Source organism: Sus scrofa, chromosome 2, assembly GCF_000003025.6.
Source record: "Sus scrofa isolate TJ Tabasco breed Duroc chromosome 2, Sscrofa11.1, whole genome shotgun sequence".
Classification (NCBI taxonomy): Eukaryota; Metazoa; Chordata; class Mammalia; order Artiodactyla; family Suidae; genus Sus; species Sus scrofa.
In genome coordinates this window covers 79574513-79718222 of record NC_010444.4, presented here as the reverse complement: position 1 = coordinate 79718222, position 143710 = coordinate 79574513, and the positions used below count along the sequence as shown (strand labels likewise).

Sequence of the window (143710 nt, the reverse complement as noted above, 5' to 3'; positions counted from 1 at the left end):
GTAATAAATTAGTTCAGCAAGGTCATAGGATATAAAATCAACATATAAAAATTGTATTTTTGCACACCTCAAATGAATAATCTAAAAATGAAAATAAAATAATTCAATTTATGACAACATCAAAATGGATAAAATTCTTAGGTATAAATTTAACAAAAGAAGTATGACTTGTATAATGAAAATTATAAAGCATCATTGAAAGAAATTAAAGAGAATCTAAATAAATGGAAAAATACCCCATGTTCATTGGACGATGAGTATTAGTGTTAAGATGGTAGTACTCCCCAAATTGTCCTAATGATGCAATGCAGTCCACATTAGAATCCCATCTTGCTTCTTTGTAAAAATTGACAGGATGATTCTAAAATTCATATAGAATTGCAAGGGACCTTGAATAGCCAAAACAATCTTGAAAAGGAACAAAGTTTCAGGATCCATCTTTCTCACTTTAAAAACTTACTACAAAGCAACACTAATGAAGACAGGGTGGTAACAGCACACAAATAGATATCTAGAAAAATAGAATAAACTTGAGAATTCAGAAACCCATGGGTCCATACACAACTGACTTTTTTTGTGTGTCTGCCTGTGGCATGCAGAAATTCCTGGGCCAGGGATCAAACCCACACCACAGCAGTGACCCAAGCCACAGCAGTGACAGTGCCAGATCCTTAACTCACTGAGCCACCAAGGAACTCCCATACTCAACAGATTTTTGACAAGGGCATCAAGGATATTCAACAGAGAATTTTTTTCAATCCGTGATGCTGGAATAATGAGATTGCCACAAGTAAAAGAATGAAACTGGATCCTTACCCCATACCTTGCACAAAAATTAACACAAAATGGATCAAAGACCTAAATGCTAAGAGCTAAATCTATAAAAATCCTCAAAGAAAACACAGGGGGAATATCTTCGTGATCCTAGATTTGGAAATTCACTCTTAGATATGACATCAGAAGCATAAGAAATAAAAAATAAATTGTGTTTCATCAAAATTAAAAGCATTTGTGCTTCAAAGGACACTTATCAATAAAGTGAAACAACAATCTCAGAATGGGAGAAAATATTGGTAGATCATATATATCTGATAAGGGGCTTGTATATAGAATATAGAAAGAATTCTTACAACTCAATAATAAAAAAACAAATAAACTAATTAAAAATGAGCAAAGGGGAGTTCCTGCTGTGGTGCCACGGGATAAGCAACCTCTCTGCAGCACCAGGACACAGGTTCAGTCCCCAGCCTGGCACAGTGGGTTAAAGGATCCAGCATTGCTGCAACTGCAGCACAGGTTGCAACCGTGGCTCAGACCTGATCTCTGGACCGACTACTCCAATATGCCAAGCTGCCGCCAAAAAAAAAAGAGAAAAAAAATGGGCAAAGGATCTAAATAGACATTTTTTTCTAAGGAAGATATACAGATGGCTAATAGGCACATCAAAAATACCACACAGGGTACACAGGTGCAGATCGGCGTGTCCTTGGACCTAGAAAGCGGGATATCCAGCCTTTGAGTGGCCACCTATCTGTTGAGTTCAGCAAAAGAACGATTTTAAAATTGGTGATGTTGAGAAGGGGAAGAAGATTTTTGTCCAGAAGTGTGCCCAGTGCCATACTGTAGAAAAGGGAGGCAAGCATAAGACTGGTCCAAACCTCCATGGTCTGTTTCGGCGGAAGACAGGTCAGGCTCCTGGATTCCCTTACACAGATGCCAACAAGAACAAAGGCATCACCTGGGGAGAGGAGACACTGATGGAGTGCTTGGAGAATTCCAAGAACATCCCTGGAATGAAAATGATCTTCACTGGCATTAAGAAGGGAGAAAGGAAGACTCAGTAGCTTATCTCAAAAAAGCTACTAATGGAGTTCCTGTTGTGGCGCAGTGGTTAACGAATCCGACTAGGAACCATGAGGTTGCGGGTTCGGTCCCTGCCCTTGCTCAGTGGGTTAACGATCCGGCGTTGCCGTGAGCTGTGGTGTAGGTTGCAGACACGGCTCGGATCCCGCGTTGCTGTGGCTCTGGCGTAGGCCGGTGGCTACAGCTCCGATTCGACCCCTAGCCTGGGAACCTCCATATGCCGTGGGAGCGGCCCAAGAAATAGCAACAACAACAACAACAACAAAGACAAAAAGACCAAAAAAAAAAAAAAAAAAAAAGCTACTAATGAGTAAAAGTTGGCCACCGCCTTATTTATTATAAGACCAAAATGTCTCATGACTTTTATATGTGTACCATATTTAAATTGATCTCATACACTAGAATTCAGATCATGTATGGTTGATGGAATGTTTCTGTTGGATGGTCCTGATTTAAATAAGATTGGTTGGTGACCCAATGAACATGGTCAGCTTTTTGAATTTTAGTAGTAATTCCAGTTCAACAAGTACTATCACTGTTTTCCCCTTCTACAGAGACGATTCCCAGGCTAGAGGCCGAATTGGAGCTATAGACGCTGGCCTATGCCAGAGCCACAGCAACGCGGGATCCAAGCCTCATCTGCAACCTGCACCACAGCTCACTTCAACACCGGATCCTTAACCCACTGAGCAAGGCCAGGGATCAAACCCGCAACCTCATGGTTCCTAGTCAGATTGGTTAACCACTGCGCCACAATGGGAACTCCCTACAGAGATGATTAAACTGGAATGTGGAATGTTAAAGTTTTCAGGAAAATGGTGAATACCTTCTCAGAACCTATAGGAGAATAGTTTTATATTTAGATTTCTATAACTGGTTATATTAATATATTTAAATACTGAGAAGATCCCTTCACTATCTCATAGAACGGAGCAAGATTCACCTGTGTTTCAAGTTGTGTTCACTAGCCTGTTAAGGCATGAGCTGAAGATAAACTGACAATGTCCCCTTTATCTTTTTGGTCTCAACTATGCCAATTTCATTAAAATGATCTGTATCTAAAATACTGCTTTTTACTTATTGAAAGGCATTTTAGCGAGGTTTATGTACAGCATCAAGTAAAGAATATTTAGCATTTCTCACATTTTATAGATGATCTTTAAGATCAGATGCTTTCAAAATTCAGTGTGACAAGATATGTTAGCAAACTTCGCATGTGAATTCTTACAAGGTCAGGCTGTTAGAATTCAGGATTGTCTCTTAAATAGATATTCAAAAACACAACTGTAGAACTACTGGATTTGTGTGACTGATAATGGTGCTTTTGCCAACTCATGGAAGGTTTAAAGTAGGGGAGCTCTACCGTCAGCAGAGATTTGTAAATTATCTGGTCATAAAGCTTAAGAATTAAAAACAAAATCACAGATTAAAAAAACTACACAGGGTTTCAAGATTCTGTCTTTGTCTTTTGGCAGCTTGGGATGTGTCAAGGTGTAATAACTTGATTTTATCCTATTTTTTATTTTACTGAATTCTCGGGTGTGTAGATTATAAGATTGAGATGCTTCAACCATTATTCCTTTAAATATTTTTTTCTGCCCTTTTTTCTCTTGCTTCTCCACTGGGACTCTCATTACATTTAAGTTGATATGCTGAATGGTACCCTGCAGGTATCTGAGACTCTGTTCAGGGTTTTTTGTTTGTTTGTTTGTTTAATTCCTTAACTTTTTTGTTCTTTAGACTAAATAATCTACATTGATCTATACCAAAGTCAGCAGATTCTTTCTGCAGGCTCAACTGTACTACTGAACCCCTCTAGTAAAATTTTCATTTATTTTACTTCTCAACTCTAGAACTTCTATTTGGTGTGTGTGTGCATGTGTGTAGGCATTCCTGTCATGCTTTCATTTAATTCTTTAAATATGGTTTCACTTTGTTCTTTAAACATATTTCTGATAGCTATTTGATGTCTTGATCAATTGTACCCAACATCTGGGCTTCCATTAGGGACAGTTTTATTGACTGTCTTTTTTTCCTTTTTTTTTTTTTTTTTTTGGTCTTTTTGTCTTTTTAGGGCTGCACTCACAGCATATGGAGGTTCCCAGGCTAGGGGTCTAATCTGAGCTGCAGCTGCTGGCCTATGCCAGAGCCACAGCAATGCCAGACCCGAGCCAAGTGTGTGACCTATACCATAGCTCACGGCAATGCAGGATCCTTAACCCACTGAGCAAGGCCGGGGATGGAATCCTCATCCTCATGGATACTAGTCGGCTTTGGTAACTGCTGACCCATGACAGGAGCTCCACTTGTCTTGTATATTTTGGTTGTTGTTGAAAATTGGACATTTTAGATAATGTACTGTGGTTGTTACTCTGTGTTCTGATACCACCTCCTGGGTTGTTGTCATTTCTGGCTTCCTAGAGTCATCATAGCTTAGTAGTCAGCTAGTGATCAAAAGCTTTGAGTTGGTTAGGCTTCCATCCAGTGCAAAAGAGATCTGATCGTGGGTTAGGGAAGGTATTCAAAATTCAGGGAGTTAACTAGTTTGCCTGGGCTTTCATTTCCTGCTCACACAGGGTCTAAAGATCAGTCAGATATGAATAATAAACTGGGGGCCTCTCTGGTATTTCCTGTGTATGAATATAGCCCTGCCTATATGCACAGGCTTCCAGATCAGCAGAAAAATGTCAAGAGTTTTCAGATCCTCATTTGAGCTGTCTTATTTCCTGGATCTTCACTTTTAACTTTTGGCTGGTCCCTTGCTTGCCCCAACTGTTATTACAGCCTTAGGCAGCTTCCATGTAGGCATCTGACTACTACCAAGCACTACGGTTTTCATCAAAGCTGTTGATGTGGGGCTTTTCCTTGGAGCTCCAAATCATATCAGCCTCTTCCGGCACCAGCAAGGCTACCAAACCTACCAATACTTCACTATGCTGCTGAGTCAGGGGACGTGAGAATGAAATTCCAAGGTAAAATGTCACAGACCATGCTGTTTTTACCAAGGCTCAGTAGTTTTTCTTGGATAAATGTTTCTCAACTTGTTGTGAGAGTTCTGAGATAATTGTTGCTGGTAACTTGCCAGTTTTTTGGTTGTTTCTGTTGGAGGAAGCATCTCTCAAGGTCTTCTGCAAACTTGTCTCTGCTCTTCTGTAAACTCTTCAAGGGTATAATTGAAAGTTTTCTAATATTTACATTTAAAAAAGTAAAAAGAATAGGTGAAGTTAATATTAAGTTATTTTTATTTAATCCAGTATATCAAATTATCGTTCACACATGTAACTTATATAATAGTTTTTCCAGTTTATTGAGATATAATTGATGTTTAGCATTGTATAAGTTTAAGGTGTACAATGAAATGATTGCTAAAAGTATATATTGTGAAATGATTGCCACAATAAGGTTAGCTAACACATTCATCACTTCATAGTTATCATTTTTTTGTGTAGTGAGAACATTTAAGATCTCACTAGATTCTCATACTAAGTGAAGTAAGTCAGAAAGAGAAAGACAAATATATATCATAACACTTAATATGTGAAATCTAAAATATGACACAAATTAACTTATCTCTTAGGATATGGGAAAAAGGGAAGCTTCTTCCACTGTTGGTGGGAATTAAGTTGGTACAGCTACTATGTAGAACAGTATGGAGGTTCTTCAGAAAACTAAGGATAGAGTTACCATATGATCCATCAATCCCACTGCTGGGCATATATCAAGACAAAACTATTAATTCAAAAAGATGAACCCCTATGTTCATAGCAGCATTATTTACAATAGCCAAGATATGGAAACAAACTAAATGTCCATTGACAGATGAATGGGTAAAGATGTTGTACATATATACAATGGAATACTACTCAGCCATAAAAAAGAATGAAATAATGCCATTTGCAGCAACCTGGATGCAACTAGAGATTCTCATACTAAGTGAAGTAAGTCAGAAAGAGAAAGACAAACATATGATAATACTAAATATGTGAAATCTAAAACATGACACAAATTAACTTATCTACAAAACAGAAACAGACTTGAAGACAAGGAAAACAGACTTGTGGATGCCAAGAGGGAGGGGATTGGGAGAGGGATGGAGAAGAACATTGGGGTTAGCAGATGTACACTATTATATATGCAGCGATAAACAGCAGGGTCCTACTATATAGCAGATAACTATATTCAACATCTTAAGATAATCATAATGGAAAAAATATTTTAAAAGTGTGTGTGCGTGTACATATATGTATCTGAATAACTCTGCTGTAGAGCAGAACTTAGCACAACATTGTAAATTGACTATACTTCAATTAAAAAGAGGAAGAAAGGGGGAAAAAAGATCTACTCTCTTAACAATTTTCAAGTATACAACACAGCATTGTTAACAAGAGTCGCCGTGTTTTTATATTAGGTCCTCAGAACTAATGCACCTTATAACTGGAAGCTTGTAACCTCTGACTTAAATCTCCCAATTTCCCCCACTCCCTATTCCCTGGAAACCACCAATCTACTTATTTCTGTGAATTTGGCTTTTTTATATTCCATATATAAGTGAGAACCTTCTCTTACTTACTTCATTTAGCATAATGCCCTTGTGATTCATCCAGGTTGTTGCAAATGGCAAAATTTTTCTTTTTTTTACGGCTGCACCATATGCACCATATGGAAGTTCCTAGGCCAGGGATGGAGCATGAGCTGCAGCTGCGACCTGAGCTGCATCTGTGGCAATTCCAGATCCTTTAACCTACTGTATCAGGCTGGAGATTGAACCCGCATCTCTGCAGCGACCCGAGCCACTGCAGTCAGATTCTTAACTCAGTGCACCATGGAGGGAACTCCAAGATTTTCTTCCTTTTTATGGCAGAATAATATTCCTGTGTGTGTGTGTATAAATTTTCCTTATCCATTTATTCTTTGATTGACACTTAGGTGGTTTCTATGTCTTGGCTACTGTGAATAATGCTGAAGTGAACATGGGGTGCAGATAGCTCTTTGAGATAGGTGTCAACAAAAAGTTAGTCAATCAATCTAAGAAAGATTTAGGAAATTTTTTTCGAGCCACATTTGAGGATTATAACCTGGGAAGAGCCTCTCAGAAAGCTCTGAGAACTGTTCTGCCTGTTAGAAGTAAAGACAAAGTTTATATAAGTTTTTTGAGACAGAAGGCTATACATGAAATGACATATTAGTGTTAGTTTACATAATCAAGATCTAAGCACCTTAGTGGGTCATGTGACTCCTTACAAGATCAAGAAGGAGTGTTTTAAGGAGGTGTCTTGTTGATGTTAGAAGAATGTTGCTGTTTATGGTTGGGCAGGTTTTCCTGCTCATGGGGGAGGTTTGGCTGATGCATAATGCAGACACAAAATGCACAGTGCAGGGAGAGAGAAGGCCAAAGGGCAGGGAAGAAATTTTAGTTTAAAATTTTTTTGTCCTGCCATAAAATATGAATTTTATTTCACAACTTCTCCCATTGATCATTAATCTTTCAATATAAAACTTTAGGTGATCAAATATTAGGTTCCTTGAAGTTAGGATGGCTGTTTGCCTGCCCAGTGTCCATCATGTCCCTTGATGCTGGGCTCTAATGGCTCAATTCTCTCTTTTGGTGGGTTATACTAGTAGAATGTTTGGCAAAGATTGATGGCCAATTTTAGGTTGTCCAGTAAGGGACTTAAACCATTAAGCCAATTTTCTTCACATGGCCATTGTGTATATCCACTCTTTTATAGAACAATAGGGGTGACCTATAGTTTCAATTTTTTAGACAACATTATCTTAGTATGAGCAGATGACACACAGTGTGAAAGGCAAGAGACTATTAAAAGTTCTACAAACTGTAAATAGGTAGTAGGAACAAGGTCATTAGCAAAGATTTCAGTGAAAACCCTCCTGAACCAAACCATTTTCCTAGTATTTCACTTAAACTGGGAAGAGGACTGTTCAGAGCAGAAATTTGACAAATCATGGGTCATAAGATAACAAATATCGTGGCCGGGAGTTCCCATCCTGGCTCAGCGGAAACGAACCCAACTAGTATCCAAGAAGATGCAGGTTCTATCCTTGGCCTTGATCAGTGGGTTAAGGATCTGGGGTTGCCATGAGCTGTGGTGTAGGTTGCAGATGTGGTTCTGATCTGACATTTCTGTGGCAGTGGTATAGGCCGGCAGCTACAGCTTGGATTTGACCCCTAGCCTGGGAACCTCCATATGCTGCACCTGCAGCCCTAGAAAGACCCCCCCCCCAAAAAAAAGTTGTGGCCAAATGGTCATACCATTGGAAAGCTGATCAACTTCCAGCTTCCTAAATCCTTTGCTAGCATTGGCAGGCCTCCTAGACTTACGTATCTATTATTATCTTTGACACAGTTGTTGTTTTCATGACAATACATCAGCATGCTTGCCAGAAGTGATGAATCTGTGGGAACAACTGATAAAAAAAAACATGAGCTTTACACAGAGAACTTGCTGATATTACATAAATCATCACCATTAATACTATTAAACCAAGAGTTGACTGTAAGTCCCTCTGAACCACCACAGCAGCATTTTAGCGTTTTCATGGGAAGCTTTTCATATATGCTAGTTTTGTTATTATAGAAATAATGCTCATGAGCAAACAAAACAACCTTCCTTCTTTTTTTTCTTTTTTTGACTTTTTATGGCCGCACCTGCAGCATACGGAAATTCCCAGGGTAGGGGTCCAATCAGAGCTGCAGTTGCCAGCCTACACCATAGCCACAGCAATGCAAGTTCCAAGCCTCATCTGCTACCTACACCACAGCTTGAAGTAATGGTGGATCTTCAACCCACTGAGCAAGGCCAGGGATTGAACCCACATCCTCGTGGATACGAGTCAGGTTCTTTTTTTTTTTTTTTTTTTTTTTTGTCTTTTTGCTATTTCTTTGGGCCGCTCCTGCGGCATATGGAGGTTCCCAGGCTAGGGGTCGAATCGGAGCTGTAGCCACTGGCCTACGCCAGAGCCACAGCAACGCGGGATCCGAGCCGCGTCTGCAACCTACACCACAGCTCACGGCAACGCCGGATCATTAACCCACTGAGCAGGGGCAGGGACCGAACCCGCAACCTCATGGTTCCTAGTCAGATTCGTTAACCACTGCGCCACGACGGGAACTCCCCTAGTCAAGTTGTTAACCTGCTGAGCCACAACAGGAACTCCAAAACAATCTTCCTACAAAGAAATACAACAAATCCTTGTGTATCCTCTAATTTAGAGTCAGGAGTGCCTTGCAATTCCAATCTACTCTTTTCCAAAGTAAAGGAAATAAGTTATACAGAAGTCGATACTAAGCCTTGGGACAATTTGTACAAGGCAGTAAATTCCTCTTCTGAAAAGTGACTAGGTTACAGAATAAACAGCTAAATCACATGCAGAAATTGCACCCAGCTTCCTGGCTGCACAGTGTATTTCTGCTTTCCTGTATCTTGCCTGAGAGACACATCCATGCTATAAAGAGGATATTCCTCTTTTATTATCATAAAAGCAGAATATAAAAAGTATTTAACAAAATAACGTGTTACCTTACTCTTTGCTGAAGTAAAGCTTGACAGCATTATCAATAAATCAGGCCACAGAATTTGAATTTCCCAGGATAGACGCATTCAAAAATGTAGAAGGAGGAGTTCCCTTGTGGTTCAGTGGGTTAAGGAACCAGTGCTGTTACTGCAGTGGCTCTGGTTTCTGCAGAGGCACAGGTTTGATCCTTGGCCAGGGAACTTATATATGCTGCAAGCACAACCAAAAAAAAAAGGGGGGGTGGAATATAAACTGATGAGTTTATTGCTAACCAGAACCTCTGAGTCTGACTTAGGACCATGAAGAGGCTAATGTATATTGTATGGTTAACAAAGTGTTAGGTAGAGAATCTCCTCAATTTCCAGCACTGTTTCTTCCACTGCAATCAAGCTTAGACTTCTTTTCACTGTTTAGTTTTTTAAAATTTGTTTCTAGATTCTCCAAGTTTCATTCTTCCAAAAGATACATGTAGGTTTCTTTCCAAATGGTTTCAGTGAGAAAGAGGAGCAAAAAGAAAAGGACAATGGCCATAAGCCTTTCATGCTCTCATCGCATGAAGAATGTGGGAAGTATATGCCTTGCCTTTCTGGTGAAGACTAATATGTTTCTTTTCCCCGGATTTTTTTTTTTTTTTTTTTTTTTGTCTTTTCTAGGGCTGCCCCCACGGCATATGGAGGTTCTCAGGCTAGGGGTCTAATCAGAGCTGTAGTCACCAGCCTATGCCAGAGCCACAGCAACACTGGATCCGAGCCACGTCTGCGACTTACACCACAGCTCAAGGCAATGCCGGATCCTTAACCCACTGATCGAGGCCTAGGATCAAACCTGAAACCTCATGGATCCTAGTCAGGTTCGTTAACCACTGCACCACGACGGGAACTCCTTTTCCCCCGATTTTTATATGTCTGCAGTGGAAGTGTGAGGGGCACAGCATATGAGCATTGTTACATGCAGCCTTGGTTCTGAGCAAAGTTGGCTCTCTGGTGCCCTAACCTCAGGGCTTTAGCCCCCAGTCTAAATCAGTGCTAAGCATGGCTTTGCATTCTGATAATGACATATTTCAGCTGACTTATCATCCAGAACTGTTTGTCAGTGGGCAGTCTGTTTAAGCGGTATAAGGAATTCAGTGAACAGAATACTAAATCAGAATTCTAATGATTCAGGGCAAAACGTAAACCAAACCTCAAATCTAAAAGGTACTTGAGCACCATCTGGTGGCCATACGGCCACACACTCCAAACAAAAGCAAAAACTGAAAACCTGGAGCAGCCTGATTGATATATGAGAATAGGAAAGTTGTCCACAGCCCCAAATAAACTGCAGAGCCACCCATTTCTGCCTCCAGCATGGCTGATAATTGTGTGTGAAGGCTCATCTCCAAAGATGGCCCTCCAACAAGGCATGCCTCCCTTGACATACTTTTGGCAGATGGGTATGCCAACAGATGGGTGTTCAGACACACAACTTTTCAGATGTTACTGGCAAACTTGAGTCCACTCTCTCTATGCTCAGTAAAGCCAATATACTGACACCGGTTGTGGTGAAGGAAAGTACAGTGATTTTTACAGGGCACCAAGAAGAACGGGCAGCTCTTGCAGCTTTCAGGGAAGTATTTTTAAAACAACACTAGGGATGTGGGTTTCGGGGTACCTGGATATTCTTCAGACGATTGGTGGTGAGGCAACAGCATGAAATTTCTAGAATCTCAATCATCAATCTTCTGGTCCCAACTAGTTTATAATCTATATGTGCTTATGGTCAGCAATTTCCACCTGGTGGGAGTCGGGTTTCTGCAAAAACAGCTTAGGAATGTGCCTCAGATGTTGTTATCTCTGTCTTTCAAGGAGGAATGAAAGGTCCTGTGACTCTGCTATATGGCTGATCCATTGCTTAAATTTTTACATTTCCTTGTCAAACAGCTATTCTTTGTTTCTACATGTTTACATTTTCCTAATCATTAAATCTTGAACTAGACTTTTGAGATTCAAGGGAGCCTGAAACAAAATCTTTTCCTTAAAGAGGCAGAGGGCATGGGGTGGTGGGCTTGTATACCTGAGAGGGTCCTGAAGGGTCCTGCTTGGTTTCACAGACAGACTGATGGACAGCCCAGCAGATTTACAAATGTTCTGATAGAGTGTTACAGACACTCAGACACAAGATGATCAGACACATGGATATATATCAGACAGACAGACATTTGAACAGACTGACATCCAGACAAATGGACAGATGTTCAGACAGATGGATGTTGGGACAGATGGATAGATGTTCAGACAGCCATTCTGGCAGACGAGCATGCTGACAGATGGATGTTTACACAGTCAGACTGATGTTCAAACAATGATCTTTGATATTACTGTTGCAATTGTTTGGGGGTGCCACGAATGGCGCCCATATAAGATGGCAAACTTAATTAATAAGTGTGCATATTCAGACTGCTCCACTGACAGGTAGGCTGTTTCCACCTCTCTGTCCCCTTTAGGCCTTCCTATGCTGAGACAACAATACTGAAATTAGGTCAATCCAAAGGCCTACAATGGCCTCTAAATATTTAAGTGAAAGGAAGAGTCACACATCTCTCACTTCAAATCAAAAGTTAGAAATGATTAAACTTAGTGAGGAAGGCACACAGCCAAGATAGGCTAAAAGCTAGGCCTCTTGTGCCTAACAGTCAGTAAAGTAGTAAATCCAGAGGAAAAGTTCTCTAAGGAAATTAAAAGTGCTACTCCAGTGAATAAATGATAAGAAAGTAAAATAGCCTTATTGCTGATATAGAAAAAGTTTTATTGCTCTGTATAGATGATCAAGCCAGCCACACATTCACTTAAGGCAAAGCCTAATCTAGAGCAAGGCCCTAACTCTCTTTAATTCTATGAAGGCTTTGAGAATTGAGGAAGCTGTGAAAGAAATGTTTGAAGCTAGCAGAGGCTGGTTCATGAGTTCAAAGGAAAAAATCCATCTCCATAACATAAAAGTTCAAGGGGAAGCAGAAAGTGCTGATGTAGAAGATGAAGCAAGTCATCTGAAAGATCTAGATTAATGAAGGTGGCTACATTAAACAACAGATTTTTAATATAGCCTCATATTGGAAGAAGATGTTATCTGGGACTTTCATAGCTAGAAAGGAGAAGTCAATGCCTGGCTTTAAATAATCAAAGGATAGACTGACTCTCTTGTCAGGGGCTAATGCAGCTGGTGACTTGAAGTTGAAGCCAATGCTCATTTACCATTCTCTAAATCCTAGAGCCTTTAGGAATTATGCTAAATCTACTATGCCAATGCTCTATAAACGGAACAGAGCTTGCATGACAGCACATCTGTTTACAACATGGTTTACTGAATATTTTCAGCCCACAGTTGAGATCTACCACTCAGAAAAAAGATTTCTTTCAAAGTATTACTGCTCATTGACAATGTGTCTGGTTTCCCAAGAGTTCTGATGGAGATGTACAGCAAAATTCATGTTGTTTCCATGCCTGCATCCATTCTGCAGCCCATGGGCAAGGAGTACTGTTGAATTTCAAGTCTTTTTTTTTTGCTTTTTAGGGCTGCACTTGTAGCATATGGAAGTTCCCTGGCTAAGGGTCAAATGGGAGCTACTGCTGCCAGCCACAGCCACAGCCACAGCCACAGCAATGTGGGATCCGAGCTGTGTCTACAACCTACACCACAGCTCACAGCAACATTGGATCCCCAACCCAATAAGCGAGGCCAGGGATCGAACATGAATCCTCATGGATACTAGTCGGACTTTTTTCTGCTGCACCATCATGGGCACTCCTCAAGCCTTATTTTTAAAGAAATACATTTTGTAAGGTTATAGCTGCCATCAATAGTGATTCCTCTGATGGATCTGGACAAAGTAAATTGAAAACCTCTGGAAAGGATTCATCATTCTACATGCAATTAAGAACAACATTTGTGATTCAAGGGAAGAGGTCAAAATATCAACATTAACAGGAGTTAGGAGTTAGGACTTTGAGGGCTTCAATGGAGGAAGTAATTACAGATGTGGTGGAAATTGCAAGAGAACTAGAATTAGAAGTTGAGCCTGAAGATGTGATTGAATCACTACACTCTCATGATGAAACTTTTATGGAAGAGGGGTTGTTTCATATGAATGAACAAGAAAAGTGATTTCTCGAGATGAAAGCTACTCCTGGTAAAGATGCTGTGAAGACTAGGAAATGACAACAAAGTATTAGGAATACTATATAAACTTAGTTGATAAAGTAGTGTTAGGGTTTAAAGGACTGACTACAATTTTGAAAGAAGTTCTACTCTTCCATTCTGGGTAAAATTCTACCCAATAACACTGCCATGTTACAGAGAAATCATTCATGAAAGGAAGTCAAGTGATGTGGCAAACCTCACTGCTGTATTATTTTAAGAAATTTCCCCAACCACCTCAGCCTTCAGTATCCACCACCCTGACCAGTCAGCAACCATCAACATTGAGGCAAGAAGATCTTCCACCAGCAAAAAAAGACCACAACTTGCTGAAGGCTCAGATGATGGTCAGCATTTTTTAGCAATAAAGTACTTTAAAATTAAGGTATATACATTGGGTTTTTAAAGACATAATACTATTGAACACTAAATAGACTTTAGTATGATGTGAACATAACTTTTATATGGACTAGGAAACCAAAAAAAAAACATGGATGGATGAATGTCCATGTTTCTGAATGTCCATCTGTTAGCATTGCTTTCTGGCAGAACATCTGTCTGAAAGAACATTTCTGTCCATCTGTCCAAATGCCCAATTGTCTGAGTTCGTCCTTCTGTCTGATCACCCGGGTGTCAGAAAAGCCACGTGTTAGCATGTCGGTCCATCTTTTGGAACATTCATCTGCCTCCACAAAGATCTTTGTGTCTAACACAAGTATACTGTGGAGACATTGCAGGTTCCATCCCAGACCACCACAATAAAGCAAATATCACAGTAAAGTGAGTCACAGGAAGTTTTCCAGGCTTATTTCTGTGTGGTTTCCAGTCTTGGGGGAGTAAGGCCTCCTGCCCATCCTACAAGGGCAAGATCTGGGGCTCCTGTGAAGGCTGTTCCATCATGCATGTCCTTGAAATCACCATATGGGGAAGTTCAGCCACCACAACCTCTCTTTGTCCTTGTGGCCTGTGCACAGGCATTATCTCAGTGTAACCTCTAGGTTCACTGCAGAGAACCTGCTGAAAGAAGGTTTGGAGAGGCTGCTCTAGCTCTGAGTCGGGTAGGGGACCCAGGGGGCACAAAGCAGGCTGCCTGTGGCCCAAGGGCACCAGTGAGGAGAGAGAAGCTAGAAAAGAGATTCCCAGTTACTGTTGAATATGTGTTTTTGTACTCAGAGTTGGGGATATAGGTACAGTGCCCTTGGCAAGACTGATCCCCAGAGCCAGGAGTGACTCTGCCCAGGCCAGGCAGAAACACTCAAGGAGGGTGGGAGAGGGAATAGGGCCCTGACCATTCCTCCAGCAAAGCCTTATAATATCCCTATATCACTTAAACACTTTCCTAGTCCCATGACAGGATCTGACACCTGTCACTTGTGTTTCTTCAGCTGTGCCCAACATTCCAGGCAGTGGCAACCTGCCTAATGAGACTACCTCCTGTGAAGGCCCTTCCCTTGGAAGAGTTGGAGTTTCTTTTTGCCCCTCCAGCCATCTGGCTATGGGAGTCCAGGCTCTGGGGGAGGAAGGGAACTGCCCTGATGCTCTTTTCTGCTCCTCTTCTCCCTGTTGTTCTGGATTCCTCCCATGGACTGTGAGGTGGAGAAGCTCCCCTGCTTTTAGCAACTCAGCCCCAGATTCTCCAGGGATGGGGACACAGGAATTGGGGGATTTTTTTCTTCCTCCTATCAATTGAAGGGAGCAGCTTCACTAATTGGAAACTGTTGAAAACACCCCAGCCAGTTGTAGCATTTATAAGTGTGTGTCTCTGGTATTGTTAAGTGGGTTGGTTTTCTCTAGAGCTTGTAGGCAGAGTAGCCAGGGGAACACTGGGTTTCTTCATATACTTTAATCTGTGACAATCCATCTTCAAACTCTGTGTGCATGACACTGAAATGCAAAGCTAAAATCATCCCAGCCCCTTCTGGTCCTTTCTGGGGCCCTATCCCCAGAAGCTCTTCCTTTCTCAGGGAGACTCTGGTGGGATGCTGTAGGGCAGCTATGAGTCAATAAGCTCAGCACTGCAGAATGTTGAAAGTCAGTCTTACCATGCATTCAGCAGCAGAGGCACAAGGTGGGTGATCACAGTGACAGAAAACAAAGTCATGGGCAGTGGGCCCCATCCACTTCTACTTTTGAGATTTTCCCTGGCTATGCCCATCCAGAGCAATGCTGGACTATAGAGCTGCTTGGGGAGCCTGGATTGCCTTGAGCCCATAAATACAACCTACAAGCCTGGCCCTTCTCTTGCCAGAGTCTGAGTGATGTGCTCAGTGGAGCATCAGGGATGATGGCCCTTGGATCAGAGCCAACCAATTTTTACTTGGAAGGGGAGTCGCTTTTAGAGTGACCCGTTTGGCTGCTCTCCTTGGTTCTGAATTCTGTGGGCATGTCCTTGAGCCCTCCTGAGTCAGGAGAAATGCTGACCATGTTAGGAATCAAGAGGGTTTCATTCAACCAGCTCTTTCCCCTTTTCCACTTGTATGTAGGCTGGTGATTCTATATACATATATGTGTGTGACAGTGTGTGTGTGTGTGTGTGTGTGTGTGTATCAATTCAACTGATAGGAGGAGGAAAAAAATCCCCCAAGATGTGGCTTGGACAGTATGGGGCAATGGCTGAGATGCTGCATTTTTGCTATTACAATAACGTGGATTTCCCAATTACTCACACAAGGCTGGGGCTGGGCTATAGGCTTTGCTTTTTAAAGGGAAGGACAACTCAACTCTGGCTTTACTTTAGGAAATCATGGCTGAGCCACACATTTAGAGGGTGCTGGATGAAGCAGTAAGTTAATCCTCTTCCATGCAGCTTTGATGTGTATGAATAACTCTGTAAAACTGACAGAGACCAGAGACTGGCCTTGAAATGTGGGTGATCTTCATGGTGGAGGTAGACATGGTGAAAAGGAAAGGGAGACATCATGTTGTGTCTGTTGATATTTTTGCACCCCCATCTTTGGGTCAAGATAACACTGTTAGCACCCCTGAAGTCCTTTGAATGCCACTTCCTAATGGCAAACCTATCCATTTCTAAATAGGTGACCACCATCTGAAATTTATAGTAATTATTATCTTGATTTTTTTTTCTTTAGGTTTTTTCTAAGTTGCTGCCCTAAATACCATAAACTAAGCTTGTTTTGCCTGTCTCTTCATATGAATGGAACCCACCCTTCTGTCTGACTATCTTTTTTTTTTTTTTTACCCCCTTGGGCAGCACGTGTGGCATATGGAAGTTCCCAGGCTAAGGGGTGATAGGAGCTGAAGCTTTCGGCCTATGCCATAGTCACGGAATGCCACATCTGTGACCTACGCTGCAGCTTGCAGCAACACCAGATCTTTAACCCACTGAGCTAGGCCAGTGATTGAACCCACATCCTCATGGATACTATGTCGAGTTCTTAACCCACTAAGTCACAACAGGAACTGACTATTCTTTTTTTTTTTAATTGATTGATTGATTTTGCTTTTTAGGGCTGCTCCTGTGGCATATGGAGGTTCCCAGGCTAGGGGTCTAATCGGAGTTGTAGCCACCAGCCTACGCCAGAGACACAGCAACTTGGGATCCAAGCCGCATCTGCAACCTATACCACAGCTCATGGCAATGCCGGATCCTTAATCCACTGAGCGAGGCCAAGGATCAAACCCACATTCTCATGGATACTAGTTGGGTTTGTTACTGCTGCACCACAATGGGAACTCCTAGCTAGAAATTTTTAACAATAATAAATTAATCAACAGATTCATATCCAGACACAACACCGGTAACTAAATTAGACCAGGGCCTTAAATAGCAATTATAAATGTACTACTCCCTTTGTTCAAGAAATTTAGAGGAAATTATGAGCATAAGAAATGTCCTAAAACCTTGACTGCCCTGACTGCTTTCTGGGGGAAGGTGGAATAAGAGATGCCCTTGATTCCTGGGTCATCATGCAGATAAAGCATTATGGCATTTCATTAAGACTCCTGGCTGTCTCCATGCCATCACACAGTGTGAAGATGTTGCTGGGGTCCTGTGGCAGACAGGTAGTAGGGAGAGAGTGGGGTAGGATTAGGGTCATTCCATCCTGGAAAGCCATCTGCCCATAAATAAGAACCATAGTGGCAGGGTCCAGAGCCCTTGACCCCAGAGCCTGGGTCTGCTTCTTCTGTATGCCCTCTGGGAAAGAGCCACTGAAGGGCTTGGCATGTTTTAGCATCAAGAGTTAGGCCCAGGAGGAAGGGGCAGCCAGCTCAGATGGAGTGCTATGATCATATCCTGGTATGCCAAAGACTATACCTGCCTAAGTGGCCTATGAACATGTCCTTGTCGTACATCTAAGGTACCTGGTAGGGTCTTACCCATTTCCCAAACAAGCCCAAAGACTGAAACCTCCTCAGAGAATTTTTCACCTTTAGGGCTAGTGAATGGAGCCCTAAGCTGGCCACATAGCCAACTGAGTTCTCACAAAGCTCATAATAACCCCCACCCAAAAGCAATATTGAATAAGGGATACAATTCTGATATATCTTTGCCTCATATTTTTATTGTTAGGAAAGTGAAAATAAATTGATATGTATGTGTATATGTGTGTATGTGTGTGTCTGAATGACAGGGAAATTTGTTTAAGAGGAAAACTTGTGAAAATGGGATCTGCACAGGGAAATGCTTTCTTTTTGACAAATATCACCTAAGATATACATAGAAAGCAATAAAAAAGACACAGAGACTCTGCATATATCTACGTTATTATTTATGGTCAAAGAAACTGTGAAGCAAGAAGAATCAGCTGCTACACTGCTAAGGAGGGACAAGAGGCCCAGTAATGTTCAAAGTATGATGATGCCTATAAAAATGAATAAAAAGAAAGCTCAAATAAAATAAAGCCAGGAGAAGTAGGAGCTCTCACACCCTACAACCACAGCCAAAAGGAAAAGGAAGAGGATAAGACTTCCTCTTTTTGCCTGGTAAGTGTTCAGCCAATGAGAAGCCACTATACTTAGACCTCTCAATTCCTCCAATGAACTCTTCGTTTACTAAAACCCTCCAAACTTCCTTTTCTCCTCTATAAATGAGTTCTTTCTTTGTTGTGAAAGACTTGTATGTGGCTTTAATAGAGCAAGAGAATTAATACAAACAATTTCAAAGCAATCTTGAGAAAGAAGAACAAAGCTGGAGGCATCATGCTTCCTGAATTCAAACTTCCTACAAAGCTATAGTAATAATACACAGGAAGGAATCAATAGCAGAATAAATACGGCAGAAGAACAAATAAATGAGCTGAAAAACAGATTGATGGAAATCACTTCCACAGAACAAAGAAAAAGAATTAAAAAATAAGGACAATCTAAGAGATCTCTGGGACAACATTAAATGTACCAAAATTCACATTATTAAGGATCCCAGAAGGAGAAGAGTAAGAGAAAGGGACTGAACAAGTATGTGAAGAGATATTAGCCAAAAACTTCCCTAACATTGGCAAGGAAACACTCACTCAAGTCCAGGAAGTGCAGAGAGTCCCATACAGGATAAATGCAAGAGAAACATGCTAAGACAGATATAAATCAAACTGACCAAAATTAAAGACAAAGAGAAAATATTAAAAGCAACAAGGGGAGTTCCCTGGTGTCCTAGTGAGTTGAGGATCCAGTCTTTTCACTGCTGTGGCTCAGGTTGCTGCTGTGGCAGAGGTTTGATCCCTGGCCCAGAAACTTCTGCAGGCTGTGGGTGTGGCAAAAATAAATAAAAATTTTAAAAAACTAATAATATACAAAGGAATCCTCATAAGATTACAGGCTATTTTTTTTTTTCAGCAGAAACTCTGCAGGCCAGAAGGGGGAGTACAGAGTTTAAAGTTATGAAAGAGAAAACCCCACAACCAAAATTTCTCTACCCAGCAAGGCTCTCACCCAGATTCAATGCAAAAATCAAAAGCCTTACAGACAAGCAAAAGCTAAGAGAATTCAGCACTACCAAACCAGCTTTACAACAAATGTTAAAGGAACTTCTCTAGGTGGAAAAAAGGCCACAGCTAGGAACAAGAAAATTATGAATGGGAAAGCTCACCAGTAAAGGCAAATAAATACACAGTAAAGGCAGGAAATCATCCACACACAAATATGTTATCAAAACCAGCAATAGTTAGGAGAGTATAAATGCAAGATATTGGAAATACATTTGAAACTAAAAGACCAGCTTCTTAAAACAATCTTGTATGTATACAGACTGATATGTCAAAACCTCATGGTAACCACAAAACCAAAAATCTACATTAGATACACAAAAAAGAAAAATCAAACACAACACTAAAGATAGTTATCAAATCACCAGAGAAAAGAACAAAAAAGGAAGGGAGGGAAAAAGACCTACAAAAACAAATCCAAAACAATCAACAAACTGGCAGTAAGAACACACATATCAATACTTACTTTAAATGTAAATGGATTAAATTCTCCAACCAAAAGACATAGACTGGCTGAATGGATACAATATATGGTAAATCGATTTCAAACAATCTCCATCTCATAACCTGTACATTTTCACACTTCACAGATAGGCTACTGCCCCTTCTGTAGGTAAAATCCTTTTGGAAAACATTATCCCTACCTGGAGAACTCTTCTCTAACTTCATGGTGATTGAGGAATCAATTTTACTGGCCAGGTACTTTGGTAAGTCTGCACTGTTTGACCAACTTTACATTTTCACTGCACTTACCACTTTCAATCTTCTGGCTTAGCTGAATGCACTAATAGCATTATTAAGACTCGCCTGGCAAAATTTGTAGAGGTCCTTCAAACACCTTGGCCAAAAGCATTGCCATTGGTCCTTCTAAATCTCAGGTCCACTTCTTTTGGAACTCATAAAACTTTCACTCTTTGAGATATTCACAAGATACCCGATGAACCTGCCTTCTGCATCTTTCAATCCACAATTGATAAAAGTAAAAATAATCCAGTATTACAAAAAGGCCTAGTTGCTTCTATAAAAAATAACCACGTTCAGAGCAATCTTTTTACAGTGCACTCTTAGGAGACAAATAGTTTAAGCATCACACCTTGCTTGAAAAAAAAAAGATATCTCCACAAGGACTCTCTTCAACCTTGCTGGAAAAACCCCTAATGGGTACTGCTAACCAACTTTTGTGCTGCCAGACTCCAAGGCATAGACTCTTGAATTTGCCTGAACCAAAACCTGGATAGACCTGCATATCATCTGATGACTTGAAAGTAAAGATATCCCAGGACTGAAGCAGATGACATCTGATGAGAGATTCCCAGATTTCTGGACAAGGCTTGTTCGAAGTGTATTACCAAACTTTCGATAATTATATAATGCCTCAATGCCTATGCTCTTGATAAAATATGGACTTTAGATAAGAAGTGCCTGGGAGTTCTTCCTTCTATCCCTTTTTTTACTCAAATGTGCTTCTCTGACATGGGACATTACACCGAGGGAGGGTCCTTCCTGGCTTTAAGGGACAAAACGTTGTTGAAACCAGAAAACCTGACTCTTGACCAGTGATACTTTCAGAGAAAGATCTTGATCGAAAGGGAGAAATGTAAAAAAATTAATAAACAGAAACCTCAATTAAAATAAAGTTAGGAGACCAGAGGGGGAGCTCTTATGCCCTGTAGTGATGGTGGAAGCCAACAAGGAAGACCTCTTCTTCCCTGGCAATAACTCAGCCAAAGAAAAGTCATGGGCTCTGTTTACTACAGGCTTCCCAACATCCTTTTCTCCTTAATAAAAGAGTTCTACTTCCCTAGCTGTGTGGGGGACTTGCATGTGACTTGCCATGGTTGTACACCCTTAATTGTAATCCTCGCTGAATAAACCCATTTTTTTTTCCAGAGAAATAACCAACAGCCTATTTTCAGTCAACACAATTCAGTGACATTTAGTGCAATCATCTCCACTATTTAGCTCCAGAACATTTTCATCATTTCCCCAAGAAAATCTTGTACCCGTTAAACAGTCACTCCCCATTCCTCTGTCCCCAGCCCCTGGAAACTGCCAATCTACTGTCTCTTGGATTTTCCTGTTTTGGGTATTTAGCACAAATGGAATCATACCATACATGTTCTTTGTGTCTGACTTCTTTCACTTAGCACAATGTTTACAAGGTTCATCCGTGTTGTGGCATGTATCAGCACTTTATTCCTTTTGTTTCTAAATAAAACTTCATTGTATGAGCATCCTACATTTAAAAAAACCATTCATTAAGTAATGGATACTTGGGTTTTTTCAAGTTTTGGCTAATTTAAACAGTACTTTTATGAATAGTTGTGAACAGTTTTTTGTGTGAAAAAATGTTTATAGATTTTTTTTGGAGCTGAACTTCCTCGTCTATTGTAATTATGTATTTAATACTACCAAACTGTTTTCAACAGCATCTGTACCATTTAACATTTCCACCAGCAATGTGCAAGGGTTCTAATTTCTCCACACATCACCAATATCTGTTATTTAAAAAAATACCCATCCTAATAGGTGTGAAATGATATCTTATGGTGTTTTTGACTTGCATTTCTTGCATTATGACTAATAATGTGAGACATCCTTTCATTTGGTTATTGGCTGTTTGTGTATTTTCCTTGGAGAAATGTCTATTCAATTATTTTGCCCCCTTTTAATTAGATTATATTACATTATGAGTTTTTTTAAAAAATATGATCCTTTTAGAAGATATGATCCTTTTAGAAGATATTTGATTTGCAAATATCTTGCTCCATTCTGTGAGCTGTCTTTTTAACTCTTTGATAGTGTCTTTTGAAACATACAATTTTAATTTGGATGTCCAATTTATTAACTTTTCCTTTGTTTCCTTCTATTTTATGTCATATCCAGGAAAATGCTGCCTAATTCAAAGTCATGCAGATTTTCACCTATGTTTCTGAGAATTTTACAGTTTAAAAAAATAGTTTTAGTATTTACATTTAGGTTTTGATTCACTTGGGGTTAATTTTTGTATTCATTATGGGGTAGGGGTCAAGATTCATTCTTTTGCATGTAGATATCCAGTAGTTTTAGCATAAGTCATTGAAGAGATTATTCTTTCCCCATTGAATGGACTTTTTACCCTTGTCAAAAATCAATTGACTGTATTTAGGCTCTCAATTTGATTCCATTAAGCTCTAAGTCCATCTGTATGCCAATATTGACACTGTCTTGATTACTCCAGCTTTGTAATAAGCTTTGAAACTGGGAAGTGTGAGTCTTCCAAATGCGTTCTTCAAAATTGTTTCAATTATGTGGGATCCCCTGCAACTGCATATGTATTTTACGATCTGCTTTTCCATTTCTGTGAAAAAGGTATTAGAATTTTGATAGTGATTGCACTGAATTTGTAGATCATTTTGGGAGTATAGTCATTTTTAACAATATTTTGTCTTTCAATCCATGAATGTCAAATGTCTTTCCATTTATTTAGGTCAAGGAATTCTTTAATACATTTCAGCAATTTTGTAGTTTTCAGTGTACAAGGCTTAGACTTCCTTCGTTAAACTTGTTAAGTATTTTATTCTTTTTGATGCTACTATGCTATCATATTTGAAATTGCTCTACTTTCCTTTTCAAATTTTCTTTTACTAGCATATAGAGATAAAACTGATTTTTGCATATTGATCTTGGACCCTGAAACATTGCTAAAACAATTTACAAATTCTAATTAGTTTTTGTTGGTTTCTTTGCTTTTCTACATATAAAGTGATGTCATTTGCAAATTGAGAAAATTCCTCCTTTCTAGTTTAGATGCCTCATTTCTTTTTCTTGGCTACCTGCTCAGACTACAACTTCCAGCACAGTGTTGAAGAGAGTTGGCAATATCAGGCATTGTCTTGCTCCTAATCTTAAGGGGAATGCTGTCAGTGTTACACAATTCAGTATGATGTTAACTGTGGATTTTCACTAATGTACTTTATCAGGTTAGGAAAATTCCCTTCTATTCCTAGTCTGTTCAGTAATTGTATCGTGAAAGGGTATTGGATTTTGTGAAATGCTCTTCCTGAATCAAAATGGTTCTGCGTGTTGTTCTGCCTTCATTCTACTAGTACAGTGTGTTATATTCATTGATTTTCTTATGTTGTACACAACTTTGATTTCTGGGATAAATCCCACATGGTCATGGGGTCTTACTCCACTAGATTTATGTTAACTTGGCTAGGAGTTGGGCAACCATAGGTTCCAGAGGTTTCAAATTGCTCTAGTATCCTTGTTTTTGTCTCCACTCTTGACTTTAGGCTTCCCTAAAACACTCCTCAAGGAGAGTGTGTACCTTGTAGCTCTTTCTGCTATAATCTAGTATCGGTGTTGTGGCAAGCTGTGGGAGTGGGAGTAGGGATAGATTCTATAACCTAATTACATCTCAGTCTTAGTGGGCCTATGTCTAAAGCAAGTGTTTCTTTAGGGATACAACTTTTTGCCAGGCTTCTTGTCCTGTTTCCCTTCTCTGGTGCAGCATTCCCAATCTATTTCCTTTAATCCACCCCCACCCCTTTGACTATGTTTTCTCCTCCTTAGTTAGAGGGGACTAAAATGAGAGGAATGTTCTTACCTCAGCTAGAGTGAGATTCTGATAAACTCTTTCCTCCAGGAGAGTAGGCAATTTTGGTGGAGAAGACTCTGGAAGTGTTTCACAACAATTACCCTTCCCCTGCTTGAGCCCTGAGGGAATATTTCTCAGGTTAACACCATGAAAATCCAAAGGGGTTTCTGGATCCAATGGCAATGGAAATGTGGGGGACCTCTTAAGACTGTGGCTGCCCAGGAGTTTCTCATTCTCAAGCCAGGCCACACCCAACCTTCAGCAGTTTATCAAAATGACTATTTAAAAGTTCCTACCGGTTTATGGATCCAGCAGCTTCTATTCCAGGTAAGCAGATCTCAGCAATAACTCTGGATATGCCTGTCTCTCCATATTTCAGTGTGGCAATTTGCCCAGCAACCTCTGTTCTCAGGAAGATTAAAGAAAAGGGTACGAGTGACCACTTCCAAGTTGTTTACACGTTGTAGCTGAAACAGGAAGTCCAAACAAGTTTTTGAATGCTAAAGAATTGAAGATTATGAAATGTAAACAAAATCACAAAAATTCCTTAGCTGCTCAAATGTTTAAATGCTCAAGAAATGCAACACTTTCACAATAATTACTCCAGTCTTCAACAGAAGAGATGTCAGATATCAGTGCAGGATTATGCAGAAATGCAGACTATGGGCAGGGGAGCCAACAGCTTGCATAGACTCCATTATACTTTGATTCAGCTTTGAATAAATTGTTTGCGCAAATTTGCGTTTGTATGAGATAATGAAAACAGTACACCTGTACTATGAAAACAGTACATCTCTCATTAACTCAAGTGAGTTTCTACAAAAATTTTATACTGTTTCTCAGGTCTCATCTGGAAGAGGTTTTACTTGCAGTAGTCTTAGCAAGACTTTTTCATGAGAAAAACATTATGCAAGCAAAGGGAAAATTTTTTCAGTATTGTGATTACTTCCACCTTGGGCTATGTTGTAAAAAGATGAGGAATTTCAGATCTTTAATAATCTCTGTAACAGTAACTAGAACTATTACATTTTAAAATTATTGCGGTATTTATCCTGACATTTAAAATTTCAGAATCAGAAAATATTCCTAGTATGTTTGAACAGTCGTTTGTGCTAAAAAGATTGATGATGATGATATACAGTGTGGACAATCATTACAACTTCTGCTGTGGTTATTTTATTTTCATTTGAATTTGTTTTAATCAGAAAATTTGATACTTTGTTTATAGCTATATCTTAGGTTTAGCTGTTAGTAGATACTGGTTTATATCTGACTTTCTATCATTTTTTATTTGAAATGAACAGTTTCATACTGTGGAAAAACTTGCAAAAGGATTTTTTTCTCATTTAATAAATACCCAATATTCTGAAAATTAATCATCAAATTTATGCTGCATTTGGGATTCAAACACTCAAATAAAAAATAGATGATACCAATCACCTTAGGAATCAAAAATATTGACTGTAATAGTCTTATGGCATCATTAGTGCATTTGTCCCTCACTAGACTTAAGTCATAACAGTAAATTGGGCTGAACTGTTGAAGCGGTTGCAAATTAACAAATTAAACTCTGACATGTGATGCAGAAAAGGTGAACTTCACGACTGGCTGCAAGTGTGAGCTGTATTTGCAAGCAACAACCTCCCCAAAGAAAGCCAGAGCTGACCAAGGTTTTGGGAAGCTCGGTCCAAAGCTTGGTGGATTTTCTGAAGCAGAAGTGTTTATGGACTGACGAACTTAGAATTGTGTTAAGAGTGATCACTGGAATAAGGCTGTTATTGGCTGGCAAACTTTCAGAAGTATGGTCCTGGAGTGAGGCATTTGCTGATTGACCTGTTTACAGGCTTAGAACTGTCACCAGTTTGCTGACTCTCAGAACCTGCAGTCTGTCATCAACTTACTTTCAGAAGCATGGCTGTTGTTGCTGATTTTCAGAGCATGTGTACTGATTCACTTATTTCTAACTAATGATGATTACTTGCTTGCAACTTGAGACTTTGGCAAAGGAAGTTTTTCTCTTTCTTTAATATGGAAAAGATTTTCAATTCTCAGTTACCACCCCCAGCTTTGGTCTTTCTTCAGTCAAATATATAGAAGACCCTAAAGAATTGTTCAGATCTTTGTGGAGATACAATTTTCGACTACTGCTGCATTCCAGTAATTTCAGTGCCAACTACTGAAGAAAAAAAAAAAAAAAAAAAAACTCCAACTGCTGAAATTGTCATTGGAAAGAAACAGCTGATTATATTAAGGGTAACTTGACAAACAATACAGGATGCAGTTCAAAATCATTCCAGTACATACAGGATATCTAACAATCCTACCTTCTTCAGCATAGCCTTCTTCTCACTCACCAACCTCATTCATTTGCATATGAACACCATGTCATATTTCTAATACATTATCTTGTCTCCTATTCCCCATATATGCAGTCTCTGCTTGAGTTTGTAACTCTCATCCATCATTTGAGTCACAATGGCCCAGCCTTCTAGGCATCAGTCTATACAGATTTACTCAACACCCTAAACACAGCCTCTAGACATTGTTAACAAAACAATGTCCCTTGCCTACTGTTTTTAATTGAAATCATCAATTTCAGGATAAAATCCAAACTCCTTAGCATGGCAAATAGGCCTTTTGTCATCTGGCCTGTGCCTTCTACTCAAACTTTAATATCTGCCATTCTCTTCCTCATTAGTTCCACACTTGAGTTTCATATTACCAAGTTTCACCTTCTTATTTGGAATGCTTGCTTACCTCATCCTCTGAAGAATTCCTATTATTCTTTCAAAACTTGATTCAGTTATCACTGCATTTAGAAGGCTTTCTCTGAAGTCACCAGATTTCTTTGGTTAGGTTCAACCTTTCTTCATTGTGTCCAAATCTCTACAACATGCACTGCAACATACTGTCACAACTATTTGCCTGTTAAACAAAACAAACACATTTACGTATGGTGACATAGCAATTTGCTTTACTCATCCGATGGTCCCTCAACTCCATCCTTTTCCTCCATTCATAGCTTCTTAAAAGCCTGTGTCTTTTTTCTTAAAACTCCCAGTGTACAGACTAATACCTGCCCTAAAGCTGAGCCAAAAAACAAGAAACTGAGTTGTTATAATTATTCCTTTTGTTTTTGTGAATTGACACTAAAGAACAGTGTCAAAGTAGGAAAACCATACTTCTTATTTCATGAAATGATTGATGTACCTTTCAATGTTTTGGCACACATTGGATTCATTAAACAATTTTTTTTTTTTTTGCCATATCTGTGGCATGTGGGAGTAAAACTTCCAACAGCAGTGACAACACCGGTCCTTAACCTGATGTGCCACAGGGGAACTCATTAAACTCATTAAATTACTTTTGATAGCTCCTTCCATTGTGAATTTAGTATAAAATATTTATTTAAATAGCTTTAAAGTTGAAAATTTGCTTGCTTTTCTGTTTCATATATCTAAGAAGATATCTCACAGTGTATTGCAGGTATACTTTCATAATAAATGACTTCAGAGAAAAAAAATTCTGAGAATAGTATTAAGAATTGAGTAGAAATTTTACAACTTACAGAAATTATTAGAAGAACAAAGAAAGATGAGAACAGACTTTTATTTCTATTTTTAAATGCTATCCATGCATAAAGTTTGACATCAGGTCAGGAAAAGGACAAACCCCATAAAGTGAGAGGTAGTTTACAGTTCATCTTTATTTTTTATTTGGTCCTTTTCTCTAAAAAAATGTATAATCTCTTAAACAACATCTTTTATATGCTATTATAATGTTAGTTATAAAAAAAAAGTGTTAACAGTCTATAGTTTAATGAGAAATCCAGTGCACACCTCCACTCATCACTCAGATGTTTATAACAATTACATATGATATGTAGCATACACTGCAGTAGAGAGAACACAACTGTTTAACAAATGCCCAAAGTCAATGTCTCCAGCCATTAATTGTTCATCTCAGGTTATTATAAAAGTGTCTGACAGGCTTGAACACTTTTCACTTTCCTCATTATTACATAATCAAGATTTATCCTTGGAATTTAATACTTGATGAGGACTAAATTATAGAAAGGTTTTTCATATACATTACACTTACTACATCACTCTCATGTATTCTGATGAACTTTGGTTTCAGGCTTTCACACATGCAAACCTACTTTCTAGGGGTTCTCTTCAATATGAATTTTATAATGATTAGTAAGTGATGATCTGTGATTGAAAAGTTTCCCACATGTGTTACATTCATAAGGTTTCTCTCCAGTATGAATTCTCTGATGGGCAATACGTGATGAGCTTTGCCTAAAGGTTTTCCCACATGTGTTACATTTGAAGGGTTTCTCTCCTGTGTGAATCCTCCGATGCTGAATAAGAGCTGAACTTTGGCCAAAAGATATCCCACATTCTTCGCATCGATATGGTTTCTCTCCTGTATGAATTCGCTGATGATTGCTAAGAGATGAGTTACACCTGAACGTTTTCCCACACTCATTACATTTATAAGGTCTTTCTCCAGTGTGCATTCTCTGATGTTGAATGAGTGCTGAACTTTGTCTGAAGGCTTTCCCACACACTTTACACTTACATGGTTTCTCTCCAGTATGAATTCGTTCATGAATAATGAGTGTTGAATGGGAACTTAAGGCTTTACCACATTCATTACAATTATAAAACTTCTCACCAGTATGAATTATTCGGTGTCTATTAAGTCGTGAAATAGAAGTGAAGCCTTTTCCACATTCATTACATCTATAGGGTTTTTCTCCAGTGTGAATTCTTTCATGCTGGATGAGAGATGCACTCTGACTGAAGGCTCTCCCACACTCACTACATTTAAAAGGCTTCTCTCCTGTGTGAATTCTCTGATGATAACGAAGAGATGAACTAGACTTAAAGGTGTTGCCACATTCATTACATAAATAGGACTTCTTTCTGGAATGAATTCTCTGACATCCAGGAAGGGATGTGCTGCAACTGGATGCCTTCCGACCTGGGTTATATTTATAGGGATTTTCTCCAGCATGGATTTTCTGATGTATAAAAAGGCCTGACCTTCGGCTGAAGGATTTACCACATTCTTTACATCTATAGGATTTTTCCACAGTATGTGTTCTTAAGTGCTTATAAAGGGATGTACTGAGAGTGAAGGCTTTCCCACATTCTTTACATATATAGGGTTTTTCTCCAGTATGAGTTATCTGATGTTGAATAAGAGCTGAACTTTGGTTAAACGCTTTTGAACAGTCTTTACATTTAAATAATTTCTCTCCACTATGGTTTTTCTCATGTTTACGAAGAGATGAAGTATTGATGAAGGTTTTCTCACACATACTACAGTTATACCGTTTCCCTGCTGTGTTGTTTTTTTGTTGATTAAGTAAATTTGAATTCTGTTTGAAGCTGTTTCCTTGTATTTCACATTTTGGTGGTGTTTTTTCTCTGGGAACCATCTGTGGCCTAACAGGGACTGACTTTGGGCTGATGTTTTGGCCAGATTCAGTATTTTTATGTTTTCTTTCTACAGTGAGGATTTTATTTTGAGTAGCTGAAACTATCTGAACACTTTCTTTTTTCTCCTGCTTTTTCTCTAATCTGTCTTCGTATATACAGGGTTTTTCTGATTTTAAGTCCCAGGGTCCATTCCTTTTGGATCTTTTCATTATCAGCTCCTGAAATGAAGAATCTTGTGTCTGAGTTGACTTTGTAGTTTTATAACTGCTCTTCCATCCTAGAGGGGAAAGAAGAAAACCAAAGATGTTTCATGTGAAATGGCATTTGGCTACCGGGACTAAATGTACAGAATGAATATTGATGGTATTTAAGTAACGTCTTGGTATCTGGCCAAAAAAATAGCGAATAGAAAACTTAGGAGGGAGTTCCCATCGTGGCGCAGTGGTTAACGAATCCGACTAGGAACCATGAGGTTGCGGGTTCGGTCCCTGCCCTTGCTCAGTGGGTTAACGATCCGGCGTTGCCGTGAGCTGTGGTGTAGGTTGCAGACGTGGCTCGGATCCCGCGTTGCTGTGGCTCTGGCGTAGGCCGGTGGCTACAGCTCCGATTCAACCCCTAGCCTGGGAACCTCCATATGCCGCCGCGGGAGCGGCCCAAGAAATAGCAACAATAACAACAACAACAACAAAAAGACAAAAGACAAAAAAAAAAAAAAAGAAAGAAAACTTAGGAGATTTAAGCAGTACAGTGAAATAATCAACAGGAGAAGATTAAATAAACCCATTTAAAGAGGGTGAGTGTAAGAGTGACAAGGAGAAATGGCTAATGGAGAATAAAGAAAAGAGATAAAAGGGGAGCCATGAATTAGAAAAGGCAATCTGGAGTCAGAATCCAAAGTCCATGATAAGTATCTTTATGTTATTTCTCTTTGTGTTATCATTCTTTATCTGAAGAGTTTTTTTAAATCTCTTTTCCCTCCTGCCAAACTCCTCTGTATCCTTCAGATTCAGTTCAAAAATAAACTGAGTCCTGTCTTTTTTTTTTTTTTTTTGTCTTTTTGCTATTTCTTGGGCCACTCCCACAGCATATGGAGGTTCCCAGGCTAGGGGTCTAATCAGAGCTGTAGCCGCCAGCTTACGCCAAAGCCACAGCAATGCAGGATCCAAGCTGTGTCTGCAACCTACACCACAGCTCACAGCAACGCCGGATCGTTAACCCACTGAGCAAGGGCAGGGATCAAACCCGCAACCTCACAGTTCCTGGTCAGATTTGTTAACCACTGCGCCACAACGGGAACTCCAACTGAGTCCTTTCTTGACTGTGAGTTTCCAATAGTCGATTCTTCTTATTATAGACACTTACCATAGGGCTAAAGATATATACACACACACACACACAAATATATTCTATAATATATATGTAATTATATTTATCTATAGTTAAATACATTTCACTTTCCTTTTCTACCCTAAGTGTTCTTTGCAAGCAGATAAGCATACTCTATTAACCTAGAGATCCTCCTAATGGCAATTGAACCACACACAAAATATGTGTTTTATTAATCTTCCTTAATTACTTACATAGTCTTAATTTAAACAATAAACAACTCTCAATTACTTATATATTAACTTCACACACATACACAACTCACATAGAAGTTGCCTTCTAGGACAGTACATTACACAGATAATGGGACAGTTTCAGAGTTAGTATGAAAAGGAAGGCATTACTTAATTTATCTACAGAGGTGCCACAGGTAGGCATGACATCAAAAGTTGCAAGACAGGAAAGCAGCCTTGCTCATGAATCAAGCAAGCAGGGTAGAAAAGAGTCAAAGATCAGCAATATCACAGGCATAAATATAAAAAGAAAAAAAAGGGCTAAAATAACAACATGGTAAAGAACAGAATTAAATTCAATAAATATTAAAATTGGGTAAAGATAGGATTCACTGATTATTAAATTTGGCCAGGGGAATATGTGTGTGCATACATACAGTTTGGCATTTTCTTCTGCACTAGAGGTAACCATTTAAAGGGATCCTTTGCATCTCATTATATTTGAGATTCCTATATGATAGTCACTTTTTGCCTGTGTACACATTCCCCATGCTTGGGAATACATAATATATTCTGCTTTTCCTTTTTCTTCTATCAGTGTTAACACCTCAGTTTCCTTCATAGATAACTTCTTCTGTTCCCCCTTAAAAATTTGGTATTCCCAGGGGATGTGCTTGGGTTATGGGATGGAAATCCTGTGAAACTGGACTGTTATGACTATTAAAAAAAAAAAAAGATTGGTATTCCCTAGAGTTTGAGATCCCCCCCATTCCACCCTCACCTTTGACTAATTTTATATGCATTCATCTTTACTATTTTTTCTGTTCAACACTTTCCCAGTTCCTTATCTATCTAATTCTTGGTAAACAATCAAGCTTCAATAACATTATTTGGGCAGAAGTATAGGAAGCAGTCATAAAAATGGAGTATTTTCCCTGTGAACATCAGTCATTTGTTCTAGGTTACTAGATGTGCTGGGAAGAGAACAGCCAAGATTCCAAAATTTTGGACTGTTGCTTAAAAGGCAAAGTTAGAGACTCTGCCTTAGGCTTATATAAGACTGCAGTTTTTTTTTGTTTTGTTTTTTTTGTCTTTTTGCCATTTCTTGGGCTGCTCCCACGGCATATAGAGATTCCCAGGCTAGGGGTCGAATCGGAGCTGTAGCCACTGGCCTACGCCAGAGCCACAGCAACGCGGGATCCAAGCCGCGTCTGTGACCTACACAGCTCACGGCAACGCAGGATCGTTAACCCACTGAGCAAGGGCAGGGACCGAACCCGTGACCTCATGGTTCCTAGTCGGATTCATTAACCACTGTGCCACGACGGGAACTCCTGACTGCAGTTTTACAACCAACAACTTCACTAGAGCTCAGGTACTGAGCTCAAGAACCTAAATGGTACTCTGTTTCTCATGCTTTACTGTTTGTTTCCTCTTATGGTCTCCTAACTAATCTCCCTGCCTCAAGTCTTGCTCTCTGCCAGTTCAGTCCCCACCCTGTAAGCAGAGTAATCTTTATTTATTTTTTTTTTCCTGGCCTTGTCCACAGCATGCTGAAGTTCCTAGGCCAGGGATCAAACCCACGCCAAAGCAGTGAACCAAGCCACAGCAGTGACAGAACCAGTGCTTCATCACTAGGCCACCAGGGAACTCCTGCAGGTAATCTTTTTAAAATCTACATCTTACCATGTTGCAAATTTCCTTAAGATCCTCCACCTTATCTTCAATGACTCACATATAAGGTCCAGAGTACTTAATATAGTGAATAAGGTATTTCACCTGGTCTGACCTTTGTCCACTCTGCACTCACCTCCCTCCTCTGGCTTCTTGCCAGGCATGCTGAACTACACACAGTTTCTGGAATATTGCATGTTTTTATCTTATTCTTTATTTGTGCATATGCTGGAGACATTCTTTCCATTCACAAATATTTACTATGTGCCTCCTGTGGGCCAGGTAATATTCTAGGGAATGCAGAGAATGTGATGACTAAGACAGAGTTCCAGCCTTTAAGGAGCTTAGACCTTGGTTGTGTGTGTGTGTGTGTGTGTGTGTGTGTGGTAGGGGTGGGAGGGACAAAGTGACAAATAATAAGTAAATGAATTTAAAAAAAATACAAACATGTGAAGCAAGAGCTTCCCAGGCAAAGGAAGCAGCAAACACAAAAGTGTGGTGACTTAGAGTACACTGAGCAAAAGAAAAAATAGCAAATAACACTGGAACAATAGATAGAGGCAAGTCATATAAGTCCTCATAGGTCATGGTAAGAATTATGGAATTTTATTCTAAATATGATGGGGATTTGCAGGGCAATTACATGCTCACTCAAGCTGGCTACAGTGTACAAAATAGATTGTTGGGGCACAAGTGGAAGCTGGGAATGGAGAAACCACTTAGGAGGCTCCTGTGGTCACGTAGGTGAGAAAGGGGGTAGAGGTATATGGTGACTGCATCTTCACCATATACTAACAGAACTGGAAATGCTGGTAGACTGTATGTGGGGTGCTGAGAAGAGGGAATAAAAGAGTTAAGGATTCTCCAGGTTTCCAGCCTGAAAATGATGAATGCTGATACAAGTCACTGAGAAGACTAGGAAAAAGGGCAAGTCTGTGGGGCTATTCTGTTTCAGATGTTTGTTATGGCTAAGATGACTTAATAGACACTGAAGAAGATATTGAAACAGTCAGTTGTATATATTATTTGGAGATATTTTTAGATTACTTTGGAAAAGCTTAGAACTACATTTAGGTATTTAGGAGTCAAAGCTGTCAAAACTATAGTTAGGTATTTATTTAAAGCTGAAGAACTGAAAGAAATCACTTAGGCACTGCAATATTAGGGTCAAGGAAAGGAAGAAAAGCACAACTGGAGTATGGTGTTCCAGAAGCCAAAGGAAGAAAGTACTCCAGGGGGTGTAAGTAATCATCTTTGGCAAATAATTTAAGAACTAAAACTTCAGCCCTGATTGTGCCAAGCTGAAGACTGCCTGGGATTTAATAAGTACTTTTCATGGCATAGTAAGGAAGAAAGCCCCAAATGGAGTGCACAGAAGAAACAATGGGAGGTGAGAACATAGAAATATCAGGTATAGAAAAGCTTTTGAAAAGTTTTGTTTAAAGGAGAAGAGAGAAATAGGACATGGGGAGTTTATATTTTTTAATGGAAGTGTTAACAGCTACAAGGGTCCATACCAATACTGGGAGACTCACCTCAACTCTGCTTCAAGTGCCAATTCCTTAGTCCAGAATTCATGTTTCCCAGTGAAGGGGACACGAGTCCTGGATTGTGGAATCCTAACTGTTCCTTCTGATTTGTTTAAAGTTTTCTACAGGCCTACAAATTTGTCTCCTGCAGTTCAACTTCTGCTCTGTCCCAGAATCAAGTCTGGGCCTGAGCTACCTCATTAACAAGGTTATGACTTAGGTGAGAAGTTTAGAGACCAGGTGATCTTGCCAGTGACCACCACACCTGACTAGTTCCTGTAATTAGATCTAGATTTTCCTTTCTTGGTGCTTATGACACCCTGGGAGTCTCCTTCAACCTTCTCTCCCTAGATGATTTGATCCACTTCCACACCTATCTGAATGACTATCCTGCTCCCCTCAAAGTACAGAGCTTTTTTTCCCAGCTGCTTGATAGACTCTCCAAGTATCTTTCTTTTTAAATTCAGTTCCTCCAAATGTGAAAACTTCCCTGTGTATTCCAGTTCAGAATTATATCATAATCACTTCAACTCCTGTGCCATAAATTCTTGGTTTCATCTCAGAGTCTTCTTTCCCCTGCATTCCAAGCCTAATCAGTCATCAAAATCTCTTAAATCTCATCACTAAGATGTCTCTAACAATCATTATTAATATATCCAAGTTCAGGATCTCCTTACTCTATAATGACTACCGCTACTGACCTTCAATTTGATCCTCTGACCCCAACTTCTCACCTTTCCGTATTATTTCATATCTAATTTACCCTCCTTGCTATACAGAACTCCTCTTATTATTTCAAAATTGATTGTTCCTCATTTAATTCACTCATTGGAATATTTAAAAAGCACCTACAACATGTCAGGCTCTATCCTAGGCCCTGTGATCCATAAGACATTCCTGACCTGGTAATGAAAAGAAGCAGTTAACTTCCTTAAGAAGTTCAGGGTTTGGCATTAGAGACAAAAAAGGAGTAGGCAATCACATCATGATGTGATCATTTCTAAAACAAAAACAGACAGGAATGGATGCAAATGTGAGCTTAGAACAGCACCCAAACTACTCTCAGATAGTGGCAGGTGCAAGCAGGGAAGATTTATGGGTGGTGATCAAAATTTGGGGGAAGAAACGTCTAAAGTGGGATTTTAAAGGATTAGCCATAGATTAGATGGTAAATTTAAGCTAGCTTTATAGATCTACATGTTCCCCACCATATCCTATAGTTGGGCAGATTCAAAATTATTCCTATAAAAACATTACATGCCTTTGCATGTCTCACAAGATCTTTCAGAGTCAGAAAATTGAGGGAGCTACAGGTTGAGAATCATACATAAACCTCCAACTGTGAGATAAACTTGTTGTTTAAAGCCACAAAGTTTGTGGTACTTTGTTGGAGTGGGCTGAGAAAACTTACACAACTCGCTTACATCTTTTCCATTAGAGTATGCTAAAGTAAATTCTGTATTACCTCATCAATAAACATTTCAGAACACATCTATCAGAGAACTCTACCTGTAAACATAACCATATACTTTAATTATACCCACCAAAATAAACATTAATTATCTGAGGTTATTTTTGCCTATAAGATATTAAATGTTCTGTACCCAATTCCAATATGAGAATGTTCTCCACATCAATGATGAGCAATTCTTAGACACCAACCAAGTATCCTACAATTCAGCTCAATTCTGACACTATCAGTGTCAGATCACACAGGTTAAGGGCTTAGTTCTACAAGACTGCCCCCTGCCTCCTTTAGACACTAGCAATAAGCCCAGGTTATCTGTACTTCTGACCAACTGGCTATAAATCAGAGGTTCTCACAACCCCTTCCTTAGGTTTGATTAATTTGCTAGAATGGCTCAGGGAACTCAAAGAAACATTTTGCTTACTAGTTCACCAGTTAATTATAAGAGGATATGACCTAGAAACAGCCAGATGGAAGACAGGCATAGGGCAATGTACAGGGATAGGGTATGGAACTGTTAAGCCCTCCCCCAGTGCACCACTCTCCCCAAATCTCCATCACATTCATCAACCCAAAAGTTTTCTGAACCTGTCCTGGGTTTTATGGAGGCTTCATTACATGAGCATGATTGATTAAAACACTGGCCACTGGCAACTGGCTGCTGGTACTCCCTTGGTGGAGGTCAAGGGGTGGGACTGAAAGTTTCAACTTTTGGGCCGCTCCCACGGCATATGGAGGTTCCTGGCACCCCCTTGCTGGAGGTCAAGGGGTGGGACTGAAAGTTTCAACTTTTTTTTTTTTTTGTCTTTTTGCTATTTCTTGGGCCACTCCCACAGCACATGGAGGTTCCCAGGCTAGGGGTCGAATCGGAGCTGTAGCTGCCAGCCTATGACAGAGCCACAGCAACCCGGGATCCGAGCCGCGTCTGCAACCTACACCACAGCTCACAGCAACGCTGGATCCTTAACCCGCTGAGCAAGGCCAGGGATCGAACCTGCAACCTCATGGTTCCTAGTCGGATTCGTTAACCACTGCGCCACGACGGGAACTCCTCAACTTTCTAATCATATGATTGGTCCTAACAACCAGCCCCAAGGCAGAGTCCAAAAAAAACTTCATAAATACAACAAAGACATCTTTGTAGCACTCATCACCTAGGAATTTCTAGGGTTTTAGGAGCTCTGTACCAAATACATATTTACTAATATCATAGATATATGATATTATCTAATATCATAGATATAAACCACTAAGGATCTTTATTCAAACTACTGTGATTTAAAGGTATTTGAGATAATTCTTCTTTATGTGACTAAGCTACCAATCTGAAACACAATTAGGGTCATCTATTTCCTTTTTCTTTCAATATTTATGGAAAACTTTTTCATTTTACTCAATCCTGTTTTATAATTTTATAAAATAGTTTATGGTTTCGTAGTCAACATTATAAAAACTAAGATACCTTATAAAATTCTATATTCTATCCTTGTTCTCTTAATCATTTTTCTTTTTCTTCCTTCCCTTATAGGTAACCATTTTTATTGATCTTTTTATTTTTATTTTTAAATATAAGCAAATACACACCTTTTCTTTTTTGGTATCTCTTCCTTTCTTAGATAAAAGTACTGTTCTCATTGTCCTGTTTTGCACTTTTCCCCACTTATTAATATATTACACCATGGTGGAATTTATAGAGGTGCTCCTCATTCCTTACAGTTGCAAAGAATTCTATTGTGTGAATGTACCTCACTTTATTCAACCAGATTCCTTTGACAGGCAGTTGGATAACTCAAATATTATATGGGTACATGACAAAGGCATAGATTTTTTTTTTTTTTTCTGTCTTTTGTCTTTTCAGGGCTGCACCTGTGGCATATGGAGGTTCCCAGGCTAGGGGTCAAATCAGAGCTGCAGCTGCCAGCCTACTCCACAGCCACAGTGACGCCAGATCTGAGCCACGTCTGCAACTTATACCACACTCTCAGCAACTCCACATCCTTAACCCACTGAGTGAGGCCAGGGATTGAACCCGCAACCTCATGGTTCCTAGTTGGATTTGTTTCCACTGTGCCACTATGGGAACTCCAACAAAAGTATAGCTTTAAACCAATATCCATATTGCTAATTAGCAATCATAGTGTTTATAAAATTCTAGCCTAAATTAAATCCATTGGGCTAACATCATCCAAAGCCACATACAACCAAAATCATCTCTCATCTGCAGCCAAGAAGAGAGGCAGCTGAAGGCCTTAGAACTACTCCTTAGAAAGAGAGGAGGTTCATCCCATCCAGAAGGTCAGCTGTGATGTCCTTACTAACTCCAGACACCCACTCAGAGTTATTCCTTCAGGGACAAACATGAGCAGGACTCAACACCACCACTAGGAAGCTTTAGGGTCGCTCTGGACAGCTGTGGGCTCCAGGCATACTTTCTACTCTACTGAGCCCAGGAAGGGGGATCCCCATGGATCTGAGGCTCCCCGAGGGGAAGGGAAAAGGAACAATTCTTCCTTCTCTTCCTTGGATCTTTCACCCAGACTCAGCCCACACCTGACAGGCTGTGACCCCCCCCCCCCCACTTCCTAACCCTTCACTGCTTCCAGGTTGCCCGTGTCCTCTGTGCACTTTGTGGTGGTCACAGCCGTCCCCACAAAATCAGCAGAGTTCTCCCAAAACTCCCCAAATCAGCAGAGATACCCAAGTATGGCTTCCCCCTCACCTTGTATGGGGAAGAAAGTGCTCCCCTTCACAGATGGAGACAGCCTGGTCCCAGACTCTCTGCTGGGCCCACATCAGGAGGGGCCATCACTGGCTCCTCTGGATCCCATGACAGCCTCAGACAAGCCCTCCCACATCTGTGCCAACTGGCTCCACGCTGCCTGCAGGCTGATCCTTGCAGAACATACCTGTGCCTGTGGTCAGGCAACCTCAGTGCCTCAGAGGCTGTGCCCGGCTCTCAGGCACAGACCAGGTGCTGTGACTGGGTTCCTGGCTCAGGGGGATCTGGTCCCTGCCGCCCTCTCTCTGCTCCTGTCTCCCTGTGGCTTCCTCCCTCCAGACTCCGGCACACACCCTTTCCAGTGTGCGAAGGCTTCTCACATCCAGGGAGCTGGCCTGTCCTCAGGGAAGCTTTGCCCACACCCGCCCTCCTGTTCCAGGTCCTCACGGCCCCGGGGCCCTCCCCTGAGGTCCCCACCACAGTCTGTCCTTCCACACCCCCTGTGCCCTCAGCTGGGCTCCAAAAGGGCAGGACCTGCGTCCTTCAGTCCAAGGCGGCACCACCAGTGCCCGGCCTGGAACTCGCTCCCCATTTATCACAGGACAGGAGAGCAGTGGGTAGGGGTTCGAGCCTGGCTCCCCAGAGCCTAGGCCTCCCCGATTCAACACCTCTCAGCCCCCATCTTCCCCACAGCCTCTGCCATTTCTCTCCTCTGATGGCTTCTTCTTGGGATCAGCCACAGATTCCTCTTCCTTAACCCACCTTGTAAACCTTGAGGTTTCCTGGGACTCTGTCCTCTGCTCGTTCCCTCACCTGCTCAGCTCAAGGCTTCAAATGCACATCTGCACTGAGGGCTCCCTGACCTCCTCATCGAGTTCCAACCCCACACACCCTCCGGAGCCTCCCACCGGCACCTCTACCCACATTCCACTCACCCCTCAAATGAAACCCGTTCCACTCCCAATTCATCCTGTACCCTTAACAAGGGGCCCTTCCTCTGCCCTCCTGAACCCGCTGCACTTTCCTTCCTCCACGCCCGGGGTTATAGCATCTTGCCTACATCATGCAACAATCTCCACACGGTTCCCACCTCTACTTTTTCCTCACTTCGAATCTAAGCCCAACGATGTGACCATTTTTACTAAATTCAAATTACACAATAAGGACTTCAGGAATATATTTTCGGTGGAAATTTAGAAACATCCCATGTAAATAAAGTCCCTTTTCATCACTCCCGTTCTGGACTTCATTCTACAAGTAAGTAGTTACCAGCTTAGGTGTCCCCTGCCTTTCCTCTTAGCACTTACACACACAGTATGCATACAGACGAACACCCGGCGAGATTTTCTTTACACAGAAATGGTGACAGGTCATAATAAGGCTCCCTAACTTGCTTTAGTTCTTCCCATGCCTTGGAGTTCCGCCCACATCAGGGCTCTTCTTTCTGACAGTGGCGCTGTGTGCCAGCCTAGGGGTCCTCAGCTTCATTAGCTATGCCTTTACTCAAGGACATTTAAAGTGTTTCAGACTCAGACCAATTTTTCTAAAATATCAAGGACCATACAATTCTGTTTAAAATCTGTGAATTGTTTCCTGTCATCCACGGATAGTTCACATCTTCAAGAACTGTACCAAAGCACTTCACAGTATTCCTCCACCCCCCTGCCCTGCCCCCCCGCCCCAGCTTTCTAATTTCATTTCCCTCCTCATCTCTTTCCCACATACCCTGCACTTCAGTCAGGATGAATCATCTCCAATTCCTTAAACGCACTATGTCTGCTGAATGAATACATGAAAATGTATCCTTTCTCTGAAACAACAGGAAAGAAAGAGAAAAAGTCCTGAGAGAACCACTTGCGAATTGATTACCAGAGACCAAGACGAGTCTCATGATGGGACCTAAGCGTGCCTACTCCACCACTTCCTGAGGACCTGCAGAAACGTCCCTACCAACACCTCCAAGCCGCACCCCAGCTCCTTCACCACCCTCTGCCTGCAGAGTCCCCACCCACTCACCTGGGGAGAAGCTTCCAGGACTTTCTTTCTCTACCTTCCAGGGATCTTCTCCTTGCTGCAACAGGGAGATCACCTTGGGTTTGGAAAATGGGAGTCCTGGTCACAGTGAAAAAAAAAAAGAAAAAACGGACTTGATTTTGCTTTGACACTTAGAGGTATCCAGATCTGAGTGGAAAACTCAAAGGACGATACAAAGAACTTCTGTGGGGTGCCCAAGCTGTGCCCCTACGATGTGAGGCAGTGTGTCAGGGAAGAGCTAGGAGTGATATAACATTTAATTGTATGTTAGTGAAATATGGTAAACATACTCCCTTGAGAGTGTCATAAGCTTTCTATAGAAGAGGAAATACGTATAGACTGTCAAATGTTGTTAAATGTATAAAGTATATTAATATGTGTAAACAACTATCTATGGAAAGGATTATGTACCAAGTAGCTTGTTTAAAATGAGAAAACAATATCTGACTCCCTTTGAAAGATGGCAGCAGTGAGCAAAGTATGGGACATAGGCTAAATCTAGGCCACAGTGTGTTTATGTATGACCCTTGAACAAAGAATTGTTGAAAAAAAGACAGAATATGTTACAGAGACCACATGTGTCCGCAAAGCCTAAAATTTTATTCCCTGGCCCTTTACAGAAAAAGTTTGCTGAGCCCAGAAAAAGAGAATTGGAAAAGGCAAAAGAAGAGAACAGAGGAATGTTCTCTGCTGAGATGAGCAAACACATCACAGAACAAGCACAGTGCAAAGATGCTGCCTGAACCAGGAAGGAATATCTCACGTGCAGCTCTGTGCACAGTCCCTTCCATGGGCCAAATCTGTGCCTATCGGGGGAAAATATTTGGCAGATTTATTCACGAGAGCCAATCTGTACTGAGTTAAGGCAAAACTCAGCTCAAGTTTTGATGCCCCATAGCTTTCATGTAGGGAACCAGGTGCTGAGTTATCCCCATCTCCGAATTCTGTACCTACAGGGGAAGCATCCTTACCCAGTGAGACCAGGTTGCTATAGTTCTCCAGCATCACGTCTTGGTACAAGTTCTTCTGAGAAGGACCCAGCTTTCTCCACTCATCTCGTGAGAAGAGCACAGCCACGTCCTCGAACGTCACTGTCACCTGCAGAGACAAGCCATCCCAGCTCACCCAGGACCACCCACAGGGTGAAGAAGGTGGCAGTGGGGAGGAGAAGGGCTACCATGGAATGCTTCTCTATTATCCTAGCTCCTAAAGGTTCCAGGCCATTTGCTGAAGGAATAACTGACCTGTGATGAATATATATTGCGTAGCCGGAAGGATGAACCAGGCCCTGTGTTAATCACTTACAAGAGACATGTGCAGGTATTAAGCCCATTAGTAGGAGTGTTCATTAAAATCACTCTTCTAATGGCAATTTGATAATACACATTGAAACCTTTAAAATGTGCATATTCTTTAACTCTCCAATTGCAATATTTGTTTTATAATGAATCGTGCACAAACCCGCATATGCAAGGACATTTATCATGATGTTAGTAGCAGTAAAAAACCAGAAACAACCTAAATAATCACTCACAGAGGCTAGGTTAAATCTGTGTGCTCCCTGAAACATGAGGACAATAATAATGGAAACTAAATACATAATAATGGAAACTAAATAATGAGAAATTTACTCACTTATTGAATGATATCTTTAGGCCAAGTAATATTCCTAGAGCTTTACATTAATCTTTAGTATAAATTTTTATTTTATCTTTACAACAACCCTAAGAAGGTACTACTGTTGTCACCATTTTACATAAGAGAAAAAGAAAAATTTATCCAAGTCATACATCTAGTATGAAAGAAAAACTCACTCCTCCTGGGGGTCTCCTTTCTCTCTTCCCTCCCCTGTTTAAAAAAATTTTAGAGCTTCATCTGGGGGATATGGAAGTTTCTGGGCCAGGGACTGAATCTGAACCATCACTGTGACCTATGCCTGCATTGCAGCTGAGACCTACATTGCAACTGTGGCTATGCCAGATTCTTTAACCCACTGTGCCAGGCCAAGGATTGAACCTGAGCCGCTGCAGTGACCAGAGCCACTGCAGTTGGATTCTTAAACCACTGCACCACAGCAGGAACTCTTCCTTCCCTTTCGATTCAATATTACTTCATTTCTGACACCAGATGTGGTGGGGGAGGGGTCCTTCCACACACCAAGCAATTGTGTGACACCAGCTGGGTTCCATAGTTAAACTCAATTCTGACATCTGGAAATGTGTCAGATCCCACAGATTAGGGGCTCAGTCCCCTAAGACTAGCTGCCCTTCAATGCCAGTCACAAGTCCAGGTTGTTAGCTATGCTGCTGACTGCTGACTATAAATAGGAGATTTTCAGGACCCCTTCCTTCTGATTAATTTGCTAGAGTGGTTCACAGAACTCAGGAAAACATTTACTTACTAGATTAATGGTTTATTATAAAAGAATGTAACTCAGGAAGTGGCAGATGAAAGAGAGGCACAGGGCAAAGTATGTGGGAAGGGGAGCAGAGCTTCCACACTCTCTCAGGATTCGCCACTCTCCCTGAATCTCTACATGTTCATCAACCTGGAAGAACTTTGAACCCTTTGGGTTTTTATGTAGGCTCATTATACAGGCATGATTAATTCAATCACTAACCACTGGTGATTACTCAACTTCATAAGACAGTGGTGGATGGGTACCAGGAGGTTAACAAAAGGGGGTAAGACTAAACGTTCAAGCCTTCTAATCAGGGTTGGTTCCCCTGGCAATTAGTCCTGAGCCTTAGGTGGGATCCAAAAGTCACCTAATTAACATAAACTCTGATGTGGATGGAAGAGTTTTTTCATAAATAACAAAACAACCATTTTGCCTTTATTGCTCTGAAGTAATTTCAGGAATAAAATCCAAATATTACTAATCACTTAGGAAATCACAAGGGTTTTGGAAGTTATGTACCAGGAACAGGGACAAAGACCAACTATAGATGTCATATTATAAATCACAGTATCACAGCTAGTCAGTGGTAGAGGTGGAACTCCAGTCCATGGATCATCCAAGGCTCCATTCCTAACCACTCTGCAAAACTGCCTCTCAATGCCTACCTCACAGGGTTGAGAAATAAATGAGATAATCCATACAATGGAGATGAACAGTAGTGGTAGTAGCACAATGTTAATGTATTTAGTGCCAATGAATTATATGCTCAAAAATGGTTAAAGTGGTAAATTTAATCGTATGTATATTTTATCACAATAAACAAGTTAAAATGGTAAAATAAATACATATCTATCTACACAAGTAAATAATAAAGGTGTATAGAAAATTATTTTGAGGGCTGAATACCAAAGGTAGGACCATGATTATCTCAAGATGCTGGGGAAGAGTGATTTTACTTCTTTATATATATGTATTTTTTTATTCTCTGTAATTTTTAATATTAACATGCAATACATGCATAATAAAATAACTTACTGGCATACTTGGGGAACACAAGAAATGATCTTGGTCCTCAAAAGAATTTATAATCCAAATGGCAGACAAGAAAAATGCATGAAATAATTTGAACAACTAAAGAAAAAAGTGTTGCTGGACAAGACCATCTATCATTTCCAAGTTCAGTCACCTCTTTAGAGATGAGGAACACAAGGTCCAAGGCAGTCAAGACACCGGGTCACATACTTTATTAATGGCAGAGACAAGACGCTAAGTTTTAACTCAGTACTTGGTGGGAATATTCTTCCTCTGGTCTTAAATCTTCTGTCACTGAGTTTTACACACAAGTCGATGTGGTACTCACATATGGGCAGCAGGTGAGGTTAAATAAATACATATAGGAGAAATGTCATATAGGTCTTACATGTAGGGATGGAGAAAATTCTGGGCAAGAGAGCAGCCTGGCTTTGTTGGAGTGGAATGAGAAAGCCTTAGGAAAGAGCAACCCAAAATGCAATGGCAGGTCTTAGCCACAGTCTCAGAATATCAACCACCATGTTTCAAGTGTCCAAAAGATACACAACATCACACTGCAGAAGAGGTCCAGTAACACTGGGGCTGGGCCTGCCCTGTGTTCTGAATGATGCACCAGAGGCATGGCTGGACGATAACCAGCCTGAACTTAGAGGCCAGACATACCTGGGTTTGATTTCCAGTCACTTGACTTCTTTGAGCCTCAGTTTCCTCAAGTGTAAAATGGGGGTAATAACTACTGCTTTGCTATGAGAGTGAGAACAAATATTCCCCCGCAACATTAACTATTACTGTTAGATGGAGATGAGTAAAGAAATGATAGTATTTTCTTGGTCCTAAAAACACTGTACAGTAATTCCTATCTACCAACAGTATTGTATTATGTTCTACAATGACATTGTTCAGCTACCACAACCACCATATATTGAATGTCTACTATGTGCTTGACCTTGATGGAAATACTCTGGATGTATTAACTCATGTGACCCTCTCATCTACCCTATGAAGTAGGCAGGGCTTTTGTTTCCATTTTACAGATGAGGAAACTGTGGCACAGAGAGGTGCAGCTGCCTAGGGCCCATAAATGACAACAGACGATATGGTCACAAACCCGGCCATCTGGCTCAAAAGCCCCACTTAGTAACCCCTGTATACAATGCCAGTATCCCATGAAACTCTCCCTGCTGCTTCCTTATGAGTCTTCTCTCTGCCCCTGGAGTCAAGTGACCTCTCCATCTATGTCCTCTCCAACATGGCTACCCTTTGTTCACACACTGGCTCATCTGGATGGGGTCCACACTCATTTTCCCAACATAAAGATGAAAATTTTGGGTCGAGATCAGTTTTCAAAAGAGTGGTAAGAGCAAGGCACATGATCCAGAATGTAAAGAGGAAGAAAACAAAACAAAACAAAACTATGGACTGGGAACAGATTGATGAAGATATCATGAAGTTTCTCAGGGGTGGAAAGAAAAAAAAAAAGCATTCTGGCCAAGGGTTAGTGGGGGGACATGAGTAAGCAAAGGAGGCAGGTCAGAAAGGAATTCTGCCAAGAGGGCATGTTTGCTTGTTCTGACCCTACATGGTATAAGACATGTAGCATCTTATTTGTCAAATCAGTAATCATACAGTGGATTGAGATTAATGAATAAAAGAGTGTCTATTAGGAAGATAAAAGAGAAACACTAGCCAAAGGGTAAGGGGTGGGTTGGAAACAAGCATTTCCTACAGAACCCACCATCTACCAGATGAGCTAACTCTTCAAAGGGAAAAGAACCTGGGCTCCAAATCCTGGCAAAGATGACTGGGTAGGGGAGTTCTCCTCATGGCACAGCAGAAACGAATCTGACAAGGAACCATGAGATTACAGGTTTGATCCCTGGCCTTGATCAGTGGGTTAAGAATCTGGCATTGCTGTGAGCTGTGCTATAGGTCGCAGACTTGGCACAGATCTGCCGTTGCTGTGGCTCTGGCGTAGGCCAGCAGCTGTAGCTCCGACTGGACCCCTAGCTTGGGAACCTCCATATGCCGTGAGTGTGGCCCTAAAAGGACAAAAAGCCAAAAAAAAAAAAAAAAAAAAAAAAAAAAGACTGGGTAGAAAACATTAGTTTGAGGGAAAAAAACAAAAAACCCAACTGTCCCTAAGACCTGAGATGGTGACAAACTCACCTGAGACCTCGCTTTGTTCTGTTCAGTAGCCATGTTCTCTTTCTGTCCTTTCCCCTGAGAATGGGCAGTTTCCAGAAGCCAGACCTGAGAGAAAAAAAGGGAGCCAAGAAAACGCCCCTTCTGCTTTCCACCCCTCAGAATCAGCAGTTCTGAAATCCTTACACCATCTGAGAATGATGTCATGTGCCCTCAGGTAGGTAAGCTGGAAGGAGCCAGGAGCAGACAGGACCAGAAAGAAGGGCTGAACCAACCTGGCTCTCTCCCAGGCTCAGAGGAAAAGAACCTAGGACTCTATCAGCTGCAGTAGCGATTCCCTGAGCTTCACCAGGTCTCAGGCACGGACCACATCTTCAGTCCCACAACACAGCTGGCACTGCGCTGTGGGACTGAACTGAGTAAAGAAATGATAATATTTTCTTGGTCCTAAAAACATTGTACCTGTTCCTGTCGTGGCCCAGTGGTTAAAGAATCCGACTAGGAACCACGAGGTTGTGGGTTCAATCCCTGGCCTTGCTCAGTGGGTTAAGGATCTGGTGCTGCCCTGAGCTGTGGTGTAGACTGCAGACACGGCTCTGATCCCACATTGCTGTGGCTGTGGCGTAGGCCGGCAACTACAGCTCCTATTAGACCCTTAGCCTGGGAACCTCCACAGGCCACGGGATCAGCCCTAGAAAAGGCAAAAAGACACAACAAAAAAAAATTGTACAGTAAGTCTTATCCTCCAAGAATATAGTATTATGTTCTAGAATAACATCGTTCAGCTACCACAACCACAGCCCCATTTTATAGATCAGGAAACTGAGGGTACTGTGGGAGCCACTAGCCCCGGTGGCACCAAGATTCCAGCTAGGGCAGGCTCCAGAGCACCTGCTCTAACCTGCCTGTGTACCTGTGACAACTTTTCTCCACCTCAAGTCTTTCCACCCAAGTCTTCTTCCCCCCCCCCCCCGCCTCTGAAAGGAAATAATTTTCAGATTTTTACAGAAAGCTCCTTTATAAAGGAAAAACAGCTCTTCTGTGACGGGGAGGGGGCTGCTGTTTTGACCGGGAACAGAAACCAAAGACCTGGGTTCCAGTCCCGGCTCTGCCAGTGGGGGAAGCCGGCGACTCACTTTCCGTTCAAGACATCATTATGCCTGTCACCCAAGAAGGCAGTTGCGATGGTAAGGGAAAGCAGTGATTTTCTCACGTTCACTGCCGGCCGGGAGCAAATTCAAACGCCTGCCGGGGCCGGGAGAATTAGCGCGCCGGTTACAGGTCGGGAGGAAGCAGGAGAGTGGCTGTGCCCGGCCAATGGGGAGGAAGCGCCCAAACTGCTGAGTTCCGGGACGGCTGGTGGGGGACAGGCGGACAGGGGCGGGGGTCCCCGGTTCTCCGCCCGCCAGCGCCCACAAAGGCCCCGCTTGCGCCTCTTGGGCCTGTGCCCCGCGCCCCGGCGCTGCATCCTTCCGAGGCCCGGTTCTCCCTACCGAAACCCTCCGACCCTCCGCCGCTCACCTTGCCCAGACCTCGGGGATTCCGGGAGGCTCCAGAACTGCCCTTGCTGGACAGCAGCTTTGGGTAGGGACCCCTCCCCGGGTGTTGCCCGGGCAGACCTCACACCGGGAAGCCACTCACGCCAGCGGCAAACACCCGGCACCCCACGCAGCTCCGGGAGGGGCGGGTGTGGGAGACCGCTAGGCCCTCTGGGAAAAGTAGTCCACGCGAGAACCCCCAAGAATTCTGGGAAGTGTGGTTCTCCGCGCATGTCTGAGAAGAAAGGTCCAGCTGAGCCAGTCACGTGTCCAAAACATATTCTGTGATCGCCTCGAGCTTTCTGAGCTGCCAGGTCTTGGGTACTTGGTTCTCCTGGAAGGAAACGGAGGTTCTCCGAGTACAGTGTCTTGTAGCTCTGCATCTGCGTAATTTATAGAAAGGCAAGTAGACAACCAACAAGAACAAACCTGTTTCCCCTTCGTTCTTTCAACAAAAGTGTATGGAGTACCTGTTATGGTGGCAGTCCCTTATTGTTAAAGATTTGAAATACCTCTGTGAGTAAAGCAGAGATCATTGCTCTGGAGAACTTTTTTGGGAGATAGGGAGTAGACAATAAGAGGCGAACGTAATTATATAACTTTTTAGGAGGTAAGTGTTATGAGAGAAAGCTGAAAGGAGAATAATGTGGGAATTTGGGACCCCTTTGCGAAAAGTAAGTCGGCCCCTGGCAGACCTCACTAAGAGGGTGAGAATGGAGGGAGCATGCCAAGGCAGGGCCGCAGGGGATGGCCATTCCAGGCTCTGAGAAGCCAACAATTTTTCTTCTTCTTCTTTTTTTTTTTTTTTTGGCAGAGAAACACAGGTTCTATATAGAAGGTTTGATAAATACAGATAAAGGGGGAAAAATGCCACCACACAAAAATAAATGGTTAACATTTTGGTAAGCATGTTTTAACAGCCCCTTGTACTCCATATTAATCTCTCCTACAGTCACACCAATCTGGTTTTAACAAAGTGGAATATTGCAGACAGCAATTGCGACCTATTTTGGTTTTTTTACCCCCTTAAGACCATGCCTTGAGTATTTGAACTTGCCAGTAAATATTCTCCCTCAGTAGTGTTTTCAATGACTTCAGTACCTTCCATTGCATTTAATTAACTTTTTTAGTTAAATATATTTAAGTTTATTTATTTAAATATATTTACCTAATATTTTACCCCTACTGTTATATTATTTCTAGTGTTTTGCTCCATTAATATCTTCGTAGCTATATCTTTGAAGATTCTTTTCTTAGTTTAAATTCCTTAAAGTTGAATTTCTGGATCAAGAAGGGTAGAATTCTAAGTACATTACTGGTTGTGTTCCTGGAAGATTTTACAATTTATATTTCCATAAGCAGTTCCTGACACTTATGCCTACTCTGGGTTTTTTCTTTTTAATGATATAAAAAAATGCTTTTGGAGTTCCCGTCATGGCTCAGCAGAAAAGAATCTGACTAGCATCCATGAGGAGGCAGGTTAGATCCCTGCCCTTGCTCAGTGGGTTAAGGTTTTGGCATTGCCATGAGCTGTGGTGTAGGTCACAGACATAGCTTGGATCCCGCATTGCTGTGGCTGTGGCTATGGTGTAGGCTGGCAGCTGCAGCTCTGATTTGACCCCTAGCCTGGGAACCTCCATATGCTGTAGGTGTGGCCCTAAGAAGACCCCCCCCAAAAAAAAACTAAGATAAAATAAAATAAATTTTTACATGTCTTTGTTCACTTAATAGAACAATTTTTATAGCTAATTTGAAATTAAATATAATGTCTTATTTATTGAACCATTTAGATATTTACTAACAAGAAGGCCAGAGAAGAGGAACAAAAGAATGAGAAGCATGGAACAGAAAATAGAGTTAAATAAAATCCTTTCTCTCTCATTAATCAAATGGCTCATAATAAACAAGATACTCAATTTCAAGGTAGGTTTATTTTTCATTTTCAGGTAAGAGTCATAATAGCTTTAAAATACATGCTGCTGTAATAAGCCAGTCACAAAAAGACAAGTATTGTATGATTCTACTTCAATGAGGTACTTTGAGCAGTCAGAATCATGGTGACAGTAAGGTGGTTACCTGGGGCTGGGGAGAGGGGCAGTGGGGAGTTATTGTTTAATGGGTACAGAGTTTTAGATTTATAAGATGGAAGAGTCCTATAGATGGATGATGGTGATGGTTACACAACACCGTGAATGTATTTAATACCACTGAACCATACACTTGAAAGTGGTTAAGATGGTAAATTTTATGTGGATTTTACCACACTAAAAATTTGGGGAGAAATTGCTGCTGATGTACCTCTTCATGAGTTTTTCAAAGGTTTGCAGGTGCCTGTGGATACATTAAGCCTCTTTCGGAAGTGCATCATTACTGATAATTTTAAGGGAGTGAATGTTTAGGCCACAACTTCCATTTGTGTTCTCCTGAGCAAGGAAGGTTCTCGTCTCTTTTCATTCCCTTCAAAAAGCTCTCTTCCGCCTCACCAGAGGACTCTTAAGTTGGTCCATTGCCCAAAAGTGTAGCTCTCTGGGGTTTCACACTCTGGGACAACTGACATGAGTCTTTTCTAGGAAGACTCCTTTCCTGATTAATGAAAGACCCTACACATGGGACTTCTCTGTTTATATTAGTCATATTTCTGTTAGAAATGGGATACATGGGCCCTTAAAAGGCTCTAAAAGCAAATACAAAACAATGTCCAAGTCATGGTAATTTAATTGTCCTTGCTCATCTAGTCAGCAAACACTGTTAAATAATGTACTGCTTTTGAGAGAGAGGATATGGTGAGAACAAAGCAATTTAGGCTCTGGTTAAAAAAAAAATTATGTATATATATATGTGTGTGTGTATGTATAACGCTTAAAATGGCATGTACACACACATAGTTTTTATAAAGTAAGCACGATTCTTCTAGAGATGATGTGAAAAATACTTCAAAATGGATGCCAACCCAGAGAATCTTTTTTCTTTTTCTTTCAATTATAGTTGATTTACAGTGTTGTGCTAATTTCTGTTGTACAGCAAAGTGACTTAGTTATACACATATATACATTCTTTTGTTTGTATTCCTTTCCATTATGGTATATCCCAGGAGATTGGATATAGATCCCTCTGCTGTGCAGTAGGACCTTGTTGTCTATCCATTCTAAATGTAATAGTTTAAATATACTACCCGTACATTCCAAGTCTATTCCTATTCCTCCCCTTTCCGCCTTGGCAACCGCAAGTCTGTTCTCTTTGGCCCTGTGTCCATTTCTGTTTTGTAGGTAGTTTCATTGGTGCCATATTTTTGATTCTACGTAAGTGATATCATATGGTATTTGTCTTTCTTTTTCTGACTTACTTCATTTAGTATGGCAATCATTAGTGTATCCATGTTGCTGCAAATGGCATTATTTCATTCTTTTTTATGGCTGAGTAGTATTCCACATATTTATGGGCTTATTCATCAATGTCAACTTTGCCTTCAGTTCTGCTCAATATTCACCTATCCACATGAGGGTGCATTAAAAGTCCAACCTGTGTCCTTCTGCTCTCCTCCCCCCCACTTCTTCCTTCCTTCCCATTCCCCTAACATACAGAAGTTCCCATGCCAGGGATTGAACCTGCACCATAGCAGTGACAATGCCACATCCTTAACTTCTATCCAACAGGAAACTCCCCCAATCTGTGTTTTTTCTAGTACTGCTAAGCAGTTAACTCAGTTCTGACACTGTCTACCTGGAGATGGCATAAGATGCCACAAAGTAAGGGCTCTTTCCCACAGAACTTCCGCCACCTCTGGCCCCACCCCCATGTCAGACACCAGTCTCAAGTTCAGGTTGTTATCTATGTTTCTGACCTACTGGCTCTAAATTAGAGGTTTCTACAACCCCTTCCTTGAGTTTGATTAATTTGGTAGAGCACCTCACAGAATTCAAGAAAACATTCTACTTACTAAATCAGCAATTTGTTATAAAAGGATATAATTCAGAAAGGGCCTGATGGAAAAGATGCTTAGGGCAAAGTATGGGGAAAGGATGCAGAGCTTTCTGGCTCTCTCTGAGCACCACTTTCCCAGCACCTGCACAGATCACCAACCTGGAGGATCTTAGAACTACAGTCATTTTGAGACTTTATGGAAGCTTCATTACATGGGCACAGTTGATTGAGTTATTGGCCATTGGTGATTGGACTCAATCTCCAGCCCCTCCTCTGTCCATCAAAGGTAGGGGAGTGGGGCTGGGGCTTCTTTCAACACTGTCATCACATGGTTGGTTCCCTGGCCACCAGTCCCCATTCTTAGGTATTCTCCAAAAATTATCTTATTAGCATAAATTCTGGTGTGGTTGAAGAGGGTTTGATGTGAATAGCAAAAGATACCTTTATCACTCTTACCACTTAGGAAATTACAAGGGTTTTGGGAGCTCTGTGCCAGAAACTAGGTGAAGATCATATATATAGTTCTTATTATAAATCACAATATCAAAAACTGGCCAAAACAGCAACTTTATTTTCTGTTCATTTTTTAAAAATTTTTTGACGTGTAGTTGATTTACAATGTGTTAATTTCTGCTGTATGACAAAGTAATTAAATTATGCATATACACATATCCATTCTTTTTCAGACTCTTTTCCCATCTAGATTATCACAGCATATCAAGTGGAGTTCCCTATGCTGTACTGCAGGCCCCCATTAGTTAACCATTCCATATACAATTATGTGCAATAATGCCAATCCCAAACCCCTAGTCCATTCCTCCCCTCCCCCCACCTTTCCCATCTGGTAACCATAAGTTTGTTTCTGAAGTCTGTGAGTCTGTTTCTGTTTTATAAATCAATTCACTTGTATCATTTTTTTTATATTCCACATATAAGAGATAGCATTTGATATTTGTCTTTCTTTGTCTGACTCACTTCACTTAGTATAATAACCTCTAGGTCTACCCATGTTGTTGCAAATGGCATTATTTCATTCTTTTTTATGGCTGAGTAGTATTCCATCATACATATGTACCACATCTTCTTAATCCATTCATTTACTGATAGACATTTAGGTTGTTTTGTGCCTTGGCTGTTGTGAATAGTGTTACAGTGAACAGAGGGGTGCATGTATCTTTTTGAATTACTGTTTTCTCCAGATATATGCCCTGGAGTGAGATTGCTAAATCATATGGTGGTTCTATTTTTAGTTTTTTGAGGAATTTCCATACTATTTTCCACAGTGGTTGTGCCAATTTACATTCCTATAAACAAGTGTAGGAGGATTCCCTACACTTTATTGTTTGTAGACTTTTTGAAGATAGCCATTCTTACTGGTGTGAGGTGATACCTCATTGTAGTTTTGATTTGCATTTCTATCGTAATTAGTGATGTTGAATATCTTTTCATGTGCCTATTGGACATCTGTGTGTCTTCTTTGGAGAAACATCTATTTAGATCTTCTGCCCATTTTTTTTGATTGGGTTGCATAATAGCAACTTTAAATAGTCATGTTAATAATGCTTCTTGTTTTATTTTCCCCCAATACTCTTTTTTCAATGCAGATTTTTAAATGTACATTTTCATAAATGTTGATAAATTTGTTTGACCTCAAATAAAACATGGACCATTCTTATCATCCCCCGAAAGTTCCCTAAAACTATTTCCCACTCAAAACCACCCACCCAGAAGCACCCACTGTTCTAATTTCTTTCTCTATAAATTAGTTTTGTCAGCTGTAAAATGTCATATAAATGGGCATATGGTATGTACTTTTGGTGTCTGACTTTTCACTCAACATATTATTTATGAGCTTAATTCCTTATGTTCTGTGTATCAGTACTTCTTTCCTTTTCATTTCTGTGTAATATTTCATTGCACAAATGTATGGCAGTGTTTACTTATTCATCTGTTGATAGACATTTGGATTGTTTCTAAGTTCTTATGAATAAAGCTGCCATGAACATTAGCGCACAGATATTTTGGTGGTCATTGATTTCATTTCTCTAGTCTCCTAAGACTAGAATGACTGGTTGTGAAGTAGGTGTATTAGTCTGCTTGGGCGGCTATAACAGAATACCACAGACTGGGTGATTTAAACAACAGAAGTTTATTTCTCACAGTTCTGGAGGCTAGAAAGTCCTGAGAAGTTCTGAGAAGTCTAAGATCAAGGTGCCAGCAAGGTGGGATTTCTTTTGAGGCCTCTTCTCTTGACTCATAGGCAGCTGTCTCCTTACTGTGTGCACATATGAGCTCTTCTTTGTGAGTGCAGGAAAGAGCGAGAGCTCTCTGGTATCTCTTCTTATAAGGGCTCTAATCCTCATCTAGTCCTGATTCCTTCCCAAAGGCATCTTATTGCACTTGTAAGTTGTGTCTCCTTGAAGAATAATGATTTTGAGCCCCTTTTCATGTGCTTGTTTGTGTATCTTTTGTAAAGTGTCTGCTCAAGTCTCTTTTAAGTCACTATTACAGTTTTCAAGGTCTCTGTGAAGTATGATTTCTTTGGTACCAAAGGATACAAACAGGTCTGAAGGGATTCGAGAATTGCAGTGATGTGAGTTGCCCTCCATTAGAGCTGTTTTTCTTATTGTCCCATAAATTTAAATTCTATTAAACTTCTAGAAACCATATAAACTTAAACTGTCCCTTAGTCTTTTGGCCACATTAACTTAATTTAGCTGCTCTTAGACTTTCCGTGGCCAATTTAGTTGTCTCAGCAGTGGTTCTGCCTGTAGGGAATGCCTCTGAAAGGCCTGACTGGATTTTATCAAACTCAGGTTGATAAAATTAATGTTAAAACTGATATCAGACTCAGTTTAGTTATTTCATGCTGTTAACAACTTTTATCCTGAACTCGCAGGATAAAAGTTGGTTATAAAAGTGTGGTGCAGTGGGTTAAGAATCTGACTGCAGGGGCTTGAGCCACTGCAGAGGTGTGGGTTCCATCCCCACCCAGTGCAGTGGGTTAAAGAACCCAGCATTGCCACATCTGTGGCAGCTTAGATTAATCCCTGGCCCTGGACTTCCATATGCTATAGGTGCACCATTAAAACAAACAAACAAACAAAGTCTCTGCTTTTATCCTGAGAAGAGACTCTGCATTCTCACTATATGCCTTGTTTGTCATTGCTCAGCTGTGCACCTGAGCTGTGGCACAGCTTTGTGTTTTCAGATGTTCAGGGGTCACACTGCACATCATGTGCATGATTCCAATCCTAACATCATTATCTTTAAACTTTTTCTTATAATAAGTTTAACAGTAATTGCCTAATAACATGGCTTATATTTGTAATTAATGCTGCATGTCATTATACCTATACCAATTAATAACTAATTGAAATCCAAATCTAATCTGTTATACAAGACTAAGATTATTGGTTATATTTAAAGCGTGCGTATTTTTAAGCATTTACAGTTTATCCAGTTCTAGCAAGTAATCCACACTTACTCAAGTCTAATTCATGTTATCCATGACATTATATTAATACTTTTATTTCTTGGTGACTTAGTGGTGCAAAGATCAGCAAACCATTCTAGTTTTAAGCCACCTCTAATAATCCTGTGGGTAGCACTCTTTCAGTCTTAGCCACTTCTAGTACAAGAATGATATTTTCAAGAAGGAAGATTCAGAAGCATCTTAAGAGCTCCCCTCATTAACAAAAATCAAGTAGTAATAACTTGTTTAGCAAACATCAAGTAGCAGCAAAACTGTGGCTCATTAATCTCTTGCTTCCGTAGAATATATTTTTTAAAGATTTCAAGGTATCCCTTATAGATTTCCTCCTGTGCCTAAAGCAGTGTGTCCATAAGGCCTATGATTCTGTGCAAGAGGTGATTTGTGATTCTGTGTGTTCTAAAGGCCTCTAGACACCAGGTAGCAATGGCCTGCACGGAAGGACAAATCTGAGCTTGCCTGTAAGTTGAAGTGAGTATTTTCTGTCCCAAGAGGGAAAGGTCAAAAATCATGATTAATAAACATACCCATATACCCATTGTATTGGTACATAGAAAAGTTTAGATCTTACATCTTCTGTCCAAGAGCATATAGCTAAGATTAGATAGGCCATCATCCTCCTGACCAAATGTCTGTAAGTATCTCCTGATCCAGCAGCCGTAATTTTACCTGGATTCACACCATTATATTGTTTCATTTTTATTTGTTTTGGATAGATACAAGGAGCACAAGCTGGTCTTTGTCAGACATTTCTCCTCAGTGGGAATGGATTTTTCACAAGTGCATACAGCTATTCAGCATCTCTTTCCTCTGATGTTTCAGGTGACAGCTGTTCAGCATCTGTTTCCTCTGATGTTTCAAGTGATATCTTAAGTACAGGGACTCAAGACTCATGACGGCTTTGAAGCCCTAGGCCCTGTCAAATCTAATGTATCCGCAACAGCCTATGACCATAACTTTGTTTCCAAGTTTCCTGCAAGGGACTGGCCCAGTCCAATCAGGAGTAATTTTTACTTTAAGCAATATTGTCTATTAATGCAGCTGATGAATCTTTTTAGCAGGTTACCAAGGCAATCAGAACCATAAATAAGATTTTTTAGGAACACAGTTGACATACTTTCTTGGGTGGTTACCAGGGGAACAGAGCTAGAATGCTAATCCAAGGTCAAATTCTTTCACAGAGAAAAAGAATTTTGTTAGCTCATTGCCTATTATCCATTCCCTTGTTATTTTTTTAATTTAAACTGTATTTTGAAATAATTATCAATTCACAACCAAGTGTAAGAAATAACACAGAGGTCCTGTGTATACTTCAATCAGTTTCCCCAATGTCAACATTTGCAAAGCTGTGGTACAATAATGTGCTTATAAGCTTTTTTAGACAAGTTAGTATGTACGTGGTCACCAGGACCTATATTGTAAAGTGGGGACCATCAACAACCAATTTATTTATTAAATAACCAGGTGATTTTTAAATCAAAATAATTTCTTAGTATCCCTAGTATTTTTATAGGCAATTTTCTACCAAATAACTGTATGACAATACTTAACACACCAACCATAGTGTTAATTGACAGAGTTAACAGTGTTGCTTTCATCCTCTCAGCAAGTGTCTCTTTTAGTATCTCAGTTTTAGTATGTTTTAAATTGTCTATTTTATCTTTGCCAGACCGGTTTTACCAACATGTTTAATAGACTTAACATTTTTGCCGTCAGTGTTAGGTTCATAGCAAAATTGGGCAGAAAGTGCAGAGAGCTCCCATGTACTTCCTACCTCCCCCTCCATATGCACAGCTTCCCCCACTATTAAGATCTGGAACCCAAGTGACACATTTGTTACAATTGGTGTAACTACATTGACACATTAATATCACCCAAAAATCTAGTTTATAATAGCATCCATTCTTGGCATTGTCTCACATTTAAAAGTCTCAGTTAATGGCAACTCCATCCTTTCAGCTGCTCTGATTAGCAATTTCAGATTCTCTTTAGTTGCTCTATTCTTTCTCATATCTCACACTGATCCAATAATAAATTTAGGACTTTTCCAAATCTCACAGCACAACCCTGCTTCAGTCACAAAAGAATAAACTTAGTGCTTTCTGATTTGGATTGTTGAAATGCCCAGTCCATATTTTTATTGCCTCTTAAGTAGCCTCCTTAATCGTCACACTTTAGGAAGGCTTTGTTTTTCTTAGTCTGCATCCCCAACATGTTCACTTAGATTATGGCACAGATTATTGGTCAGTTTCTAGTATAGGTGTAAGTTAGCAATGAGCTTGTACAGCCTTGAGCCAACTTTGCCAGTGGCCGATTTTGTCAATTGTCAAGTTGACGAGCTGCTCATGGTTCCCCTCTATCCAGGCTGAGACACCTTTGCAAAGGTTTCTACCTGTGATGTCAGGGTCACATCAAGCTGATGTTTGTGTGTGGCATGAGGTATAATTGGTGTTCACTTTTTTCCATGTCAAAATCCAGTTGTTCCACCATCATTTGTTATAGGGACTTTCTTTTTTCTCAGTGAATTGCCTTGACGTCTTTGTCAAAAAACCCATTCAATTCTAGTCAGGACAGAGTAACAGAGACTGAATTTATCTTCCTGCTAAAAAATGGATGAGATCTAGATCTGAGCACTGAATATGCTTATTTATATTGGAATAACACTGCTTATAGCCTCTTTCAGTAGACAGAAGAAGGTAATAAATGTGTGTATACTAATGCTATCTATCTATATTTAAATTAACGTGAGTTCATACTGACATCTCTAATTTTAATCTAGCACTGTAGTGTTCATTCTAGCCTTCCTCCCAACCTCTGTTTATTTATAACTTCTTTACTTGACAGTGAGGAACTTTAATTCCATCACCTACGGTTAATTTGCTTATTGTTCATGCCCAACATGCAGGTAAGGTAGTTTCAGAATTGCTAATTTGTCACCCTGTAAGAAACAAATTTACTAATTGCAATTCCATGTTAGTGTACAAATCCTGATTCTTTAGCCTAGTAATATGCAGATAAAATACTGTTTTCTAGAGTTACTTAGGACAGCTCTTTTTCCCCAACCCTCTTCTGTGAGGTTATATCATATTTGTAAGACAATTAGATCTACTTGTTAGGTTGCGTTCCATCCTATAATCCTCTGAATCCTTGTGGTTATTTTTTTTTAATATTGCAAATAGTAAGTGTATTTGTTAGTTAGAGCTGTCATAACAAATACTACAAACCAGGTGGCTTAAAAAACAGAAATTTATTTTATCACAGTTCTGGCGTTAGAAGTCCATGATCAAGGTGTCAGCAGGGTTGATTCCATTCTGAGGCCCTTCTTCTTGGCTTATAAATGGGCATCTTCTCCCTTTGTTTGCACATGGTCTTTCCTCTGTTCATGCACACATCTGTATGTCCTAATCTTTTTTTTTTTTTTTTTTTTTTTTGTCTTTCTGCCATTTCTTGGGCCACTCCCACGGCATATGGAGATTCCCAGGCTAGGGGTCCAATCGGAGCTATAGCCGCCAGCGTACGCCAGAACCATTGCGATGTGGGATCCAAGCCATGTCTGCAACCTACACCACAGCTCACAGCAATGCCAGATCCTTAACCCTCTGAGCAAGGCCAGGGATCGAACCCGCCACCTCATGGTTCCTAGTCAGATTCATTAACCACTGCGCCATGATGGGAACTCCTGTATGTCCTAATCTTTTTTATTATAATGACACCAGACGTATCGTGTTAGGGCCCACCTATATGTCCTCATTTTACCTTAATTATTTCTTTAAAGGCCTTATTCCAGATACACTCACATTCTGAGGTCCTGGGGGTTAAGAATTTAACATATGAATTTGGAGGATGGGCACAATTCAGCCCATAAGAGTAAGGTTCACTATTTGTGTTGTATATTCTATAGGTTTTTGATGAATACATGATTATGTCTTTGATCCATTTTCAGTTAATTTGGTATAAGGTAGGGGTCCAGTTTACTTCTTTGACATATGAGTATACAGACATCCTTTGTTCTTTCCTCAGTGATCTTGGAAGCCTTGTTTAAAAAAAAAAAAATCGGTTGACTATAGACAAGTTCTATAAAAGGGCACAAAGGGCCAACCTTGTTTTGGCTGCTCCCCCATGACAGCCCTTTTGTGTCTGATGGGGGCAAGAAGTCTGATAGAAGACATACAAAGTGCTGAGGAGGCAGTGGCCCAGGAGAGTGATTGAATGCAGAAAGCAAAAAAATGTTAAAAATCAATTGATTATATATATAAGGATATATTTCTGGTCACTCTGTTCTAGTCCATTGGTCCATACATCTGTTGTTTTGCCAGTACCACACTGTGTTTATTATTGTAGCTTTGTAGTGACTTTGAAATCAGGAAGGATGGGTCCTCCAACTTTCTTCTTTTCCAAGATTGTTTTGGCTCTCCAATGTCCCTTAGAATCCCATATGAATTTGATGATAAATTCATATGAATTAGCTTTTATATTTATGCAAGAAAAAAAACGCTATTGGAATTTTGATAAGCAATGCTTTGTAGATCACTTTGGTCGTATTTTCTTCTTAATAATATTGTTACCAAGTCCAAGTTCTTACTGCTTTCTTCATGTTAGGCCAAAAATCAAGAGACAAGGTGTTGGGGCAAGGAATACTGACTTGATTTTCAAAGCCAACAGACTGAGAAGATGGCCAGCTAGTGTCCAAAGAACTATCTTATCTGAGTTAGAATCCAAGCTTCTTTTATACAAAAGGGGAAGAGGGGTAGCTTGTCGTTGCATTCTTCTTGGTACCGACCAGAAGGAGATGTGATAATCCTTCGTTCTTAGAGCAGCCCCACATAGGTCTGCTCATTGATGTTCCTATAAACCTCCAACAAGACAGTTGTTATTTTCTGTTCTGTAGCTTTTAATCTCTATATGAATCTTACTCTTTTTGATGCCATTGGAAATAGAATTTTCTTAATTTTCAGACTGTTCAAGGCTAATGTATAGAAATAAAACTGATTTTTGGTGTTGATTTTATATTTAAATTTGATCTTGTTGCAACTTTGCCAAATTAATTTATTGTTTCTAACAATGTTTTGTGGATTCCTTGGAGATATCTGCATATAAGATCATGTTATTTGTCAACAAATATATTTATGCCTCTTTTTGTATGATTTCAATGCTATTTATTTCCTTTCTTGCCTAATTGCTTTTGCTAGAACTTCCATAATCATAGAGTGGTAAAAGTCCTATCCTTGTCTTCTTCCTGATCTTAGGAAAAAGCATAATTATTGCATGTGATGTTATCTTTAGCTTTTTCATATACGGCCTCTGTCACATTGAGGAATTTCTCTTCTATTCCTAGTTTAATTAGTGTTTTTATCAGGAAACTGTATAGGATTTTGTCAGTTTTTTCTTTTTTTCTTTTTTTTAAATTTCTCTTTATTTCTATCACTTTTTTAAAATTTCTCTTTATTTCTACCACTTTTTTTATTACTCAAATGAATTTATCACATCTGTAGTTGTATAATGATCATAACAATCTGATTTCACAGGATTTCCATCCCATAGCCCAAGCACATCCCCCCAAGTTTTTCCTAAACAATTGAAATAATCATGTGTTTTTATTCCCCCTTAATTATATTAGTATGTACTTTTACTTTGATTGGTTTTTATGTGTTGACCACTGTAGCATTCAGAGGATAAATATCAGTCGATCATGATGTATAATCCTTTTTATATGTTGCGGTATTAACTTGCTAGTATTTTCTTGAGAATGTTTGCGTCTATACTTATAAAAACATTTGTCTGTAGTTTCTTTGTAGAGTCTTTGTCTTTAGTATCAGGGCCTTAGAGAATGAATTAGAACATGTTTTGTTTTGCTTTTTTCTTTAATGTTTTGGAAAAGTTTGAGAATTGCTGTTAATTCTTCTTTAAATATTTGGTAGAATTCACCAGTGAAGTTCTGGGATTCTGGGCTCTTTTTTAGGAGGTTTCTGAATACTTATTAATCTCCTTGCTTGTTATAGATCTAGTCAGATTTTCTGTTTTTTCTTAAGTCAATTTTAGTAATTTGTGTGTTTCTAGGAATTTGCTCATTCCATTTATGTTATCCACTTTGTTGGCATACAATATTTCATACTATTCTATATATTCTCTTTTATTTCTATAAAATTAGTCACAGCGAACCCTTTTCACTTCTGATTTTATTAATTTGTGTTCTCTTAATGTATCTTTCTCAATCTAGCTAAATGTTGAAACCATACCCTGTGCCTTACACACTCAAGACCTATAAGATAGGAACAAAATAGAAACAAAATGATAACACCAAGAACACCAAGCTTGTTTTGCAGAATACAGGGGAAACTTCAGATATGGAAACAATTGGCAGATAGCCTCTCCAACTGAGCATCACATGAGCTCTTTCAGAGACCGGGATAGTGAACTTTCAGAGACTGATTGTGAACTTAAGACATCAAAGACCAAAAATCCACCACATGCAACATATAGAACCCCCAGTTATTTGTCAAGACCCATAAAGAGGCATGAAAAGTTGAACCTATGCAGAGAACTCTTGAAACTTACAAATTGCTCTCCACCAGTCATTTCTGAGCCCCTTCCCCATCTTTCCACTTTCACTATAAATAGCCTACTCGATAGCCAGTCAGAAGACAGATCCAGCATTGCCTCTTGTCTCATGCTTGGCTGCCCTGGAATAAAGCCTTCTCTCTTTCTGAGAAAGACCATTGCCTGAGTACTTGGTTTTTCCATTGCGTCATGGGCAGCAAGGCTCTTTCTTGGTTACATTGTCAATTTTATTGATCTTTTCAAAGAAACAGTTTTTGCATTTGTTGATCTCCTTTATTTTTAATGTATTTATTTTGATATAATCTTTATTATTTTCTTCCTTCTAATAGCTTTGGGTTTAATATGCTCTTCTTTTTCTCATTCCTTAAGGTATACAGCTAGATTACTGATTCAAGATCTTTCTTTCTTTTTTAATACAGGTGTTTACAGCCATCCATTTTCCTCTTATCATTGCCTCTTCATTGCATCTGGTAAGTTTTGATATGCTCTGTTTTCATTTTCATTCATCTCAAGATGTTTTCTAGTATCTTCTTTGACCATTTGGTTGTTTAAGAGTGTGTTCTTGGATTTCCCTAGCGGCTCAGCGGGTTAAGGATATGGCGTTGTCACTACTACAGCCCTTGTTACTGCTGTGGCTCAGGTTCAATCCCTTGCCAAAAAAAAAAAAAAAAAGAAGAGTATGTTCTATAATTTCGACATACTAGTGACTTCTCCAGTTTTCCTTCTATAATTGATTTTTAGTTTTTCCCTGTTTCAATCAGAAAAGAGCAAAATGATTTTTTTTTTTTTTTGGCCACACCTGCAACACATGGAAGTTCCTAGGCCATGGATGGAACCTATGCCACAGCAGTGACCCAAGCTACTGCGGGACAGTGATGCACCACAAGAGAACTTTAACCCACTGCACTACAAGAGAACTCATAAAATGATTTTTTCCCCTGGCTTATTCAAGTTTGTTTTGTGGCCTAACATGTGGTCTATACTGAAGAATGTTCAAAATGCACTTGAGAATGTCTGCTCTGCTGCTGTGGGTGAAGTGTTCTGCATGTGTTTGTTAGATCTAATGGTTTATAGTTTTATTTGAGGTCTCTGTTTCCTTATTAATCATCTACCTGTTTGTTCTATCTGTTATTTAATGGGGGTCTTGAAATCTCCAATTACATGCAACTCAGAGATATTGTGGATTTGGTTCCAAACTACAGCAATAAAGCAAATATTGTGAATTTTTTTTGTTTCCCGTGCATAAAAAAGTTTTGTGTACACTATACTATAGTCTATTAGATATGTAATAGAATTATGTCTAAAAATGTGTACTTACCTTAATTAAAAATACTTTATTGCTAAAAAATGCTAACCATAATCTGAGCCTCTAGTAATTCACAATCTTTTTGCAATAGTAACCCCAAGAGTCACTGATCACAGGTCACCATAACAAATGTAATCATAATGGAAAAGTTCAAATTTGGCAAGAACAGCCAAAATGTAACACAGAGACAAGAAGTGAGCAAATGCTGTTGGAAGAATGCTATGTGTTCAGCACAGGATTGCTGTAGACCTTCAATTTGTAAAAAAAAATGCAGTATCCATGAAGTACAATAAAGCAAAACACGATTGAGGCTTGCTTGTATTAGTATAGAATTGTATATTTTTCCTTTCAATTCTGTCAAATTTTGTTTCATATACTTTGCAGCTCTGTTGTTAGGTATGTGTACATTTAAAAGTCTTAAATCTTCTGGCTAGATTGAGCCTTTTATTAATGTTTAATGTCCTATTTGTCCCTTGTACCTTTTTTGACTTAAAGCTGATTTTTTTTTTTTTTTGTCTTTTTAGGGCTGCACCCACAGCATATGGAGGTTCCCAGGTCAGGGATAGAATTGGAACTCTAGATGCCAGCCTACATCACAGCCACAGAAATGCCAGATCCAAGCCTCTTCTGCAACCTACATCACAGCTCATGGCAATGCTGGATCTTTAACCCACTGAGCAAGGCGAGGGATTGAACCCACATCAATGTGGACACTAGTCACGTTTATTACCACTGAGCCACCATGGGAACTCCCTATATATTTCTTTTTATGTTTCTTTTCCATTGCAGGTTATTACAAGATAATGGAGAGAATTCCCTGTACTGTGCAGTAAATCCTTGTTGTTTATCTGTTTTGTATATAGTGGCATATAGTGGTTAATACAATATTGCTAATTTATGTCTACCCATAATTTCCCCTTTGTCAAGCATAAATTTGTTTTCAATGTCTCTGAGTCTGTTTCTGTTTTATAAATAAGTTCATTTGTATTGTTTGTTTAGATTCCACATATAAGTGATAGCATGTGGTATTTATTTTTCTCTCTCTGACTTCCCTCACTTAGTATGATAATCTCTAAGTCCATCCATGTTGCTTAAAATGGCATTATTTCATTTCTATGGCTGAGTAGTATTCCATCGTATATATATCTTCCTTATCCATTCATCTGTCAACAGACATAAAATCCAGTTTTCAGATCTCAGTTGACCAGGCCCTTCCTGATCTGGTTCCTGTTTACCTCTCTGACTGCCTCTACTACCAACCACATGGGACCTCATACACTGCCTGTGGTCTCAGGGTCTTTGCACTGGCTGTTCTTGGCCTGGCCTTCTCTCTGCCTAGACCTAGGCTGTCCTTGTATCTCAGAGTTTGTGATGTGGGTTCACCATGAGGCTGTGCCCTGCTGGGAACAGGGCATGTGCATCCCATTCACTGCTAGGTGCCTAGTGCCTGGAACAGTACCCAGCAATGGTCAGTGCTCAATAAAGCAGTGAAATAAAAGAATGAACTTTCACAAAGATACAGCACACCCAAGTCACCAGTGTAAAATGAAGACCCTGTGTTGGATAAGAAGTGTTTTGTGATTAATGAATGCATTTAAAACAACAAAATTGTGACTTCAAGCATGAAATACAGGCTTTTCTAAGGGAGCAGAGTGGAGAGGAGGTGGTGTCATCATTGTCAACATGGGTGCTGTACCAGTGGGAATTTCCTGGACTGTATGAGTAAGGAGGAGGAATTGTGTGTTTGATCCATGTGACCCAGGATGTGTGTCTGCTATAGACTAGAGGGGGCCATCGGGCTCCTGTGAGCCAGGTGCAGCCTGCAGGTATACTTGGTTTGGATCCTTAATATTTTATGGAACATTTCTTATTTGCTGACTTTTTTAAAAATTTTATTTTATTTTTTGCTGACAATTTTAGAAATCAACAATTTCATATAAAATCTGGAATTCTACCTCCTCTAGAAAAGTTAGCAGAACTGGAGCCTTTGGACTCCTGTTGCTGAAGGGCAGCAGTCAGCTGGAGAAGGAGAAGAGCTAATACTCACTGACCCTGCACTCAGCCCTGAACCAAGATGCCCAGGGGTCTCTCGGAGCCTCCCTGTGCAGTCAGGGTATTCATGTCCCCATTCACATGAGGCAGGGGCTGTGCAGAGGAGCAGAGTAGTGGTCCTACTCTCTGGGCTGCCCCTTGTCATCTGGTTTTACGGTTGTTGTCGCCTCCTGGTCTGTCCTCTGGAATCCCTTGGGAAAAGTCTACTCATTTCCCATCCTCTGTAGTATCTGCTGGAAGCTCTCACTTCTCAAAATTTTCTTAGCCCCAGACAGTCTAAACTGTGAAGGAGTTTTGACATCTGGAATGAAAAATTTGGACAAAGTTCTGTAGGCTATGAAAATCTGACTTTGATTTTAGGTACAGAGTTGTTCAGTCTAACTTTGAACAGAAAGCCAAATAAAATATTTAACGTAACATCACCAGTATTACACACCACCCCTGTCTCCTCCCTCTTGATCCTCTACTCGACAATAATGTAGTAATAAGTCATTGACTTAAGCTGTTTGGCTTTGAATGATTTCTTGACCAAAATATAGTATTAGATATGATTCCTCAAGACTTATTTGTTTATTTGTTTATTTATTTATTTATTTATTTATTTTGCTTATTATGACAAACTTGAAGTGTCCAGATCAATTTATTTATGATACAAATTCTTGAAAGAACTGGATCACTAGGCATTTCCTTATAGGTGCTATAGAGAGTTTGTGTTGTCGTCATGCTTTGTATTGTGGGATTTGATCTGCATCATCAAGTCTGAATTCTTAAGGGACATTGGCAGCCATTTTCATGTAGCAGAAATACCCCTCTCATCCTTCCTGGCAAAAAGAGTGACAATATAGGGACAGGTTTGTGCTTAAATATCAGTTGTATCTCACATTTAGAAATTATGATGAGCCTGAACCAGTAGTTTTTGATTCACAGCATGATATGTCTGAAGTTTAGAATGGATAGAAGACGGCCTGTTTTGAAAATGGGTGTGGAAGTACACTGAATACCTCTGTATGTCTCACATGTGAAAAGTTTGTCTAGGTAACCATATTTATTAGGAGTCATAGTTCATCAATTAGACGACATCAACTTTCAGTAGTCTGGTGATGAAAGGTCAATATTAAGAACAAAGTCGTCTGCTAAAGGCCAGTTGACTCTGTGAGAGATTAAAGTCCACATGAGGTTTAGCTTTCTGCCCTCACACCTGGGGAGACAAGATATTCCAGGCAGGACAGTCAGAATCTCTACGAGGCTGCATTATCCAGGAAATGGCAAGAAGAGACGCTCATGAGAGTCAACGCTGGGCTCTTCTAGAAGGCTCCCTGGCTGGCATGGCCTTGGAACAGATGCTTGAAGGACAAGTTAGAAGGAAGTGGTCCCATGTACTTTGAAAATACCTGCAGTGGCCCTGCCACAGAGCAACCCCTGCTGCCTCCAGGGAGAGCAGTGCCTGGGGAACTGTCAGGAAGAAGGATGAGTTTCTGCTTCAACTTTCACTGAGCTGAAGTCAAACTTTCTCCCTAAGTGGTTTTAATTGGCTCACAAAGAACTGTCCCCATGGGTTAATTAGTGCTGGATGGAAGTTGCCTGTGGGGAAATGGAGGGGGTGCCTTTGGGGGAGTTCCAGCTGCAGAAAAGGGGCCTCTGACCTGGTCTCTGCTAACTTGGGCCCTGGAGGGTGAATTCCCAGACCCAGTCCTGATTTCCTGGCTGTCCTTGGGGAAGGTGCTGCCAGCCTGTTCTGCTTCTAGAGCAAGAGGGCACTAGAAGCCCCACATGAAGCTGAGCTTTAATTTATCACCAGTGCATGTCCTCTGAGTACTTCCCGTGCAGGAAACCACAGCAAAGGCTGATTCAACCTGGGCCCCTGAAGTAAACTATATATATTCAATTATGTCTTTGTGTGTGAGTGTGTGTGTGGGGGTGGGTGTTTTAGGGCCACACCAATGGCATATGGATGTTCCCAGGCTAAGGGCGGAATTGGAACTGTAGCTGCCGAACAGCGCCAGAGTCACAGCAGAGCAACATCCGAGTAGTATCTGCGACCTACACCACAGCTCACAGCAGTGCGGGATCCTTAACCCACTGAGTGAGGCCAGGGATGGAATCCATGTCCTCATGGATGCTGGTCAGGTTCATTACCAATGAGGCACCACAGAAACTCCCTCCAATTTTGTCTTGTCCTCAATTTTTGTGGCCTGTAAAATGAATGTTTTAGAATCACACTTTTATATAGGTAACTACTTAATGGTTTTATGGCTTATGAGCACCTACCTATTAGTTTCATATTTCATAACACAACTGTAATCACATATCATTTAATTAGAGGAATAGTCATGGGTACGTTTACACCTACAGGAACTCAGTGTCTCTGTTTTTAAAATGAAAAAAAATGTATGCTATCCAAGAGTCCTCCCTGCTCTAAAATTTTTAAACTATTGAATCTGATATTAGTTTCCTTAAAGCTCTCTTCATGTCACGATTTCTCAGGCTGTAGATGAAGGGATTGACCAGGGGAGTCACCACAGTGAAGATGACAGTGGCCACCACGTCTTGTACTGAGTAGGAGGATGAAGGGCGCATATAGACCCCCAGGATTGCCCCATAGAAGAGGGAGACCACAGTGAGGTGGGATCCACACGTGGACAGGGCTTTCCTTACTCCGTGAGCAGATGGCAACTTCAACACATTAGAGAAGATGAAGGCATATGAAACAATGATGCACGTGAATGGTGTCATAAATATCAGTCCACCCTCAGTGAGGACCATCAGTTCATTGATGAAAGTATTAGAGCAAGACAGCTTTAGAACTGTATAGGGATCACAGAAAAAGTGATGGACAGCGTTATTGGAACAAAACGTGAGCGTCCTCATGAGAAGAGTGTGTAGGAGAGCATGCAGGTTGATCACGACCCAAGAGGCAGCCACCAGCAGGACACAGAGCTTGGGCCTCATGATCATGGTGTAGTGGAGTGGGCAGCAGATGGCATTGTAACGGTCATAGGCCATCACACTCAGGAGGAACCCGTCCATGTTGGTGAAAGTGATGAAGAAGTAGATCTGGGTCATGCATTCTGCATAAGAGATGGACTGGCTTCCCAGGATGTGATTCACCACCATCTTGGGGATCGTGACTGATGAAACGCAGATGTCCACACAGGAGAGGTTGGCCAGGAAGAAGTACATGGGCGTGTGGAGATGCCTGTCACAGCCAATGGCCAGGACGATGAGAAGGTTGCCGATGATGGTGATCAGGTATATGCACAGGAAGAGCCCGGAGAGCACCTCCTCCTGCTCTGACTGCCCAGAGAATCCCAGGAGAAGGAATTCTGTGACCCTGGTCTGGTTGTCTCTGCCCATGTCTGCAGGGGAGAGAGAGAAAATGTCATCGCACGGTAGTAGGATCATATGCAAACAGGGGAGCCCATTTCATATCCTGGTACGGTTTATTCATTTGGTTGAGAATTACCTGCAACTGAAACATCTTATGGAGTCTTTGTAGAGAAAAGGCCATGTTAATTTCAACAGAGTTTGATGACCAGAGGCTATAGTTTTGTTTATTCTAGTCTCGTTTGCTGGGTCGCATTTGTAGGTACTTTTGTGTATGGTATTTAACTTGGTCCAGTAATTTGAGGTGTTTGTTGTATTTCACTTTGCAGATGAAGGACCTCGGGCTCAGGATAAATCAGTGATGTTTCCAAGTCACAGACCAGTCAAAGTTAGATATCCAAACCAGATAAAATGCTTTTGTCTGTACACTCTTTTTTGACTCGCTGGTAGTTATTAATTTACAACGTATTAACCAAGTGGCAGGCTCTGTGTTAAGTGCTGAATTAACGTACCTGTGAATTTTCTTGGGCATTTATATTTTCCCAGAATGTGTAAACCCTGTGGGTTTTGCAAGACCTTCTTGGCAGTTCGTCCTCAACATTGTAATGACCTCGTGTCCACTGTGTAGTTGTCCTCTCACCATAGGTGACCGCTATTGGGAGGGCTGACCTGAGCGTGCTGTTCAGGTTTCCCTGTGAAGCATTTTTTTGCTTTCTGCCGGTCAGAAAAAGAAAGACAGTCAGGCAAAACATCGGGATTATGTTCTGCTGTTGGACACAGGGATCTCGTGAAGGCTAAGGAACAAATTCAGGTGGTACACCCAGCAGATAACCCCAGGACTAAGAAATCAGTCTAGGCAGGCAGTGGGGGGCCGGCGGGGGGAGGTCAGTCAGGTAAAGCCATGTGAACACGATGCTCCTGGAATAATGTATGGTACCTGGTAGTAAAGGAGAGGAGGAGCATCCCTGGTGAGACTAAAGGGCTGAGGAAAAGGGACGAGAGAGAGGCAGGCACCTGCTCTGTGAAGTGGCCTGAGTGGGTGGGGCAGGGGGTATGTCTAGGAGGTTGGTTGTAGCATTTTCATAAGATGAAGGCAGGTATTTGTGCGTCAGTCACTGGGAGATTTAACTTAGTAAAATTCAGGGGAAAGTGCTGAGATTTGACATCGTCCCCCCCCCCACCCCAGGACCATTTCCAAGAACAAAGGTAGGTAGAGTGCTAGTCGACAGAAGCTAGAAGATGCTCCAGAAGGAGACGCTTAATGTAGAAGCTGACGATGAGGGAGGTTTGTCATCAAGACCAACACGAGAGCAGCTGTCCAGGCAGATGTGATTATTCCGGTTCTAAAGAGAGGTGGTTCCCTGGAGTGGAAATGAGGAAAAGCTGAAACAGCATGACAAGTGGGATATCTCTTTAGATGTCTGTGCATTGCTGCTAAGGCCAACTGTGGAGGACCAAAGCTCAGAGTATCCCACAGCCCCTCGTCAGAGAGTCTGTATCAGGAGAACGAACAGACTGGGAGGGTCAGTTACAGGAAAAAATGATGTAACTTCATGGGTAAACCCCCAGGGTTGAGAGTCCCAAGGAAACCAGCGACCTCTGTCATGCACGTCATTCCCATTACTCTGATTGGCTAGTCACCACCCACCTCTAAGTGTTGATGCCGCTTCCCATGCTGCTTCCTTACAGGGGGAGACTGCTCTTCCAGTCCCCTTGGAATCGTGTTTATTTTATGAGATGAACGTGCGGATACCTGGCTTCAAGCATGGATCTCTTGTGCGTCTCTTTAGTACGTGACCGTCTCTGAGACATCTGACATACCTGCAGCATTGACTGCTTGTGTTCCTGGACCTTTGCCCTGAGGGTGCTTAGTGCCTGGACCCCACCCCATGCTGACTCCCCTCGCTGGGGCTCCGTGTGCCATCTGAGCAGCCTCCCTGTGGGACACCTCTGTTAAGTGGTCCCAGACCACAGTGAATGAACACAGCGAAGCACCTGGCAAAAAGGTGTGGCGATTAAGGGAAGAATAGGAGGGTCTTGAATGTCTGACACAAAAGAATGAGGCTCTTTTGGGGGCCAGGGAGGGTGGCTCTGGGCTCTGGGCTTCTGGCCAGGATTTCTAGGAGCCTGCAGTCACTGATCCTGGCACCACCACCCTTCGTCAGCCCCTTCCTTTCCCACTGCTTCCTCTTCTGTCTCCAGCTTGGAGACATGCTTGCTCTGTCCTGCAGTGGGCAGCACGTCCGGAAAGGGGAGGGGCTTGGCTATGTCAAACCAAGAGATGTTTGCCCTTTGAACTGGGTGAGATGCAGCAGGATTTAGTGTGTCCAATTTTCCCAGTGTAAATGTATGTGTTTGTGTCCGTGTGAATCTGTCCGTTGTTGGAGGCAACCATGCCCTCACCTGCTTTCCCAGCTCTTCTTACCTGGCTGCTCTCTGCTGGGAGATGCTGTCATGGAACCCCCATCTCCACTGGCTCCTTGCGTGACCTTGGATGATGGGAAGGTCACAGCTAGCACCGAGGCTTGAGGAAGCTTTTCTCACTGGAGGAGAACACTGAGATTCAGACACTGTGCCTTTCTGGGTCTGTCTTGAATGATTTGGAGGAAATGTGTAGACCTCCCTTCTCTGGAGACTGGGGCTTTCATGGGGATCAGGGTAGCAATAGTTGCCACGTCTGGGTGTCCCTAGGGTGGATTCCCCACAGCTTCTCATTAGTGGCAGACATAGGAAGTGTTTGTCTCTCCTCTTCTATCTGGAATCTGAAAGTAGGAGCAAAAACCAATTCTTGTGCAGATACCTTTTGCACAATATTGGACATTCAACTCCATTTTTCTTTGATTTCCAAAATAGGAAACAGACTAAGCCAGGAGGGTAGAGGGAGGTTACTTGTGATCATGAAATATATAACACACATAAATATTTTACCCATAGAGAAACTGTGTAAAAAAACCCAAACAAAAATTTTAAAATCCTTAGAGCAAGTTCCTGTTGTGGGGCAGCGGAAACAAATCTGACTCGTAGCCATGAGGTTGTGGGTTTGATCCCTGGCCTCGCTCAGCAGGTGCGAGCTGCGATGTAGGTTGCAGACTCGGCTGGGATCCCACGTTGCTGTGGGTGTAGCATAGGCGAGCATCTGTAGCTCTAATAGAACTCCAGCCTGGGAACTTCCGTATGCCGCTGGTGTGGCCCTAAAAAGCAAAAAATGAAATAAAAATAAAAACCCTTAGAAATACGCAAAGAATTTCACTAAATAACGCTTTTGCTGGAATATTGTTTATGCTTTACTCAGATGTAATCAACCAAGTAGGCAAAAATAGTGATTACCAGAGATTGAATTACCAGATGAAAGTCTGATCTAAAACATGTATATATATCAGATCCACCGCTTAAGAGTAAATGACAATAAAAACAAAAATAAACAAATGGGACTTAATTAAACTTCAGAGTTTCTGCACAGCAAAGCAAAAACCCTAAACAAAATGAAAAGACAACCCACAGAATGGGAGAAAATCTTTGCAAATGAATCGACTGACAAGGGACTAATCTCCAAAACTTATAAACGCCTCCTACAGCTCAATACCAAAAAAACAAACAACCCCATCAAAAAATGGGCAGAAGATCTAAACAGACAGTTCTCCAAAGAAGACATACAGATGGCCATAAAACGTATGAAAAGATGTTCAACATTACTCATTATTAGAGAAATGCAAATCAAAGTCACTGAGGTACCACCTTACACCAGCTAGAATGGCCATCATCAAAAAGTCTACAATCAATAAATGCTGGAGAGGGTGTGGAGAAAAAGGAACCCTATTACACTGTTGGTAGGAATGAATATTGGTGCAACCGCTTTGGAAAACAGTATGGAGATTCCTCAGAAAACTAAAAATAGAACTACCATTTGATCCAGCAATCCCACCCCTGGGCATCTATCCCGAGAAAACCATGACTTGCAAAGACACATGTACTCCCGTGTGCATTGCAGCACTATCTGCAATAGCCAAGACATGGAAACAACCTAGATGTCCATTGACAGAGGAGTGGATCAAGAAGATGTGGTACATATACACAATGGAATATTACTCAGCCGTTCAAAGGAAAGAAATAACAGCATTTTTAGCAACATGGATGGACCTGGAAATTATCATGCTAAGTGAAGTCAGTCAGTCAATGAGACACCGACATCAAATGCTCTCACTTACAGGTGGAATCTTAAAAAGGACACAATGAACTTCTTTGCAGAACAGATAACTGACTCACAGATTTGGAAAAACTTATGGTTTCTAAACGAGACAGGTTGGGGGTGGGGGATGCACTGAGGGTTTGGGATGGAAATGCTGTAAAAATTGGTTGTGATGATTGTTGTACACCTATAAATGTAATAAAATTCATTAAGTATTTAGAAAAAAAGAAAAAAGTGTGCTTTAAAAATAAAAATAAAAAAATAAAAGCTGCCACAGAGGAAAAAAATAAATAAATAAAACATGTATATATATATATATGTGCGTGTATATACATATATTATCAAATTATACACACATTTGTACTTTATGTGTATTTTATACAGAGAATATATACATAATTTTATATATAGCAGATATATATACATACACACACACATATGTATGTATGTATTTCTCTTAAACCTAGGAAATATTGAATAATATTGAACATCTTATTAGTTAAAATAAAACCCTTTAAAAATTCCCTGAACTACTGACTTTAAGGACCACGTTCTCTGATCACACAGTGAAAAAACAGAACCCAGCAATTATAAAGTAAGAAGTAACATAGTTGCTCTTGAATTTTTAAAAATTGAGCTATACTTTTTATAGTAAAATTATCTTTCTTACAGTTCAGTTCTGTGAATTTTGACAGATACATGCAGTATTGTGACCACCACGATAATCAAGGTATCAAACAGTTCAATCACCTCCAAAAAATTCCCTTTTGCCCTGTTGTAATTAGCCCTACCCAGGCTCCAGCCTGTGTCAGTCAATGATATTTGTATATCGAGAGTGCGTCCCTTTTTATTTTTGAGTAATATATAATGGTTTTGATGCACCAGCATTTGTGAATTCATTCATCAGTTGAAGGCCATGCTGTTTCCAGTTTGAAGGCTTATAAATAAAGCCAATATAACTCTTTCATTTTTGCTTTTTAGGGCGTCGACTGAGGTATATAGAAGTTCCAGGCTAGGAGTCAAGTTAGAGCAGCAGATGCTGGCCTACACCACAGCCACAGCACCTCTGGATCCAAGCCAAATCTGCGACCCAACCACAGTTCATGGCAATGCTGGATCCTTAACCCAATGAGTGAGGACAGGGATCTAACCCGAGTCCCCACGGATCCTAGTTGGGTTTGTTACCACTGAGCCGCAACAGGAAATCCATCGAATTATGTCTTCTCCTGAGTTTTTGCGGCCTGCTAAATGAATGTTTTCGTATCACACTTTTATGTAGATGACTACTTAATGGTTATATGAATTATGAGCATCTGTCATACCAGCTTCATGTTGAAAAGCACAACTGTAATCACATACCATTTAATTAGAGGAATAGTCATGGGTACGTTTACACCTACAGGAACTCAGTGTCTCTGTTTTTAAAATGAAAAAAAAATGTATGCTATCCAAGAGTCCTCCCTGCTCTAAAATTTTTAAACTATTGAATCTGATATTAGTTTCCTTAAAGCTCTCTTCATGTCACGATTTCTCAGGCTGTAGATGAAGGGATTGACCAGGGGAGTCACCGCAGTGAAGATGACAGTGGCCACCACGTCTTGTACTGAGTAGGAGGATGAAGGGCGCATATAGACCCCCAGGATTGCCCCATAGAAGAGGGAGACCACAGTGAGGTGGGATCCACACGTGGACAGGGCTTTCCTTACTCCGTGAGCAGATGGCAACTTCAACACATTAGAGAAGATGAAGGCATATGAAACAATGATGCACGTGAATGGTGTCATAAATATCAGTCCACCCTCAGTGAGGACCATCAGGTCATTGATGAAAGTATTAGAGCAAGACAGCTTTAGAACTGTATAGGGATCACAGAAAAAGTGATGGACAGCGTTATTGGAACAAAACGTGAGCGTCCCCATGAGAAGAGTGTGTAGGAGAGCATGCAGGTTGGTCACGACCCAAGAGGCAGCCACCAGCAGGACACAGAGCTTGGGCCTCATGATCATGGTGTAGTGGAGTGGGCAGCAGATGGCATTGTAACGGTCATAGGCCATCACACTCAGGAGGAACCCGTCCATGTTGGTGAAAGTGATGAAGAAGTAGATCTGGGTCATGCATTCTGCATAAGAGATGGACTGGCTTCCCAGGATGTGATTCACCACCATCTTGGGGATCGTGACTGATGAAACGCAGATGTCCACACAGGAGAGGTTGGCCAGGAAGAAGTACATGGGCGTGTGGAGATGCCTGTCACAGCCAATGGCCAGGACGATGAGAAGGTTGCCGATGATGGTGATCAGGTACATGCACAGGAAGAGCCCGGAGAGCACCTCCTCCTGCTCTGACTGCCCAGAGAGTCCCAGGAGAAGGAATTCTGTGACCCTGGTCTGGTTGTCTCTGCCCATGTCTGCAGGGGAGAGAGAGAAAATGTCATCGCACGGTAGTAGGATCATATGCAAACAGGGGAGCCCATTTCATATCCTGGTACGGTTTATTCTCATTTGGTTGAGAATTACCTGCAACTGAAACATCTTATGGAGTCTTTGTAGAGAAAAGGCCATGTTAATTTCAACAGAGTTTGATGACCAGAGGCTATAGTTTTGTTTATTCTAGTCTCGTTTGCTGGGTCGCATTTGTAGGTACTTTTGTGTATGGTATTTAACTTGGTCCAGTAATTTGAGGTGTTTGTTGTATTTCACTTTGCAGATGAAGGACCTCGGGCTCAGGATAAATCAGTGATGTTTCCAAGTCACAGACCAGTCAAAGTTAGATATCCAAACCAGATAAAATGCTTTTGTCTGTACACTCTTTTTTGACTCGCTGGTAGTTATTAATTTACAACGTATTAACCAAGTGGCAGGCTCTGTGTTAAGTGCTGAATTAACGTACCTGTGAATTTTCTTGGGCATTTATATTTTCCCAGAATGTGTAAACCCTGTGGGTTTTGCAAGACCTTCTTGGCGGTTCGTCCTCAACATTGTAATGACCTCGTGTCCACTGTGTAGTTGTCCTCTCACCATAGGTGACCGCTATTGGGAGGGCTGACCTGAGCGTGCTGTTCAGGTTTCCCTGTGAAGCATTTTTTTGCTTTCTGCCGGTCAGAAAAAGAAAGACAGTCAGGCAAAACATCGGGATTATGTTCTGCTGTTGGACACAGGGATCTCGTGAAGGCTAAGGAACAAATTCAGGTGGTACACCCAGCAGATAACCCCAGGACTAAGAAATCAGTCTAGGCAGGCAGTGGGGGGCCGGCGGGGGGGAGGTCAGTCAGGTAAAGCCATGTGAACACGATGCTCCTGGAATAATGTATGGTACCTGGTAGTAAAGGAGAGGAGGAGCATCCCTGGTGAGACTAAAGGGCTGAGGAAAAGGGACGAGAGAGAGGCAGGCACCTGCTCTGTGAAGTGGCCTGAGTGGGTGGGGCAGGGGGTATGTCTAGGAGGTTGGTTGTAGCATTTTCATAAGATGAAGGCAGGTATTTGTGCGTCAGTCACTGGGAGATTTAACTTAGTAAAATTCAGGGGAAAGTGCTGAGATTTGACATCGTCCCCCCCCCCCACCCCAGGACCATTTCCAAGAACAAAGGTAGGTAGAGTGCTAGTCGACAGAAGCTAGAAGATGCTCCAGAAGGAGACGCTTAATGTAGAAGCTGACGATGAGGGAGGTTTGTCATCAAGACCAACACGAGAGCAGCTGTCCAGGCAGATGTGATTATTCCGGTTCTAAAGAGAGGTGGTTCCCTGGAGTGGAAATGAGGAAAAGCTGAAACAGCATGACAAGTGGGATATCTCTTTAGATGTCTGTGCATTGCTGCTAAGGCCAACTGTGGAGGACCAAAGCTCAGAGTATCCCACAGCCCCTCGTCAGAGAGTCTGTATCAGGAGAACGAACAGACTGGGAGGGTCAGTTACAGGAAAAAATGATGTAACTTCATGGGTAAACCCCCAGGGTTGAGAGTCCCAAGGAAACCAGCGACCTCTGTCATGCACGTCATTCCCATTACTCTGATTGGCTAGTCACCACCCACCTCTAAGTGTTGATGCCGCTTCCCATGCTGCTTCCTTACAGGGGGAGACTGCTCTTCCAGTCCCCTTGGAATCGTGTTTATTTTATGAGATGAACGTGCGGATACCTGGCTTCAAGCATGGATCTCTTGTGCGTCTCTTTAGTACGTGACCGTCTCTGAGACATCTGACATACCTGCAGCATTGACTGCTTGTGTTCCTGGACCTTTGCCCTGAGGGTGCTTAGTGCCTGGACCCCACCCCATGCTGACTCCCCTCGCTGGGGCTCCGTGTGCCATCTGAGCAGCCTCCCTGTGGGACACCTCTGTTAAGTGGTCCCAGACCACAGTGAATGAACACAGCGAAGCACCTGGCAAAAAGGTGTGGCGATTAAGGGAAGAATAGGAGGGTCTTGAATGTCTGACACAAAAGAATGAGGCTCTTTTGGGGGCCAGGGAGGGTGGCTCTGGGCTCTGGGCTTCTGGCCAGGATTTCTAGGAGCCTGCAGTCACTGATCCTGGCACCACCACCCTTCGTCAGCCCCTTCCTTTCCCACTGCTTCCTCTTCTGTCTCCAGCTTGGAGACATGCTTGCTCTGTCCTGCAGTGGGCAGCACGTCCGGAAAGGGGAGGGGCTTGGCTATGTCAAACCAAGAGATGTTTGCCCTTTGAACTGGGTGAGATGCAGCAGGATTTAGTATGTGTTTGTGTCCGTGTGAATCTGTCCGTTGTTGGAGGCAACCATGCCCTCACCTGCTTTCCCAGCTCTTCTTACCTGGCTGCTCTCTGCTGGGAGATGCTGTCATGGAACCCCCATCTCCACTGGCTCCTTGCGTGACCTTGGATGATGGGAAGGTCACAGCTAGCACCGAGGCTTGAGGAAGCTTTTCTCACTGGAGGAGAACACTGAGATTCAGACACTGTGCCTTTCTGGGTCTGTCTTGAATGATTTGGAGGAAATGTGTAGACCTCCCTTCTCTGGAGACTGGGGCTTTCATGGGGATCAGGGTAGCAATAGTTGCCACGTCTGGGTGTCCCTAGGGTGGATTCCCCAAAGCGCCTCATTAAAGTCATACTTATTAAATCTTCTTTGTTTTATCCTCTCTGGACACAGATATCTCGGTCTAAAGGGAACTAGTTTAGTTCTCAATCTTGCTGCTTCCCGCTGCCTCAAGTACATCTCATGCTCACAGCACAGACAAAATATATCTGGTCCCTTGCTCTGTGCTCAGAATTGACCTGAAGAAAAATTGTGACGACAGTGAAACTGGCGCACAGACATTTAATGATAGTTCTGTTCTGAACACTTAGCTCCTATACTGTCTTCCTTTGGTAAAATTCTTAAGCCTTTTGGATCCTTCACTCTTTCTTCTTCCAAAGGCAAGGTTTGATTTGACAGTTTATAGTAAGAAAGTAATGATGGAGGAAGACCAGAACCTCAGTTCTGTTTTAATCTAGGTAAAAATTTCTGTGTTCCTAAAACATGAAACCAGAGGTAGCACTTAGATATGCTGACCTGAGAACAGGGTTAAGGAATACTTGGTGTGGGGTATGTGTGGTAGTCATCTAAATACTCACATCTGGAGTTCCTGTCGTGGCGCAGCAGAAACAAATCTGACTAGGAGGTTTCGGGTTCGATACCTGCCCTCGCTCAGTGGGTTAAGGATCTGGCATTGCAGTGAGCTGTGGTGTAGGTCAAAGACGCGGCTCGGATGCAGTGTTGCTGTGGCTGTGGCGCAGGCTGGCAGCTGTAGCTCCTGTTCTACCCCTAGCCTAGGAACTTCCATATGCCACGGGTGTGGCCCTAAAAAGACAAAAATAAATAAATAAATACTCATATCTATGGGCTATTGGAACTTGAGTGTGGATTTCTAGCCTTCTATTTGTGTGCATATACAAAGCAAAATTGTTACAAGGAGAGTTTTAAAATCCACGTTTAAAAAAAAGAACACGAATATGAAATTGGGCAAAGATATGTTTGGTAAATGCAAAAATTAGAGAATAGAGTTGGCATTATTAATTGCGAACAAAGCAGTAAAATGGAGTTCCTGTCGTCGCTTAACGAAAGCAAATCCGACTAGGAACCATGAGGTTGCAGGTTCGATCCCCGGCCTCGCTCAGTGGGTTAAGTATATGACATTGCCATGAGCTGTAGTGTAGGTTGCAGATGTGCCTCAGATCTGGTGTTGCTGTGGCTGTGGCATAGGCTGACAGCTGTAGCTCCCATTAGACCCCTAGCCTGGGAGTTTGCATGTGCAGCCCTAAAAACAAACAAACAAACAAAGCAGTAATTAAACTGCAAATATTAACCACAAAATAGGAGTATTCTATGATAATAGAGGAAAATTCCTAGACCTTAGTCACAGTTATAAAATATAAAACAAAACAATGTAGCAATAGTTTTCATTAGGAAAGATTGTTAAAAAAAAAAATTAGGGAGTTTTCAGTGTGGCTCAGTGGGTTAAGAACTCAACATTGTGTCTGTGAGGATGTGGGTTTGATCCCTGGGTTTGTTCAGTGGGTTAAGGATCTGATGTTGCCCCAAGCTGCAGGGTAGGTTGCAGATGTGGCTCGGATCTGGCGTTGCTGTGGCTGTGGTGTGGGCAGGCAGCTGTAGCTCACATTCTACCCCTGTCCTGGGAACTTCCATATGCCACAGGTGCAGCAGTGAAAAGAAAAAAAATGTTTAAAGAATTTGATTAAATTAATACCTTAATGTTTGTTTGTTTGTTTTTTGGCCACAGCATGATGTGGGATCTCAGTTCCCAGTTGAGGGATCAATCCCAGGCTACAGCAGTGAAAGCACTGAGTCCTGAGCACTAGACCACCAGGAAATTATCCTTAATGACAAAATGTAAAATATAATGCCCAGAATTTGATAACATTGTTGATTTTTAAAATGACAGAAATTTTGTCTAAATAAGAAATTTGATTTTAAAATGTTTGATTGATTGATTGATTGATTGTTTTTCAGAGCCGCACCTGTGGCATATGGAAGTGCCCAGTCTAGGGGTCAAATCGGAGCTACAGCTGCCAGCCTACACCACAGCCACAGCAACACCAGATCTGAACCTCATCTAAGACCTACACCACAGCACATGGCAACACCAGAACCTTAACCCACTGAGCGAGGCCAGGGATCGAACCTGCATCTTAATGGTACTAGTCGGATTTGTTACCAATGAGCCACAATGGGAACTCCTGTATGTTCTTACTTTAAGTGCAGGGCATAATTTATTAATATAGGCCATTTTCTTGGCTACAATGAAAACTTTAAAACAGAGTCCCTAAACATTGATTTCATGGGATACATTATCTTACAGGCTTCATCACAAAGCCAAAAATTGAAAACCAAAAGCCAAAATGTAAAAACAAATGTTCAGTTGATAAAATTTAAAGGTGTTCTCCAGGGGAGTTCTCCCTGTGGCTCAGTGGTTAACGAATCCAACTAGGAACCATGAAGTTGCGGGTTCGATCCATGGCCTTGCTCAGCGGGTTAAAGATCCAGCGTTGCCATGAGCTGTGGTGTAGGTTGCAGATGCGGCTCGGATCCCGAGTTGCTGTGGCTCTGGTGTAGGCCAGTGGCTGCAGCTCCTATTTGACCCCTAGCCTGGGAACCTCCTTATGCCTCAGGAGCGGCCCAAGAAATGGCAAAAAGACAAAAAAAAAAAAAGTGTTCTCCATAATTCCCATAGCAAAAAGAAAATTAAAAGCAAATAATTTATAGATTAAAGAAAAATTAATATAAAAATCTATGGGAAATACAACCTTAAATGCTTTTATCAATAATAAAGAATATAAGAACTGAAAAAAGCAAGCATTTAATTAAGCATTTTTATTTCAAAATTATTTAGTCAAAAGCATATCTTTGAAAGTTAAACAAGTCTTTAAATGAGAAACCCAGTCCCCTACCCTTCATCAATCCACCCAAGTCCCCCTTCCCAATATAAATGCCGTTATGTATTTCTAAATAATATGCTTATAATGCTATTTTTTATCATTCATTTTTTTTAGGGGGGCACACCTGCAGCATGTGGGAATTCCCAGGCCAGGGATCAAACCGGTGCAACAGCAGCAACCCAAGCTGCTGCAGTGACAATGCCAGAACCTTAAGCCACTATGCCTCAAGGGAACTCCTGGTCATTAATTTGCGATCTGATTTACTCTCTTCCCATTTTGACAGGTGATGAGTAATAGCAATTCACCATCCCATTTTCTCTTCCTGAAATCCTCCTGTTATAAATACATCACAGTTTGGGAGGATGTCGGTATTTATTATTGACATCCTGACTTGGTTATATACTATTGGAGTACTAATATTATTTTTGTCTGGTACAACTTTTGGATGTTCCTGAAGTTAATAATTGCTTATTTTTTTCATATGCTTAAGTTTTATGCCTTTATTGTTCCCATATTCCAAAATTAATTTTTATAGGTCTTTATTTACAATTGAGAGACAATACTCATTACCCATTTAAGTGTACACTTTAATTTTGATAATCATGTAGTCATGTAACTACTGCCATAATCAAGATACACAACAGTTTCAACATCCTAAAAAGTTTTGTTTCCCTTTGTAGCTAGTACCCTCCAGTGACTAGGTAGTCACTAATCTGCTTTCTTCCACTACAGTTTTGTGTTTTCTAGAATTTAATATAAATAGAATCTTACAGTATGTGGTCTTTTATGTTTCATTTCTAGCATACTGCTTTTGAGATTAATTAACCTATGTTGTCAATGTATCACAAATTTGTTTCATTCATTAACCTTATGTTTTTACTTATTCCTATACAGTATGCTGTAGTAAGGAGATTCACAATTATTATAACCATTCAACAGTTGATGAAAATTGGTTTGTTTCCAGTTTAGAACAATTATGTATAATATGTATGCATATCTCTATATAATGCATATGTAATACCACCGTGTATATTTCTTTATAAGTTTGTGTGTGGCTATATGATTTCATTTTTCTTGGAATGTGATTTTATGATAAATGTATTTTTAACTTTATAAGATGCTACAATACTGTTTTTGCAAAAATGGTTATACAGTTTGCGTTTCTCTCAGCAACATACGAAAGTTCTAATTGTTACATATCCTTATCAACACTTAGTATTGTTAGTCTTTTTAACATTTGCCATTCTAATGGATGTATAATATCTCACTGTGGTTTTAATTTGCATTTTCCTGATAACTAGCAATGTTGAGCATCTTATGCTTATTGCCCATTCATATATCTTCTTTTGTGAAGTTATGTTCAAATATTTTGCTCATTTTGCGGGGTGGGGAGTTGTATGCCTAATTTTATTGAGTTATTTTTCTTCTCCTTTTTGAACTGTAAGATTTTTTTTTTAACATTCTGGGTTCAGTGATTTTTGTCAGGTGTAAATTTTGCAAATATTTTGTCTTAATTTTATTAACTATGCTTTATAAAGAGAAAAAAATTTAATTTTAATGTTTCCCACTTTCCCCCTTAAAGTTATGCTTTTTTATGTCCTATTTATGAAACTTTTGCTTAAGTCAGTGTAACAAAGAGTTTGTAGAATTTATCATGTTCCAGTAGAATTTGTCTTTGTGTTTAAGTATGTGATTTATTTTTAGTGACTATATGAGTAGAGCGTGAAGTAAAATTAGATTTAGTTTTTATCTATACAGATAACCAGTTGTTCCAGCATCACCTGCTGAAAAGGTTTCTGTTTCCCATGTTGGATTGTGTTGAAAATCACAAATTACATCTGTGTTGAAAATCAGTTCAGCATGTGCGTGAACATCTATTTCTGGAATTTTTGTGTGTTCCATTCATCTCTATTTTAATCTGACACCAGTACCACACTTGTCTAGATTACTGAATCTTTATGTTAAATATTGAAATCAAATAGTGTAAGTGATCTGACTTTGTTCTTATTTTTCAAGATATTTTGTCTGTTTTAGGTCCTTTGCATTTCAATATAAACTTTTAAATCAGCTTGTCGATTTCTTGAAAAACATGTCAGGATTTTGATTGGGATTATAATCAAATTGTGGATTAATCTGGGGAGAATTAAATTTATTTCCAGCCTTTTTACTTTTTAATGCGATTTTAAAGTATATTTTTAAAGATTTCTTTTTCTTTTTATTTTTTTCTTAAGGACTGTACCTGTGGCATATGGAAATTCCCAGGCTAGGGGTTGAATCAGAGCTGTAGCTGCCAGCCTGCACCACAGCCACAGCAACACAGGATCCAAGCCTCGTCTTTGACCTCCACCACAGCTCACAGCAATGCCGGATCCTTAACCCACTGAGCAAGGCCAGGGATCAAACCCACATCCTCATAGATACTAGTCAGATTCGTTACCATTGAGCCACAACGGGAACTCCCTAAAAGTTTATTTTCTAATCTTCCATTGCTAATATATAGAAACACAGTCAATTTTATATATTGACCTTGTACTCTGAAATTAATTTACCAATTCTAGGAATGTTTCTGCAGATTCCATCATATTTTCTATGTATATAAATATGGACACTTAAGCAAGAGACAGCAAATTTTTACTCTAAAAGGCCAGATAGTGAATACTTTAGATGTTGCAGGTTTCTGCTGTAATTTCGTCTCTGCCACCGTAGTGGGAAAGCAGCTACAGTTAGTAGTAGACAAATGATGATGGTTATGTTTAAGAAAACAATAGACAGGAAGGAAAGAAAAAGAAAGAGGGAGGGAGGGAGGAAGAAAGGAAAGAAAACAAGCAAGCAAGCAAGCTAGTTGCTATGAACATTCAAGTACAAAACTTAGTTTGGATCTGTGCTTTTACTTGGATAATTAACTAGAAGAGAGATAACTGGATCATATGGTAAGTGGATATTTAAGAAATTACCAAGCTATTTTCCAAGGTGATTGTATTGCATATATTTCTTGATGAATTATCTGTCCAAATTTTTTGTACTCTTGAAAATTGCATGTTTGTTTTTATATTCTTGAATTTGTATATTGTGCATCATTGTCCTTTATCAGATATATGAATTAATACATGTTTTTATCAGATACATTTCACAGATATTTTCTTGCAGTATTAATATGTACCTTGTCTGCAGAAGTTCCCGGACCAGGGATCGAACACTTGCCACAGCAGTTACCAGAGGCACTGCAGTGACAACACCAGATCCTTAACCAACTGAGCAACCAGGAAGCTCCTGTAAATTTGTCTTTAAATTCACTTATCAGTGTCTCTTTTGAGGAGCAGAAGTTCTTAATTTTGATGTTCAGTTTATCAATTTGTTCTTTTATGCATGGTCTTTTGGTGCCATAGCTAAGACTTGTTTGTGTAATCCAAACAATCCAAGGTCCCAAGGGTTTTTTGAACCTATATTTTGGAAGTTTTATAATTTGGGATTTTACATTCATATCTGTGGTCCATTTTGAGTTAATTTTTTTTTTTTTTTTGTCTTTTTGCTATTTCTTGGGCCGCTCCCGCAGCATATGGAGGTTCCCAGGCTAGGGGTCGAATTGGAGCTGTAGCCGTTGGCCTACACCACAGCCAGAGCAACACGGGATCCGAGCCGTGTCTGCAACCTACACCACAGCTCACGGCAACGCTGGATCTTTAACCCACTGAGCAAGGCCAGGGATCAAACCCGCATTCTCATGGATCCTGGTCAGGTTCATTAACCACTGCACCACGACGGGAACTCCAAAAAAACCAGTTGACATTTTATATGTGGGTCTATTTCTGAATTCTGTTCTTTTCCATTGATATATTTGTCTATATTGATGTCAATACCGTCTGTCTTGGTTATTATATTTTCATAATAATTCTTAGATTTGGATAGTGTAAGTCCTCCAACTTTGATCTTTTTCAAAGTTGTTTCTGCTCTGCCAAGTTTTTTGGTGTGGTTTTTTTTTTTTTCACTGTCCAAATTATTTATTTATTTTTTGTTTTATTGAAGTGTAGTTGATTTATAATGTGATAATTTCTGCTGTACAACAGTGATTCTGTTATACATATACACACATCTGTTCTTTTTCAGATTCTTTTCCCATATCAATTATCACAGAATATTGAGTAGAGTTCCTTGTGCTATACAACAGGTCCCTGTTGGGTAGTCATTCCATATACCTCAGTGTGCATATGCCAGTCTCAAACCCCAGTCCCTCCCTTCCCCCACATGTCCCCTTTGGTAACCATAAATTTGTTTTTAAAGTCTATGAGTCTGTTTCTGTTCTGCAAACAAGTTCATTTATATATTTTTTTAAGATTCCATATATAGGTGATATCATATGATGTTTGTCTTTCTCTGTCTGACTTACTTCACTTAGTATGATAATCTCTGGGTCCATCCATGTTGCTGCAAATGGCATTACTTCATTCTTTTTATGGCCGAATAATATTCCATTGTGGTGTGTGTGTGTGTGTGTGTGTGTGTGTGTGTGTGTATATCACATCTTTATGGACTTATGGTTTTCTCTGGCTATATGCCAAGAAGTGGGATTGCTGAATGGTATGGTACTTTTATATTTAGTTTTTTAAAGGAACCTCCAATCAGGCCATTTTGTTTTTTTTGTTTTGTTTTGTTTTGTTTTTTGTTTTTTTTTATTTTCCCACTGTACAGCAAGGGGGTCAGGTTATCCTTACATGTATACTGTAATTGTAATCAGGCCATTTTGGATGCCTGACCAGAGTTCCTTTGTAGGGTTAGGGTATCTTGAGTCAGCAAGAATACTGGAATTCAGTGTTTGCTTGTGCGTCCAAGTTGACTCCATGGATCTTGTGAGGTCAGGGCTGTCATGGGGCTCAGGCTGTTCTAGGAGGTCACAGTATACTCCAGGGTCAGGGGTGAGGGGTTGGCATCTTGAATCAGTGCTTCTCGACTTTAATGTTGTTATGGAGTGTATGTTTGTGGCTTAAATATGTGTTGAAGCTCTAACCCCAATGTGGTGTGGTGATAGTTTGGAGATGAATAGGGTTAAGTGAAATTATGAGATTCAGGCCCCCATGATGAAATTACTGTATGAGAAGAGGAAGAGAGACTAGGGGGCCGTAGTCTCTCCACCTCATGAAGACACAGGGTGGCTGCCTGCGATCTAGTTTCCTAGAGCTCTCAACAGAAACTGAATCAGCTGGCACCTTAATCTTGTACTTTCCAGCTTCCAGAACTGTGAGAAATGAATGTCATAATGTAAGCCATCCAGCCTTTGGTATTTTGTTATGAGCTGATGAAGGCAAGCATAGAGTCAGTTCTATTGGGGGGGGGGTCTTGTTATGAAGCAGATTCTGAATCAGTAGGGTTGGGGGCGGGGGCAACATTCTGCATTTCTGACAAGCTCTGATGTGCCACTGATGCTTCTGATCCATGCCCCATGTTGTAAGCATCATGGTCCTAGAGGATTACCACGTTTCTCTATCTTGAATTGTCAGGATGCTATTAGAGGATGTGCGTGAAGGGTTAACGTAACCTTAGCATAACCTTGGGGGTCGGCTGTCCTCTGGGTACAGTGTGCTCCGAGGGGATTGGGGGTGCTCATTGATTCAGTGTGTTCTGAGACTTACAGAACTTCATGGTGGGGGCAGCAGGGATCTCCTAGTAGAGGAGGAATATTCCAGGTTTCAGTGTGTCCTAGAAGATCCTAGAGTCTAGGGTATTGGGTTGTCTTGAAAGGGTCAGAATGTCCCAGGGATGTCAGAACGTACCTCAAAGATCTAAGTCTCCTCAGGAAGCAGTAAATTTTGGGTGTCAGAGTGTCCCGACTGCTCAGCGATGCTGGGTGTCTCAGGGTTTCCCTGAAGAATCAGATGTCAGGATGTCAAAAGAATCTCAGTCTCCTGCAGAGTCCTGAGTTCCAGAAGGATCAAGATGCACTCAGAATTCAGATGTTCTTGAGGGTCAGGCTTTTCTGAAGATCTGAGAGAAAGCCATGGAGTCCTGGGGGCTTCAGGGTGAATGAGGAGGTGATGTTTGGGGGAGGAAGGCAGAGAATACCTGACAACTATGATATCTAGACGTCTCATCCTATGGTTCAGGTTGTCCTAAGGGGGTGTCCAGTGCATTCTGAGAATCGGGGTATCTAGAAGGGGCCAGAAGGCACTATGTCTTTTAGTTTCTTAGTTTCCTGGAAACAGGTCTTTGGGACTCCCCCCCACATGCTGAGATGCCAGGCAGGCCTAACTCCTGGCCCCCATCTGTACCCCTCCTCCCATGATGGGTATCTGAGGAGGGGGTCTCAGGAGGAATGCATTTTCTCCTCCTTCCCCTGCCTGCTCCCAGGAGGGGATTTAACAGGACAAAAGCATTTGGTCTTCTGGGAATATGAGCTCTTGGCCCCAGTCCCCAGACCCTCCAACAGCACACCTTTCCCTCATCCGGCTTGTGATCCTCCCCTGATGATGGGGGCTCTGGTGACCAGGCAGTGATTGGATGGGCCCACAGGGGCGAGGAGGAGGTCACTCCTCCAAGGCTCAGGGAGAGAGGGGTGGTGTGGGGTTGCACACTGGGAAAGTAGGCAGCCGAGAGCAAAGGGAGAGAGGCGCATCCCAGAGGGAAGGGGCTGGGAGAGGAAAGTAGAGACTAAAGCGGAGAAACAGGGTGAGGGCAAGGCAGACAGTGAGATGATACTCAGCGAAGGAATGGGGAGTGAGGAAAATTAGAAAAAAGGAGAGAGAGGGAAAGATGAAGCTATCTAACTGTATCTATGCAGAGAGAGAGACTCTGAGAAAAATTTAAACAGGGGGAGAAGGAGCCAGATACCAGGCACAGAGGGGGAACAGAAACAGGAAGACTGATCCACAGTCAGAGCCTCAGGCACGCGGGACTGGGCGTCTCTGGTCTTTGCCATGGAAGCAGAAGGGAGGCGTGAGCAGGGTAAGCCAAGGAAGGGGCGAGTTTGCAGCAGCCTCTGGCCGGAGGGCTACCCAGCTGCTGGGACTCTGACCGCCAGAGTGGGTGAGTGAATCTCCGGGGAGTGGCCCCCAGGGGCTGGCAGGCGTGCGGGCTCCAGGCCCAGGCTCTGTGGGGGCAATGGTCTGCCATGAGGAAGGTGAAAGAGGAGAAACAAAGAACCAGAATCCTAGGATGTTCAAAATGAGGGATGCTTGGAAAGCATAGGGCAGTCCACCTCCCTTGCTGTGGGGAACCAAGGCCCTGGCATTGATGAGCAGCACACGCTGCAGTGGGGCAGAGGCAAAGCTGAAAGCTACCTCCTCGCTACCTGACCTCAGAGTTCCCCCACTGCTCAGCCTTCTCTGGGGATGGGAGCTGGAGGGGCCGGGGCTTTGGATCCGTGGAGAGCAGGGGGCCAAGGTGGACAGTGAGCACTGGGCAGGGACCACCCCTGTGGGTCCCCATGGGGATGGCTGCCTCCCTCCAGACATCTTTTCTCCACGTGTGCCTTCCAGGTGTTTCCTTTCGCTCCTGGGTCTCTCTCCCCCAGCTGGCTCTCAGACTAATTAGTGTGGGGGCTTTAGTGAGCCTGGAGGGAGGCAAGGCAAGCCTTTCCCACGAGCTCAGATTCCTGCAGGCTGGTGGCCGGGCCAGAGCAGGGATAGGGGAGACGATGAAATGTATGTGTGGGGAGGGCGTGTCTGCACAAAGACGGAGGAATGTCTCATCTTCCCAGGTGAAGGGTGTGGGACGAGGGGACCAATATAAAAGTTTAAGCTGAATGTGACCACGAGAGCAGGGAGCAAGTAATGGGGGTCTTAGGGAGCTGGGCAGTTTGTTAGGGTGTCAGTGCGAATAGGAGATCCACGGAGTGGGACCCAGGAAGGTGGTATGTGTGCTCAGACAGGCAGAAGGCTGTGGGTGGGGCGTGCCTGACCTGGGGACACAATAGGGGTGTCATAGGGAGAGGGTACCCCATGCGGAAGTAGGGGAGACAGAGCGTAAGGGCCCAGGACAGCTGAGGCTGTGGGGAGGACTTCACGTGGAAAGAGCAGCCTGGGTGAGGGGTCTCAGAAGTGAGGTGGGGCTGAGGCAGAGCTGGGTTCAGCTAGTTATGAAAGCTGAAGAGTTTCTGGTCGGAGCAGAGCGTGCAAGCAGCACACCGGGCCCTAGTAGAATCTGGGGGTTCCAGCGTGTGTGGTCCGGGATGGATGGATGGGTGGGTCCGTTTGGCAGCAATCTCTCTCCCCCCTGCCCTTCAGACATAAGCACTCGACCCTACAGAAACCTCTCTGGCGTAGGAGCCGGGAGACCACGGCTTTCCCCGCAAGGAGGACAGAGGGGTCGCCCCCACTCCCGGCGCCGCCACCGCACCACCTTCAGTCCAGCGCAGTTGGAACAGCTGGAGTCAGCCTTTGGGAGGAACCAGTACCCTGACATTTGGGCCCGAGAGGGCCTCGCCAGGGACACAGGACTCAGTGAGGCCAGAATCCAGGTGATGGCCCAAGATCCACCTCCCCGACCTTGGGAAGAAATGCAGATTTCGTGCCTAGGAACCACTGGGGCATAAATGTTCAGGGCAGTATAACCCTAACCCAAATGTTCACCAGAACAGAGCCCCAGCCAACAGCCAACATAACCTCATCTGCATCAGGATTGTCCCTTGAGTTGAATCTTAGTGCTCACCTAATCTAACTTGAATTTCAGTGTCTACACCAACCTCAATATGGGATGTGAATTCCAAGAGAAAATTCAGTCCTACCTATTCACATACATGGGGAACCTTGTACCCAACCATGGCCTTGGAGCGCAATCAGCCTGATGCTCCTTCAGTCCTAACCAGAGAGTTAATTAATCTTCAGTATAAACCCTAACCTAAATCCAACCTGGTCTGTAACAAAATCATCCATAGTCTTAATCTCTAATAACCCTAGAGGAAATTTCCCATTCTCCAGGGAGGCAAAATGCCATCGTGTCACATTTATCTCTTTCTTGTTGGAAGCTGACTTTTCTCACTCAGAGCTGTAGCAGGGCAAATTTAGACACGGATGGGGGCAATGGTGTGGGCCTGGCTTTGTCTCTAGGCCTGGCTGAGCCGAGCCTTCTGCAACAGCTTTACTTCCTCTGGGGACGTGGGAGAGGCTAGCGCCTGGTCCCTGTACCTTCTGTCACTGGGGGAGGAGGGGTCCCATGTGAAATGCCATCTGTTTGAGAGAGGGGCTCTGACGTGGGTCTTCTCCCTCCTCCTCAGGTCTGGTTCCAGAACCGCAGAGCTAAGCAGAGGAAGCAAGAGCGGTCACTGCTCCAGCCACTGGCCCACCTGTCTCCTGCCACCTTCTCCGGTTTCTTGCCCGAGCCCCCCGCTTGCCCCTACTCCTACCCAACGCCACCCCCACCAATGACCTGCTTCCCTCACCCCTACAATCATGCCCTTCCCTCTCAGCCCTCCACGGGTGGCTCCTTTGCTCGACACCCCCAGTCTGAAGACTGGTATCCCACCTTGCACCCAACCCCCACGGGTCATCTGCCCTGCCCCCCAGCCCCACCTGTGCTTCCCCTCAGCCTTGAGCCACCAAAGTCCTGGAACTAAGGTTAAACAAGCGCCCACAAGATACTTTCCCAGCCCTCATGAAACACAGAGGGTGGCTTCCTTTCCTTCTAAGGGTGAAGTAGAAATATGGTGAAGGGAGTTGCCACTGCAGCACAATGGGATCAACAGTGTCTCAGGTTCAACCCCCAGCCCAGCACAGTGGGTTAAAGGATCTGGCATTGCCACAGCTCTGTCATAGTCTGGATCTGATCCCTGGCCCAGGAACTCCATATGCCGAGGGGTGACCAAAAAAAAGAGAGAAAAAAAAAAAAGAAATATAGTGAAAGGCAGCTCAGAGATTGGGAACTGAAAAATGGGAGCTCCTGATGAAGGTTTACTGAGGTGTTTCATTGAGTGAATTTGGGGAGGTGAAATTATTGGAAGACACAGGTAAAGAGCCCCATTGGAGGTGACTGGTAGAAGGATGGCATTGATGGAAGCAGTGGTTGCCGCTGGTGAGTGGAAATGGTTGAAGGGAGTAGAATTGGGGGGGCTTCACTCATTGAGATCACAATCAAAGATCTTCATCCCTGTCGTTTCTAGCTGATTTCAGTAAGGCTTTGGCTTTAAAGTCTACCTGTACATCCTTTTCCCCTCACCACCCCCCAAATCACTCATTAACGTGTGTTCCTTCCATCCTAGAAATAGCTCTTGAATTTATTCTTCTCTTTTCCTTTCCAGCAGACACTTTCTTTCTGGCCCCACATTTTCTAATTAATCCTTCTCCTTCGTTCCCTTAGTTCCAGTCTTTCCCACTGCCAACAGATCTTGCCAATCCGATCATCAAAGAATGGCTCTCCGATGTCTTACAAAAATAAATAAATGATATCTAGTTTGCTTGGCTTGTCTTCAGCGTTGTCTTCAACCTAACTGTAAGTCAGCTGCATGTTTTAACATATGTGGTTTTGTTACCGAGCAAGGGCGCCTGTGCCTGCAGCACAGAAAGCCAAACTCTGACAATAGTTTTGTGTTTACCGCAAAGTAAGGGTTTCTTGCAGGCCGCCAAGCAAAGGCATGGGAGACCAGCCTCAGATCCACTCCAGCGTGGTCTTTGAGTTGGGGGTGATCTTGAAGGGGAAGAACAAAGACACTGGGATTAATCATCATCTTGTGACATTTCTTTGACATTTCTTAATCGGAGTTTCAGGAGTCAAGGTGTCTCCCATTTAAATTCTCTGGCCAGGTGGTCCACGGCTTGGTGAGGGGGTTGTGAGCTCATCTTAACTCTGGAGAGACCACCTGAGTTTGTGTGTTCATGATGATGTCTATAATAGCAATTTTAGTACATTAACTGTTATCAAAAATAGCAATTTTAATCATCTAACTGGTTGATTGGTAGACATTAGCACAGGATTGAGGTCAGAAGGGACAAGCCAGGGGATAAAGTTTTGAATAGAGAGATTCATCATAAACTCGGTTTTAGGGGAGCTCAGTTTCAGTTTCTGATAGAGGAGAAATGATTTGATTAAGGCGAAACTCCTCCAAGCGCAAACCAAGAGTCTTGAGGTTCATAAGAGGTCATTTCGAGGGAAGAACCTGCTGTGAAGTGTCTCCCAACAGACACATGGTGTGGCCTAGTTGGTGGTGCCATATATATATCATAATGTTTATAATCCTTTTATTTTACTAATTTACTTATTTATATATAGGCCTACCTCACTTATTGGCAGGTCCATAGAAGAATTCTGAGTAAACAGACCTGTAAGAGTTTTATTTGTAGTTTTTTATATGTATTATTATATATATATATATTTTTTTTTTTGGCCACCCCACAGCATACAGGGTTCCCAAGCCAGGGATCAGATCCAAGCCACAGTTGTGGCAATGCCTATCCTTTAACCCACTGTGCCAGGCTGGGGATGGAACCTGTATCCTGGAGCTGCAGAGATGCCGCCTATCCCCTTATGCCACAGCAGGAACTCCTATATGTATTATTTTTAAAAGTCTGGAATCAAAACCTCTGTGATATACAATTGTACTTCCATGTAATTATCTCCTTGGGCCAGACTGCTTTCCAGAAAGATAATACTGGTTTGCACGCCCTCAAAAGTATCAGTGTCAAGTTCAGCACCTCCTTATCGACCTTGATCGTTTTGGACAATTTGTTAACTGAGAGTGATGTCTCCTTGTTGGTTGTTTTTTCAGTTTTCATTTAATTGATTGCTAGTGGAAGTTAAAAATAGTTACATGTTAATTGGCAATTTATATTTTTTCTTTTTTTCATTTTTCGGCCACACCCAGGCATGTGGAAGTTCCCCAGCCAGGTATCAAACTTATACCACAGCAGCAACGCAAGCTGCTACAGTGACAATGACAGATCCTTAACTGGATGTGCCACAAGGGAACTCCTACTTTTTTTTTCTTTTCTGCACTGCTTCTCTGAGTTATTTGTGTATCTGAGCATTGAGCTAATCATCTTTCATTAGTGCTTGAGAGCTCTTTGTGTATTAGGGATCTGAATCTCTGTTCATATATGTTGCAACTATCTTTCACCATTTGATGTTTTTTAGCCTTTCTAAACAAGGGTTTCCTGAGAGAATTCAGCCTTGGTGCTGTAGATACCAATTGTTTGTAATGAGTTAGCTTCTGTTTTCAGCTTCTAAAACGGTACCAGTTATATAGAATTGGTAGGATTGAGAAAGTAATCACTCAGTTCATTTTCTGCATTCTGTGGTTCACATGAGGAACCCCAGGTGAGAACTCTCCCCTTGTTTTCGCCGTCTTCATCCATGTTTTCATCATTATTTGGATCAAAATATTATACCTTGAGTCATCTGAAATTTATTTTAGTTTGTGCAGTAAAATAGCTATCTAATGAGCTAGCTAGTTTTTCCACTATAATTTATTTAAAAGTCTGACATTGATTTGTAAAAACATTTCTTCACATATTAAGTTCTCATATGGGACAGCTGTAGACTCCTAATTCTTTTTCACCAATTAGCTTCTCTAGTCTGATACCAATAGCATAGTGTCTTAATTACCAAAAATGCGGGATTAGTGATATTCTAAAATGGTAAATTTTCTTATCCAAATATAAGGTATGTCCTGACATTTGTTCCAGACTTCTCTCACGTCCCTCAGGAAGGTTCTTTGTTTTTTCTTTTTCTTTTTTTTTTTTTATTTATTTTTTTTCATTTTTTTTCATTTTTTTAATTACTCAAATGAATTTATCACATCTGTAGTTGTATAATGATCATAACAATCCAATTTCACAGGATTTCCATCCCACAGCCCAAGCACATCCCCCCACCCCCCAAATTGTCTCCTCTGGAGATCATAAGTTTTTCAATGTCTGTGAGTCAGCATCTGTTCTGCAAAGAAGTTCCGCCTGTCCTTTTTCCAGATTCCACATGTCAGTGAAAGCATTTTGATGTTGGTGTCTCATTGTATGGCTGACTTCACTTAGCATGATAGTTTCTAGGTCCATCCATGTTGCTAAAAATGCTGGTATTTCGTTCTTTTTAATGGCTGAGTAATATTCCACTGTGTATATGTACCACATCTTCTGGATCCACTCCTCTGTCAATGGACATTTAGGTTGTTTCCATGTTTTGGCTATTGCATATAGTGCTGCAATGAACATTGGAGTACATGTGTCTTTGCGAGTCGTGGTTTTCTCTGGATAGATGCCCAGGAGTGGGATTGCTGGGTCAAATGGTAGTTCTATGTTTAGTTTTCTGAGGAATCTCCATACTGCTTTCCACAGTGGTTGCACCAATTTACAGTCCCACCAACAGTGTACTAGGGTTCCTTTTTCTCCACACCCTCTCCAGCACTTATTGTTTGTAGACTTTTGGATGATGGCCATTCTGGCTGATGTAAGGTGGTACCTCATCGTGGTTTTGATTTGCATTTCTCTAATAATGAGTGACGCTGAATATCTTTTCATGTGTTTCTCGGCCATCTGTATGTCTACATTGGAGAACTGTCTGTTTAGATCTTCCGCCCATTTTTGATGGGGTTGTTTGTTTTTTTGGTACGGAGCTGCAAAAGTTGTTTATAAATTTTGGAGATTAATCCCTTGTCAGTCAATTCATTCACGAAGATTTTCTCCCATTCTGTGGGTTGTCTTTTTGTGTTGTTTAGGGTTTCCTTTGCTGTGCAGAAACTTAATAAAACAAATCTAAGTAGGAGTTTTATAAATTCCCAAATTATATATGCTCTTTGTAACAAGCCAACTCAAAAGAAAATTTTATATCATATAAGACATATATATATGAATATGTATTTATATATATTAACCTGGATTAATCACAAAAACCTCATGTTGAGCAAAAAGTTTTTCAGAAAAATACCTTCAATATAGCATACCATTTATATAAAGTTTTAAGTACACAAAATAATTTTAAAGTAAAAAATTTTAATATAGTTTTGCATATTAAATATTAAAATGCATATATACATATTTTATATATATATATAGTAAAATTTGAGAACATGCAGTTTCAGGAAGGAGAAAGTACAGTGTGATCCAGAAGATGCACAAAGGGGCCTTCAATTCTTCTGGGATAAACTTGGGTTTGTTATATTTATTAGTCCTAAGACTTTTTTGAATATCTGAAATATTTTATAATTGTTTAAGTTAAAGACCTTGTCCATCAATCCCTATTCAAAGCAACATGAGATAAATAAACAACGTTGGTAGTATATATATCTGTCTACAACTTATTATGCTTACAGAAAAATATACAAATACACAGTAATATATTTTTCCTTTTTAAAAATAAAACTAAGATCCTACCATATATAAATATAAGATACAAAAATATCTTTAAGGTGGATCACATAGATTTTATTGTTTCCATTCCGTTAACTAGAAATTCCAGGAGCCACTTAACCGTTCCCCTATCCTTCAAGCGTCAGAGCTGGTTTGAATATTTTGTTGTGTTTTACTATCACAAATACCACTGCAGTTGTTTCATTAAAGGATAATTCTTTTAAAAAAAGAGTAAAATCAGGACTCTCATAGATGTATTTAACTATTAGTAAGGCAACAATAAAGATGTCAAAGCCAGTTCAAAGGACAAAGGAAAGACATTGTAGATGAGGAACAGTGAAATGAATGCTTAAATGGAGGCAAAATTGGCTTCTTTCCTAGTTGAGAAGTGGAGTTTTTTAACCCTCCAGAGGACAGGATTGATTCAGTGTCTATAGATAAGACCTGTTTTGCATTGCTCTCAGTTATCTACAATATATGAGGCAAAGAAAGCCTCAGGGCCCACAATGAATCAAATAACCTGGAAAAGTGGTCCCTAAATCCTGCACAGCTTTCCATTAAATCATATTTCCCCCTACAGTTTTCTTACTTCTGGGACACGTGCTTTTTACTGCTGTAGAACAGCTGTCCAAGGTAGGATTGCTGTTAAGGGTTATGTACATTAACAATTTTAAGAGATACTGCCTGATAGATAGTTTACCAAAAAGTGTAGCATAGAAAGATGTCCTGTGCAGTTTTTTTAAAAATTTCAAGCATAGACAAAACTTTCCCAACATTTCTTGAATGTTTTTTATTTTTTAATCTAAAATAAATACGGAGGAGTTCCCGTCGTGGCGCAGTGGTTAACGAATCCGACTAGGAACCATGAGGTTGCGGGTTCGGTCCCTGCCCTTGCTCAGTGGGTTAACGATCCGGCGTTGCTGTGAGCTGTGGTGTAGGTTGCAGACGCGGCTCGGATCCCGCCTTGCTGTGGCTCTGTCGTAGGCCGGTGGCTACAGCTCCGATTCGACCCCTAGCCTGGGAATCTCCATATGCCGCGAGAGCGGCCCAAGAAATAGCAACAACAACAACAAAAAGACAAAAGACAAAAAATAAAAATAAAAAATAAAAAATAAAATAAACACGGAATCTATTTTTGTATACGTTGAGAATCAAGGGACTGAGTTTCTTCTAGATTGGCTGTCAAATATACCAGCACTATCTATTAAATAAAGTACCCTTCTGGTTGAATCAAATTGTTACCTTTATCATATATCATAAATTTCCTTAAGGTTTAAAAATCTATCCTTGGTTCTCTATTGGAGGGTTGGTTCTCCCAGTAGCTTTTTCAGGCGCACGCAGGCAGCGGCACACACCTGGGGTTCCCCTTCATCCTCCTTACACCCGCCGGTGAGCTGGCAGATGGGCGGTCAAGTTCTCTGTGCCTTTCATTTCCGCCTTCCCTAGACCCTCTCAGCCTCCTGTCCGACGGTCCCGTCCAGGGACCCGCTGCGGAGAAGGGGAGGGGAGGGGCAGGGGAGCAGGACGAGAGGGTAGGGTGCAGAGGAAGGCAGAGGGTGTTTCCGCGCTGCAGGTCTCTTCTTGCTGTCAGCCTGCACGGTTCCTGGTGCCTATGGGGCCTGGGACTGAACTGGAGGGGTTGGGCCCAGCGAGGTTAACAAACCATCTCAGCGTCCATGCAGGTGATCTTAGCCCAGGGGGCAGAGTAGGGTGTACCTCGACTCCTCCGGTTCCCTTGCCCTTCCTTCTCGGGAGAAGAGATACTCTTACCATTAAAACTGGTAGAAGGTTGGAGTCTGCCCCAGTTGGGATTTGGGGCAAAGCAGAAAAAGAACTTTCAAGCAGCAACATTCCCTCCCTCATCCCCACCAACCAAAGGGGAAATGCAGCCACATGAGGGTAAAGAAGTCACGAATTCATCTTTGCGTTGGGAAATCTAAATCGCTGGTTTTTCAGGAAGATCCTTTCCCAAAAGGATTCAAATCTGAGTTCGGAAACCGACCTTACTTGGAGCCCAAGATGGGTGTGCACGGTGTAGGGGGCAGGTGCTCTGGGGTGCCACAGCCGGGCGCACGGCTCCAGCCTATGGAGCGATTTAGGGCGCTGGGGTGCGCTACTGAAGACCGAGGGCCTGGACCGCGGAGTCGGTTGGTTGGCAGAGAGGGCGGGAGGCGTGGTGCTGGAGACCCTACGGATCCCGGGCCGGGAGGGCGCGGGGCGTGCGCGCTGCCAAGAGGGGCCCGGCAGCTGGTGAGTTTCTGCGCAACCTAGGCGGCCGTGATCTCGTTGCGCGACGGAGGAAAAACAAAACAAAACAAACCACCAAACCAGGCCTAAGAAAGCGGAGAAGTTAAAACACTGAGATTCTGTGAGAAACCTCAGTTGCCAAGAACATTCCATCGAGGGACCGGCTGGAACCTGCAGGGGCCTCTCCCGTACACCTGAGGACTCCAAGCCTGGGCCGCTTCCAACTCTACTAGCTTTACCTTCCCACGTTTCTATGTGCTTCAGGCACACATCGATCCCGGAGTCTGGCTCCTCTCCGGGCCTCAGGCTGCCTGCCGAATGGAAATGGCACCTGTTTCCTTCTTGGTGGCAGGACAAGCTCTTCAGGTTCTGGGCTTAGGGCCCCAGCAACCTGGCTGGGGCATCATGAACAACTTAAGGATGTTGAGAAAGACTCCCCTCCCTGCGCATCTCCAGTTTTTCCTCCTGGCTACTGAGACTGGCAAGAGAACAAGTGAAGACTCTTACCCACTGCCTGCCTGGAGGTGTCTCTGCGCAGCCCCTACTCCCTCCTTTCCTAGAGAGCTCTCCTGTTCCCAGTTCCCAGACTGGACATCTAGGCGAGATCAGCTCCACCCACCCACACAGATTTAAATAAGTCAATAGAGGAGAAGAGAAATCAAAGTTAAAAATCATAAAGACAGGAGAAGAGGGGGAGAAAAAAGAAGACAAACTGAACAAATAGAAAACATTGAGCAAGAAGATAGACTTTAATCCAACCATATCAATAATCACTTTAATGTGAATGGCTTAAACATTCCAGTTAAAGACAGAGATTGTCAGATTGGGAAAAGAAAGCAAGACCCAACTAAATGTGGTCTACAAGAAACACAATTTAGGATTTCTCTTGTGGTGCAGCAGGTTAAGGGTCCAGCACTGTCACTGCTGTGGCTTGGGTTCAGCCCGTGGCCCAGGAACTTCCACATGCCTCAAGTGCAGCAAACAAAACAAAACAAAGGAACAACACCTCCACCCCAAAAAAACATACTTTAAATAAAAAGACAAAGTTTAAAACAGTAGTTATAAAGGGGAAGTAGGGTAATTTGAACAGGACACAGGAATCAACAATACCAGGGGGTCCTGGTTCCCCTCTCTTGGCTGATGGGAAGTCTTATACTGAAACTGCAGGCTGGATACTCTCTTCCATTGTACCCATGCACCCAGAGATCTCCAGAGACAACTTGCTGCCTTTAGATTTCATGAAGCATCTGAGGAGTCAGGACTGAAGTGAAGTGATGATGCTCTGCCCCAGGCTTGGACTTTGATAACCGGGAGGCCAGGGACACCCACCTCTTTCCCACCTTTTCCTCAGGGACCTGCAGGAGGCACCAGCGAGACAGCAGTGAGATCTATGGGCTGGCGTGTCTGCAATGAGGGAGGGAAGGCTGCCTCAGGTGGGAGGGTAGGGCTCCCACTAAGCCCACAGAGGATCATTGTGGGTGGTTCTGAGCTGTCACTGTTACCTACACTCAACCTCATCAGAATAAAAGAGACATCAATTCCCAGTTTCTTCCTCTCTCTGCTCCAATCTCTTTTTCCCTGACCCCGAGTCTCCTTTAAAATGTAGTTTTTCTCATGTCATTCAAGAATCTGCAGTGACTCTCTACACATAAAACGCTGCCAAGTTATTTCCATGGCACATCAGAAACATTCACTGGCCCATCCAGTCAGCCAGAGTACAGGACTTTTTCCCATGGAAAACCTAATACATTCAAGAAGTTCAAGTAGTTTTGCCTGTAATAGAATGCCCCTCCTATTTCTAATATTCAGCTGAGAAACTTTAATATTTTTACAAAGAAAATGTTTTTAACTCAAATAACTGTTACAGTTTTACTGAAAATGTTTTATACTGAAATATAGAAACAATTTCCCTGACATTTTCCTTAAGCTTGAAAGCTGAACACAGCATTTCCTCATATATCCTCATATATCCTTAAGACATAGCCCTAAAAACCTTTAAAACATTGTCAAATCCACCTACCCCTCCAGAGTAAGTTATTCCCTAGCCCTCTTCTCAATCTGCAGGGATTCTCATAAAGCTCTTCAGTTTCTCAAGGAAGGGAAGAGAAAGAGAAGAAAGGAAGGAGGAAGGAGGGAAGGAAAGAGAAAGACAGAGAGGGAGGGAGCGAGGAAGGAAGAAGGAAAACTCCTGGCCTGGTGTTCCCAGTGTGGCTCAGTAGGTTAAGAACCCAACATAGTGTCGATGAGGATTCAGGTTTGATCTCTGGCCTCCATCAGTGGGTTAAATATCCGGCATTGCCACAAGCTGTGGCACAGGTCAGAGATGTGGCTCAGATCCAGCGTGGCTGTGGTGTTGGCTCCAGCTGCGACTCCAATTCCACCCCTAGCCTGGGAACTTCCAGTGCCGCAGGTGGGGCCATAGAAACAAAAAGAGGAGTTACCATTGTGGTGCAGTGGAAAGGAATCCAACTAGGAACGATGAGGTTGTGGGTTCGATCCCTGGCCTTGTTCAGTGGGTTAAGGATCCGGCGTTGCCGTGAGCTCTGGTGTGGGTCACAGACGTGGCTCGGATCTGGCCTTGCTGTGACTCTGGTGTAGGCCAGTGGCTACTGCTCTGATTGGACCTCTAGCCTGGCAACCTCTATATGCCATGGATGCAGCCCTAAAAAGACAAAAAAAAAAAAAAAAAAAGAAAGAAAAAGAAAACCCTGGCCACTTGGACCCTCCTAAAGCCTGACACTCTCAGTGTTTATTTCTCATTAGGACCTTTAGAACTACTGATGCTCAGGCCTCACCCTGGATCATTATAAGATCACCTCTGCAAAAGGCCCTCGTCAGAATATTAGAACCTCTCCAGGTAGTTCTGATCTGTACCCCAGGTGTGACTCACAGTTGCCAAAGCCTCCACCTCCGCAACACACAATGAGGTGGGGAAAGACCCAGGAGACACGCCCATCTCCCCCACTCACCCTGACCCTGGCACCAGGGGCAGCTCATGGCAAAGCTTCTGCTGTCCCTCAAAGGCAGTAGATCTCATGTGAGGATCACCCAGGGAGCTTGTCATAAAGCCCTGAGTCCCCATCCCACCTCAATGACATCTGAACCCCGGGGTTGGCCTTTGAAATGCCTTCCGGCTGATCCCCTGTAGAATCTGGACTGGGAAGGTGTTCTACAGCTGAATCCACTTGCAGATAGGACTCCTGGTTTCACTGACCTTAGAGACCCATGGGAAAGCTAGACTTGACCCAGGAGTTACAGGACTTAGGCTAAGTGTGAATGGAGTTTGAGGACTGGAAACGGGTGGCACCTGTGAGGGGTGTCACCGTCTGAGAAGACCTAACAGACCTCTGCGAGGACTGCGAACCAGCTTAATGAACAGCTTTGGGGTCGGGAGAGGTCGTGAGAGAGGAGCATCTAATGGAAGGAGCAAAGAAAGACCCCAAAGCAGGCACAACATTGTAAATCAACTCTAATTAAAAAAAAAAAAAAAAAAAGACCCCATGGAAGTTCCCGTCGTGGCGCAGTGGTTAACTAATCCGACTAGGACCCATGAGGTTTCGGGTTCGATCCCTGGCCTTACTCAGTGGGTTAAGGATCCGGCATTGCCGTGAGCTGTGGTGTAGGTCACAGATGCGGCTCGGATCCTGTGTTGCTGTGGCTCTGGCGTAGGCTGGCCGCTACAGCTCTGATTCGACCCCTAGCCTGAGAACCTCTATGTGCCTCGGGAGCAGCCCTAGAAAAGGCAAAAAGATAAAGACCCCAAAGAAAATTTGCACCCCCTGTATTACCAAGGACCCCATGAAAATGCTGTGGCTGTTTTCTGTGGGAGTAACCCTTAATGCCTGGGCTATTGTAGATCCAATTTGGGGAAAAAAAACAATTAATTTCATATATATTTAGATGTTGGGTCTGAGGCATTCTAGTGAAGCAGATACCGGGTGAGGGAAAAAAGGAAATCAGGACTTGGTCTTTATGACAAGAGGGGCAGTGGCCCCCACCACGTGATCTCCATGGAGCATCCCCAGGACCTGGCTGGGAGCCCTGCACCCTGGAATCCCTGGTACCACCCCTCCATGGTGTCCTAACACGTGTTTCTGGCTTGCTCCCAGAATCAGAGATGTGCATTTGTAGAGATGGGACAACTTATTTTGCAGTTTGGGTGATGGGGCCTAGAATCCTAAAAATCACTGCCCTAGTTGAGGTCAGGCACACCCTCTCCCAATTATCCAATCAAACACTAGTTTACATACAGCTGAAGGGATCTGGCTGATGTAATCAGCGAATCAAAAGGATGATGTACTTGTTTAATCTGATTCAATCACTTAAAAGAGTTAAGTCCCCACTCCCCCTGTTTTGTTTTGTTTTTTGTCTTTTTGCTATTTCTTGGGCCGCTCCTGCGGCATATGGAGGTTCCCAGGCTAGGGGTCTAATCAGATCTGTAGCTGCCGGCCTACGCCAGAGTCACAGCAACGCGGGATCCGAGCCATGTCTGCAACCTACACCACAGCTCACGGCAATGCCGGATTCTTAACCCACTGAGTAAGGCCAGGGATCGAACCTGCAACTTCATGGTTCCTAGTCGGATTCGTTAACCACTGCGCCACGACGGGAATTCCCTCCCCTCCTCCTGTTTAGTGGAAGATGAGTAACAGAGTAGGGCACCTTGGGCCTTCCCGGGACAGAAGCCTCCCCCTTATCCTCTGCTTTAGCTCCTTTCTGAAGTACCTAGATAATAGTATCTCATGTGCATTTCTGGAGTTGTTTTATCATTGCTAAAACCCCCACCAAGTGGTTAACGAATCCGACTAGGAACCACGAGGTTGCGGGTTCGATCCCTGGCCTTGCTCAGTGGGTTAAAGATCCGGCGTTGCCGTGAGCTGTGGTGTAGGTTGCAGACACGGCTCGGATCCCGCGTTGCTGTGGCTCTGGCGTAGGCTGGTGGCTACAGCTCCAATTCAACCCCTAGCCTGGGAACCTCCATATGCCGCGGGAGCGGCCCAAGAAATAGCAACAACAACAACAAAAAGACAAAAGACAAAAGACAAAAAAAAAAAAAAAAAAAGATGGTACCACTCAGTGTATATGCACTCCCCTGTCTTGTCATGATACAAACACCATAAATCTGAAGCAATGGGTAAATTCGTGGATGATTCTTATATAGTTTCCAAGATTCAAAATTAATTCTCAGTAAGGTCCATAGTAGCCTAGACTACATCTGAGATGCTAAGGGCAAAAAATCCCAGGCATTCTTGATGACAATCTATCCTAAGCACCTTCCTTCTCTTCCATCCTTAGTTGCTCCATTTATAAGCCCCCAACCCCCCATGCCCCTCCTTCAGCATAAACAGGTTTCTAAAAATTTTTCTCTTATAAAGAGAAAAGCTCTGGTCTCCCCTTCCCCTCCCCTCCCTAAACTAAGTCTTTCATGGAGGCTCCTTGTATCCCTCTCTATAACCCATGACCACCCCACCAGCAGAAGCCCCTAACCCTCCACTGAATCCACCCTCTGCTTGATACACATAGTCCCTGGGCCAAATCCAAAGGGCTCCCCTGACCCCCTAGTTCTAACTCATGGAGGGGAGGGTGATACATTTGTAGAAGTCACAACCTCTCACTTTGCCTTTGAGGACATGAGACCGAGAGATCCTTGGAGTTAATAGTGGAGTCAATTCAGTATTAGTCTCTAGTTAATCCTATCCCTGTTATCCAATCAAACTGTATTCCAGGTGCTGCATTAAAGGGGTTTTGCAGTTGTAATAAAAGTTGTAAATTAGTTTATCTTTGGTTAATCCAAAGGGAGTATGTTGGGTGGGTCTGACTCGATCACACTCAGGATATTTAATAGCTGCCAGGACCTCCAAGGGCTTCAGAGACTGCCAGAAGCAGAGAGGAGCAGACACATTTCAGGAGACCCCCAATCTGAAGATCTGAATTTCAGCAAGTCCATTCCAGCAAGGGTGAGAAAGTGCCAGCTCTCTTCAGCCCTCGGATTAGGCCCTGTTGGTGCAGAGAAAACTCGAGAATAAAAATGGAGGTAAATTGGAGGGAAGCAGTTTCCTGTGTGTTTGTGGAAGTGTTTGGGTTGTCTTTTATTTTATTTTATAAGTACCTTAAAAGGTATGCTTGGGGGTTCCCATTGTGGCTCAGCGGAAATGAACCACTTCCTATCCATGAAGTGGTTCAATCATGGCCTGGCTCAGTGGTCAGGGACTTCGAGTTGTGCTGTGACTGTGGCTGTGGTTGGCAGCTACAGCTCCGACTGGACACCTAGCCTGGAAACCTCTATATGCCGAGGGTACAGCCCTAAAAAGCAAAAAAAAAAAAGATGCCTGATTTCTTCTCTGTTCTTTGCAAATACTCATTTAATCCTCAGAGCAAGCCTGCTGGAAGGTGTTATGACTATAGTCATTTCACAGAGAGGGCACAGAGGCACAGCTCAGTCCACAGTATTTCGTTCATCTCTAGCCATTAGGCTGTTTGTATCTTCCTATTATCTCCTTATGTGCGTACTTCCTCTCCATGGCTTGACCACTTCTGGTGGCTGCTTTAAAGTCCTTCTCTAAGAATTCTACTGTCTGCATGATTTCTGGGGTCAATGGATCGATGTTCTGCCAGTGACGAACTGTCTTTGTTTTGCTGCATGCTGGGTAATTCTAGGTAGGAGATGAGCACTGTGCATTTTTTGGTGCTGGATATTCTGTGTTCCTTTAACCAGCTGGCTCTGTTCTGGCGCAGAGAAGGTCCTCAGAAACAGTTTAACTGAGCCTTTTGAGGATTGTTTTGAATCCTTGTTAGCCGGGGCCGGAAGCGGCTCCAGTCTGGATAATTTGGCCCCACTACTGAGGCAATACCCTTTCTGAGCACTCTATATATGAATCCCCTTGGATAAGGATTTTTTGGTTTTGTTTTTGTTTTTTCCACTCTGGCTGCAGGGGGAAAAGATTCTTCTTTGCCTGAGTGACCCCAGGGATTTCCCAGCCTGTTCCCTTCCAGTGGCTTTTACCCAGTCCAGGAAGTTCCTGCCCACTCATGGGCTCATCTGCCCTTGGACAGGGGACCTCCCTACCTCCCTGTAAGTCTTTAGAGTTCCCTCATCTCTCTGTTTCCTGTGCAGCTTCCTTGTCCTGTCCTTGTCATTGTAATAGGTGATATCCAGCAGCCTCACTCCTCCAAAATCTCAGCCTGGTCACCCAGGCTCTGTTTGGATCCCTTCCCTTGCTCTAAGGTCTGGACACCCTGGGGCACTCTGCTGTGGCCCTTGTAGATCCCCCTTCACTTGGGTTTTGCTTTCAAACCACTGTCCTGTCTTGCTGTTGTCCCTTGTCTGAAAACCTTTGGTTCAGTAGTTCCTCCAGCTCTCTCCTGGTTCAAGGCAAGAGAGAAAAAGAGAGCACACTGCCTGGGTTTGAAATAACTCCTTGGGGGAATTCCCGTCGTGGCGCAGTGGAAATAATCCGACTAGGAAACAGGTTTCAGGTTTCGATCCCTGGCCTTGCTCAGTGGGTTAGGGATCTGGCATTACCGTGAGCTGTGGTGTAGGTTGCAGACGTGGCTCAGATCCCGCGTTGTTGTGGTTGTGGTGTAGGCCCGCAGCTGTAGCTCCAGACTGGACCCCTAGCCTGGGAACCTCCATATGCCTCGGGTGTGGCCCTAAAAAGACAAAGACAAAAAAAGAAAAGAAATGACTCCTTGGTTAACAGCTTGCAACTGATGTTCTCTATCATTGTGGAATATGTTTTCTAGATCTGCTCTTAAGATTTAAGATGGTTTGATTTTTATTTTCAATGTTGTGATTGGCTACTTTTTAAGCAATCACAGGTAAGTGGGTAAGAATGACTTACTATGTCAGTAGTCATCTTTTTCTCTCTTTTTTTTTTTTTTTTTTCCATTAGGAAGTGGCATCTCAGACTGAAATTGCTATCCACCCTGAGGAACTGGAGAAGGGAAAAGAAACCCAGGGAGCAGAAAATCCCTCAGGTGCCTCAGGTTCGGTGCTCTCAGTCATGTTTAAATAGAGGAAACTTTCTATCTATTCTGCTTCCTGCATCTTCCCCAGTCTGACCTGCTCATCTCAGACCCCAGATGGGGGCAGTCCCAATGAGGGTCCTGGGAGCTCTCTATCCCCTGTTCCGGCCCCCAGCCCTGGGACCCAAAGCAGTAAAAGGCCCCATTGGGGGAGGGGGTGGGAAGGAAGTGAGCCCCTCTTCAAGACAGCCCCTCCCAGGCAGTAAATGAACCATTAAAGCCCTGTCAATGTTCTCTGAAATAACTTATGCAACTGGAACAGCGTCAAGCCCTCCAGTGCTTCCAGACCCATTCAGTGACTAAATGACTTTGGCATTAGGACTCAGGTTGGTGATGAATGCCTCAACTTCTTGTAAGGTTCTGTCACCTCCTGTAAACTGGAAAAAGTCATGTTTGGACCTGTCAGTGCCAAGGGAGGGTCTCTGAGAAACCCCTCAAGTATGCAGGTAAGTTGTGCCAAAGCACACTTACATGCATTTACATTCCTCTCGTTTCCAGACCAGTGTTTTAAACCTTGGAGTGACTATGAGATCAGGAGTTTCCTACAAGAATGGGAATTGCTTGAATGTGAGAAGTTGAGGAGGAATTATCACATGGCATCAAGAATAATTGCCAGGCATCTCAAGCAAAGAGGCATTAATAAAGGCAGGAGAAAGTGTCTCCAGATGCTCATAAACATGCATGACTTATACTGGACCATTCATGAAGCCAACCAGAGACCAAGGCATGAACCCTTGCCATGTCCTTTTGGAGAGACCCTTCACAGGATCCTGGGGCACAGAGAAGAGGACAAAAACTCAGGTTTGTCTCTTAATATGCATCTTCCATGGTTCTTGAGTGAGTGGCATCAGCTAGCCCAGACACTGCACTGTCTCCTGAGCAGCCAGCATGATGGGACTGGTCCCTGGCTACAGGTTCTCCCTGCACACAGCACAAAGGACTCAATGCTCTGAACACTCACCTACCTGTCCTTCTCTCCTCTCTGTCCTCAAAGCAGTGACTTTGAGGGACTTTGCTCATGGCCTGGTTTCAAATAGACATGGACCCCTGGGGCAGACTAGGCAACAAAGATTCAGAAGGAGGGTTGGTGATGTCCTTGTGATGTTTCTCATGTGTATCTCTCATGTTCCCCCTGTGCAGAAGAGGCCAACTTCCTACCTCCCGAGTACCAGCGCCCCACCTATGAGGAGATGCTCTGGGCTCCTGCACATGTGGTCTACGTAGAGCATCCTCAGGTACCCAGATGGGAGCCTTGGCACATGAACCTTCCACAGCCTTGGCACATGAACCTTCCACAGCCTTGGCACATGAACCTTCCACAGTCAAGTCCATGGCTGTTTCCTGCCTATCTCCCTCCAAACCTCAGCCCCCAGCCACAGTGGTCAACCTTCTCTGCCACTGAATCAGTTGGTGCCCCTGAATCAGTTGGTGCCCCTGAATCAGTTGGTGCCATTGGATCGGTTGGAGAACAACTAAATCCCGTTAGTTAGAACAGAGGAGATAGTTAGAACCTGACTTCTTTCTTCCCAGCCTAATGTAATGAAAAAATTTCTGGTGCAGAAATTAACATTGTAAGTCAAATATACATCAATTAAAAATAAAAATAAATTTAAATATCAAAGCTGGTGTCTCTTAAACTGGGAGATAGTTTTAGTTTTTGCATATATAGATTTTGCAGGGCAAAATCACGGGTGTATGTGGAATTTATCTCCCCAGAGTTCCTTAGTAGCTCAGCAGGTTAAGGATCGGGCATTGTCTGTGGCTCTGGTTACTGCAGCAGTGAGGGTTTGATTCCTGGCCCGGGAAGTTCCACTGGTGCAGCCAAAAAAAATTTTATCTCCCCACATTTCTTGGTATTCTTTTTTTAAAAAAATAAGGAAACAATGCAGTTTCACATGTTGGTGGAATTTACCTGTGAGATGCAAGAAAGGATCAACAGACACAAATCGCTAAGTATGATAACACCACATTAACAGAAGGAAAGATAAAAATCATGATTATCTCAATAGATCCAGAAAATGCATTTGACAAAATATAACATCCTTTCATGACAATCTCAATAAACTGGGTATAGAGAAAACACCTCAACATAATAAAGTCCATTAAGTGAAGGCTACAGCTAATACCATACTCAACAGTGAAAGGTTTCCTTCTAAAATTAGGAGCAAGACCAGAGTTCAACTTTCACCACTCCTATTCAACACAGTAGTAGAAATCATAGCCAGAAAAATCAGACAAGAAAAAAGCCATCTAAATCAGAAAGGAGAAGTAAAATTGTTTGTAGAATATGCGACCTTGCATATATATGCAAAATCCTAAAGATTCAACAACTGTTGGAACTGGAGCTCCAGTGGTAACAAACCAGACTAGTACCCATGAGGACTGGGTTCAATCCCTGGCCTCTCAGATCTGGCATTGCTGTGGCTGTGGTATAGGCTGGCAGCTGCAGCTCCAATTCCACCCCTAGCCTGGGAACCAAGAATCTCTTTCATAATAGCATTCAAAACAGTACCTAGGGAGAGTTCCTGTCGTGGCTCAGCAGTTAACGAACCTGACTAGCATCCGTGGCCTCGCTCAGTGGGTTAAGGATCCGCTCAGTGGGTTAAGGATCTGGCGTTACCGTGAGCGGTGGTATAGGTAGCAGACGCAGCTTGGATCCTGCGTTGCTGTGGCTGTGGTGTAGGCTGGTGGCTACAGCTCCGATTGGATCCCTAGCCTGGGAACTTCCATATGCCGCAGGTGTGGCCCTAAGGAGACAAAAAAAAAAAAAAGAAGAAGCAAAACAAAACAAAACAGTACCTAGGAATAAAGTTAGCCAAAGAAGTGAAAGGTCTGTACAATGAAAACTATAAGATTTTGGTTAAAGGAACTGGACACAAACAAATACAAAGATACCGGTGTTCATGACCAGAAGAAAATATTGTTAAAATATTCATAACACCCAAAGCCATCTATGGATTTAATGCAACCTTAATCAAAATCCTAATGTGGAGTTCCCATCGTGATGCAGTGGTTAACATATCCGACTAGGAACCATGAGGTTGCGGGTTCGGTCCCTGCCCTTGCTCAGTGGGTTAACGATCGGGCGTTGCGGTGAGCTGTGGTGTAGGTTGCAGATGCGGCTCAGATCCCGCGTTGCTGTGGCTCTGGCATAGGCCAGTGGCTACAGCTCCGATTCCACCCCTAGCCTGGGAACCTCCATATGCCGCGGGAGCGGCCCAAGAAATAGCAAAAAGACAAAAAAAAAAAAAAAAAAAAAAATTCCAATGGTATTTTTTTCACAGGAAACCCCCCACAATGTTACAATTTATATGGGACCAGAATATACTCCTAATAGCCAAAGCATCTTGAGGGTTAAGAACAAAGCTGGAGGCATCACACTTCCTAACTTCAAACTGTATGACAAAGTTAGAGTAATGAAAACAGTACCATATAGCATAAAAATAGAAACACACTAATGGAACAGAAGAGAGAGCCCAGAAATAACTACCACCACCCCATACATGGTCAACTAATATTTAACGAAGAAGACAAGAATAGTCAAAGGGGAAGGGATATTCTCTTCAACAAATGATATAGGGAAAACTCTGTAACCACAGGCAGAAACATGAAATGGGAACTCTACCTTACCCCACTCACAAAACTTAACTCATTATGAATTAGTGACTTACACTTACTTACCTAATACTGTAAACCTCTGAGAAGAAAACAAAGAAGCTAATTGAGATTAATCTGGGCAATGTTTTTTTGGTTTTTGGTTTTTGAGGGGTTTGTTTTGTTTTGTTTTTTTGCTTCTTAGGGCTGCACCTGCTGCGCATGGAAGTTCCCAGGCTAGGGGTTGAATCAGAGATGCAGCTGCCCGCCCACACCACAGCCACAGCAACAGGGGATCTGAACCACATCTGTGACCCACACTACAGCTCATGGTAATGCTGGATCCTTAACCCACTGAAGTGAGGCCAGGGATCAAACCCGCATCCCCATGGATACTAACTGGGTTCGTTACCACTGAGTCATGACAGGAACTCCCAGGGAAATGGTTTTTTGAAAAGGTCGCCCAAAGCACAAACAACGAGAGCAAAAATAAACAAGTTGGAATATTTCTCTTTTTTTTTTCATTCTGTATTTTATTACTGAAACAACGTCATCCTACCCACCCCACCCCACAATAAAAATCTCACCCAGATCTCCCATCCTTTCTCCTCACCCCCACGCCCCACCCTGCACAAATGCTCCTGGATTCTCTGCCCACTGCCCCATTTTGGAGTGTGTCCATTTCCATTGCATAGCCATGTGGAAAACACCTAGGGCCTTTGTGGAGGAAATGGAGGAGGGGGGAGAAGGAGCCCCAGGAGAGGTTTATTTGAGGGCCTTGGCCACTTGCTCTTAGGCCAGCTCGATCTCCTCATTGTCTGGACAGGTGGAGGCAAACTTTTCCCGAGCATAGGCACTGCGCAGGTATCGCACTCCACGAAACGCATCCGGAATGGAGAATCCCTGGTACTTCTTACAGACCACTTGTACTATGTGGAGCTTTGGCAACAGGTTGCAGTCAGCCAGAGTGAGCTCATTGCCATCCAGAAACTTCCTCTGAGAGATTCCCTCATCCTCAGCACTGGTCTCATCCACTTCTTCTGGGAGAGGGGATGTCAAGTAATTGTCTAAGACTTTCAGGGCTTTCAGGAGTCCCTTCTCCAGGTTGTCATTGAGAGCTGGGTTTGAATTCTTAATGTAGGCAGAAAATTTAGCAAATATTAGCCCAGCTGTGTTGGATTCAGGGTTCAGAGCTGCCAGCTTGGGGTACCTGGGAGGGCATAGCACTGCCTCCAGAAATTCCTCAGTCTTGTTGGTATCTGTGTGCACTTCAGTGCTGTACAGCAGAAAAGGGAGCTGTCCCCCTGGGCATAGCTTCTGTACCATCTCAGTCCCCTGGGCATAGCTTCTGTACCATCTCAGTCCACAGTGGTGACACTGAAGGTGACTCCCTTGAGCCAGAGCACCATGAACAGTCTCTGGGAGAAGGGGCAGTTTCTGATCTTGGCCCCATCACTGCCAGCCTTTACGAACAATTCGACCTGAGGTTGTTCTTCAACCATGGTTGCGACCAAGAGCCAAGTTGGAATATTTCAAACTAAAAAGCTTCTACAGAGCAAATGAAATGAAAAAAATGAAACGGCAGCATATGGAATAGAGGAAAATATTTGTAAACCATGTATAGATGCTCCTCGACTAATGATGGGATTAGACCCTGATAAATCCATCATAAATTGAAATTATAAGTCAAAATGCATTTAATATCCTGAACGTACTGAGCATAATAGCATAGCCTCACCTACCCTCACCATGCTCACAGTATAATGTAGAGTATCGGTTATTTACCTCCGGACTGGTGACTGACTTGGGAGTTGCAGCTCACTACTGCTGCCCAGCATCCTGAGAGAGAATTGTGCCTCATATTATTTGCCCAGGAACAGATCAAAATTCAAAATTTGAAGTACAGTTTCTACTAAATGTGTTTCGTTTTCATATCACTGTCAGGTCAAAAAACTAAGCTGAACTGTTATTAATGCAGGGACCATCCGTATGGGTCAAGGGGATAATACCCCAAATTACAGTGGCATATTCTTCAGTCATGAGAAAGAAGGAAATCCTGCCATTTGTGACAACATAGATGGACAATGAGGGCATTCTACCGAATCTAAGTAGTCAGACAGTGATATGATATCACTTGTATGTGGAATCTAAAAAAAAAGCCAAACTCGTAGAAACAGAGAGCAGAATGGTTCTTCCCAGGGGCTGGTGGGTGGCTGGGTGAGCTGGGAGATGCTGTTTAAGGGTACAAACTTGAAACTAGAAAATGAACAAATTCTGGAAATCTAATACACAGAACAGTGACTACAGTCAACAACATTGCACTATAAACTTCAAAGTTGCTACAAGTCTAGATCTTAATTATTCTCACAACCAGAAAAAAAAAAAGATTGTGTGACGTGATGGAGGAATTCACTAATGCCACAGTGATGAAAGAAATCGAAGATGACACAAAGAGATGGAAACATACACTGTGATCTCAGATTGGAAGAATTAATATTATTAAAATGACCATATTACCCAATGAAATCTACAGATTCAATGCAATCCCTATCAAAATACCAATGGCATTTTCACAGAACTAGAAAAAAAAATTTGTATGGAAACACAAAAGACCCCAAATAACCAAAGCAATCTTGAGAAAGAAGATTGGAGTTGGAGGAATCAGGCTCCCTGACTTCAGACAGTACTACAAAGCAATAGGCATCAAAATGGTATGATAAAAAAAAAATAGAAAAAAAAAAGGAAAAAGAAGAAAAAAAAAAACAAAACAAAATGGTATGATACCTCCCCAAACAGATACATGGATCAATAGAACATGTTAGAAAGCCCAGAAATAAACCTATGCACTTATGATCAATTAATCTATAACAAAGGAATTCAGCAATCCCACTCCTGGACATATATCCAAAGAAAACTATAATTCCAATAGATACATGGACTCCTGTGTTCATTGAAGCACTATTCACAATAGCCAAGACATGGAAACAACATAAATATCTCACCAACAGATGAATGGATTAAGAAGATATGGTAGTATATACAATGCAAGGCTATTCTGTCATTAAAATAGAATGAAATAATGCCATTTTCAGCACCATGGATGCAACTAGAGATTACCATACTAAGTGAAGTAAGTCAGAAAGAGGAGGACAAATACCATATATCACTTACATGTGTAATCTAAATATGGCACATGAAGTTCCCACTGAGGCACAATGGGATTAACAACATCTCTGGAGTACCAAGATGCAGGTTTAATCCCTGGCCCAGGGTTAAGGATACCAGGTCACCACAGTGTTGCAACTGCAGCTCAGATATGATCCCTGTCCCAGGAACTCCATGTGCCTCAGGATGGTCAACAACAAAATACAAAAACAAGCAAACAAAAATATGGCACAAATGAACCTATCTACAAAACAGAAATAGACTCACAGATATGGAGAACAGACTCGTGGTTAGTGGATGGACTGGGAGTTTGGGGTTAACTATACAGTACATCCATTCTCTTGGGATAGACCATGATGAGAAGCATTTTTTAAAAGAATGTATATAGGAGTTCCTGTCGTGTTTCAGTGGTTAATGAATCTGACTAGGAGCCATGAGGTTGAGGGTTTGATCCCTGGCCTTGCTCAGTAGGTTAAGGATCCGGCATTGTCATGAGCTGTGGTGTAGGTTGCAGATGTGGCTCGGATCTGATGGTGTTGTTCTGGCGTAGGTCAACGGCTACAGCTCTGATTAGATCCCTAGCCTGGGAATCTCCATATGCCTCGGGTGTGGCCCTAAAAAGACAAAAAAAAAAAAAAAAGAATGTATATATGTGTATAACTGACTTACTTTGCTGTACAGTGGAAATTACCCCAACACTGTAATACTTTAGGAGTTCCTGTTGTAGCTCAGTGGGTTAAGAACCCAACTAACATCCATGAGGATGCTGGTTCAATTCATGGCCTTGCTCAGTGGGTTAAGGATCTGGTCGTGACACAGGCTGTGGCACAGGAGCAGACGTGGCTCAGATATAGTGTTCTTGTGGTTGTGACATAGGCTGGCATCTGAAGCTCCGTTTCAACCCCTAGCCTGGGAAGTTCCATATCCTGCAGGTGCGGTCCTTTAAAAAAACAAACAAACAAACAAAAAACTATAACTAAAAAAAAAGTAAAAAACTGAAAAAAGTAAAAAACTGAAAATAGAGAATAGAGGAATCCTCTTGTGGTGCAGTTCTCAAGCACCTAGTGTCACTGCAGTGGCAATGGGCTGCTGCCATGGTATCTCTCCACATGCTTGCGCATGGCCAAAAACAACACCAACACTAAAAATAGAGTTACCATATGATCCAGTGATCTCACTCCTTGGCATATAGTCAGTAAAGAAAAAACTCTAATTCAAAAAGATTCACGCACCCCAGTGTTCATTCCAGCAACATGGATGGACCTAGAGATTATCATGCTAGGTAAATCAGACAGAAAAGACAAAGATCTTATGATATTAGTTATATATGGAATCTTAAAAAATGATACAAAATGAACTAATTTTAAACAGAAATATACTCACAGACATAAGAAAACAAATTTATGGTTACCAACAGGGAAGTGAGGGAGGGATAAACTGGGAATTTGGGCTTAACATATACACACTACTATATATGAAATAGATATACAGAATCTTACTTGTGTACCACAGGGAACTATATTCAATATCTTGTAATAACCTATAATGGGAAAGAATATGAAATAAATATATATACATGCACTATTGCTGACAATGAGAAATGGTGCGGTCATTGTGGAAAATAATATGGTGGTTCTGCAAAAAATTTAAAATAGAATTACCAAATGATCCAATAACTCCACTTCTGGGTATATACATTCAAAAGAATTAAAAGCAAAGACTCAGAAATATTTGTACACCCATGTTCATAGCATCATTATTCATAACAGCTAAAACATGGAAACAATGCAAATACCCTTCAATGGATGAACGGAAGCAACATGTAATATAAACATGCAATGAAATATTAATCACCTTAAAAAGGGAAGAAAATTCTGCAATATGCTACAGCATGATTGAACCTTGTGGGCATTATGCTAAGTAAAAAAAGATCAGTGATGGAGTTCCCATTGTGGCTCAGTGGAAAATAATCTGACTAGTATCCACGAAGACTCAGGTCCAATCCCTGGCATAGTTCAGTGGGTTAAGGATCTGGTGTTGCCATGAGCTGTGGTGTAGGTCGCAGATATGGCTCAGATCTGGCATTGCTATGGTTATGGTGTAGGCTGGCAGCTACAGCGCACCCTCGACCCCTAGCCTGGGAACTTCCATATGCCGTGGGTGCAGCCCTAAAAAGACCAAAAAAAAAAAAAAAAATCAGTGACAAAAAGACAAATGCTGTATGATCCCACATATATGAAGTGCTTAGAGGAGTCAAAATCATAAGGAGTAGAGAGGTAGTTTCCAGGGGTGGGGGAGAGGAGTGAATGAGGGATCATTGTTTAATGGGGGATCATTGTTTAATGGGGATAGGGTTCCAGTTTTACAAGATGAAAATCGTTATGGAGATGGATGGTGGTAATAGTTACACAGTATTATGAATGTATTTAATAATGACCTTTACACTTAAAATGGTTAATTTTATAATATGTGTATTTTGCCACAACAATAACAAAAAAGAAATGGAGAAAAAAGGCCAAAAAAAAAAATTATTGAGGTATACCAAGCTGGGGACATAAGTGATACAAAGAAGGAAGTTCTGGGCTCCTATTTCTAATTAGCTGAATTGAAGAAACAAACATGAGAGTTGCAGTTTGCTGCAGGCACTGCAGTGAGAGCTACTGATGAGTCATTTCTAGTTGTGGTTTCCCATGTGTGAAGGGAACAGGACATGCACTGGTCATAAATTAAAGCTCAGCATCACCTGGGGCCTCTAGTGCCCTCTTGCTCTAGAAGCCGAACAGGCTGGCAGCACCCTCCCCAGGGACAGCCAGGAAATCAGGACTGGATCTGGGAATTCACCCTCCAGGGCCCAAGTTAGCAGAGACCAGGTCAGGGGCCCCTTTTCTGCAGCTGGAACTCCCCCAAAGGCACCCCCTCCGTTTCCCCACAGGCAACTTCCATCCAGCACTAATTAACCAATGGGGACAGTTCTTTGTGAGCCAATTAAAACCACTTAGGGAGAAAGTTTGACTTCAGCTCAGTGAAAGTTGAAGCAGAAACTCATCCTTCTTCCTGACAGTTCCCCAGGCACTGCTCTCCCTGGAGGCAGCAGGGGTTGCTCCGTGGCAGGGCCACTGCAGGTATTTTCAAAGTATATGGGACCACTTCCTTCTAACTTGTCCTTCAAGCATCTGTTCCAAGGCCATGCCAGCCAGGGAGCCTTCTAGAAGAGCCCAGCGTTGACTCTCATGAGCGTCTCTTCTTGCCATTCCCTGGATAATGCAGCCTCGTAGAGATTCTGACTGTCCTGCCTGGAATATCTTGTCTCTCCAGGTGTGAGGGCAGAAAGCTAAACCTCATGTGGACTTTATCTCTCACAGAGTCAACTGGCCTTCAGCAGACGACTTTGTTTCTTTTTTTTTTTTTTAGGGCTGCACCAGCAGTATATGGAGGTTCCCAGGCCAGGGGTCAAATCAGAGCTGTAGCTGCCAGCCTACACCACAGTCACAGCAACGCAGAATCCAAGCTGTATCTGTGACCTACACCACAGCTCCCAGCAACGCCAGATCCTTAACCTACTGAGCGAGGCCAGGGATGGAACCTGTGTCCTGGATGCTAGTCAGATTCATTTCCACTGAGCCACCATGAGAACTCCCAACAGATGACTTTGTTCTTAACACTGACCTTTTGTCACCTGACATTAAAAGCTGGTTTTGTCTAATTGATGAACTCTGACCCCTAATAAATCTGGTTACCTAGATGAACTTTTCATGTGTGAGCCACACAGAGGTACTCAGTGTACTGCCAAACTGATTTTCAAAACATGGAGTTTACGTCATGGCTCAGCGGTAATGAACCTGACTAGTATCCATGAAGATGAGGATTCCATCCCTGGCCTCCACTCAGTGGGTTAAGGATCTGGTGTTGGAGTTCCCATCATGGCTCAGTGGTTAATGAATCTGACTAGGAACCATGAGGTTGTGGGTTCGATCCCTGGTCTTGCTCAGTGGGTTAAGGATCCAGCGTTGCCGTGAGCTCTGGTGTAGGTCACAGACGTGGCTCAGACCTGGCGTGGCTGTGGCTGTGGCCTGCAGTTACAGCTCTGATTTGACCGCTAGCCTGGGAACTTCCATATGCCACGGGTGCAGCCCTAAAATGACAAAAAACAGAAAAAAAAAAACCAAAAAAATTATTTTGTCTTTTTAAACAAAACAAAACAAAACAAAAGTTCTCCTGGTGTAGTGGAAATGAATCTGACTAGTAACTTTGAGGTTTCAGGTTCCATCCCTGGCCTCAATGAGCTGGTTAAGGACCCAGCATTACCGTGAGCTGTGGTGCAAGTCGAAAACACAGCTCATTGATCTTGCGTTGCTGTGGCTGTGGTGTAGGCCAGTGGCTGTAGCTCCAGTCTGAACCCTAGCCTGGGAACCTCCATATGTCATGGGTGCAGCCCTAAAAAAAAATTAAAATTAAAATTAAAAAAATTTTTAAATAATAAACCCCACAAAACTAGTCACCTATTCCTCAGTCTTGGCCGACTGATTCTGTGCTACAGCATGCCTTTACTAATTAACTGGGTTGCTCTCAGTCTAGGGACCAGCAGGAAGTGAAAACATAAGACCTTTAGGTCTTTTCTGGGCATGTATCTTGAGTGGATCTTATGTTTTTCCAGCTGCTTTTAAATGTTTTGATTTCTCACAGTCTCACCCCAACTATCCTTAGGTCTTCATATGTTTTTTGTTTGGGAACTCCTTAATGATAATTATTTGAGTTGATTATAGCCATGACAGTTGAACAAGAATTTACGGAAGAATACTTACTCTACATTACCAATATTTAGTTTCCTTCTACGTTAACAGCATATTCATGACTATTCCATGCTGCAACCTGCCTTCGCACCTAGACTCTTTCCCCCTGCTGTCTTTCTGCTTTTCCCCCATAACACTTATTTTTTAAAATGCTATATAATTATGCTCACGGCTTATTGTCTGCTCTCTACCTTCTCCCCTGCCCCCATCAAAAAAAAAAAAAAAAAAAGTTCTGAGCAATGATCCCTATTTTGCTCTTTGAGGTATTTCAAAACCCTTTACATTAGGGATTGGCGCACAGGAGGTGTTCGATACACTTGTGTTGAAAGACAAGGGGAAATAGTTTGTTCTTTGCGGTTGTCCACTTGCCTTATTATCATTTACGCAGGGGCAGAGCTACAAGACACCAGCCTCAGCGAACACAGTTTCTTCCAGAACAACCGGGAACCCTGGAGCCCGCAACCCACGGAGTGGGGCGACACGAGCTGAACGACGTCCGGGCACGTGACAGACTCAGCCTGGCCTCCCCACCGAGACAGGTGCGGAGAACTACACCTCCCAGACCCCTTGGAGGTTCTCGAGTGGACTACATTTCCCAGAGGGGTTAGCGGCCGCCCCACAGCCGCCCCCCTGCCCGCCCCTCCCCGACTTGTGTGGTGCCCCCGGCGTTTGAGGTTGGCTTGAGTGCTGTCGGTGCGTGAGATGCGCCCAAGCATTATTATCTAGGGAGGAGTCCCGACCCGAGGCTGCTGTCCTACCAGGGCTGTTCTGGAGCCTCCCGCCTGCGGCCCCCCGAATCCCCGAGGCCTGGCCGAGGTGAGCCGCGAAGAGTTCGCGGGTTGCGGGAGGGAGGACCGGACCCCGGGATGTTGCGGCGGCGGGACGCGGGACACAGGCCAGAGAGGCGCGAGCGGGACCTTTGTGGGCGCTGGCAGGCGCAGGGTCGTGCATCCCCGGCTCTGTCCTCCTGTGCCCTACCAGCCATCCCGCAGATGCGCCCCTGAACTCGGCAGGTCGGGCACTTCGTCCCCATTGGCCGAGCCCAGCCACCCTCCTGTGTCCTCCTGACCTATAGCCATTGTGCTACTTGCCCGGCGCCTGCCGGCGTTTGAATTTGCTACCAGCCGGCGGTGAACATGAGAAAATTATTTCCTCGCCTTACCATCGCCACTGCCCTTCCCGGGGACAGGCATTATGAAATGAGTTGCAGGCTTCTCGAAATGGCAGAACCCAGGTGGTTGGTTAATGTGCCCGTTTTCTTTTTCCGAAGCAGCTTCCTCTAAAAATCTGGAAATTGTTTCCTTAACAGGAGAGGGTTAGAATTGGGTGGGAAAGCTTGAGGTGGAGAAGCGTTGTCACAGGCAGGCAGGCAGGATAGAGCAGGTGCTCTGAAGCCTGCCCGGGTTGGCATTCTGGTGTCATCCTCACTGGCTATGCGAACTGGAACAAGTGGCTCCCACAGTACTCTCAGTTTCCTGCCCTCAGTTTGCTCATCTATAAAATAGGGTTACTGACAGTGCTAGCTGTGCTGTGGGACTAAACGATGTAGGCGGTGCCTGGCACCCAATGAGACATGAGGAGTTGCTGTGTAACTCATAAGATTCCTAAGTCCTTTTCCTCTGAGTCCGGGAAAGAGCTGGGGCCTGGACCAGCATGGCCCAGCCCTTCTCTCTGGTCCTGTCGGCTCCTGGCTCCTTCTGATTTATCTCTGACGGTAGGCCATTCTCAGATGGCATAAGGATTTCAGGGCTGTTGATTCCGAGGGGTGGAGAGTAGAAGGGGCTTCCTCCTGGTTCCCTTTTTCTTCTCTCAGATCTGGCTTCTGGAGACTGTCCATCCTCAGGGGAAAGAGCCCAGAAAGAAGACATGGCTACTGAACAGAGGGAAGCAAGGTCTCAGGTGAGTTCATTGCTATCTCAGGTCTTAGGGACAGGTGGGTTTGTTTTTACCTTCAAACAGAGGTTCTCTCCTCAGTACAGTCTTCTCCAGTATTTGGAGCCCAAGTCCTTTAACCTTTGAAGAGTTGGCCCACCCTGGTGGATGGTCGATTCTGTTGGAATGCTTGCCTCCAACCACACATCCCCATCTATGACTAGTGTTTCTTTTCCTAATAAACACTCTTTTATTCATTAATCTCAATTCACTGTATTACTATTAATTTGATAGGATGCCACATGTCTTGGGGTCAGAACAAACAAACACGCACACTTGGCAGAGTTTCTTTCTAACCTGCCTCCTTCACTTACTCATGTCCCCCCACCAACCTTTGGCCAGAATACGTTTCTTTTCCTTACCACCCCTGAAAATCCTCATGTCTTCCCCAGGCTGTTCCCAGTTCCATCGTTTTTAGTTTTTTCTACATAGTAACTTTCTGGATTGTGCGCCTTGCTCCTGCCATTCTGTTGAAAACTGATTTGAACCTGCCATTTGTATCTTTACTTTGTGGGGATGAGTGTGGGGATACGGTTGAAGAGGTCTCTTGACTCCAGGGGCAGAGAGAAGACTCCTCAGGAAGTGGCAGGGAGGATTTTGTGGGATATTAGTAGCGGAGAAGAGAGGTATACAGGGTGTACAGTTAGAAGTGGGGCTCTTGAGCCTCATGGCCAAGTTTGAACTCCTCTGTTGCCATTTATGGGCCCTGGGCAGCTGCACCTCTCTGTGCCACAGTTTCCTCATCTGTAAAATGAAAACAACAACGCTGCCTACCTCATAGGGTGGATGAGAAAGTCACATGAGTTAGTACATGCAGAGTGTTTCCATCAAAGCCAATCATATAGTAAATGTTTAATATATGGTGGTTGTGGTAGCCGAAAGATGTTATTCTAGAACATAATACTATTACTGTTCATGCATAGAAGTTACTATACAGTGTTTTTAGGACCAAGAAAATACTATCATTTCTTTACTCACCTTCATCTAACAGTAATAGTTAATGTTGTGGGGGAATATTTGTTCTCACTCTCATAGCAAAGCAGTAGTTATTACACCCATTTTACACTTGAAGAAACTGAAAATCAAAGAAGTCAAGTGACCAGAAATCAAACCCACGTATGTCTGGCCTCTAAGTTCATGCGGGTTATCGTCCAGCCATGCCTCTGGTGCCTCATTCAGAACACAGGGCAGGCCCAGCCCCAGTGTTACTGGACCTCTTCTGCAGTGTGATGTTGTATATCATTTGGATCCATGAAATGCAGTGGTGGTTGATCTGAGGCTGTGGCTAAGACCTGCTGTTGCGTACTTGGGTTGCTCTTTCCTAAGGCCTTCCCATTCCATTCCAACAAAGCCAGGCTGCTTTCTTTTTTTTTTTTTTTTTTTTTGTCTTTTTGCTATTTCTTGGGCCGCTCCCACGGCATATGGAGGTTCCCAGGCCAGGGGTCCAATCGGAGCTGTAGCCACTGGCCTATGCCAGAGCCACAGCAACGCAGGATCCGAGCTGCGTCTGCAACCTAAACCACAGCCCATGGCAATGCCAGATCATCAACCCACTGAGCAAGGGCAGGGACCGAACCCCCAACCTCATGGTTCCTAGTCGGATTCATTAACCACTGCGCCATGACAGGAACTCCCAGGCTGCTTTCTTGAGCAGAATCTTCTCCATCCCAGTGTTCCCGTCATGGCTCAGTGGTTAAAGAACCTGACTAGGAGCCACGAGGTTGCAGGTTCGATCCCTGGCATCCCGCAGTGGGTTAAGGATCTGCTGTTGCTGTGAGCTGTGGTGTAGGCAGGTGGCTACAGCTCTAATTGGATCCCTAGCCTGGGAACCTCCATATGCCCAGGTGTGGCCTAAATAGGCAAAAGACCAAAATAAAGAATCTTCTCCATCCCTACATGTAAGTCCTATATGACATTTCTCCCTAACCTCACCTGTTGCCCATATGTCAGTACTATGTGGACTTGTATGTAAAACTCAGTGGCAGGATGTTTAAGACCAGAGAGAGAGGGAGTTGAGTTCTCATCATGGCTCAGTGGTTAATGAACCCAACTAGTATCAATGAGGATACAGGTTCGATCCCTGGCCTCGCTCAGTGGGTTGAGGATCCAGTGTTGCTGTGAGCTATGGTGTAGGTCGCAGACACAGCTCATATCCCAAGTTGCTGTGGCTGTGTCATAGGCTGGTAGCTGTAGCTCCAGTTCAACCCCTAGCCAGGGAACCTCCATATGCCGTGGGTGTGGCCCTAAAAAAGCAAACAAACAAAAAAAGACCAGAGAGAGAATATAGCTTCCAAGTGATGAGTTAAAAGAAAACTTTAGTTGTGGTCCTATTTCTGCCATTAATAAAGTATGTGACTTGGAATCTTGACTGCCCTAGACCTTGTGTGCCTCATCTCTGAAATGGTGCAGTAGGTGAAGAATCTAGTGGTGTCACTGCAGTGGTCTGGGTCACTGCTGTGGCACAGGTTCACTCCCTGGCCCAGGAACTTCCACATGCCTTGTGCATGACCATAATAATAATAAATAAAATGAGGATTAAACTAGAAAATGGTGTATGATCCTATCCAGCTACACATTTTTCTTTTATGTTCAAATTCATGCATTTTTCTCATCTGCTTTGAGTACAAAGATCATTTCTTGTATTCCCCCCAATGTGCCAATAATTTAATGCTTTTGCTTACAATAAAAGTATTGCATGATCTGGGTGTTCCCTTTGTGGCTCAGCAGTTAACAAACCCGACTAGGATCCATGAGGTTACAGGTTTGATCCCTGGCTTTGCTCAGTGGGTTAAGGATCTGGCGTTGCCGTGAGCTGTGGTGTAAGTCATAGATGTGGCTCAGATCTGATGTTGCTGTGGCTGTGGTGTAGGCCAATGACTACAGCCCTGATTCGACTTCTAGCCTGGGAACCTCCATGTGCCATAGGTGCAGCCCTAAAAAAAAAAAAAAAAAAAAAAAAAAGAATCTGAAAGAGCATGGATGTGTGTACATGTATAACTGAATTACTAAAATTATCACAACATTGTAAATCAACTGTACTTAAATAGGAGTTCCTATTTAAGGTGGTACAACAGGATTGGCAGTGTCTTGGGAGTGCTGTGACGCAGGTTTGATCCCTGGCCCGACTCAGTGCATTAAGGATCCAGTGTTGCCTCAGCTGCAGCTTAGATCAAGACTGCAGCTCGAGTCTGATCCCTGGCCTGGGAGCTCCATATGCTGTGGGGTGGCCAAAAATGAAAAAAATAAAAATAAATTTTAAAAAAAGGAAACTATACTTATATAAAACTCTTAAAATGAAAACAAATAAATAAAAATTTTAAAATTAAGCAATATTGTATGAACATGGCAAGAAACTTTAGACAATAAAATAGGCACATATGTGTGTACATGTATGTATGTACATAGATCTTTGCCTGTATGTATATTTGTGTATGTATTTTTTCCATACATGGAAAAGAAAGTCAAGTCACCCTAAATCCCACCATCTGGAAATAATTGCTGTCAGTCATTGGTTATACATCTCTCAATATCATTTTCTATGTACATGTAAATTTTTTTTCAAAAATGGGAGCAAACAATACATACTGATATACAACCTGGTTTTTTTTATATTTAACATTATCATGGACATCTTTTTAAATTAACAGTATTGGCTTTTACCACCAATTTTTATGATTGCATGGTATTTTATATTGATATGATAATAGGTTAGATCTGAACCTTTACTATGAGTCAGGTATGGTTTTAAATACATTGTATGAAATATCTCATTTATTTATTATTGTTTGGTAGCTTTTGAGAGGCAGTTTCACAGAATAGTTAAGGGTAGAGCCACAGACACCCTCCTGGAATTAGAATCCCAGAATTACCTCTAACCACTTGTGTGCCTTGAGACAAATTTCTTATCCTCTCTGTGACTTTTTCTCTTGTGTAAAATGGGGACAATAATAGTACCTTTTACTCTAAAGATCAGTGGGAAGCTCTGAGAATAGTACTTGACCCAAAGAAGGTGTTCAATGAATGATAGATATTTTAATTTCCATTATTACGCTCTCCAAGTTTCAGGGAGCTCAAAGTAACCTAAGGTACTTTTAACCTAGCCTCCATCAGTGATTATTTAAGTTGTTGCCTTTTTTTTTTTTTTTTTTTGCTGTTATTAACATCGTGATAAATGACCTATGTGTGTGCATTTCTGTGCATTGCTCTTTGTAAAAATATCGCAGTTAAAGAATATGCACATTTTAAAGTTTTTATTATGTATTATCAAATCACCATTAGAAAGGTGATTCTAATTAACACTCCCACCAATGGGCTTAATACCTCCACGAGTCTCTTAAAAACAGTTAGCACAGGGCCTGGTTCATCCTTCCGGCTACGCAATATATTCATCACAGGTGGTCCTGGGTGAGCTGGGATGGCTTGTCTCTGCAGGTGTCAGTGACATTCGAGGATGTGGCTGTGCTCTTCTCACGGGATGAGTGGAGAAGGCTGGGTCCTTCTCAGAAGAACTTGTACCAAGACGTGATGCTGGAGAACTATAGCAACCTGGTCTCACTGGGTAAGGATGCTTCCCCTGTAGGTACAGAATTCGGAGATGGGGATAACTCAGCACCTGGTTCCCTACATGAAAGCTGTGGAGCATCAAAACTTGAGCTGAGTTTTGCCTTAACTCGGTACACATTGGCTCTTGTGAATAAATCTGCCAAATATTTTCCCCTGATAGGCACAGATTTGGCCCATGGAAGAGACTGTGCACAGAGCTGCACGTGAGACATTCCTTCGGTTCAGGCAGCATCTTTGCACTGTGCTTGTTCTGTGATGTGTTTGCTTGTCTCAGCAGAGAACGTCCCTCACTCCTCTTCTTTGACCCAACACTTGCCTTTTCCAACTCTCTTTTCTGGCCAGGTGAATATTATGTAATCCATCTTTGAAAGGGAGTTGGATAGTATTTTCTCATTTTAAACAAGCTACCTGGTACATAATCCTTTTCATAGATACTTGTTTACAAGTGGTAATTTACTCTGTACAGCTAACATATTTTCTCTTCTATAGAGAGTTGACGGTACCCTATTTCAAGGCTGTGTGTTTACCCTGTTTCTCTAACATACAACTGATTCTTACATTGTTATGCTCTACGGGTCCCTTGCCTTTTCCTTAACACACCCTCTCACCCCATGGGGGCACAGCTTGCACACCTCATACAAGCTCTTTGTATCATCCTCTGAATTCTCCACTCAGATCTGGGATACCTCTTCATGTCAAAAACAAGTTTGTTGTGGTTTTTATTTTTTTGATTTTTGTTGTTTTTGCCTGTGAGCAGGACTCCCATTTTCCAAACCCAAAGTGATCTCCCTGTTGCAGCAAGGAGAAGATCCTTGGAAGGTAGAGAAAGAAAGTCCTGGAAGCTTCTCCACAGGTGAGTGGGTGGGGACTCTGCAGGCAGAGGGTGGTGAAGGAGCTGGGGTGCGGCTTGGAGGTGTTGCTGGGGATGTTTCTGCAGGTCCTCTGGAAGTGGTGGAGTAGGCACGCTTAGGCCCCGTCATGAGACTCCTCTTGGTCTCTGGTAATCAATTCACAAGTAATCACTCTCAGGACTTGTTTTGTTTTGTTTTTTGTCTTTTTAGGACCACATCTGAGACATACAGAGATTCCCAGGCTAGGGGTCCCATCAGAGCTGTAGCCGCTGGCCTACGCCACAGCCACAGCAATGCCAGATCCCAGTCACACCTGTGACCTGTACCACAGCTCACGGCAATGCCAGATTCTTAACTCACTGAGGGACATCAGGGATCGAACCTGCATCCTTGTGGATACTAGTCAGATTCGTTTCCGCTGAGCCAAGATGGGATATCCAGGACTTTTTTTTCTTATTCTTTCCTGTTCTTTCAGAGAAGGGCTACATTTTCATGTACTCATTCATCAGACAAAGTGCATTTAAGGAATTGCAGATGATTCATCCTGAATGAAGCCCAGGATGTGTGGGAAAGAGATGAGGACAGAAATCAGATTAGAAAGCTGCGGGGCAGGGGGTCGAGTGGAGTGCTTTGGTACAGTTCTTAGAGACGTAAACTGTCTGTGGATGATGGAAAACAATTCAATGATTTTAAACAAGAATCATATGGTCCTTGGTATTTTAGAAAAATTGGGGAATTCCCCTCGTGGCTCAGCAGAAACAAATCCAACTAGTAACCATGAGGACATAAGTTCGATCCCTGGCCTCACTCAGTGGGTTAAGGATCCGGCATTGCTGTGAGCTGTGGTGTGGGTTGCAGATGTGGCTCGGACCTGTGCTGCTGTGGCTGTGATGTACACTGGCAGCTTCAGCTCCAGTGTAACCCCTAGCCCAGGAACTCACATATGCCACAGGTGTGGCCCTAAAAAAAAAAAAAGGAAAGAAAGAAAAATTGGTCTGAGTCCAAAACACTTTAAATGTCCTTGAGTAAAGGCATAGCTAATGAAGCTGAGGACCCCTAGGCTGGCACACAGCGCCACTGTCAGAAAGAAGAGCCCTGATGTGGGCAGAACTCCAAGGCATGGGAAGGACTAAAGCAAGTTAGGGAGCCTTATTATGACCTGTCACCATTTCTGTGTAAAGAAAATCTCGCGGGTGTTCGTCTGTATGCATACTGTGTGTGTAAGTGCTAAGAGGAAAGGCAGGGGACACCTAAGCTGGTAACTACTTACGTGTAGAATGAAGTCCAGAACGGGAGTGATGAAAAGGGACTTTATTTACATGGGATGTTTCTAAATTTCCACCGAAAATATATTCCTGAAGTCCTTATTGTGTAATTTGAATTTAGTAAAAATGGTCACATCGTTGGGCTTAGATTCGAAGTGAGGAAAAAGTAGAGGTGGGAACCGTGTGGAGATTGTTGCATGATGTAGGCAAGATGCTATAACCCCGGGCGTGGAGGAAGGAAAGTGCAGCGGGTTCAGGAGGGCAGAGGAAGGGCCCCTTGTTAAGGGTACAGGATGAATTGGGAGTGGAACGGGTTTCATTTGAGGGGTGAGTGGAATGTGGGTAGAGGTGCCGGTGGGAGGCTCCGGAGGGTGTGTGGGGTTGGAACTCGATGAGGAGGTCAGGGAGCCCTCAGTGCAGATGTGCATTTGAAGCCTTGAGCTGAGCAGGTGAGGGAACGAGCAGAGGACAGAGTCCCAGGAAACCTCAAGGTTTACAAGGTGGGTTAAGGAAGAGGAATCTGTGGCTGATCCCAAGAAGAAGCCATCAGAGGAGAGAAATGGCAGAGGCTGTGGGGAAGATGGGGGCTGAGAGGTGTTGAATCGGGGAGGCCTGGGCTCTGGGGAGCCAGGCTCGAACCCCTACCCACTGCTCTCCTGTCCTGTGATAAATGGGGAGCGAGTTCCAGGCCGGGCACTGGTGGTGCCGCCTTGGACTGAAGGACGCAGGTCCTGCCCTTTTGGAGCCCAGCTGAGGGCACAGGGGGTGTGGAAGGACAGACTGTGGTGGGGACCTCAGGGGAGGGCCCCGGGGCCGTGAGGACCTGGAACAGGAGGGCGGGTGTGGGCAAAGCTTCCCTGAGGACAGGCCAGCTCCCTGGATGTGAGAAGCCTTCGCACACTGGAAAGGGTGTGTGCCGGAGTCTGGAGGGAGGAAGCCACAGGGAGACAGGAGCAGAGAGAGGGCGGCAGGGACCAGATCCCCCTGAGCCAGGAACCCGGTCACAGCACCTGGTCTGTGCCTGAGAGCCGGGCACAGCCTCTGAGGCACTGAGGTTGCCTGACCACAGGCACAGGTATGTTCTGCAAGGATCAGCCTGCAGCCAGCGTGGAGCCAGTTGGCACAGATGTGGGAGGGCTTGTCTGAGGCTGTCATGGGATCCAGAGGAGCCAGTGATGGCCCCTCCCGATGTGGGCCCAGCAGAGAGTCTGGGACCAGGCTGTCTCCATCTGTGAAGGGGAGCACTTTCTTCCCCATACAAGGTGAGGGGGAAGCCATACTTGGGTATCTCTGCTGATTTTGGGAGTTTTGGGAGAACTCTGCTGATTTTGTGGGGACGGCTGTGACCACCACAAAGTGCACAGAGGACACGGGCAGCCTGGAAGCAGTAAAGGGTTAGGAAGTGGAGGGGTCACAGCCTGTCAGGTGTGGGCTGAGTCTGGGTGAAAGATCCAAGGAAGAGAAGGAAGAATTGTTCCTTTTCCCTTCCCCTCGGGGAGCCTCAGATCCATGGGGATCCCCCTTCCTGGGCTCAGTAGAGTAGAAAGTATGCCTGGAGCCCACAGCTGTCCAGAGCGACCCTGAGGCCACCTAGTGGTGGTGTTGAGTCCTGCACATGTTTGTCCCTGAAGGAAAACTCTTGAGTGGGTGTCTGGAGTTAGTAAGGACATCAGAGTTGACCAGCATGTGCATTTCTCTGGGTGGGATGAACCTCCCTTCCTTATTCAAAGGTGACCATCAGTTGAGGCATCCTGGGAGTGCTGGTATGTGGGTGTGTTCCTCCCGTACACCCGGGGAGTCTCCCGTCTGCTGGACTTACGTGCCCTTAGGGAGTTCCCATTGTGGCTCAGTGGGTTAAGAACCTGACCAGTGTCAATGAGGATGCAGGTTTGATCCCTGGCCTTGGTCAGTGGGTAATATCCGATGTTGCCACAAGCTGTGGCGTAGGTCACAGATGCGACTTGGATCTCAGGTAGCCCGTGTCTATGGCTGTGGTGTAGGCCGGCTGTTGTGGTTCCAATTTGACCCCTAGCCTGGGAACTTCCATATGCTGCTGGTGTAGCTCTAAAAAGAAAGAAAGAGAGAATGAATGAATGAATGAATGAATAAAGTGCCCTTACTCCCTGCGAGCTCAGGGTGCTCTTGGAAGTACCTCAGTGATTAACCCCAGACAACCAAAAAGCAACCCTTTGAACAGCCAATGACAGAAAGGCTTATGCTAGAGGGACTAGGATTCCAAGTGTACATTTAAAATAATTAATTTCACTTCCAAACTATTCACAACTAGGAAAGATAAAACAAACAAAATAGAGAAAAGAAACTGTGTCATCCCTGGATCTGTGTGTTTTATATTGAGAGATGGGAGGAAATGGCCCCAAAAGGGTCTGCTTCCCATCTGCGTCTCTTGCTTAAGAAATGAGCCCAAAGTCTCATAGTTACAATAAGAATGATGTGTTTAAATCAACTTATGCACCTCACGAGTTCAGTTTACACCCAATGTGAAAGATTCTTGAAATCAAAAATTAAAACAGGAGTTCCCGTCGTGGCGCAGTGGTTAACGAATCCGACTAGGAACCATGAGGTTGCGGGTTCGGTCCCTGCCCTTGCTCAGTGGGTTAACGTTCCGGCGTTGCCGTGAGCTGTGGTGTAGGTTGCAGACGCGGCTCGGATCCCGCGTTGCTGTGGCTCTGGCGTAGGCTGGGGGCTACAGCTCCGATTCGACCCCTAGCCTGGGAACCTCCATATGCCGCGGGAGCAGCCCAAGAACCAAGAAATAGCAACAACAACAACAAAAAAAGACAAAAGACAAAAAAAAAAAAAATAAATAAATAGATAGATAGATAGATAGATAGATAGATAGATAGCAAATCAGGTCATCTCCCTCCCATGCTCAAAACATGCTCTGGCCCTACCCACCTCTCCTGCCCTGCCCTTCATTTGAAAATTATACTGGCCACCTTGTCGTTCATGAGATAGGCCAAGTAGGCTCCCACCTCAGAGCCTCTGCAGGTCCTTTTTCTTCCCCTGAACCATTCTTCCTGATTCATGAGCCTGCAAGACTCAGTTCCTCACATTGCACAGGTTCCTGCAAAGATGGCACTTTGTCAGTTAACACAGCTTATCTAAACATGGCCCTTTGTCTTCCTCATTCTTTATCCCCTCATCGTGCTTTATTTTCTTTTCTTTTTTTTTTTTTTTTTTTTTTTTTTGATTTTCATGGCCACACCCTCGGCATATGGAGGTTCCCAGGCTAGGGGTCAATCTGAACTGTAGCCACTGGCCTACACCACAGCCACAGCAATGCCAGATCAGAGCCATGTCTGTGACCTACACCACAGCTCACGGCAACACCGGATCCCCAACCCACTGAGCGAGGCCAGGGATAGAACCCTCAACCTCATGGTTCCTAGTCGGGTTTGTTTCCCCTCCACCCCGACAGGAACTCCCATGCTTTATTTTCTTTCAGAGTACTTATCACTGAAAAAATATACCACGTATTTACTTATAATCTGCTCTTCCCTAGATTATAAACACCCTTATGCTGGGTTGTCTATATCATTTGTTTATATTTTCTGGTAACTAAAACAGTATCTGGTCAGAGTTGGCTTCCAGTTAATGAATACATGAATGATTTGGCTAGGTTAGTTGTAATGGAGACAGAAAGAAGGGAAATAGTTTCAGAGATATTCAGGAGACAAAAGTAGCAGGACTTGGAGGTGGATTAGATGTGGAAGGTAAAGGAGGCAAAGTTGTCAAGGATGCTTGCTTGGTTTGTGGCTTGTTCTGGGATGGGCATGATATCATTTACTGGGATAGTGGTGCTAGGAGATCAGATTTGGGGGGATGATACCAGTTTGAAGTTTATCTAAAGATAATTTTACTTTTAAAAGAAATTTTCATTTTAGAACAATTGTAGATTCACCTAAGAAGTAGTACAGAGAAAGATCCCATTGGTCCTTTACCCAGTTCCAAAACTATAGTACAAGATATTGATGTTGAGTGTTCCCGTTGTGGCGCAGTGGTTAACAAATCCGACTAGGAACCATGAGGTTGCGGGTTCGATCCCTGCCCTTGCTCAGTGGGTTAAGGATCCAGTGTTGCCGTGAGCTGTGGTGTAGGTTGCAGATGCGGCTCGGATCCCAAGTTGCTGTGGCTCTGGCGTAGGCTGGCAGCTACAGCTCCGATTCGACCCCTAGCCTGAGAACCTCCATATGCCGCGGGAGTGGCCCAAGAAATGGCAAAAAGACAAAAAAAAAAGTTACTGATGTTGACACAGTCAAGATGGAAGAATTCTTCTGTCATCATCATAAGGATCCTTCCTGTTAAGCATTTTTAGACACACCCACTTTCCTCTTGTTCCCTGTCCCTGTTCCCCACCTCTGCTTGTTCTTAACCCTTGGTAACTACTAATCCATTTCTATAATTTTGTCATTTCAAGAATGTTATTTAAATGGAATCATATGCTGTGGTAAGGATCTCTGGGGCGGCTGGGGTCACTGCAAGGTGTTCAATCCCCAGCCTGGAGCAGTGAGCTAAGGATCCAGCATTGCCACCATAGTTGTGGTGTGGGTCACAGCTGCAGTTTGGATTCAGTCCCTTGCCCAGGAACTTCCATAGATCCTGGGGGCAGCCAAAAAAATTAATAAAATAGGAGTTCCTGTTGTGGCTCAGTGGTTAATGAACCTGACTAGTATCCATGAGGACATGGGTTCGACCCCTGGCCTCACTCAGTGGTTTAAGAATCCAGTGTTGCCATGAGCTGTGGTATAGGTTCAGATCCCGCATTGCTGTGGCTGTGGTGTAGGTCAGCAGCTGTAGCTCTAATTGAACTCCTAGCCCTGGAACCTCCATATATTACAGGTGTGCACCTAAAAATAAAATAAATAAATAAAAAGTAACGTAAAATAAAACAAAATGAGTCATAGAATATGTAACATTTTAAGATTTTTTTCACTCAGTATAATTCTCTAGAAATTTATCTAGGTAGTTTAATGTGTCAATATTTCATTCCTCTTGATTGCTAAGTTGTTTTTCATGACATGCATATACCACAGTTATATAACCATTCACTCGTTGATGGACATCTGGATTGTCTCCAGTCTCTGACCATTTTATAAGTAACAGCTATAAACATTTGTGTATAGGTTTTTGTGCAGAAGTAAGTTTTCATTTCTTTGTGATAAATACCCAGGAGTGTAATTGCTGGGTCATGCTCTCATTGCGTGTTTAGTTTTTGAAGACAGAGCCAAATTGTTTTCCAGAGTAGCAGTACCAGCTTTCATTCCACCAGCAATGCAGCAGCACATATGTGATCCAGTTTCTGTACATCCTTGCCATCATTTGTGTTGTCATTACTTTTATTTTAGTCATTCCGGTGGGTTTACAGTGATATACACTGTGATTTTAATTTGCTCGGATCTGGCGTTGCTGTGGCTGTGGTGTAGGCCGGCGGCTATAGCTCCGATTAGACCCCTAGCCTGGGAACCTCCATATGCTGCAGGTGCGGCCCTAGAAAAGACAAAAAAAAAAAAAAAAAAGAAAAAAGACAAAAAAAAAAACAGAAGAAAGTTAAAAATAAAAAGATTCCCTGGGAGTTCCCATTGTGGCTCAGCAGATTAAGAACCTGACTAGTATCACTAGTATCCATGAGGATTTGGGTTCGATCCCTGGCCTATCTTAGTGGGTTAAGGATCCGGCATTGCTGTGAGCTGTGTGGGTTGCAGACTCAGCTCAGATCTAGCGTTGCTGTGGGTGTTGCTGGCAGCTGTAGCTCTGATTGAACCACCCCCTCTCCGCCCCCTTCCTAGCCTGGGAACTTCCATATGCTACAGGTGCAACAGCCCTAAAAAGCAAAAAAAAGAAAAAAAAAAAAAAAAAGGATTTCCCTTGTGGCACAGTAGGTTAAGAATCTGGCATCGTCACTGCAGTGGCTTTTATGGCTGCTGTGGCAGGGATTCGGTCCCTAGCCCACAAACTTCCACATGCCAGGGGAGTGGCAAGGAAGGAAGAAAAATAAAACTTCAAGCTTCATGTGTTGAGCAGGTGGTCACAATTTGGGGCTAGGCACACAGGCTAAAAACAGGAAGATAGGATTGCCATCTTTCTTTTTTTTTTTTTTTTTTTTGTCTGTTTTACCATTTCTTGGGCCACTCCCGCAGCATATGGAGGGAGCAGTAGCCACCGGCCTACACCAGAGCCACAGCAACGCAGGATCCACGCCACGTCTGCGACCTACACCACAGCTCACGATAACGCCGGAACCTTAACCCACTAAGCAAGGCCAGGGATCGAACCTGCAACCTCATGGTTCCTAGTCAGATTCGTTAACCACTGAGCCATGACGAGAGCTCCCATCTTTCTTTTTTTCAAAAAGTCATCTTATTTTTTTTGGCCATGCCCATGGCATACAGATGTTCTGGGGTCAGGGATCGAACAGCAGAGTAGTGACCCGTGCCACAACAGTGACAATGCTGGCTTAGCCTATGGAGCTACCGAGGAACCCTACTATCTTTTTTTTTTTTTTTTTAATGGCCACACCCTAGTCTAACGGGCCAGGGGTTGAATCCCAAACAACAGCAGCAACCTACACTGCAGCTGCAGCAATGCCGGATCCTTTAACCCACTGGGCCTCCTAAGTAACTGTGACCTGAGCTGCTACAGTCAGATTCCTAACCCAGCAGGCCACACTGGGCTCTTCTACCCTCTTTCTTAATGTTTACATTTCAAAAAGATGGCTCCTGGGCTCTGGGAAAAAACAAAAAACAAAAAAACCCTTTCTGGTTCATAGTGCTAGCAGAGGCTTTTAAAGTTTACATACATATCAAAGGCTCAGAGAAAGGATTTACCAATACAAATTTTCTCAAAGAATGTTCAAAAAAAAAAGAAGAAGAAAAGAAGATTGGAGTGGGGAATGTCTTTCTCTTTTAACTACAGGGGAGATTCAGTTTTTAACTTTTCACTAGCAGACTGCTAATACCCTACAATCCTAGAAAACTGTAACCACCGCCTACATCCTCCACTATCCAATGATAGTTTAGATACTATTCAAAGCTCACATTTCCTTCTGTTTCTCTTTGTTTTTGTTGCAGAAATGGTCACATTGTATTGTGATTGCTTGTTGAATTCTTTGTTTCTGATGTTAAACTAGGCTCCTGAAGGAAACTACTCCTTTTCATCACTGGACCCCTGATGTCTTAGACCAGTGCTTAAAACAGAGCCTGACACATTGTACAACACAATAAAGATTTGTTGAAGGAATAAAGAGTAATCACGTTTGTTTAAATAACAAGATGTGATAGGCTAAATAATGACCCCCTAAAGTTATCTGGGAACCTGTGATTGTTACTTTACTATCCCAGAGAGACTTTCCAGATGTGAATAAATTAAGGATTTTGAGGTGGTGAAATCCTGGATTATCCAGGGGGCCTAAACGTAATCACAGTCGACTTTATATGACAGAAGCAGAAGGAAATCTGACACAGAAAGCAGAAGTAGTGTAATGATGGATGCAGAGAGAAATTTGTGGGGTTTTGTTGTTGTTGTTGTTTAGGGCCACATCCACAGCATATGGAGGTTCCCAGGCTAGGGATCTAATCAGAGCTGTACCTGCCGGCCTACACCACAGCCACAGCAACTCAGGATCGAGACGCATCTGCAACCTACACCACAGCTCGTGGCAACGCCAGATCCTTAACTCACTGGGCAAGATCAGGGATTGAACCTGTGTCCTCATGGATGCTAGTCAGTTTTGTTAACCACTGAGCCACGATGGGAACTCCAACAGATATTTGAAGATGCTGTGCTGTTGGCTTTCAAGGTGGAGGAAGAAGCCACGAAACAAAGAATGCCGCTCTAGAGGCTGGAAGAGAAAGGGAGTGGATTCTTCCCTAGAGCCCAACACCTTGGTTTCAGCCTAGTGAAACTCACTTCAGACTTTTGGCCTCTAGATAGTAATTAAGAGAGTTAAATTCATTGTTTTAAGCTGCTAAATTCATGATACTCTGTTACAGCAGCCACGGGAAACTAATACACAAGATGAGTTCTCTGAGGATAAAGTCAGTGAAATAATACTGAAAAGGTAGGAAACTGGGGTAGGAACACAGTAAAAGTTAGCAGCAGTAATTAAAGAATAATGAGACCCTCAACTTAGGCATATTTTAGTGATGGCTGTTGAGACATTTCGGTGATAGAATTTAATTAAGAGCATTTGGTGACTAGGCTTGGAATGCAGGGGACAGAAAGTTTTGAGATGAAATTAAGAATTTATGGCGTGAGTTCCCATCGTGGCTCAGTTGTTAATGAATCCGACAAGGAACCATGAGGTTGCAGGTTCAATCCCTGGCCTCGCTCATTGGGTTAAGGACCTGCATTGCCGTGAGCTGTGGTGTAGGTCATAGATGCTACTCGGATCCTGCATCCTGCGTTGCTATGGCTCTGGCATAGGCTGGCAGCTACAGCTCCAGTTGGACCGTAGGCTGGGAACCTCCATATGCTGCAGGTGCGGCCCTAGAAAAGACAAAAGAGAAAAACATATGGCAGAGCAACTATAAGGTTATGATGACATTCTGAACCAGGGAAAATGGTAAAAAGATTTGAAAAAGCATTTGCCGGGTCCATATCTGGACAGACATAAGTATAAAAAATACTAGAACGGAGAGTTCCCACTGTGAGGCAGTGGGATAAGAATATGACCTCAGTGCCTCAGCTTGCTGCAGAGGTGCAGATTTGATCCTGGCCTAGTGAGGTTGGTTAAAGGATCTGACTTTGCCGCAGCTGAGACACAGGTCACAGCTGTAGCTCAGATTCAGTCCCTGGCTTGGAAACTTCCATGTGCCATGGATGCAGCCATAAAAAATAATAATAATAGAATGGAAATGCTAGTAAGCCGCTAGAAATACCATGTAGGAGTTCCCGTCGTGGCGCAGCGGTTAACGAATCTGACTAGGAACCATGAGGTTGCGGGTTCGGTCCCTGCCCTTGCTCAGTGGGTTAACGATCCGGCGTTGCCGTGAGCTGTGGTGTAGGCTGCAAATGCGGCTCGGATCCCGCGTTGCTGTGGTCTGGCGTAGGCCAGCGGCTACAGCTTCGATTAGACCCCTAGCCTGGGAATCTCCATATGCCGAGGGAGTGGCCCAAAGAAATAGTAAAAAGACAAAAAAAAAAAAAAAAAAGAAAAAAAGAAAGAAAAGAAAGAAATACCATGTAAAGTATTTTGATAAAAAATCAGGACAGTCATTCATGTATCAGATGTTGGAGTGGATGAATCACCTAAAGAGAGAAGAGGTTGAAGATTAATCTCAGAGTCCTGGAGTTCCCATCTTGGCTCAGTAGAAACAAATCTGACTAGCATCGATGAAGACTCAGGTTTGATCCCTGGCTTTGCTCAGTGGGTTAAGAATCCTTCGGTGCCGCGAGCTGTGGTGTAGGCCAGCAGCTACAGCTCCAATTGGACCCCTAGCCTGGGAATCTCCATATGCCAAAAGACAGAAAAAAAACAAAACAAAAAAAAAAAAGAATCTCAGAGTCTTGAGAGCCAAGGAGAATCTAGACCTAATGACAGAAATTAACCATGCGCAGAGGACTGCTATTTGTCATTTGTTAGACCTTTTGCCACCTGGCAGAAGAGAGGATGTGATGTTGAATCGGGGCTTGCTGCTCACCACTCACAAAATCAAATTCACAGATGTGGATAGAAAGAAAAATTGTCTTTAATCATGTGCTGGCAATCTGAAGAGATGGTGGGTTCGGTGTTCCCCATAAACCACCTCTGAAGATTCTGCTTAGCCATGAAATCCTTTAAGGGAAAGGAGGAAAGTAATCTTAGTTAATCATTGAGATGGGAGGTCAGAGTGGTCACCATCCCCCACTGCATGCAGGCTTGTTGACTTCTTGTGATCTTCCTCAGAGACTTATCTTGTTCACACAGTTTGTTCATGAAATTACTAAAGGGAGGATATCTGGTCATCTGTTAATTACTTATTCTTCATTTCTACTTCTTTTATCTATGGAAAGAAACCAACAAGCTAGTCAAGGAATTATGTGATTAAAAGATTTGAAAGGTGTGCTTGGGTCAGAGATGAGTAGAGCATGGGTGTGCCTGGCTAAAAAGTTGCAATATAGCTTTGCTAGACTGACTGACAAGGGCTTGTTGCTGAGGGCGGTTTCCTGCAAAGAGCTGCTTACAGTGAGTAAGATCTTTCTGGTCTCTAAACTTCTGACTAGTTCATAGGTAGCTCAGGATCAGGCTTAATTGGTCTAAGACAGACCAATGTGTGAGTTGCACTTCAGGAGGTCGGTCTGTAGGCCTTGCTAAAACCAAAAGGAAGAAAACCCTAAACTGTTCATAAGGAACACTTGGGAGGGCCACGGTTCAAGGCTTTTCTTTTCTTTAGCAGGCAGCATGAATTTAGGACTGAACTGTTGGCACTTTATGACACTGGAATGAGTACAACTGATATGGCCCCATATAGCTATAGGCTTACAAGGTAGTTATCCTCAGCTGCAGATCATGAGTTGTTTTTGTTTTGTTTTGTTTTGTTTTTTTGCTTTTTAGGGCTGCAGATGCAACTAATGGAAGTTCTCGGGTCAGGGGTCAAGTTGGAGCTGCAGCTGCCAGCCTAAGCCACAGAAACCCTGGATCCGAGCCAAGTTTGCACCCTACACCACAGCTCATGGCAATGTTGGATCCTTTAACCCACCGAGTGAGGCCAGGGATCCAACCTGCATCCTCATGGACACTCTGTCAGATTCTTAACCCATTGAGCCACAGTGGGAACTCCACCTCTTGCCGGTTTTGTTTTTGGTTTTGTTTTTGTTTTCTTTCTTTGCCAGAAAGCAAGCCCTTATTTAGATAGCATTAAATTTATTTCTTCTACACGTTTAGTCTCATCTAATTATGTGAATTGTTGGCAATTTCTTTTTCTTTCTTTCTTCTTTCTTTCTTTCTTTCTTTCTTTCTTTCTTTCAGGATGTAAGAGCAGTCCTAAAACCACAAAGTCAACTCAAACTCAAGGCTTGTCATTTTGGGGGCTGATAAGAAAGAGACTCAAAAAAGATGAACCCTGGAACTTCATATCCCAAAACCCCTGCATGTATGAAGACAAAATAAAGAAACAGAAGGACGAAAATGAAAGTTTACAAATTATTTCAATCACCCATACAGAAATCCTCACTATAGAAAGAAGCCATAAAAACAATGACTTTGGCCAAAACTTCAGCCTAAAATCAGTGTTTGTTAAGCCACAGAGGCTTGCTAGAGAAAAAATACCGTCAAAATATGAAATGCAAAGAAATAGCTTTAAACAGAATTCAAATTTACTTAACCAACCAAAAATGAAGACAGCAGAAAAACGCTATAAATGTAATATATGCGAAAAAGCCTTCATTCACAATTCATCCCTTCGTAAACATCAGAAAAACCATACTGGAGAGAAATTATTTAAATGTAAAGAATGTTTGAAAGCCTTCAGCCAAAGCTCAGCTCTTATTCAACATCAAAGAACTCATACTGGAGAGAAACCCTATATATGTAAAGAATGCGGGAAAGCCTTCAGCCATAGTGCATCCCTTTGTAAACACCTAAGAACCCATACTGTGGAAAAATCCTATAGGTGTAAAGAATGTGGTAAATCCTTCAGCCGAAGGTCAGGCCTTTTTATACATCAGAAGATCCATGCTCGAGACAACCCCCACAAATATAACCCAGGTCGGAAGGCATCCATTTGCAGCACATCCCTTCCTGGATGTCAGAGAATTCATTCCAGAAAGAAGTCCTATTTATGTAATGAATGTGGCAACACCTTTAAGTCTAGTTCATCTCTTCGTTATCATCAGAGAATTCACACAGGAGAGAAGCCTTTTAAATGTAGTGAGTGTGGGAGAGCCTTCAGTCAGAGTGCATCTCTCATCCAGCATGAAAGAATTCACACTGGAGAAAAACCCTATAGATGTAATGAATGTGGAAAAGGCTTCACTTCTATTTCACGACTTAATAGACACCGAATAATTCATACCGGAGAGAAATTGTATAGTTGTAATGAATGTGGTAAAGCCTTAAGTTCCCATTCAACACTCATTATTCATGAACGAATTCATACTGGAGAAAAACCATGTAAGTGTAAAGTGTGTGGGAAAGCCTTCAGACAAAGTTCAGCACTCATTCAACATCAGAGAATGCACACTGGAGAAAGACCTTATAAATGTAATGAGTGTGGGAAAATGTTCAGGTGTAACTCATCTCTTAGCAATCATCAGCGAATTCATACAGGAGAGAAACCATATCAATGTCTGGAATGTGGGATATCTTTTGGCCAAAGTGCAGCTCTTATTCAACATCAAAGGATTCACACAGGAGAGAAACCCTTTGAATGTAATACATGTGGGAAAACCTTTAGGCAAAGCTCATCACTTATTGCCCATCAGAGAATTCATACTGGAGAGAAACCCTATGAATGTAATGCATGCGGAAAACTCTTCAGCCAGAGGTCATCCCTTACTAACCATTATAAAATTCACATTGAGGAAGACCCCTTGAAAGTAGATTTGCATGGGTGAGATCCTTAAACCAAAGCTCTTTAGAGTACACTTGGCCCTGTGTATCTGTGGGTTCCACATCCACTGATTCAAATAACCACAAATTTTAAATATTCAGAAAAAAAAATTCCAGAAAATTCCCCAAAGCAAAACTTGAATTTACCACACACCAACAACTGTTTAATAGCATATACATTGTATTAGGTGTTATAAGTAATTTAGAAATTATTTTAAGTATCTGAGAAGATATGTGTAGGTTATATGCAAATTCTACACTATTTTGTATAAGGTACCTGATCATTCTCAGATGTTGGTATCTGTGGGGGTCCCATAATCAGTTCCCATGGATACTGAGGGACAACTCTATACACACTTGAGAATGATTTAATAAATGTAATGAATAAGAAAAAAAAAAAACTTCTATTTTAATTTAGTCCTCATCAGATGTTAAATTCTAAGGATAAACCTTGACTGTATAATAAATATGTGGAAAACTTTCATACCTGTCAGTTACTTTTTAAAATATCCTGAGACAAGTAAATAACAATAGCAAGTATTCATTTTGGCCATTTTTGAGTTAAAGGCAAGGTTTTTCTATCTCTTTATATAGCATTGTACACTATATGCAATATGTAAACAGAAGAATCTGGGTGCACATTTGCTGGATTTCTCATTAGAAAGACACCAATGGTAAAAGCTAATATAGCATATTTATTATAACAAACATTTTATATAGCAAACAAAATCTTAAAATATGTGCATTTTTAGAGCAAAAGACCAAATAGCAGATTAAAAACAAACTACCTCAGTGTTTGGAACTTACCTTTTCCTAAACTGTTGTCAAATTTTGTGCATGGTTTTCATTAAAAAGGCAAAAAAAAAAAATCCTCTGTTCTCCCTTTACTTTTTAAAAAAACTTATTGGAGTATTGTTGACTTGCAATGTTGTGGTAGTTTCAGGTGCACAGCAAAGTGAATCAGTTATATATATATATATCCATTCCTTTTCAAATTCTTTTCTCATATAAGTTATTACACAATGTGGATTAAATTTCCCTGTTCTATACAGTGGGTCCTTGTTACTTATCTGTTTTATATACAGTAGTGTCTATATGTTAATTGTAACCTCCTAATTTATCCCTCCCCCTAATGTTTCCCATTTGGTAACTATAAGTTTGGTGTTGAAATCTTTGAGTCTGTTTTGTATGTTCCTTGTATCATTTTTATTAGATTCCACATATTGGTGATATATTTGTCTTTATCTGACTGACTTCACTTGGTATGGTAATTTCATGGTCCATCCATGTTGCTGAAAATGGCATTATTTTGTTCTTTTTTATGGCTGAGTAGTATTCCATTGTGTATGTATATGTATATATACACCACATCTTTATCCATTCATCTGTCAGTGGACATTTAGGTTGCTTCCATATCTTGGCAACTGTAAATTATGCTTCCATGAAAATTGGGGTTTGTGTATCTTTTTGAATTATGGGTTTTTTTCCAGATAGATGCCCAGGAGTAGGTTTGCTAGATCATATATATGATAGTTAATAGTTCTAGTTAATATATATTTATTTTTTTAAGGAACCTCCATACTGTTCTACATAGTAGCTGAACTGATTTGCATTTCCACCAACAGTGTAGGAGTGTTCCCTTTTCTCTGCACCCTCTCCAGCATTTATTGTTTGTAGATTTTTTGATGATGGTCATTCTGACTGGTGTGAGGTGATAACTCATTGTACTTTTTTTTTTCTTTTTCCTTTTTCGGCCACCTTGTGGCACATGGAATTCCCGGGCCAGGGATCAGATCTGAACCTATGCCACAGCTATGGCAACACAGATCCTTTAATCCACTTCACCAGGCAGGGGGGCGGGGGGAAGAATCAAACCTGCCTCCTGGGCTGGAGAGACACTGCTGATCCCATTACACCAGGGTGGGAACTCTACTTCAGTGTAGTTTTTTGTTTTTTTGTTTTTCCTTTTTTTTTTTTTTTTCAGTGTAGTTTTGATTTGCATTTCTCTAATAATAGGTGATGTTGAGCATCTTTTCATGTGCTTTTTTGACCATCTGTCTATCTTCTTTGGAGAAATATCTATTTGGATATTCTGACCATTTTTTAATTGTTTTTTTTTCCCTAAGATAAAGCTGTATGAGATGTTCGTATATTTTGGAGATTAATTCCTTGTCAGTCACTTGATTTACTTTTCTCCCATTCTGTGGCTTATCATTTTGGTTTTTTAATGGTTTCCTTTGCTGTGCAAAAGTTTTAAGTTTAATTAGGGCCCACTTATTTTTGTTTTTATTGTCATTACTCTTGGAGGCAGATCATAAAAGATACTGCTGGGAGTTCTCTTGTTGCACAGCAGGTTAAGTGTTCAGTGTTGTCACTGCAGTGGCTTGGGTCACTGGTATGGCACAAGTTTGATCCCTGGCTCAAGAACTTCCACATGCCATGGGCATGGTCCAAAAAAAAAAAAAAAAAATATTCCTTTAATTTATGTCAAGGAGTGTTCTGTGTATGTTTTCCTCTAAGTTTTATAGCATCTGACCTTATGTTTAAGTCTTTAATCCATTTTGTGTTTATTTTTGCATGTAGTGTAAGAGAATATGCTCATTTCATTTTTTTATGTGTAGTTGTCTAGTTTTCCCAGCACCATTTAATGAAGAGACTGTCTTTTCTCCATTGTATATTCTTGCCTCCTTTGTCATAGATTAATTGGCCATATATGTGTGGGTTTATTTCTGGGCTTTCTATCCTGTTCCATTAACCTATATTTCTGTTTCTGTGAGATACTGTTTTGATGACTGTAGTTTGGAGTATAGAAGTCAGGGAGCCTATTCCTCCAGCTCCATTTTTCTTTCTCAAGATTGCTTTGACTATTTGGGTTCTTTTGTGTTTCCATACAAATTTTAAATTTTCTTGTTCTAGTTCTTCGATAAATGCCATTAGTAATTTTTTAATGATTTTTATTTTTTTCATTATAGCTGCTTTACAGTGTTCTGTCAATTTTCTACTGTATAGCAAGGTGACCCAGTCACATGTACTTATATACATTCTTTTTCTCACATTATTATGCTCCATCATAAGTGACTAGATATAGTTCCCAGTACTATACAGCAGGATCTCATTGCTTATCAATTCCACCATTAGTAATTTAATAGGGATTACAATTAATCTGTAGATTGCATTAGATAGTGTGGTCATTTTGACAATATTGATTCTTCTAATCCAAGAGCATTGTATATCTTTTCGTCTATTTGTGTCATCTTTGATTTCCTTCATGTCTTTTAGTTTTCTAGTTACTTCTAAACTACGCCTAACAGTCTCCCAAATTTATACACAATTTCTAGTTTTGTTTTCAGAATTATTTTTTTGTTGCTTTCAAGTCTTCTTTATTATATAACTGTACTTGCTATGTTTGAAACAGCATCTTAAGTAGAAAAATATGATTTGATTATATAATCACTTTAAAGTTAAAGTTGTTTGTTTTTGTTTTTATTTTCTTTTTAGGGCTGTACCTGCAGCATATGGAGTTCCTGGGCTAGGGATTGAATCAGAGCTGCAGCTGCTAGCCTATGCCACAGCAGTGAGGGATCTGAGCCACGTCTGCAACCTACACTACAGCTCACAGCAATGCCATATCCTTAGCCCACTGAGTTAGGCCAGGGGTTGAACTTGCATCCTCGTGAATACTAGTCAGGTTCTTAACCCACTGAGCCATGACAGGAATTCCATAAATGTATTAATTTTTTTTTTTTAGGAGTTCCCATATTGGCACAGTGGAAGCAAATCCAACTAGAATCCATAAGGATGCAGGTCCGGTCCTTGGCTTTCTTCAGTGGTTGGGGACCTGGTGTTGCCATGTGCTGTGGTATAGGTTGCAGATAAGGCTTGGTCCCATGTTGCTGTGGCTGGGTCTGTGGCTGGCATCTGTAACTCTGACTCGACCCCTAGTCCAGGAACTTCCATATGCCAAGGGTGTGGCCCTAAAAAGCAATACATATATACATATTAGTTCACTGCAGAAGAAATCCTAAGACCCTATTACCTGTGGTAAAGTCTTAAAAAGGACAAATCTCATGAAATAAAAGCATGTTTTCCCCACTTGAGGTATTCTGGTTTTTAAATATCTCAGACTGGAAAGGAAAATAAAAGAATTGTAAACCTTTTTAAAAACAAATTTACTCAGTAAATGTCTAACTCCAGATTTGAACCAACTATTGCCACAGGCACTGGAAATCGTACCAGAGGAAAGAACAGGCCTTATTTTCAACAAGTAATGAATTGAGGGGTGAAAGATTGATGTGGAAGGGAGTAACAAGTGCGTAAAGAAATTATCATAATAAAGTAGTTTTCACAGAGAAATAGATGTTTTAACTATGTTATGTTACAGAACACAAATACTGTACAGATTTGTGCAGGATGAAGAAGGAAGGAATGGACCTAACCAAGGGAGCCTGAAAGGACCAGAAACAGTGATGCCTGAACCCAATTTTGGAAGAATAATAGAAATTGTCCAGAAAGTGAGATGAGTCCTTCAAGGAGAGAGAGTTGAATATGCAAAGGTAAAGGTGCATGACAACATGACATGCTTGTAGAATATCTGTGAAGTGGTGATAATGACAGGTTGAAGTTTGAGAGGAAGGCAGAGGCCAGATACCCAAAGGTATTCCTTGCTACCCTCAATAATTTGAATTTGATTCTGAAATTTATAGAGCTGATGAAAATTTTTATATAAGGGAAATTGCTCTGGCAGTAAGGTGTAGAGAATGAATTTAGGAGGTTGAAAACAGCTAAGCAGACTGAAGCCTAGAAGAAGGGCTGCTACAGCCATTTGAATGGTAGGTGAATGGGGCTCTAAACTCAAGAACGGTGAAGTGAAAAATATGTGAGAAATATTAATGTGGTGAAATAAGGCATGGGGTTTTTTTGGGTTTCTTTGGGGTTTGGGGGGTTTTTTGGTTCGTTTGGGTTTTTTGTTTTGTTTTGTTTTTTGTCTTTTTGCCTTTTCTAGGGCTGCTCTCACGGCATGTGGAAGTTCCCGGGCTAGGGGTCTAATCGGAGCTGTAGCCACTGGCCTACACCACAGCCACAGCAACACGGGATCTGAACTGCACCTTCGACCTACACTACAGCCCATGGCAATGCCGGATCCTTAACCTACTGAGTGAGGCAAGGGATCTAATTCACAACCTCATTGTTCCTAGTTGGATTCGTTAACCACTGAGTCATGACAGGAACTCCTAAGGCATGGTTTTTACAGTCAGATAATTGGGAGAGACTTTTCTAATAGCTTGTTCATAGTTTCTTTGGAATTTTCTACAAACATGATGATCATCATAAAGGCCATTTTATTGTTTCTCTTCTAGTTGTAATACATTAACTTTTTTTCTTATATTATAGCATAGCCAGTACAATGTTGAAAAAAATGATAACACTCATTTACACCATTTAATGATGTTAGCTTTAAGTTGTTTGTGGATATCTGTTAACAGTATTCCCAGTGTGCTGCTGTGAGTTTTTATTATAAATGGGGGTAGTGTTTTGTCATATTCATTTTTTGCATTTAGTAAAATAATCATATTGTTTCTCTCTTCACACTTTTTTTTGGCCTCACCCAAGGCATTTGGAAGTTCCCAGACCAGGGATCAAATCTGAGCCTTGCCTATGACCAGCAGTGGCAAACCCTGCAGCTGTGGCAAACCTGGATCCTTAATCCACTGAGCCAGTCCAGGGATTGAACCTGTGCTGCTACAGAGACAATGCCAAATCCTTAACCTGCTGTGCCAGAATGCGGGAGCTCCTCTCTTTGCATTTTTAATAGAGGGTTATATTGACTGAATTTTTATGCTAACCGATGTTGCATTCCTGAGATAAATTCTACTTGGTCGTGATATGTCATCGTTTATATGTTTGTGTTATAAGATCAAAGTTTCTTCCTTAATAAATAGAAGCCTGATGAAGCGACCGAGATTGTGTTTTAAGAACTCAGAACAGAATTTTTTATCATCCAGGGGAGTTCCCATCATGGCGCAGTGGTTAACGAATCCGACTAGGAACCATGAGGTTGCAGGTTCGGTCCCTGCCCTTGCTCAGTGGGTTAAGG

General features: G+C 42.3%; 6 protein-coding genes and 2 pseudogenes across 13 annotated transcripts; 4 read left to right on the top strand and 4 right to left on the bottom strand.

Moving 5' to 3' along the window:
- The window catches only part of LOC106507310, a 13742-nt pseudogene extending 11307 nt beyond the window's left edge, over window positions 1-2435 (top strand).
- On the bottom strand, window positions 27677-47787 carry ZNF354A (zinc finger protein 354A). 4 transcript variants are annotated; one of them, XM_013987546.2, is made up of 6 exons: window positions 47620-47771; window positions 46561-46789; window positions 46123-46206; window positions 41495-41621; window positions 40506-40601; window positions 27678-29817 (listed from the first exon to the last, which is right to left on the bottom strand). In XM_013987546.2, the coding sequence occupies exons 3-6, from the start codon at window positions 46153-46155 to the stop codon at window positions 28253-28255; spliced, it is 1821 nt and encodes a 606-aa protein (XP_013843000.2). In that variant the 5' UTR covers window positions 46156-46206; window positions 46561-46789; window positions 47620-47771; the 3' UTR covers window positions 27678-28252. The 4 variants fall into 4 exon arrangements, with proteins under 4 accessions (XP_020940007.1, XP_013843000.2, XP_020940004.1 ...); XM_021084345.1 differs by having other exon boundaries at window positions 46123-46789; window positions 47620-47787; XM_021084346.1 differs by lacking the exon at window positions 46561-46789 and having other exon boundaries at window positions 47620-47784.
- LOC106507314 lies at window positions 47907-106495 on the top strand. The gene is made up of 6 exons (XM_013987544.2): window positions 47907-48038; window positions 49427-49559; window positions 62028-62078; window positions 104777-104870; window positions 105408-105710; window positions 106050-106495. Exons 2-6 carry the CDS (start codon window positions 49467-49469, stop codon window positions 106397-106399), a joined length of 891 nt encoding a protein of 296 aa, XP_013842998.2. The 5' UTR covers window positions 47907-48038; window positions 49427-49466; the 3' UTR covers window positions 106400-106495.
- Window positions 67042-68612, bottom strand: LOC106507313 (olfactory receptor 1361-like). The gene has a single exon (XM_013987543.2). The coding sequence runs from the start codon at window positions 68366-68368 to the stop codon at window positions 67391-67393; it is 978 nt and encodes a 325-aa protein (XP_013842997.1). The 5' UTR covers window positions 68369-68612; the 3' UTR covers window positions 67042-67390.
- Window positions 73622-78105, bottom strand: LOC106507312 (olfactory receptor 1361-like). Its single transcript, XM_021084349.1, has one exon. It carries the CDS (start codon window positions 74927-74929, stop codon window positions 73952-73954), a length of 978 nt encoding a protein of 325 aa, XP_020940008.1. The 5' UTR covers window positions 74930-78105; the 3' UTR covers window positions 73622-73951.
- Window positions 86953-90757, top strand: PROP1 (PROP paired-like homeobox 1). Of its 2 annotated transcripts, none has more exon segments than NM_001001263.1 (3): window positions 86953-87393; window positions 88593-88825; window positions 89582-90621. In NM_001001263.1, coding segments are annotated over 3 exon segments (681 nt in total). In that variant the 5' UTR covers window positions 86953-87284; the 3' UTR covers window positions 89921-90621.
- LOC100620596 lies at window positions 109016-110887 on the bottom strand (annotated as a pseudogene).
- Window positions 116143-138486, top strand: LOC100621931 (zinc finger protein 354B). 4 transcript variants are annotated; one of them, XM_021084343.1, is made up of 5 exons: window positions 116143-117274; window positions 118272-118357; window positions 122822-122948; window positions 123711-123806; window positions 132158-132326. In XM_021084343.1, exons 2-5 carry the CDS (start codon window positions 118325-118327, stop codon window positions 132214-132216), a joined length of 315 nt encoding a protein of 104 aa, XP_020940002.1. In that variant the 5' UTR covers window positions 116143-117274; window positions 118272-118324; the 3' UTR covers window positions 132217-132326. The 4 variants fall into 4 exon arrangements, with proteins under 4 accessions (XP_020940002.1, XP_020940003.1, XP_020940000.1 ...); XM_021084344.1 differs by having other exon boundaries at window positions 116144-117274; window positions 132217-132682; XM_021084341.1 differs by lacking the exon at window positions 132158-132326 and adding an exon at window positions 136036-138486 and having other exon boundaries at window positions 117070-117274.

What these genes read in the sequence shown, in the direction of transcription:
- ZNF354A (XM_021084345.1), bottom strand. Translation starts at nt 46,305, where the DNA reads ATGACATCATTCTCAGATGGTGTAAGGATTTCAGAACTGCTGATTCTG. An exon ending in TAGCAACCTGGTCTCACTGG is followed by an intron (nt 40,602 to 41,494) that starts GTAAGGATGCTT and finishes CACTGTGACCAG; the next exon opens with GACTCCCATTTTCCAAACCC. An exon ending in TCCTGGAAGCTTCTCCCCAG is followed by an intron (nt 29,818 to 40,505) that starts GTGAGTGGGTGG and finishes TTTCCCCTCTAG; the next exon opens with GATGGAAGAGCAGTTATAAA.
- LOC106507314 (XM_013987544.2), top strand. Translation starts at nt 49,467, where the DNA reads ATGAGAAGCATGGAACAGAAAATAGAGTTAAATAAAATCCTTTCTCTC. An exon ending in TTGCCTCTTCATTGCATCTG is followed by an intron (nt 62,079 to 104,776) that starts GTAAGTTTTGAT and finishes TTTTTCCATTAG; the next exon opens with GAAGTGGCATCTCAGACTGA. An exon ending in AAATCCCTCAGGTGCCTCAG is followed by an intron (nt 104,871 to 105,407) that starts GTTCGGTGCTCT and finishes TCTCGTTTCCAG; the next exon opens with ACCAGTGTTTTAAACCTTGG.
- LOC106507313 (XM_013987543.2), bottom strand. Translation starts at nt 68,368, where the DNA reads ATGATCCTACTACCGTGCGATGACATTTTCTCTCTCTCCCCTGCAGAC.
- LOC106507312 (XM_021084349.1), bottom strand. Translation starts at nt 74,929, where the DNA reads ATGATCCTACTACCGTGCGATGACATTTTCTCTCTCTCCCCTGCAGAC.
- PROP1 (XM_013987527.2), top strand. Translation starts at nt 88,009, where the DNA reads ATGTATGTGTGGGGAGGGCGTGTCTGCACAAAGACGGAGGAATGTCTC. An exon ending in GGAATGTCTCATCTTCCCAG is followed by an intron (nt 88,067 to 88,592) that starts GTGAAGGGTGTG and finishes CCTGCCCTTCAG; the next exon opens with ACATAAGCACTCGACCCTAC. An exon ending in TCAGTGAGGCCAGAATCCAG is followed by an intron (nt 88,826 to 89,581) that starts GTGATGGCCCAA and finishes CCTCCTCCTCAG; the next exon opens with GTCTGGTTCCAGAACCGCAG.
- LOC100621931 (XM_021084341.1), top strand. Translation starts at nt 118,325, where the DNA reads ATGGCTACTGAACAGAGGGAAGCAAGGTCTCAG. An exon ending in TAGCAACCTGGTCTCACTGG is followed by an intron (nt 122,949 to 123,710) that starts GTAAGGATGCTT and finishes GCCTGTGAGCAG; the next exon opens with GACTCCCATTTTCCAAACCC. An exon ending in TCCTGGAAGCTTCTCCACAG is followed by an intron (nt 123,807 to 136,035) that starts GTGAGTGGGTGG and finishes TCTTTCTTTCAG; the next exon opens with GATGTAAGAGCAGTCCTAAA.